This window comes from Canis aureus, chromosome 30, assembly GCF_053574225.1.
Source record: "Canis aureus isolate CA01 chromosome 30, VMU_Caureus_v.1.0, whole genome shotgun sequence".
NCBI classification, from domain to species: domain Eukaryota; kingdom Metazoa; phylum Chordata; class Mammalia; order Carnivora; family Canidae; genus Canis; species Canis aureus.
Window position 1 is genome coordinate 11,063,239 of NC_135640.1, and position 144,179 is coordinate 11,207,417.

The 144,179-nt window shown below is 34.7% G+C and overlaps 1 long non-coding RNA gene across 4 annotated transcripts; it reads left to right on the forward strand.

Annotated features, from left to right (window-relative positions):
• The first annotated feature begins 42,594 nt into the window (after positions 1-42,594).
• On the forward strand, positions 42,595-117,260 carry LOC144301585 (uncharacterized). 4 transcript variants are annotated; one of them, XR_013368349.1, is made up of 4 exons: positions 42,595-42,766; positions 42,885-43,002; positions 84,260-84,439; positions 116,977-117,260. It is a non-coding gene; the product is annotated as an uncharacterized LOC144301585 (long non-coding RNA). The 4 variants fall into 4 exon arrangements; XR_013368346.1 differs by lacking the exon at positions 84,260-84,439; XR_013368348.1 differs by lacking the exon at positions 42,595-42,766 and having other exon boundaries at positions 42,813-43,002; positions 84,260-84,450.
• The last annotated feature ends 26,919 nt before the right edge of the window (positions 117,261-144,179 follow it).

Here is a 144,179-nt window from a genome sequence, read left to right on the forward strand (position 1 = left end):
TTAATTGATGTTAAATTCCATATTGTCTGGTATCAAAATTTTAATACTTGCTTTGTATTTATGTTTAGTTAATAACCCTTTGTCTAATCCACTCGTTTTCAGAATTTTAAAAGAAATTGTTTGATTTTCAACTTTTAATGGAGAATTCCGCATAATGACCTATATACTTGGCATTCCTTCTACTTAAATTTATGTTTATGTTTCATTTGACCCTGTTGTGTTTTTTTCTTCTCCATATTTTATAAAGTCTATGGTTTGATCCCCAAAAGCATGACCTAAGCCTAAACCAAGAGTTGTATGCTTAACCAACTAAGCCACCCAGGTGTCCAGGTAGTGTTATTTTCAGCTTTTTGAGATAACTCCATACCGTTTTCTACAATGGCTTCACTCGTTTGCACCCCTATCAGCAGTGTATAAGATACCTTCTTATCTAACACTTGTTGTTTCTTGGGTTGTTAATTTTAGCCATTCTGACACATGTGAGGTAATAACTCATTGTCACTGTGATTTGCATTTCCTTGATGATGAGTGATTTTGAGCATCTTTTCATGTGTCTGTTGGCCATCTGGATGTCTTCTCTGAAGAAATGTCTGTTCATGTCTTCTGCTCATGTTTTAATTGGATTATTTGTTTTCTGTTGTTGTTTTTGTTGTTCTTTATATATTTTGGTTACTAACCCCTTATCAGATAGATAATTTATAAATGTCTTCTCCCATTCAGTATGTTGTCTTTTAGTTTTGTTGATCGTTGCTTTGCTGTACAGAAGCTTTTTACTTTGATATAGTCCCAATAGTTTATTTTTGCTTTGTTTCCCTTCCCTTAGGATACATATGTAAAAAAAATGTTGTTATTACTGGTGTCAGATAAATTACTGCTTGTGCTCTAATCTAAGTTTTTTATGGTTTTAGGTCTCACAGGTCTGTAATCCATTTTGAGTTTATTTTTGTGTATGATGTAAGAAAGTGGTCCAATTTTATTATTTTCATGTTGTCCAGTTTTACCAACATCATTTTTTGAAAAGCATTTTTCTCATTGTATATTCTTGCCTCCTTTGTTGAATATTAATTGACCATATAAGCATGTGTTTATTTCTGGGTTCTCTATTCTGTTCCATTGATCTATGCGTCTATTTTTATGCCATACTATTCTGATAACCAAAGTTTTGTATATATCTTAAAATCTGGGATTGTGATACCTCCAGTTTTGTTCTTCTTTTTCAGAATTCTTTGGCTATTGCTATGGCTATTCTTTAGTGGTTCCATAAAAATTTTAGGATTGTTTTAGTTCTATGAAAAATGCTGCTGGTATTTTGTTAGGGATTACATTAAATCTGTAGATTAATTTTGATGGTATGGACATTTTAACAATATTTGTTTTCTCAATCCATGAGCTTGGAATATCTTACCATTTATTTGTGTCATCACCAATTCCTTTTATCAATGTTTTATAGTTTACAAGTTTTTCATCTCCTTAGTGAAATTTATTCCTACATACTTTATTACTTTGGTGCAATTATAAATGAGATTGTTTTCTAAATTTCTCTTTCTGCTGCTTCATTATTAGTGTATAGAAATGCAACAGATTTTGTTACTGATTTTATTTCCTATAACATTACTAAATTCATGTATCAGTTTTAGTAGTTTTTTGGTGGAGTTAACAAGATTTTCTACATATAGTATCATGTCATCTGCAAATAGTAAAAGTTTTACTTCTTCCTTACCAATTTGGATGCCTTTTATTTCTTTTTGATGTGTGGTTGCTGTGGCTAGGACTTTCAGTACTATGTTGAATAAAAGCAATGAGAATAGACATCCTTGTTTTGTTCTTGATCTTAGGAGAAAAACTCAGCTTTTTTATCATAAAGGATGATGTTAGCTGTAGGGTTTTCATACATGGCCTTTATTACAATGAGTTATGTTTCCTCTAAACCTACTTTGTTGAGGGTTTTGGAGCTAGTACTTTGCCAAATTCTTGTTCTGAATCTATTGAAATGATCATATGGTTTTTATCCTTTCTTATTGATGTGATAAATCATGTTGATTGATTTGCAAGTACTGAACCACCCTTGGAATAAATCCCACTTCATGTGGTGAATGATTTTTTAAAATGTATTATTGGATTTAGTTTGCTAATATTTTGTTGACCATTTTTACATTTATGTTTATCAGAGATATTGGCCTATAGTTCTCTTTATATTGTGGGGTCTTTATGTGATTTATAAAGGGTAATATTTGCCTCGAAGAATGAATTTGGAAATCTTGCTTCCTCTTCTCTTTTTGGAAGAGTTTGAGAAGAATAAGTATTAACTCTACTATAAGTTTTTGGTAAAACTTACCAGTGAAGCCATTGGCTGGGAGTTTTTTGAATACTGATTCAATTTCCTTGCTGGTAATCTGTCTGTTCAAATTTTCTATTTCTGTTTCAATTTTGGTAGGTTATATGTTTCTAGGAATTTATCTTTTTTCTTCTAGGTTGTCTGATTTCTTGGTATATAATTTTTCATAATATTCTTTTATAATCCTTTATTTTTCTGTGGTGTTCATCGTTATTTCTTTTCTTTCATTTCTGAGTTTGGATCTTCTCTCTCTCTCTTTTCTTTTTGATGAGTTTGTATAAAGGGCTGCTTTAATATATTTATTGAACTTGGGGATCCCTGGGTGGCTCCTGTCTTTGGTGCCTGTCTTTGGCCCAGGGTGCAATCCCGGGATCCAGTCCTGCGGCCGGCTCCCGGCATAGAGCCTGCTTCTCCCTCTGCCTGTGTCTCTGCCTGTGTCTCTGTCTCTCTGTCTATCATGAATAAATAAATAAAATATTAAAACACACACACACACATATATATATATATATATTTCTTGAACTTAATATTCCAGATTTTTAATTTGTATTTCCTTCTTCACCAATTTATCAACTGATTTTTTTCAACTTAATAAACTTTTAATTTTGGTAATTTCCATAAGGTTAATTTGAATGCTTTCTGGTCACAAAACAAACAAATCACCTTATAACTTTCAAAAAAGTGATTTGATTATTGGTACAAATTTCCTGTTCTTTTCTGGTCTTTTTCAAAAACTTATTAGCAATGTCTTTTGCATGTTATATTCCTTGCAAATTTCATGGCCTGGGGCATGATCCAGCTCTGGGCTACTTAAATAATAACAGAAATGGTAGAGTTTTATTCTTATTGGGACTAGCAGATGTAGCAAGTCTGTTATCAATATCTTACAGAGATAGCAGAAAGCCCTTATCCTGTTCTTGCTGCCACTTTCCTACCCTTAGTATTAGTTATAATGTAGTTTTGCTTTTAAGGCCTCTTCAGTAATGTGAGACTAGAGAAAAGAGATACATTCATTCCAGCTTTGGTTAACTTCCTTTCAGGGTGTCATTTTAGATAGGTGACCCAACCATTCCCCATTGATCCATTCACAATGTTCCTCAGCATCTCCTCCTGATCAGAAAGGAGTTCAGTAACAATCTTCTCCAGAACTCAGAACTTTGAAGCTTCACTCATATATTCTTGCACTGCCTGCCTTCCAATACCAACCTTAGTTTGGCTCAGAAGAAGCTACTATTTTGATTTAGCAGCAGAAGGATGCTAATTTAAAGTGCAATTTTTCCAGAATCTTCTTAAAACTTCTTTTAAATTTATCTATCACTTAGACAGGTAGGTAAATAGATACATTTATATATCATTTGGTTGTGGAGAACTTCTAATTGATTTTTCTTTATTTAGGATTTCTAACATTTACTGCTTCCCATGTTATTTAAATTGTGTTTGTTTTGTGATTTCTAAATAAAATTTAATTTTTCTATTAGCAATATTATTATTATAATGCAAAATTAAAAAGATATCATTTGTATGGCAAGAAGAGATAATATTGTCATTTTCATTACACCCTTTTGAACCAGCCTTCCATTTGTTTATTTTTTATGGTGCTATATTTTCTCAAGTGTGATGAGAAAAAAATACATTCTTGCCCCTCACATTTTGATAATAACAAATCCTTGATAAAGTTTTTGGGTGTTCATTTTTATTCATACAATAGATAATTAAAATTAACCTGGAAAATAGTGTTTTTATAATAAACATTTTAAAGATTTGTGGTTAGTCTATCTTTATAGGTAATATCTTACTAAAATAATATTTGTTTTGTTAAATACAGATATGTGATCCAAGTAAAACTTCTGATTTCTACCTTATCTTGCAAATTGACAAATTGCTTCGCTGTTATAGTCTAAATATTACCCTTTAACATGTAAATGTACCCTCTCTGAGAAGAATTAATTGGCCATGAGCAACTTTTTTGAAAGTTATAAGGTGAAAACATTTATTAACTTACCTAAAATCAATAAGTGAGTTGAACGATTTCTGACTCTAGTTGCCCCTGAGAAATCATTTTTAGAACCATACATTGGGAAAGACTTTTCTTCTTTTTGAAGTTGAAATTTGTTCAATAGACAATGAGTATTTTTATAATTGATAGTATTTTCCTTTCTCCATGGTCAACAAGGAGCTAAGCTTGAAATTATGGGTTAATTCTAGCAATCTTGTTGGCCTTTAGGTAAAATAAAGATTTTATTTATTTATTCATGAGAGACACAGAGAAAGGCAGAGACATAGGCAGAGGGAAAAGCAGGGTTCCCACAAGGAGCCCGATGTGGGACTTGATCCTAGACCCCAGGATTATGCCCTGAGCCACCCAGGTGTCCCAATTTTATACATTTCTTGATGTTGGTTTCCATTATGTTGTGGAACTAGAGGCATAAAAGCTAACTAAATAGGTAGGTGAAGTAGGCATTGAGAAGCGAAAATAAAGATAAACTGTAGCTTAGGAAGCATATTTACCTGTAAGTTATACTTTATCTATTACACTTATTAAATGAAACTTCAAGGATGTATTAAGAGTTGAAAGCTTTTAGAACACGTAGGGGGAAAAAAAGAATAGGTAGGGGACATTTCATCAATCATTAGTCTTTGCTTATAGATGGCTGTTAGATATCTGTCAGACAAAGAATGCAGGGACTTGCCTGATGATGTGCTATAGATAAAATCTAAAGTCAGCGTGTTAGGTTTTCTGAGAAATTACCACCAAACAAACAAATGGAAAAAAAATCATTGACAATCATTGCATTGTTTTTTTCTGTGAGTATTATTTTCTATTGAGACACACACAGTCATACATCCATGTATTTCTATCTAACAGGCGCACCATAAGAAGATAAATGAAATAAATCATATTCTTCTACATTTTGTTCATCTCAATGCTAGGTAATTCTATCTTCATAGATTCTGACCTACTCTTGACTATTCATCCTTACAGTTAAGAAAGGATGATATTTTAAAATTCAAATTTAAATAATGTAAGTTTTCTGCTTAAAATTATTTATTAAATATTTCCATATATAACTTAAAACCCAGACTTTGCATAGTACAAAGTCCTTTATTAGTGGGTACTTGCTACCTGTCTGGGTTAATTTCTGAAACTCTCTTCAACAAACCTTGTAATCCAACAATAATAAATTATGTGCCATTCCCAATACACAACACATTCTGTCTTACTTAAAAAAACAGAGAGAAAGTCATATTGTCTTCTGGAAGTGTCTTTTTTTTTTTTTTTTCTGTACAACCTTCTATACTCATCCTTAGCTCATGGGAACAAATTTTTTGAATTTCACAGAAAGTATTAGTTATCTGTGCTTTTCTGCTACCATAACTCTATGTGCATGTTGGTAAAAGGTGATCCAAACATAGTTCACCCTTTATTATAAAAGAACTTTGATCTCCTTCCTTTCATAACTTGTTTGTCTAAGGTTGCAGTGGACATTACTGTATTTTATTATTTTTTTAGCTGCCTTGAATATGGACACATATAAGCCAAACATTATTAGAAAAGAGAAGATAGCCTTGCTTACAAGAGAGCGTAGGGGAGGAGGAGGAATGTGACAGAGAGAGGATGGGTGAGAACATATCCTCCAAACACAAAACATTATATAACAAATTAAGGTATGTGGAAAACTACCCCTATTGCTGTGCCCTCAGAAGACACAGAAAATGAACAGGATACTTGTATAAAATCAGTGGAATCAGAATTAGAGGGACTGGGGATGGAGATGTGCATTTTGACTGCTGTTTTTGTAATATGGGCCACTTATCCTTAAACACAGTGTTGATGCAACAACTTGGAAACAATAACAAATGCCATAGACTCTAACAAGTCTGAATCTAAAAGGATTGAATTTTTCTGTACGTGGAGATGGTTCTATACCTAGGGAAATGCAATAGAGGAGAGACTCAGCTTACCTCTATACTAGTGCTTATCATTTTGTATTAAATTAATAGTTTGCATCTCCCTTTACATAATTCCTTCAGGGAGAGCTCATTGGCTATTTATTTTTATATCCTTAGAATTTTGTGTAATATTGAAATGTTGAAATGTATATATGACTGAGCGCATAAATAATAATTGAATAAATACATTGTGTTGGTAATGGTTTCTGCCAGCAGAGGGAAAAATATTTATGTTTGCTAAGAATTGAAGCACTTGGAGTACTTGATTGCCAGATTGCATTGCAAACCTGATGTGGATCCCATTCAGAGAAGCAGAATTTAACATAGCATAGAATAATCACTAAAATGGCATAAGAATAGATACTTTGTATCTATTCTGATCTTTGTACTATCTGATAGTTTGTATCTATCTGATACTTCTTCATCAGTTGAAATGGTATTCAGGACTTCAGCAGACCTTGAAACATAGCTACTAAGCTACTATTAAAATCCATCCTGTTATCTGGAAAGGAAAATTCAAGTTAAGTGTAAGATGCTGGGTTAATAATATAGTTTCACTATACTGAGTGATGTGCATGAATAAAATTTCTTTCCCTGTCATATACATAAATTGCTTCTGCTAAAAGCACATGAAGAATGTGTTTTTAATTATTGCCTGCATTTATGTTGTTGTAGAATCTCAGAGAATTTTGTCTTTTTTAAACTAGATTATTATTTTTTAATGATCTCTATTGTGGGTATGAATTCAGACCTCTTACTGAAAGTATTGATTTGGAGGACTAAAGTGATGATGTTAAATATGGCATATGCTTAAATCACTTTGTGTAAAGTTGTTCTTTGTAACCACAATATTACCTTTTGGCATAAATGACATCTTTTTCAGTTAGTGCTTTCTTTCTTTCTTCTTTTCTTTTCTTTTTAATACTTAGATTACCAGAATAATTCTCTCACTATTTAACCAATTGTAGACTTTACAGGTTGTCTACTTTAATCTCATGTTTTGATTGTTTTATAAATTATTATTGAAGTATAGTTGACATACAATGCTATATTAATTTCAGGTGTACAGCATAGTTATTTGGAGATTGTATACATTACACAATGCTTTGCCATGATAGGTGCAGGCATCAACTGTTTTTATATAGTAAGTAGGGTCATACTAAGACTGGAAAAGTAACCACAGAAAGTGAGAGATGTAGTGTATTAGTTGGAATTATAGGACCTGCCAATCTGTTCACCACTCACATACTAGTAACACTATTTGTTTTTTAAGGATTCTTTCATTAAAGCAAAATTAACATTTTAAAATAAATTTCACAACAAATATTCCTTGATATAAAAAAACTGGAGAAAAGATCCTTTGGCATCTGAGAGATGCATAGAAAAGTACATCTCATTATAGTGTGACTCTTTCTTTCTTTCTTTCTTTCTTTCTTCTTTCTTTCTTTCTTTCTTTCTTTCTTTCTTTCTTTCTTTCTTCTTTCTTTCTTAGAGAGAGATAGTATGCATTTGGGAAGTGGAGAGGGGTGGGGGGTGGGGGGTGGTGAGAGAGAATCCCAAACTGGCTCCATGTTCAGTGCAAAGCCCTACTCTCATGACCCAGAGATCATGACCTGAGCTAAAACCCAGGGTCCGACACTCAACCAACTGAACTGCTTAGGCACCCTTAGAGTATGTTTTAAAACAAAGACATTGGCTCATAGTTTTCTTTAAAATCTTAACTATGGGATCCCTGGGTGGCACAGCGGTTTGGCGCCTGCCTTTGGCCCAGGGCGCGATCCTGGAGACCCGGGATCGAATCCCATGTCGGGCTCCTGGTGCATGGAGCCTGCTTCTCCCTCTGCCTGTGTCTCTGCCTCTCTCTCTCTCTCTCTCTCTCTCTCTCTGTGAATATCATAAATAAATAAATAAAAATTAAAAAAAATAAAAAATAAAATCTTAACTATGAAATTCAAACACACATTATAGTAGAGAAAATATTTAATAAACATACATATACTTAAACATATTTAACACCTATTAACATTTGGACTTATTTTGCTACTTTTTTGTTGTTATTAATATATTTATAAGTAAAGATATGATGTTTTATCTTTATTTTATTTTATTATTTTTTAGATCTTTTATCTTTAAATATCACTATATACATCTATAATAAATTCAAAAATTTCCCATATAACCAATACTATTAGCTCATCTAAAAGTTTAAAATATTTTCCTAAAATCATCTACTATCCAGTTCATATTCAGATGTGGGAGATTCAAGTGTGTTTTTATTTTCTCATGGGATTCAATTGTTCATTCCCTCACTCATTTATTTGATGAATTTGTACTGAATTCCTGGACTGGGAATGATTTGCATTATATGACAGTTGTCCCAATCCTCAAGTTGTTTCATGGAATGAATAAACTTGGAAGAGGAATGAGTAAATTTTGAAAGCTCAGAGGATAGTTATAGGAATTCCAACCAGAGAGACCAGAGAAAGTATCTAGCTTTGGTCTAAACTGTTTTGCTCTTTGGATACCACCTCAGTACCTGAGGCCTCAGGAAATATGTGCATCCTGGATTCTACAAAAAAATAAACCCACCAAAAATCCAAGATTGTACTGAGATAGACAGATCTCTAAATAGGGAAGTGAATGCACGGAAATCTATATGAAAGTGAGACTTAGGTTTTTCATTATAAATCCATAATACATATTATTAGCTGAAGTTTCCAAAATAAAAGCAATACTTCAAGAACAGAAGTTTCTGTTTTTAAAAAGGGTTTCATCTTTATAGAAAAAGTGGTATTTGGACCATCTTTTGAAAGCCCCAAACTCAATTAAGAGTCTTGAAATTAACACTGAAGTCTGCCCTGGACAGCTAAAGCCCAAGTTATGGCTGTTACCTGGTATTAGCTGCTACCAGAACCTTAAGCACTTTTCCTGGGAAACAGTAGCCTTCATAGATTTGGCCTTGCACTTATAAAGTCATTAATCAAGGGAGAACATCTTACTCCAGGCAATTAGTTTTGACAATGGAATAGTAAATAGACCTTAATTAATGACTTTTTATAATTATTTTTCCCTATGTGGACATTAACTGGTGTTCAGGCGTTAATTGTGACATCAACATGATTGCCTATCAGTAAAGAGACTATTTTGCAGCTTAATTATGTATTTCAGGAACTCATATATCTTGTGGCTTTCAGAATCATTTTAACTAGACTTTCAGTCTTGAGAAGGACTAAGAAGTCTGAAGGAAGAAGTCTCATTCATTTTTATTTTCTTATGCCACGTCTACCCAACTTGCCTTGCTTCATACCCCTATCCCCACCCTGCAAAGACATATACAGACACTATTCGATCATGCTGTGCAGTACAGAAGCTAGTAGCCATAGGTTTAAGTTTACATTTCTTAAAATTAAATAAAATTAGAAATTTAAGATTTAGTCAAACTAGCCACATTTTAAGTGCTTAATAACCTTATGTGGCTAGTGGGTAGCTACTGTATCGAAAGTACAGATATAGAGCATTTTCCTTATCAAAGAAAGTTCTACTGGGATGCATAACATATAGAGAAAGCTTCATGAGGGCTAAGTTTTATCTCTTTTGTTCACTGATGTTTTCCTATAGTCTAGAATACTGCCAGGCACAGAGTAAGAGTTCAAGAAATATTTGATTAATTGAATGACTGAATTCTTTCTCTTTTTTTCTCATTTGTTTTAGGATTACCTAGAGACACAAACTTCAGAAATACCTGGAGACACCTAACGAGCACTTGGACAGGGATAGGAATGAGCGATGGAGGCACTTACTCATTTGAGTTCTCCTCAATCTAAAGTACCAGAGAGGGTGCACTAATTAGGTTTGATAAAATGAGTGCTTCCAGAAGGAGATAGTATGTATTATTTTACCAATTATGACAGATTCATGAGAGTAAAAGGGCATAAGATATTGACTATAAAAAAAGCCAGTAGGGATTTTGTTCAATTGTATCAGATTACAGTAATTTTCTGTGTTTTTTTGGAAATATATTTGACACATAATACTGTAATTTTAAGGTGGACAACATATTAATTTAAATATATATTGTAAGATGATTGCCATTGTAGTGATAATTAGCACCTCTACTGCATTATATCAGAGAACAATTATTTTATCACATCTTAGAAACATTCTTGAGAAAATAAACTTCTTAAAAAAAAGATAAGTTGATAAAAAATAAAGTGATACTTAGAAAGTCAGGGGAATAAAATTGACCAGAATGAGACAGAACCCTCCAGAAATGAAGTCCTAGATGGATATACTTCATACACCACACACACACACACACACACACACACACACACACACACAATGTGAAGATTTTATGGCAAAAAGTTGCGTTTGATCCCTTATCTTAAATGTCAATTGGGAATTATAATAATAGTAATACTAACCATGCATATGATGAAGCAATTAGACTAAAATGGAGGAAGCTGAACATATCTGCAAGTGGCATTTTGCTGATACTAGTTGTCACAATATGATACATAAATATAATAATGAAGTGAAATAGAAGTTTAAATGAATTGAAAATAATTAAGGTAAGATTCATAAAATGATAAAATAATGAGTTATCCAGTTCTCCTGTTCCAACAAGTGTTTGAGAGTATGATTAATAATTTTTAATAATATCCTTCAAAGCAAAATTATTTATAAATACTATGATCTCTATCAATCAGTCTATACTGTTTATACTTCAGAGAAAGTTCAAGTCAGATGTTCTTTTTCTATACCACATAAAATTTGTGAAATATTAGTAGGTGATTGATTAACATAAAAAATGGTTTTACTCATACGGGGAATATAAAAATTAGTGAAAGGGATTATAGAAGAAAAGAGGGAAAATGAGTGGGAAAAATCAGAGAGGGTGACAAAACATGAGAGACTCCTAAGTCTGGGAAATGAACAAGGGGTAGTGGAAGAAGAGGCCGGCGGTAGGATGGATGACTGGGTGACGGGCACTGAGGGGGGCACTTGATGGGATGAGCACTTGGTGTTATACTATATGTTGGCAAATCGAACTTCAATAAAAAAAAATACATATAAAAAAGGAAAAAATGTCTAAATGTTAACCAGACCGAATTTAAATGTATAACATTCAAGAAAGGGATTCTCAAAGTTGTGGTTTAAGGGAATATTTAGCTCTGACTTAATACCAGAGTACACAATAGCCCAAAGCTTAGAAGCAGGAGCTAATAGCTATCAGCATAAATGGTCTTGACTTAGGACTATACTAGAAACACAAATTGTCTCTTAGTCCTCTGGTTGGGTGGCTTTCATTTCTCTGTTTAACTTAATTCATCAAAGAGTTATTAGACACTCTTTTGGTTCCAGACACTGTACTATGCACTGGAGGGCCAACATTGTGCAAGTTGAATGTGATGATCTTTGTCCTCAAGGAGCTTGAAATCTATTGAGGAAGATAGATAATTCAACATATTCTTAAGATAATTGTACTACTCTTTCTAAGGGAAATTGGTATGGTCTGACTGGGTGAGTGGGATGGTTGAAGTTATTAAGGTAATGAGAACTTACTGCTTATGTAAAATATTTACCTGTGTGTCAGAATCTGCTTAATGATTTCTAACCACTAATTGCTGACATTACAAAATCTGATTTACAGTGGAAGACAAGGTGCCATCTATTAAATGTGACATTGAGATATAAAGATCCCATCTCCAGTGTATATACTTGAATATTTTGAGAAGATAATAAAAATATTCACCCAAGTCCTCCAAATAGAATTATATCTATCAATCATATATTAGATTTTACAATGAAAAATTAACTTGTATTCCATAAGTCTGCTAATTTTTAATATTTAAGAAAAATTCATGTGGACAGAGAATTCTTGCCCCAAACAGAACACATTAGAAGTTAAACTTATTTTTATTGCTGATTAATGTAATGTAAAGTTTCTTATGCTACAATTCACTTAAGCTAATCTTCAATATTTATAGTGTCTGGTCAATGTAGCATAACTGCAAAATTCACTTATATTCTAAGAATGCTCCAGTGGGCTTTGAGGTGAGCAGAAACCTGGTAAGTTCACATTGCATTCCATAGCATTGCTTCTTGAAGCTCTTCCCAATTAATAAACCCAACATGTAACTTTAGGAACATATTGATGTTGTAACACATTAGGGATGAGGTACCCACTATGCTTAAATTAAGAACTGACCTACACCCTTTCCCAAGGTTGTGCCTAACCACCGGGAAAGGTGATTTCACTATTAAAACTTTGCAGACCTAATTAGCTCCTAATTCTAGCCAATGCCAGTGCTGAGTGTCTCCAGAGAAGTCATTCTCCCCTATGCCCACTCAGAGACAAACTAGCTGGACCAGAAAAGTTTTACAATCATACAGAGTTGGTACTTCATGACAAAAGAAAAAAAAAAAAAACTCTTTGAAAAACTTTGTGAATAATCCTAGAAGAAATTTGACTTTTATCTGAATTATAATAATAATTGCATATGATACCTCAATAGGCAAATAAAACAAATTCTTCAGTTTTTTTTTTTCCTAGATACTTAGGGAATTTAGGAAAAATTCATTCTTTGTTGTTAAATTACTCAAATAGCATGTGCAACATGTTTTGGCTTCTGTTATCTTGACTAATTCAAAATATCAGTAACTTCAACAACTCAGTGTATGAGTGAACAAAATATCCTGATTTCTGTATCACTTAGTAGACATTTGCTTTGCTTTTTAAAAATTTTGCCTTGGGCAGCCAGGGTGGCTCAGCGGTTTAGCGCCGCCTTCAGCCCAGGACCTGATCCTGGAGACCTGGGATCAAGTCCCACATCGGGCTCCCTGCATGGAGCCTGCTTCTCCCTCTGCCTGTGTCTCTGCCTCTCTTTCTCTGTGTCTCTCGTGAATAAATAAATAAAATCTTAAAAAAAAACTATTAAAATTTTTGCCTTGTAGCCCATTAATTAATTTTCTACCCTACTCTATACATGAGTTTTCTGAAAATTTAATATTTCAGGGAAAAGTGGGTATCTGTTTCTCTTGCCTCGTACAGAGCTTACTTTCTCCAGTTTGCTTTGTGAAAACTGTGAGTACTGTGAAAATCTGTGAGGTGGGGAACCGGGGTGGCTCAGTGTTTGGACTTCTGCCTTTGGCTCAGGTTGTGATTCCAGAGTCCGGGGATCAAGTCCCACATCAGGCTCTTGGCGGGGGAGCCTGCTTCTTCCTCTGCCTGTATCTCTGCCTCTCTCTGTGTGTCTCTCATGAATAAATAAATACAATCTTTTAAAAAAAAGAAAATCTGTGAGTAATGTACCCTTAACTCTGGTATCCTTACAAGTCAGGCATATCTCAGAGATATGCGATTTTGGTTCTAGACCATTGCAATAATGCAAATATCACAATAAAGCAAATACCACAATAAAACAAGTCAAATGAATTCCTTGATTTTCCAGTGCAAATAAGGGTTATGTTTACATTATAATGCAGTCTATTATGTGTTTAATAGCATTATATCTGAAATGAAAATGTACGTACCTTAATTAAAAATTACTTTAAAAAGGCCAATCATAATCTGAGATTTCAGTGAGTCACAATCATTGGTCACAGATCAGCATAATAAACCATAATGAAAAAGTCTGAAATATTGTGAGATTTACCAAAAATGTGACACAGATGTGAAGTGAGCAGATGCAGTTGAAAAAATGGCACCAGTAGACTTGCTTAATACAGGGTTGCCACAAAACTTCAATGTATTTAAAAAATGCAATATCTATGAAGTGCAATAAAGTGAAGCACAGTAAAATGAGGTATGGCTGTTTATACTATTACATTGCCCAAATCAAGTGGTTTTCAGATCACAGGATGCATTTCAAGGTGGTGACTGTATGTAGAAAATTGAACATTAGATAGAGTTGAGAATAAGATAGTATCTTTCAAATTTATCATCTCTCTCAAATTTCAGTTGCTCTAAGGACTAGTAAATGCCCTCCTAGAGCCATGCCTCTATCATCTCCTTGGTAATTATTTGCCTTTGCAACTAAATATTTACTGATTTTTGAATTCCTCTGCCATAGAACTTCAACATACATTCAGTGTGATGTTTAATTTCTGTCGGTTCCCTACTATTCAATACATTGTAAGCTCCATTAACAGGAAGCTTTTAATGAAATTTGCACACCTCACTTCAAATCAGTTCACCAAATCACTTAAGTGCCTGCTGAGTACCAGGTATTAAGAGCCATATTCTTATAACCTCAACAACATGATAGCCAGCATAGAAACTCAGGAAATTGTCACTGAGTGAGTATATTTAACTGAGGTCATTAACATAGCATTAACATGATACATTGAATGTTTATAATAGCTGACATTAACATCATTATTTTTAATTGTTAGAGTTTTTAGTGTAGCAACAAAAATAAATTAAATTGATCAAAATGGATCCACCCATAAAGTCAGATTATCTTCTTTCCCTAGCTAAATCAACACCTCTTGTTCTCCAATGGGATTGGATAGGATAGAGACTGTTTCCAACACAGCCATAAAATTTTGAGTTCTTCTCTTCAAAGTCTCCAAGCATATGTGGATGGGCATGTATGACCTTTAGTCTTCCTTGGGGAAAGACAGACCTCAACCTCAACCATGATTATCTTTCCCTTTAAAGCAGCTAAGACAAAGTAGAGAGAGAAGGAGGAATCAAGAGGTGTTTAGGGAGAGAGCAACTCTGCCCTTATAAGCAAGCCTCTGAATTCATTTCATTTTTGTGGTTTTGAGAGACTGCTTTACTTATCATGCAGCCAATGAGTGCCTAAAATCAGGTCAACCCAAATCTTTTTTTTTTTTTTAAGATTTTATTTATTTATTCATGAGAGACAGAGAGAGAGAGGCAGAGACACAGGCAGAGGGAGAAGCAGGCTCCATGCAGGGAGCCTGACATGGGACTCGATCCTGGGTCTTCAGGATCAGGCCCTGGGCTGAAGACGGCGTCAAACCACTGAGCCACCAGGGCTGCCCAGGTCAACCCAAATCTTATATTGAATATCAAGGCCCTCATTGCTGAAGCCGCTTATTTTAGCTTTGAGGACTCAGCCTCCACAGTTACATTGCAATTTAGCTGGGACTTGGGAACATTGACATCCTTTCTTTCCCAGTGGATAGAAAAGGAAACCACCAGGACACCTTTTCAAGCCTAATTCTTATAACTCAGCTTCTGAACTTTCATTGAAGGATTAAGACAGTGAGAGACTTACTCCTCAACCTCCTCACCCAGCCAGATCATGGAGAGTCTTCTTGTATACCTACAATTGCCATTGGAGCCCTTAGGTTTCCTTATCCAGTAAACCATGTCTGCTAGAAATTTGTCCTTATTATAAAATTGTGAAGAACTATGAAAGCCCTGAGATTTTAACCTAATAAATTAATAAGCTAATAAGTTAGGCTGTTCCCATTTCATCAGTGCTGGCAAAAGACAAACTCTTAGGTTGGGGATAAAGGAATTTTTATTTCAAGTCAGGCAAACAACATGCACATTGGCATATTTTTGTCATTTTCTCTTCCCTCTAAGTCCTTTGAAGGTGATGCAAAGGTCTTAGATAGATACATGTATATGCAATGGTTCGTGTTATAGGATGGGACTATTGAGCTTCAGGCATCCTGTGATTTGGAAACCCAAATCTTTGATCATGGTGTAAACATGTTCCTTCTTTGCTCTAAAGGAGACACTATTCATAACTTCTCAGATTATTCACTATAGAAACATCATTGAAAATCTAGTCTGGGACAAAGAGCAGAGGTAGGGCCCAAAATTTTTTAAATCTCTTGAAATTTGTATTATATAAATGTATTATGTACTAAAAATAAAAGTTGAAAAAATATATGAAATTAATAATAGCTTTAAAAAGTTCCTGATTTTAGTATTTAATTTTTTTCTGAAAAATTTTATATTCCAGAAATATGATCCCTAAGTGAACAGAATGATGTTTCTCAATGACATTCCAAAAAGATATATTTCCTTTGCTTTTCTTATATCCTAACATATCAGGAAAGAACCTCCTGTATTCTAAAATTATTGTGATAAAAACACACTTGCATAATGATATTTAAAGAAGAACCTACCTATAAATATTTTGCATATGTATTTATTTATGTTTTAATTGTGTAGTAAACTACATTTGTTTTTATGATTTAATGTAGGTTTAATCATCATATATTAGTGTTTTAGCTGTCTCTATAGGTCCTAAAATTTTTTCCTTACTGATATTATTATAGAGAGGTGATTCAATCTCATGGGCCTTAAGTCAGAATGGAAGTAATATTTTAGCATGCAGAATCAGGCCACTAAAGAAAATATGTCTTTTATAGAACACTTCATTAGTCAAGCTTAGTCCTGTCTAAGCTTGTTGCTCATTATATTGTATTTTCTCATATCTCTTATTTAGGAAGCAATGAAAATTTTGCCTCAGGTACAAAAAAAGAAATTAATGTACATAAGGAAGTCTTATTGTTAGAATATGAAATATTTACAATGGCACCTAAAAGTTATGTGACTTCCTATCACTAATAGGATCTATACACCTACCTCAATGCTCAGATGTATTAGAATGATGAAAGTTGTATGAATCATAGTATAATTGGATAATCTGTCTTTTTGTCCCTACTCTATTATATTAAAAGAGGGGCTTTTTCCTAATGCTTTAACAATTCTCTGACAGAGCCTAGCACAATGCTTGATTAGATGATTTGTCAAATAATCATACCTATGGCACAGTCACTACTGAGATTAAGGTAAATATTTTTACATATTCAGTTAATCTCAACAGGCTATAGAACTGAAAATCAAATATAGCAAAGATTCCACATAAAATCTTATATTAACGTAAGAAACACTGAAAATGGAATTATTAAAATAGCATTTACATTTCTATATTTTACATAATTTTCATGACGAAATTATTTTGAGAAAAAAATGAAAAATTTGTGGGAAAATATGTTTTTGTTTTTTTAATTATATAAAAGATTTTTTCTTTGTCAATGACATATGTGTAAAACATAAAATGATTCCTTTAAGGATATTATATCAGTTTTTACCTAGAATTGTGACATTTTACCTAGAATTGTAATTATGCAGAACACAAAATAATAAATAAATAAATAAATAAATAAATAAATAAATAAATGATATTGTTTAAAGAAAATAAAATCACCCCAAATTAATTTTTAGCTAAATATTATTTTTAATAGTAAAAATTAGTATATGTTATGCCCTTTTGGATTAGATGAATGTAATTTTATAATTAAATATTTGAACCATGAGATAAAAGGAAAATAAAATCTATCAATGTCTACTTCTTTCACAAGCCATTTCAGTGGTCTATTATGTATTTATGCTTTAAAGAAATCTCTAAAAGAAATTATAACTTAAAACTGCAATCCTGATTTATAAAGATAAACCATATATCATACCTAATGTGATATGTGTCATAAGTCTATGCATCATTCAAGACCTATTCTTCCTAGACATTTGGTTTAGGACAAAGAGATGTGGTATGTAATGGCTCCCTTGACTGAAAAAATGCAAAAGGAAAATCTAAGCAAAGAAATTACTTCAAACAAAGCTAGATTTTAAGTCTCTCAGAGTGTTTTGAAAACCCAAGATTTCTTTCCCCTCACCTTTTCTCACGTAATCTTTTTTTTTTTTGCATAACTCCTTAATGTCATTATTCTATAATGTGCATATTTTGCCACCTGAAGCTATACTTCTTCGGCATATTGATAATTTTAGGCTGATTATATTTTAGAAACTGAGGACACAAGAGAGCTCTGAAAATCATGTAGAAGTTACTCTTTTGTAAAAGATACGTACATGTATAAGGGAGATCTCCATTTGTAAGGGTGTCTCCTCAGAGCTGTACCAAGGAAGGGGGAAGGACTTTAAATTTCTAAAAACTTATCACTGGAAAAGGTATGGACTTAAATCTGTATAAAAATCTTACTCTTATTTCCTGTGCTTTTCCTGATAACCTTCCATTACTGACTCCTCACCCCCTACATCTTCTTCTTCTTTTCTTCAATATCTTCTTTTGTTTTTACCTGAAAATGGTATTTAAGATGATGACTTCAGCCATTTGGGAGAATTAATCAGTTTTTCTGGGTCTCTCCCATGTATACAGTAGTTATACATGTTATTAAAATTTTGTTTGATTTTCTTCTTAATCTGTCTCATGTCAATCTGGGTCTTAGACCACCTAGAAGAAACTTGGATATATAAAAATGCTTCCTACCCAACAGTATCAACCCAGCTTTTTCCACATGTCATCCCTTATAGCTTCAAGCATAAATTCACAGAACTCCCAAACACTGTAGAAAAAGAAATAATTTCTTCCAAGTTACCCAGCTACAATCCTAGGAATATATCTGATTAGACTAACTTGAGTCATGTGACCATCACTGACTTATAGTCAGAAGAGTAGTACTTGTGGGCTGCAAAGGATAGAGTGCACTGCCTTCCTCAGTTAAGACAGCAGGGATGGCCGTTTAAATCACAGTGATGGAGAGCTGGGAATATATAATTCCCTAAGAAAAATATAGGTTCACCCACAAGGTGAAAGGGAAATGGTATTTAAGTTACAAAAACTCAAATGTTTACACTAATTTGTTTCTAAAACAGGAAGTTTAATTAAGAAATTGGAGAAAGCCATCATTAATGGGAGAAACTAGATGAGAAAATATGATGCAACAATTCCTGTGGTACATTTAGGTGATGAAGTATCAAATCAAACTGGATCTGAGAATATTTTTGCTGGGAACAATGATCAGAGTGGCAGAAAATTAGATCAAAGTTTAAGTTTAAGGAAAGCCTGGAAAGCTTTATCTCATCATCACAGAAAAGCTTTGAAAACTTTTGTGCATAAAAGTAAAATAGAGATACTCTTAAATTTTTATTTATTTATGATAGTCAGAGAGAGAGAGAGAGAGAGAGGCAGAGACACAGGCAGAGGGAGAAGAAGAAGGCTCCATGCACCGGGAGTCCGACGTGGGATTTGATCCCGGGTCTCCAGGATCGCGCCCTGGGCCAAAGGCAGGCACCAAACCGCTGCGCCACCCAGGGATCCCCCCATTATTTTTAATATTATATGCATGAGAGGATTACAGGGGAAAGAAAAAGCAAAATAGCAAAAATATCAAAAAAGGCTGTGGGATATAAGAGCTTATATATTGGCTTTAGAGGAAGGGGTGGGGAATGTAGGTAACTTAGGTGAGTGTAAATTATTCTTAAGAAAGATGAATGGGAATTCATCTTAGAAGAATAGATGGGGAGTATGATAATTTGTGACAATTTGTCTGGGTATGGCGTTGACTTCTTCATTTCCTCTCCTGTGATAAGAGTCAAACTTCCCAGGTCAATGAGATTCTGGGAGGGGATTTATGACAGTTGATTTCCTTTTGGAGGATCCTTCTTTAAGCAGATAAGGAGGGTGTAGAGAAAGCCTCTTCCTCCATTTGTTGTTTTTCAAGTGCCTTCAGATCAATACACCAAAGCATTTATGTTTTGAGGTGGTATGTCCTGAAATTTTCTTCAATTGCCAGTAAAAAAAATTATAAACTATACAAGAAGAAACCTCTGGTCTCATTAAATGGATATATAAATGTCTGTGTGATACCAGGCTGGATAAAATAGGTTAGTACTTAATTTATCCATATCTGAGAAATTGATAACTTTAAGTGTCTTCATTTCTGGTGTTATTCTTTGTAATACATTAAGGTAGTCTCAAGGCACTTTAACTGATATATTGAGTGACTTTTCTTTTCCCATTATAATTTTCTTTAGGGGACGAGGCCTTTCTTAGTTTAGAAATAAGATGGAGTTTCAAAAAAATGCTTATGTAATTATTTTAAGATTATTCTTCTTTAGGACTACAAACAGTGAAATTGTTTACATTGACTAATAGCTATAATTTTGGTAGCATGTGAACCAAGACATAAGTAGAGGATAGTAGCATTGGATCTGTCTACAAACCTTTTTTTTGGGGGGGGGAACAATAAAAACAAGTGACATGTAAAATATTTTTTAAATTATTAAAATTGTGAGGATGCTAAATGGGTAGCACTATGAAGATTATATATATACATTACATTGCTTTGTTGTATATTGGATGCACACACACACCACACACATAAATCTAATGGCAGTAGGAGTTCTAAATGTGAGCTTATGAGCCAAGTATTCAGGGCAATAATCAATGGAGAAAACTTGCATTGGAACAGCTACATCAGAATATAGTGAGCAGGCCACACACTATGCCCCTGTACATGTTTTGGTATTGTAGGTACCGAAATATAATGTAAATTTTAAACTATGAATAAAATATGCTAGCAACTAAAAGTGCTATTGTCTTGCATGCATTCCTGAGTATACCCTGGATCAGAGACATATTTCTAGTTGATTACCATATAGCAAATAATAAGTGTTCCACCCTTTTTTTCCCAGACCTTACCTCTAGTAACATGATGAAGCTCAGCTGGATAAATATCTACACAAGGGGCCAGATATTTCATTGGTAAAGGACAAAAACAGGTGTTTTTTATTTCCAGTTTGTATACAAATATATAAATATATACACATATGCACATTTATATCTATATATAATACATACATACATACATGTACATATGTATATATATGCATAAATATTCGGGAATATATATGTACATGTGTGTATGTGTATCTATATCTATATATTCCTGATACATATATTACTGAAAATAGATAGAGATTGCTGAAAGAAGCGAAAACACCTTTTTCCTTTGATGGAAAGTCCTTTGATCTCATACTAAATTTTGGAATGTAAATACATTTTTCCAAGGACTAGAGGAATGCCAGCTGTCTCTGGTTTTCATGATCTAGAGATGTCTCTCAGGTCTGTACTTCATTCTTTGGAAGTGTAAATATCTAGGAAGATAACATTCTAGTGTCCTGGCACTTGAAGGAGCTTAATGTAAGAACCTATTCTGGGCTACAATCACTTAACTCTCTTGGGGAGATAAAAGAATACTTATTATCCTTTCAGATCAGAGCAATTGACCCTATCACTGATGGCATTGTCACAGAGATAAGACAAGTCTTAGGAAAACAAAAAACAAAACCACAATGTTATATTGGTCTTCTTATACTTTCCTGGCCTTTTACTAATTGTTTGTGACTTTATCTGAAATATATATGACCTAGGTTAGTGAATTTGTTTGTCTGTATTATTTGCTTTCAGAGAAAGGCTGTAAGGTTTGTTTTTATTTATATATCTGGGTAATTAATATTAAAATGAGTTTGCCAATGGTTATCTATTGACTTCCTTTCCATATAATCAATCTCTGGATACTTAATTTAAGAATTAAAAGGAAGAAAAAAAGGGAAATTTGGTAATAAGTTAAACAATACATTATAATATCAGAAAGTCGTACATCAAATTTCATTGAAAGGAGGAAGTATGTCAATAAATGTATTATAGTAATATTTGTAATCAAATTAGAAATAACACAAATTCATAATTTTTCAAGGGATAATTTTTCATAACTACTGGGCTTCTGGTAGCACTTTCCCAGCTAAAGATGATCTGAAATACAACCTCAGTGCCAAGATTTTGGTTTCTACTTCTCTAATGCTATTGTTCACTAAAAGAACTAGGATTCTTAGTGGAATAGCTGATTCGGGATTTGAGAGAGTAAAAACTCAAGGTGAGACTTGCTGGAAGGAAAATATTTTTTCATGGGTACTGAAGATTGTATTAAGTAGGATCAGATAGAAATTTCAACTTACAGAAAAGAAAACGAGAGGCCAAGAGGGATGAATTGAACGTTAAAACAAAACCAAACTCTTGCTTTTAGTTAGGTGTAGTCGGTCTTGGCAGGGCAATGCTTTCTCTGACAACTACTACAGAAGCCTGGATAAGTTCCAAGAACTGTTTTTAAAACTAAGAGTGGTGGAAGCTGTGGAAGGGAAAATTGTTCCTATGTGAACTGACAACTGGCAGCTATTTTTTTTTGTGTGTGTGTGAGCCTTGGCTGGTGCTGGGCATGGACTGTAGATAGGACAATGGACCAAGCCAAAGGCCCCTCCTGGATCAAGATCCAAATCACCAAATATTTTAATGGTGGTATGAGTTGTTAAAATGACAAATTTGGAGATTGGAGGGCTTTGAATACAGGGTTAGTTTTTTGTACCAGACATTTTCTGAATCTCAAAGGATGAGTGAAATGAACAGTGTCTCAGGGTTCTTAGAAACAAAGGCCCACCCACTGGGGAGAAGGAGTCTGAGAACAAGAGAGGCCAGAGAATATAGAAGGTAGAGGTGAACTGACACTGGGGATACAAAGTTCGTTTCTGCTAGTACACACTTATTTGGGGGCTATTTAGATCCTAAGAACCCAAGATTGGTCCTGGCCAAAAAACCACAGCTGAGGAATAGAGATCCAAGAGATTCTTTGGCCTTCCAATGGGGCTGAAATGGCATATGAGAGACCTCAAACTCTTTCTTTCTTTCTTTCTTTCTTTCTTTCTTTCTTTCTTTCTTTCTTTCTTTCTTTCTTTCTTTCTTTCTTTCTTTCTTTCTTTCTTTCTTTCTCTCTCTTTTTCTTTCTTTCTTTCTTTCTTTCTTTCTTTCTTTCTTTCTTTCTTTCTTTTCTTTTCTTTTCTTTTCTTTTCTTTTCTTTTCTTTTCTTTTCTTTTCTTTTCTTTTCTTTTCTTTTCTTTTCTTTTCTTTTCTTCTTTCTTTCTTTCCTTAAGAACTTTACCAAACTCTAAAACTGTGAGGTGAAGTGTTGAAGAGCTGAGCTAGAAACCTCTAAAGGGTAAAACTCAGTATCCTGCAATCTTGCAGTGATGAGATAAAGATTCATAAGATGTCAGTTAAAAGCCCAAGAATAAAAGTAATGCTTTAGGAACAAAGGTGCACCAGAAGTTGATGGAGTCTTACAAATAGAGAGGCCTGCCGTAACTCATAACTAAATCTAAAGAAGGGTATGATGGAATGAAAAAGTGTTTGATTCAAAAGGAAGATATTATGCTAAAGATTATATGCTAAATCTGTATGTTGTGTGACTATTATGTCAACATGAAACAGTACTCAGGGGAGTGTCCTAGCAGAATGAGCATTTAAGCAGAATAAGCATTCAGTTAGAATTAAATGTCATCTACTTCTCTAATGCCTCACAGTATTCTGAATTTTCAGCCAGTATTTGTTTTGGCATCCAGAACAATGAAAACAACAACAACATAGTAGATGGGGGTGGTAATCTTAAAAAAAACCCCATTTAGAGAATGATAGTAAGCAAACAAGGACATGGGTGACCATGTCTTTTGTAAAATCACATGTAAGCACAGCTACATAAGCGGCTTGGAAAGTTGAGAAGTAAACATTTATTGATTCCACAGAGGAGTACTAAGTAGTTCCACAGTAGAGGGGAAGAGTTAGAGAGTTTGAAGAAGAAAAGTGGGCATTTTAGCTTAGTTGCTATGGGATGCACTCTTGTTAGTGATGTTTTTTTGAACTGGAGCCATGAACAGGAGAATCTTTTGGATTGGGGAACTTAACTGAGGTTTGGGAGCAAAACGTAGGTGAGGGGTTAGGGATTAGAAGCCTGAAATATACACACGCTTATAATTAAGAAAGAAAACAGTGAGAAGTAAGAAGACGTAGTCATGATTTTGGATTTTAGGAAAACAGAAGTTGAAGCACATTTTCAGTAAATCTTCCTAAGCAGTTACTTCAGGTAAGGACTTAGTTCATAGTATGATAATCGGTAAGTGTGGCAGCCGTGGAAGACGGTGGCTCAGGTGACTGTTCACAGAGGAAAGGGCAATGCTTAGATATTCCTGGGAGGATTGTTGCACACAGAGTTTGAGTTGACATCAAGACCTGAAGTATCCTTATGGCCCTCCTCTTAGAATAGGGCTGTGTGGAGGACAGGTGGTGACACATGGGCACATCCAGCTCACAAGTGTCTAATAATAGCTAAAGTACAGTGGTTGCAGTGGTTCTGTGGACCAATATGGTTTTTGAATATGTAATTGGGATTGATGTATCAGCACACATTTACATACATATGAATATATATTATGAATATGTCTTAGTATTTATATGTATATATATATTTATGTAGAGATACTCATATATATTATTCTTATTTTACACAAAAAGAATGAGGTACAGATAAGCTACCTAATTTTACACGGCTAGTAAGTGACAGAGCTGGAGATTGAATCTAGGCTTGTCAGGCTCAGGTGTCTGAATAGTCAACCCTTATGACGCTACCTATTCTGAAAGTATAATAGAGTATCTGCTTTTGGGTTCACCAAATTGTGGAGTAAGCATTGAACTTAAACCAGAAACACCCATTTCATCTCAATTCTAACATGTATTATATAGTAAAATAAATAAATAATATAACAAAGCAAGTCATTCTGCTTTATAAAATTGCAGCGATTTTTTTCATCATTCAACACATAGTCTGATTCTGGCAAGTTTATTGTGCTGCTGATTTGAGTGCCAACGGCCTCTTGAAGAAAATTGGCTTTTGCAAAATAGTAAGTTTTAAAGCAGTCACATTGCAAACCCCTCCGGCAGAAAGGAGTAAAAATGCTATTACATTTCTTTTGTAATTTCTCTTTGGGTCTGTTCTTCTGGAAAAGATGAAATTGAGCCAAATAGTTTTCACTACATTGGAGGTCACAGAAAAGAATCCTTTTCTTATGGGAACTGCTCCGCATAGACAGCACCCAATGGCATCCAATTAAATTGCTGGAAAGGTTGAGCTGAGTCTGCACGACCACCCCTGTATTGCCACATTGCACTCCCGATGAAGGGAAACAATTTTATGACTCTTCCAACATTATGCTGAATAGTGAAATAAGTGATCAGTTTGCTTCATCCATTTTGTTTCTCTAAGGTGAAACGTTCTCTAAGGAGAATTAGAGATTAAAAAAAAAAAAAAGAAGAAGGAGAACTCTGTTGAATAGTACCAGCCCTAATGAACATCCAGGCCAGTAGGGGAGACAGAACCATAAACAAAACCATTAAAATAATGTATTAGAAGTACTTTAATAAGATTGTGTACAAGTAGGAGAGGCAGTACTGAGGAGGGAATGATTAACAATCTCTCTTCATATTCTTCCCATTACCTCCAGACTCTTGTAACCCCATCAAAAGAAAGACAAAACATATAAAACGAAGGAAAATTTAAGTGGAAAGTTTATTAGCAATCTCAAAGAATGTGTACAAAAAAACTGGTAATATCTAAATTTGAATGTAGCTTGGTCATTCATTCCACTTTGTTGATTTCTTCAACTACTATCTCAAGGATCAAATTTTAAAAATTTTAGCTGTGCAAGGGATATATTTCAACACATATATTATTATGTAATCGTTTTTATACATTTTTAGGAATATACTTTGATGTCACAATGTAAAATGATTTCTCAGGATTACTGCCTGATAATTTTATTACTTCCTGAATGAGAGGCTTGGAAACTTTTGTGTTGTTGTATAAACAACTAACTTATGGAATGGCTAAACAGCATCTTCTCAGCTGCGATCTGTAGCTGAGATGGCCAGAAGGCCACCAGTGATGTGACCCTGGGGTTTTTTCTTGTCTTTTCTGAAGCTTAAACTTACCTAGGCTAGTGAAAAAACAGAACAAGAAGATATAATGGACATTTTGTTCTGTTTACTCAGCATCATGTCTTTGGGGATAACAAAATGGGAGATAACCACACACCTTTCCTTTGAGGGAACTGCTGCTTCTTCACCTCAATTTTGTTTCTGATCTACTTTATTTCAGAAGACCCTGATTAATTGGCCCAGTATGGTGCTGCCGTTCTTCTCACTGTGTCTTTGTGTCACACTATTCTGTATTAAGCTCTTCATTGCACTTTAAATAATTTTTTTTCTTGATGGTTCTCTGATTCCCCCATTGTAAATCAAAAAACACATAGAAAGAATGACAGACTCAGACAGATAGACAATTTTGTTCATTCCTTTATACCTAGGCCATGAACATGACCTGAAACATAATAGGTTTTCATATAATATTTGTTGAGTTAATGGGTTGACACATGAAAAAGAATGTATTACAAGACACAATCAAAGTCCTTCACCTGGAGTTTTCCAAGTATAGTTAGTTGGCAGGGAAATCCCTTTTCTCTCAGGTCCTAAAGCTTTGAGAATGTAGTCTCAAAGCCATCAGCTTTTACGTCTCCATGGAAAAGGTTAAATGAGTGAAGGTGACCCGACTAAGAAGCAGAGATGAGATGGGAAGAGGTGGAAAGAGACCTTCTTGAATTAAATATGTGTTTTATTGTCAGTGAGATCTCTAGAAGAGACCTGGTTACTGCAGGGTTTCTTTAACTCAGTGTTACCCCAACATTCTTCCAATAAAGAAGCTTCTTTTAGCAAAACCTAGACTAGAAAATCAAATTTTCATGCCAAACAGTCCTAATTGATCAGGATAGAAGAGGGAAGTAGTTTGATTCACTGAGTCACTGTAGATGGAAGTAAAAACCAGTCAAGTGAATCTCATAATACTTTCCACTTAGGTAGCATCTTTAGTATGTGGAGTTTACACTCTTTCACATAGATAACCTGAGATTCATAATACCTCTGTGAGACCCATTTTCCAGATGAAAGTAGTGATACTCATGTAATACTTAATCATACTAGAATGATAATGAAATCTACCATTTATTGATTACATAGGATACACGCTAAAACTTGCACGAAGCATGTATATCAATTACCTCTTTAATCCTCATGAAAACCATGGAGATAAATTCTATCATGACTCCCATTCAAGAATCAAGAAATTTGTGACATAGAAAGGTTAAGCTTTTTCCAGAAACACACAGCTAGTAGTTAGATGACCACCCAGATTCAGCTAGTTGCTGAGATGGCCAGGACCTGAACTTGTCTATCCTAAAAGCAAGAATTGAGTATTATCTCCTATAATTACTCTAAATACCACAATTTAATTTGGATGTGTTTTGTGGTAACTTTTTTGAAAGAGCTATTTTATGTGACATAATTTATTTCTATCTGAAGTGTATTACTTCTAAATCTCTGTTCCTAATTTCCTTTCTGATTTATGGAGAAAACTACTTGAACACTGAATAGTTCAGTTAGACTGGAGTGTGGATTGTCTGAAAAGAGGTGTGTGAGAAACACTGGGAAGGGTAGCTACTACATAAGGACAAAGGGATCAATTTGTGAGGGGCCTTAACTATCAGGCCAAGGGTCATGGTCTTTTTTTCCAAGTGAAAGGGCCAATAAGCTTTCTTGCTGGAATTCTGCACTTGCTTATATTTCACAAGATGTGGCTCTAGAATAAATGTTAGCTCTCTAGGACTTTGTAACTTTCTTTCTACTTTAATTTTGCACATTTAATTTTTCATCTTTCCCACATTAGGCTACTATCCTGATCATGTTGTTTTCACAAAATGTCTGTGTCTCCACATGGCCCATAGAATAAAGTCCAGATACTTTTCCCTGGAATTCACTGATTTCAACCTTAAATTTCAGGAGCACTTGACTTATACTGCTGAGTTTTTACTTCTACGGGAGTAGCTTCTCACATGTATTTTTACTGCAGTCATGCTCATGATATGACCTGAATTATTTATTTTTTAAGATTTTATTTATTTAATCATGAGAGATATACAAGGAGGCAGAGACACAGGAAGAGGGAGAAGCAGGCTCCCTGTGGGGAGCCTGATGCGGGACTTGATCCTAGGACCTGGAGATCACAACCTGAGCCAAAGGCAGAGACTCAACCACTGAGGCACCCAGGTACCCCCATGACCTGAATTTTTAAAATCTTGATATTTCTTATACCTTCTGTGGCTTCTGTCCACATTCCTCTACGGGAAAATCTTCTCCATTTTATACCATCCACTTCAAATTGCACTTTTTCTATTATACTTGTTTTCACCTTTCAGTGGAAATTAAATTCTCTAATACATCTTTTCCAATACATATTTTCTTTTCTAATAAATATTTCCAATCGGATAGCTTAACAAAATTTAATCTTGTGAGAGAATTGTGCTCTGTACGAATTAGTTTGTAAAATGTTGGGTTAAGCAAACTCTAATAGATGTTTCTTCCGACAAACCTCCCAGAGGCTTTTATATGATAATGTGGATGTCTCTAGGAATATGCCATCCAATATTTCCCAAACTTATTTAATTATGGTTATGGAACTTAGCCTTTTTTTTTTTTTTTTTTTTTTTGTGGATACTTCTTAACATTTCTTAGGATTACTAGGTTACTATTTGGAAGAAATAGCATTATTTAACACTACTTCGTTACATTTATTATTTGTAATTATTCATGAACTCATATTCTTTCCTTCATTGTCAATTCTTTGTTATTTTTTTTAAAGATATTTATTTATTTATTTATTTATTTATTTATTTATTTATTTATTTATTTTAGCGAGAGAAAGAAAGAGAATGAGCACAAGCAGGGGGAGTGGCAAAGGGACAGGGAGAGACAGGCTCTCCCCTTATCAGGGAGCCTGACACGGGGCTGGATCCCAGGATCCTGAGATATGACCTGCACTGAAGGCAGATGCTTAATGGACTGAGCCACGCAGGTGCCCTAACTGATTGTCAATTCTTGAGGACAAAAAGTTTATCTTGCTTATACAATTGACCCCTGAACAACACAGATTTGAACTATATAGGTCTATTTATATGCAGATATTTTGGAAAAATGTAATACAGTTTCCTTAATGTATTTTCTTTTCCTTATGACTTTCTTAATAATATTTTCTTTTCCCCAGCTTACTTTATTGTAAAAATACAGTATATAATACATACAACATACAAAATATGTGTTAACTGCTTATGTTATCAGTAAGGCTACTAGTTAATAGTAGGCTATTAGTGGTTAATTTGGGGGGTAATCATAAGTAATAAATGGATTTTGACTACAATGGGGATAGGTCCCCTTAACCCTGCATTACTCAAAGGTCAACCTTACTTGTTTACCTTTAATAACCAGTGAAGTTTTATAGCATATAGTAGCTCTTTGTTAAGTGATAGTTGAATTTAGGAATTTTTACCATACAATTATTGTTTTTAAGAATAAAATACAATTCTTTATTAGTGTATATTTTGTGTTAAATTGTTTTGTACAGGTATCATAGATCATAAATATTTCTTATATACAAAAAAGTTTTCGTTGTATAGTACCAGAGAGAAATGGAATATTTCCCTAAGTCTACCATTTTTACATAAACATTTTGAATAACTAATAGAATATTTGGCTTCTATCCCAGAAATGTTTAAAAACAGGAGATGTTCTTACTTTTCTGAAATGTTGAACAATCTGGGATAACTAGATAGCTCCTTAAAGTATCTTCTTTTAAATAATCTTTAATTATAACTTCAAGTTTATGGTTCGGTCATGAAGATATTTGCTCCTTCACACAATGTGCAAGTGACATACTAGTGTCAATATTAAAAAATTGAATAGGAGGATTACCTTATTCATGCAGAGAGATAGATTTAAGATATGTGGGCAAGTGAACTAAATTGAAACAAACCCCAGAATTTTCTATTTGTTAAATCTCTAGTTTGCAACTTTAATTGTCCTCCTATTCAGTGGTTCTCAATCAAGGGTGATTTGGCCCTGGGGACATTTTGGCAATGTCTAGAGACATTTTTATTTCCTTCAATGGGGGAGAAGTGTTAGTATATTCAGTGGTAAAAGCTAAGAGTGCTGCTAAACATCCTAAAATATATACATTAGCCACCTGCCCCCTTCAAAAAATTATCCAGTTCAAAATATCAGTAGTGCTATGGCTGGGAAATTAGGCTATAAACAGAGAGTTTATCAATTATTACAAATATTGTGATATAATGAAATATTGAAATTTTTGTACTTTTTTTAAAGCATGGAGCCCAACATGGAGCTTGAATTCACAACCCTGAGATCAAGACCTGAGCTGAGATCAAGAGTGGGATACTTGACCAACTACCCCTGTATTTATTTTTCTCTCAAAGATATTTTGACAGGTGGTGCTCAACTTAATTTCTGAACTACAGAGTGAGGTTTATAAGAAAAACTTAGTAATAGCTGCCATAGGCAATTTACCGAGAATTTACTTAAGCCCATATTTCAGGGGCCCTCACTTAATGCTCACACTTCTTGAGATACTGGGAAAGACTCTAGCAATGTGTTCAAGCCTTTATTATTGTTGTTTTGTTATTATTATTATTATTATTATTATTATTATTAATTATTATTATTATACCATTGCAACAATAAGATGGCTTAGCAGCATTCACCCTTTATTTTGGCCTCTTCTGTATCGTACTTCCTCTCACTATGGTAGCACTAGAATGACCACCGTTGTCACATTTTTAAATTTGTGATTTATTTTATTATTTAGTTAAGTATGTCCTTTCATACTTAATATAGAAGAAGCTATCAGTACCCTTCCTGTAGTCCCTACCCCAACCTTACTCCAGAAGTCAATTCGGGCTCTGCTAGGCAGTTCCTGTATCCTTCCATGGTTGCTACCTCAAGGCCTCTCCTTCCTATGGACTCTCTCTGGTTGTGTGATTGTGCACAGCCCATAGAGAAGGTCCAAAGTGCCAGGGAGTTACTTCCCCTCAGTTATAATTTTCAATCATTGAGGACTAAGAGAGGTATAGACCCCAGTTTCCTTGCCCCTCGAAGTGACATTCTGAGATGTGACCTAAAGTCTCTTCCAGAGAGGGGCATGTAGCTGGCCAGTCAGTTGAACATCTAACTCTGGATTCCAACTCAGATCATAATCTCAGGATTGTGAGATGGAGTCTGGTATCATCAGGCTACCCACTCAGTGGGGAGTCTGCTTGAGATGCTCTCTCTCCCTCCTCCTCTGCCCTTCATCCCACTTTCTTGCTCTCTCTCTCTAAAATAAATAATTTTTTTTTTAAAGAAATCTCTTCCAGAGGACACACAGCATGGTTGATCCCCAGCTGCTCAAAGTGATGATGCTATTATTGGTGCTCCATTGGTGCTCCTTCCCTTCTTCATATCATTACCTCACTTCCTCATTGTGATTATTGGGTCATTTCCCCTATAAGCTAATTTTATTCACTTTCTCATTTTGAAATTTGCTTTTGGGACACCCAAACTAAGAGATCTGGTTTTGTATTTGCAAATTGTATTATTTTTCCTTAAAAGGGCCTTCTATATTGTGTAACCTTAAAGCCCTACACAACCTGGATTCTCCTCTCAAGTGGCACACCTGAAAAAGAAAATCCTTAGCCACTTCTGAAAGCTCCTTAGTCACACTGAGCCAACAGGGTAGGCATTATGAATCACTGTTATAGTCACATAATTTTCTTTAAAAAAAAAAAAAAAGCTGGAACTTTTTCTTTTCTTTTATTTTTACATCATGGGATAATCTGAAGAAAACCCTTTAGTTTTATATAGTAAGAAAAATATTTTAAAACTCTGCCTTCATCATTCCTCGATAACAGTGCTTAGGGATTGAAGCCATGAAATCAGACACCATTTTGACCTGATTCAGTCAACTGCTATGCCCCTAAAGCTACTCTTAAATGAGGGGAGTTAAACCTACAAACCAGACAAAACCAGTAAGTAAATGTCAATTTGGCTTGCATTCCCACAAACAAACGCAAGACTTCTATAAATAAAAGCAAGTCGGAGGAGGATAGTGATGTCTTCAATGGCTCACCAGACCGGTAATGGGATATGTGAAGCCTTTTCTTTCTGGGTCAGCAGTCTGAATCCAGTCCAGGTCAGCTGAATCCAAAAAGTCATTATTATTTCACAGCTGATTTATGCACTCTGTGGAATGAGTCTGGTTTCACTCTGGGTTTTGGAAGGAGACAGGTGTCTCAGCCTGGGCCTCCCCCTGACACAGCTCAGTAATTGGCGCCCTCCTTAGCTGCCTCATGGAAAGGCCAGGGATGAAATGACCGTGGAAACCAAGCTGCCCTGGTGTGGCCGACTCAGGAGCTTCAGTCCACTGGCCAGACAGGATTGCTAGCAAAGTAGTATTTGCCTTTTCCTGCTTTGTCCTGTGTGAATTAAAAGGGAAATTCAGAATACCAGATGTCAGCTTGCTATTTATCCAGGGCACTTACAACATTTTGAAAAGAAAAGGATCTTAGAGGAGCTTATCAAAAATTGCTTTTGGCGTGGAGCTCTGCTTGGCATGCTGCAACATAAGGGTAGAATGCCCGGGCCAAGTTATAACCCCCAAGTACAGAAGTTCATCATCACAATCTTGCAAAACCCTCCCTGAAATAGTTCTCCTTCCAGCACTTGGGTGGAAAGTGGGGCGACGTTCGATTGCCTCCTGATTGTGTGCCAGGTAATAGAGTGGTCATTTTTGAACAGTTCATAAATTAAGAAGTAAAAAATGGATTTTCAATTTCCATAATTTTACTTAGGGTATCTTTTGAAGTGTGTATTATTAGTTTGTCCTCACATAGAACTACCAGCTGAAACTAATCTTCCTAATGAGGTTCATTTGTCCTTTGACAACACAATAAATAGTTTCCTCAAGAAAAACTTAACTAATAGCGTGGCCAGTACCTTATAATTAATTTTCTTCCCCAATCCTTGAAAGCATGAAAACAAACAGTAAATTTTTCATTTGTTCATCTCTTTAGAACAACTGTTTAGCAGAGATATGCTTGATTAATGGATTTAATTTGTTCCTTTCTTCTGTAGTCAGTTTTCATATTACATTGGTTATCAGAGGATAGGACAATAATGTGGCCATTCTCATCGCAGTCCCCTCCATCAGTGTCAGCGCTGGCTTCTAGCTCCAGGTCTGCATCTTTAACCTTTGTCGTCCTGCAGGATCTTTCATCAATCTGTGCTCCAGTCACCTTGGGAAGAAAAAGCAGAACCACTCGGTCAGCACTTACAGGTAGTAAAGTGTGTCATTATTTCTAACAAAATGCTGGCAGTGGTGCACCTTTCATTTCCAACCGAAATATGATTTGTGAGATCAGCAACCTGACTGTTAAAAGAGAAAAATGGAAGGTATACCTGTCTGGTCACTACAAGACCCTCTATAAAAACCAACACAAAATATCTAATGCTTTTCTGCATCCTGAGCCCTTTTGGATGACTGGGACTAGTTTTGCAAATTGAATGCTTTTGTCGGATAATAAATGTTTGTACATAGAGGTCTAATTGCATCCTAAATATATAATTGCAGACTTCATAATATTGACCATTTCATAACAGGAGAGAAAGCACCATGATTCAAATCTGTAGTTCACCTAACTTTTCAGTGTTGACATAAATTGCTATAAACTCTAGCTTGAGGGGCTTTTATTATTATTTTTAAAAACTATGTGTAATATAGGCCTTGTGGGGAGAGAATGAAAGCTTTAAGAAACTTTAAGGGATGCCTTTTTGGCAATTTTTCACTTTATAAAACTTAAAACTCAAAAGTGTTTAGATATGTTTTGTGGATAAAATATACTTATGTGGTATTTATATAATTTTACCATGGTTGTTGAATATTTGCACACTAACAGATATAGCTCTAAATTAGTATGTTTAAAATTCAGAAAATTATACTAAACACATGCCGGTAGTTTGAAGAAATCTTCACAAAATATTTTGGATACTGAGGTCCATGCTTCAAAAACAGTGACCTTTCTCAAAAGGTACAAACTTCCTGATACCTAAGGAAACTTCACAATTTTAGATATGAATTGATGCAAAGTAAAGATTTGGGTTCTACTACTAGTTTTATCATATACTATTTTCAAGTTGTTAATCTAGACATTAATGTTTGTGAGAATATTATAATTGTTACAAAACTCTGAGGTACACATATGGGAAGCTTTGTTATATTCCTTCCCAATGAAACAACACATTAGTGGCACCTCAGTGGACACTAATGTCATCAGTATTCCTTATTTTGACACAGTGTCCTCCACAATCTAGATTTCTTGACACGTATTACACTGTATACCACATCTCTCCTCTTATTATGTATGTCTACAACCCTCCAGTCCTCCTGAACTTCGTACTTTTTTTTTCCACTCTTCTCCATGTATTGTTATGGTTCTATCTCTGCCTGGGGCGTTCTCACCCATCTTCTCTACATCTCTGCTCTGTAAACTCCTACCAATCTTCACAGCTCAAATAAAATACTACTTTTTCCTTGAAATCTTTACACATTATCCCACTTGAAATTAATTTCTTCCTTCTTACAGTACTTACAGCTTTACAAGTCTCAGAGTACTCTGTTTACCACTCTTCTAATGTATCAACTACAGTTTGATTTGAAATATAGTTGTGGGCATATATACCTGCCTTTACTGAGTCTGGAAGACGTTTCTCTTCTTTAGGGTCCTTCTGGCTGAAGTTAGAATCAAATTCACATGAGACAGATTAATAGGAGAAAACTGAATTTAATAGCATACATACAGGGAATCCACACACACATGGAAATTCCAAAGACGGAATGGCAACATGATGTTTACATGAGTTAAAGATAAGAGTAGGGCCTGAGGATACAAAAGGAAGAAAGACCACTAGCAGGAAGGGTAAAGGAAATGTTTAGAAAAACAAGGTTGCCCTATTATGCAGATAATTTCCTAAAGTAAAGGGGAGTTTTTGTTAATATTCTCTTCTTATTATAGGCTCTCCTTTCAACTCTAAATTTAGCCATTGAGGGAGAGGCAGAAAGCTATACCTTCATCTGCTGAGTTTTGATGGCCTTTAACTGGAAATAATCTTTATGCTAAAGTGGCCCACCTTAGAGCAGCCTGGCCTGGGCTCTCCAACTACTAAATTGCAAGGTCCTAAAGTTTAGACTACATGCTCTTCTAATTTCTTCTTACCTTTGTCCTACCCTACAGGCAGAGCTCAATAAAAAATGTATTGAGTGGATACATAAATAATTGATCCTAAGTTACAAATTTTTTTTCTTGTTTTCAAATCATAAATTCATTTTTCCAGATAGTAATATAATGCTAATATGAAAGCCATTCCAATAAGCATGAGGCAGCTCAGTTAAAAACTTAGTTCAAAATATTGTACCCATTACATACAACTGAATATATTTAATTATTGGGACCAAGGTAAACACTTCTTTAATATCTAAATTTAAATCTAAGAATTATCCCAGGAAAGTGACAATTTTTCTAAGGAAAATAATTTGATGTAACAGCTTTCTGTTATTTTATGTTTTAATAGATAACATTTTTTTTCTAAAATAGTTTCATGTAGCCAATTATTGCATAAATGTTTAATAAATATACCTATATGCTTGGATTTCTCAAATTTTTCCATGGTCATGATCTCTCATACTCCTGTCCCTCAAGTAGATGTTACTAGTTCCCATTTAAAGTATTTTAAAAATAAAAGTTTGTTTATGCAGCTCAAATATAAGAGAGAGAAGGCAAAAAAAGATCAGCAAAACAATTTATACGTTAATTGTAGCTTCATCTGCTACTAGTAATATGAACTTTCATAGTGGGTAAGAAAACAATTTTAGGGAAAAATTATTAGTCATTGAAGAAAGTTTTCAATAAAGTCTATCTGATTTCAGTCAAGAAAGTCGATGAAATTCCTCCTATAACAGGTCAGCGCACATTTAATAAGCCGTATCTCCAGGCCTTTGTCATAATCTCAAAGATTGTCCTTCAGATTTCAAAAGTTTATGGAAACAAAAGAGGCCCCAAGATAAAGTCTATATTCCCTGCCTCAGGTAAACAGGCTTTCATTCCTCTGAGGTTTCTTCCCTGCTCTGTCATGTCTGGAGAGCCCCCAGTGGTGTTTCAGCGATTTTTTAAAAGTCAACCGTTACTGGTATGCAAATACAAAATGAACATATGTCGAACATATTTTTTTAAAGATTTTATTTGTTTAGTCACGATAGACAGAGAGGCAGAGACACAGGCAGAGGGAGAAACAGGCTCCAGGGTGGAAGCCCCATGCGGGACTCGACCGGGGAGTCCAGGATCACACCCTGGGCCAAAGGCAGGCGCCAAACCACTGAGCTACCCAGGGATCCCCTATGTTGAGTGTTTTTAAACTCATAGTCAATGAGGGAACTAGTAAGAGTTTAAAGTCAGTAAAAGAAAAATTTGAGTCACAAGATTTATGTTCTTTACCAGTTAAACTTCATTTGCATTAACACAAACGAGAAGCATTTTGTGGCTATGAATAAGAAAAATCTGTATTTGCTTTCAGTTTTCTAAAAGTTAACTTTTAAACCTACAGAATTATAAAATACTTTTGTCAAAGGCATTCAAAGGTCCATATTCTGCATTATCAAAAGATCCCAGACAGTCCACTAGACAATGCCCAGCATTCTATTGAAAGAAAACCTAGTAATCTCTATTACCCATTTCTAAGACTTTCACAATTTTTCCTATTTTCTATGTTAAAAAAATTCCCAAATTACCCATAAGTATTAAATTAATCACAATTTGTTTTCATTTATAAATTCAAATTTTTATTTTTGGGGAAAATGTTTTCTTCTGCTTATTTTCAAAGGGCACTTTATCCGTATAGTTCATTCAGTTCCTTTCCTAGCTATTCCATGCTAAACTGTTTAAATATCTAAGACATGTCATATATTCCCTTAAGGAAAACAAAACAAAACAAAACAAAACAACACACTAATAAAAATCACTCAAACTTTGAAATTTACCATAGGTGACCCTTCCATGAAGGAGACCAACTTTGAAAGAGATGACATTGACATGTTCCCAAACTCTAGAGAGTGAAGCATATTTGCAAGGATAGAAATAAGGGCCAGCTCTGAGGGAACAAAAATAATTCAGAACCCTTGAGTTCTCAAGAGGTTTTAAACTCCACTTTGAGAATCCGGGCTATAACTCTTAATCGAAGACACATTAATGTGCAGGTTAAGTTATGGAACCTAAATATGTCTTTGGTATCTAAGAAAGCAAGAGAAGAGGAGGGAAAAAAAGTTTAATTCTGTATTTCTAAGATACTGTCCCTATTTAGTACAATAGATATTTAATTACTAAGGCTGGTATGAGAAAGGGACACTTTTTAGGACAAAAGGAAGGTTTTTTTTTTTTTTTGTTCTGTAGTGGTTACTTTATTTAAATTCAGGTGTGTCCTTCAAGCCATACAAGCATGTGAATGTGTTTGTCAAGCTACTGGTTGTCTGGAAATATACAAAATCAGAATAGTAATAGGGCTTTGCAAAATAGTAGTGTATATATAGCTAGGCTCCTTTACAAAGACATTCAAATCCAGAACAGAAAGGGAAATTGCTAGGAGATAAGCCCTGGGCAGTTAGGCTTTCAATTTGAACTAGTTAGAACTAGAAAGAGTACAACTGAGGATAAAATGCATTGAAATGATGCCTGTAAGTAAGGAGGGTGAATTCAATGAGCTACAAAGAAGGCCAGTTCCTTTTCTAATTTTACTAAAAGTTCATGATGTATAAGCATTAGTAAATAACAAAAATTAAAAAAAGAAATTCAACTGTAAATAAATTTAAAATAGAGTATTTTGAGTCCATTGCTCTAAGTAATTTATATTCTGACACTTGGGGTAAACTATATTAATAAATAGCCATCTTTTTTCTTTCAACTGTGGTATATATTTAAGAACTTGATCTTGCCACCTTTTTATATCCAGCAGCTGAAAGGAAATAATAAGTGAAGAAAAGAAAGGCATGACAAATAGTCCAGGGATATGGTCCAAATCTTATCCACTCAAAATTGTATATAAGTTGAAATTTTCATAATCTTAGGATATGTGGAGATTTAAGAGTTACAGTACTCATTATCATAATGTTTGAATGGCCAATGCATATTTCCATATGATATAAAATGTTAACATCTTCTTTAAGGTTAGTTAGGATAAACCAGATATCTGTTTATCGAACTAGAGTATATTCAGATTAATATATGGTCATTTTTGTAAATATAAATTCCAGTAGATAAATACATTATTTGAGCACATATTATGGAGTTTTTCACTTCTGTGTTAAAATGTTGGACATAAGACATAACCCTCCATGAGCTGACAGAGATAGCTTGAAATTATGTTGAAAATAAACAGTACACAAAGTGTTAGCCAAATGACACTAACTCTAAAGATGAAAGATTATTCAAGTACCAGTAAAACCCTTAAATAAAATTGATGATTACTCTTGAAAGCATCAAGTATGTCCCTTTTTCTAGGATACAGGCAATTACCCATAGTTTTCTCTATCAGAGAAAAACAAAAAAATTAGAAGAAATTAGAAGACAAGAAAAATGTCATATATGCCCATATAAAAGGAAAGGATTAGTTTATAAAACTTGAGAATTGCTTTCTATTTTAATTCTTGTATATATATATATACATATTCAATATATATATTCATTCACACATATATATATTTTCACTTTATAGGGATAATTTCTTAATTACTTTGTTGTTTTTTTAACAAAGTTGTATTGGTAGTACTAGTTAGCTTGCAATGTCTTTAATGCTAATTTTGAATGCTTAAAAAAAAAGCCCAATGAAATTCTACAAAAATTAAAAACAGCCAAAAAAGAAAACTAAACTCAATAATAAAAATGAATTCATTCCTATGACTCTGACTTCATAAATTTAACTGAGGGTTACTGCAAATATTTTGTAGATTTGTTATGGTAGTAAAGTAAGTGGTTAAGTTTTGAAGATCACAAAAAGTAAGGACTTTCTGCTTGGGGAAAAGAAAATATACAAATAAGGATTCAAAATCCTCTGAGTTGAAAACAAATTAGGAGTAAAGGTATAGTATTGTGCCCAAGATTGCGAATCTGAGAAACCACCAAGGAGCCGACACTGATGCAAACACACGAGGGTTTATTTACAAGCTCGAGCTTGGGCCCAAGTATACCGGACACAGCTGAGCAGGGACTTGGAGCCCCGAAGTGGGTTACAGCTGGGTTTTTTATAGGCTGGTCTAGGGGATTTTCAGAAGGGGTGGAGGAATTTCTCAAGTTCTGTTTACATTTTGATATGGGGTTTTCAAGGGCCTTAAGCTCTGTTCTTATTCTAATAGGGGATTCCTGCCCTTGGCTTGGGCTCTTCTTACTCTAATATGGGGCTTTCTAGGACATTAAGCTGTAAGCTGTTTTCTTCCTGTAACTGAAGTAATGTAAATTTCAGCTCTTATTCTCAGGGGCCTGGGATGGCTGGACTTGTGCTAACCCTAAACTTGAGGTGGGATGGCCTTGATTTTTCTCGGCCTCCACATTTCCCCCTCTCAGAGGAACCTAAGGAAGGACCCAATCATGGGTCCAAGCTGGTCTCAGAGTGAGCCAGTGGGAATGATTAAATCATGATTCAAACCAACCTTGTGCTGTTCTCGCTCCCGTTTACGTCTAGCAAAACCTTTTCTGACTTTTGCCATAGATTCCCAGACTATTCCTGAGTGGTCAGTAAAGAAGCAACACTCCTCATCTGGGGCAACACATAACCCCCCCACCCCTTGCTTGCAAAAGCCTCTCTACAGTTAAGATGCTCCCATCTTTTTAACCCTTAAACTACTTTAAAAGCAAGGCTGAATTGGGTGCACATTTTTAAATGGCTAACGGGGAAGCAACATTAATGGGGTAAGTGAGAATGGCACAGTCTTGCTTTAGGGGATTGTCCTTGTCTGGTTGGCCTTTCCATTCTGGAACAAAGTCCTTGAGAACAGGGTGTGGGTCAGCTGGCCGGACGTGGGTGTAGTGGACCCAGGGAGTAATCCTGTCGACCTTGAGAGCAGTGAGAGTGGTCAGGATCACGATGTAAGATCCCTTCCAGCGAGGTTGAAGTGTCTGGTGTTGGTATCTCCACACGTACACCCAGTAACCCTGCCGGTATCGATGGGGGCCTGGGGGTGGCCCAGTCTCGTAGAGGGCCCTCAGCTTAGGCCACACCTGCACATGGGTTTGTTTTAACGTTTGGAGGGAGAAAAGGAGTTGGTGATCAAATTCAGCAAGCACCTCGGGTTTTAAATTGGGGATAATAGGTGGAGGAAAACCATACATGATCTCGTAGGGAGTCAGTCCCATCTTATGGGGAATTCCTCACCCTATATAGGGCGAAGGGGAGGAGAGTCACCCAGTCCCTGCCAGTCTCCAGGGCTAAATTAGTTAAGGTCTCCTTTAATGATCTGTTCATCCTCTCTACCTGTCCTGAGCTCTGGGGCCTATGTGCACAATGTCATTTCCAATCTGCCCCAAGTACTAGGGCCACTCCCCGTGTTACCTTAGAGACGAATCCTGGGCCGTTGTCTGATCCAATCTTAACAGGAAAACCATACCTTGGTAAGATGTCTTCCAGCAGTTTCTTGGTCACGGTCTGTGCTGTTTCATGTTTGGTGGGAAATGCCTCTGTCCATCCTGGCAGACAGTTTGTGGCTGTGGGATCCTTAAGATGGTTTCCTTCCGTGCATCTGTCAACCATCTTTATCCATCCTTTAATCTGTACCCAAGGTAGCTCACCTCTGCTCTGCAGATCTGGGCTTTTTTAGCTGAGGCCTGATATCCTAGAGCCGCTGTGGTTTGGAGAAAGTCCCTGGTGCTTCGCAGGCATGTGTCCTGGTCCTCCACCGCCAACAGGATATCAAATGAGGGTGCTTGGAACAGAACTCACCCAAGTCTTCATGTAAGGCCTCATCGAAGATGGTCGGTGAATTTTTGAATCCTTGTGGTAGTCGAGTCCAGGTGAGCTGGCCATTGATGCCTTTCTCAGGGTCCGTCCATTCAAAGGTGAAGAGGTCTTGGCTCTTGGGTGCTAAAGGCAGGCTGAAAAAGGCATCTTTTAAATAGAGGAGGGTGTATGGGTTTGGGACCGTAGGGTGCATATCCTCTACTCACCAGTTGACTTCCCTTAAGTCCTGGACTGGCCTGTAATCGTTAGAATGCGGTTTCCGAACCGGCAGCAAGGGAGTGTTCCATGCTGACTGGCAAGGCCTCAATATGCCCAAGTCCAGTAGTCACTGTATATGGGGTGTGATTCCCCTACACGCTAAGAGAGGCATGGGGTATTGGCGGACCCTGACAGGGTCTGCCCCCAGCTTTAGTTCTATGTATATGGCCGGTTGGTGCTGGGCCAGCACAATTCCTCCAGTTTCTGCCCATGCTTGGGGAAATTCTGCAGCCAAAGGTCAATGTCAGTCATTGGGGCTGAGGGCATTTGGTGGAGACAATATCTGTCTTCTAAACTCAGGACAAACACCTGAATAAGGTGCCCCTCCTTGTTTAGGACTTTTGCCCCTTCAGGGTGGAAACAAATTTGTGCCCCCATCTTGGTGAACAAATCCTAACAACAGGTAGGGACACTCAGGGATGACCATGAAGGAATGGGATACTGGGCCCATGCCGAGATCCACAGTTCTTCGGGTAGTACTATTTGGTGCCTGTGGCCCCTTGCACCCATGAAGTCTTGTTTGCCAATTTCCCTTGGGGTTGTAATAAAACCGAATGTTGCGCCCCAGTGTCCACTAGGAATTCAACAGGTTGCCCCTCTACTCTGAGTTACCCTGGACTTGGGGAGGGGTGCTGAACCCTGACTCCCCTAGTCATCCAGGTCCTCCATCTCCAAGATCTTGGCAGGGGCCTTAGGTCTTTTGTTAAGACAGTCTTTCACCCAGTGGCCCTCTTCTTTGCAATAAGCACATTGGTTTTCGTTCAGCTTAGGGCGCTCCCGACGGGGACCAGGGCCATCCTCCTTACCTGTCCCTGAAGCCAGCTTCTTGAGGTGCCTCCGTCTTTCCTGTGGGTCGTCCATGGTTGTGGCCAGCAGGATCTTGGCCAGGTTTCAGGTCTGCTGGTCACTTAGTTTGGTTTGTTGCTAGACTCTTTCTGCTACTATAAGTCCTGCAAGCTCTTCTCTCCTAGTATTCTCTCTAGGAAGGCTGCTGGACTCTCGTCCTTACCCTGTCTTCCATAACCATACCTCGGCCAGATTGGTAGGCTTGTGCGCGGCAGCCTGGAGACCTGCCCTAGAGTCTGGCGGTGGACCCGGAGTCTCTCCTTACCTTTTCCGAGTTGTGCGCTTTGGGGGGTAAAAGTGGTTTTAGCCAAGGAGGGGAATTCTCGATAATGTCCTGCCAGACCAGGATATAGGGCACCTCGTCAGGGTGGCCATACAGTTTGTCCCTGAAGATCATGGCCTTAACCTGTAAGATAATAGGTAGGTGGAAAGTTCCTTCTCGGGGCCATCCCACGTCAGAGGTTGGCCATTCTGACATGCAATAAATTTGGAATCTCTCTCTCTCTCCGTATGTCTATGCTCAGAATACGAGCTCTTTCCCTAACATCCGAGAAGTGGGAGAGCATAAGGGTCAAGGGTGTGGTTTGCGTCCCCCATCCACACCAAGGCACAGACAGTTATGACAGTTAACAACACAGTCAAACACATAAACAGTTAACAAGAACACGGTAACAGAGACCAGCGTGCAAACAGGTAACACAGATGAGCGTGCAAACAGGTAACAAGAACACAGTAACAGACAAACGTTCCAGTGCAGCCACGGAGACAAAACAAAAAGCAACCCGGAGGGCTGGCAGCCGGCCCTCCTTACATGAGGACCTCCATCCTTCTTTCAGATGAGGACCCTGTCCTGCCGGTGGGGGCAAGGGACGTCTCCTCAAGACCCCCGTGGACAGCCCGCCAGCGCGTCCACCTAAGCCGATGCCGACCCAATACAGACTGGAATCCCTACAGGTAGAGCTCTCAGAGAATATGCGCGCAAAAGGTGGAAAAAGTTGAGTGCACTCACCATGCATGAAACCCTCCGGATAGGGTCCTGGAGGTCTCTCGGATCCCGGACGAGCCCCCAAATATTGTGCCCAAATTGCGAATCCGAGAAACCACCAAGGAGCCGACACCGATGCAAACACACAAGGGTTTATTAGCAAGCTCGAGCTTGGGTCCAAGTGTACCTGACACAGCGGAGCAGGAACTTGGACCCCGAAGTGGGCTACAGCTGGGTTTTTTATAGGCTGGTCTAGGGGATTTTCAGAAGGGGTGGAGGAAATTCTCGAGTTCTGTTTACATTCTGATATGGGGCCTTCAAGGGCATTGAGCTCTGTTCTTATTCTACTAGGGGCTTCCTGCCCTTGGTTTGGGCTCTTCTTATTCTAATATGGGGCTTTCTAGGATGTTAAGCTGTAAACTGTTTTCTTCCTGTAACTGAAGTAAGGTAAATTTCAGCTCTTATTCTCAGTGGCCTGGGATGGCTGGACTTGTGCTAATGCTAAACTTGAGGTGGGATGGCCTTGATTTTTCTCGGCCTCCACATAGGATTTAGACAAGTGTATTTCACAACCCACAAAATGTCTCAATGATCACAAAGATATTGATTATATGACACTTTAGGAAAAAATAAATAAATACAATAAGTGGTTGGTGTGGTGCATTAGAAATCGAATCTAAAAATAAAACAAGATTAAAATTGTTTTTATTTTATCATAATTATGTGAATTTTCAAATGACGGTTTTCATGAACAAGAAAACAAATAGGTTAAAAGAACTTAAAAGTAGATGTTCTGGACAAGATTGGCAAATAACAAGTTTAATATGAAATATCAAGGATTTGCAAAGAAGTGTGGAAAGAGGGATCCCTGGGTGGCGCAGCGGTTTGGCGCCTGTCTTTGGCCCAGGGCGTGATCCCGGAGACCCGGGATCGAATCCCACATCGGGCTCCCGGTGCATGGAGCCTGCTTCTCCCTCTGCCTGTGTCTCTGCCTCCCTCTCTCTCTCTCTGTAACTATCATAAATAAATAAAAATTAAAAAAAAAAATTAAAAAAAAAAAGAAGTGTGGAAAGAATATTGGCTTCTAGTTAGAAGTCTCATAAACAATATAAACTTTGCAAAGTAATTTCAGATTCTTGAAATGCATCTATAAAATGAAGAGATTAGACTGAATTATCTTGAAGCAACTTTAAAGGAATCAAATAATTTGATTGGATCAGAAAGTGCAAATATGTTTTTGAGTTTATGATTAAATTAATTTTCCAACTGAAATAGCTGTAGTACCTCAGTATAGGACAAAACTTAGAGTAATATTCCTATAATTTGGGAAATACTTTCAGGAATTATAAGACAAAATTTATCCAAATGTATGAACTATACTGATCCTCTGGATGAATCACAATTAAACTTGCTGGACTTCTTTTGTAGACATGAGATCTATCCTGTGATTGTAAATTCAAATGCCTGCTAGAGTCAGGAAGGTGACAGAAACACACAAGTCTGACTCTGTTCTCATCCATAGGGAAGTTGGGCTCTTAAAAAAGTGGATAAATAGTTTGTCTAAAAGCATTAAAAAAAATCTGAAAGAATTATGCATACCAAACTAAATATATCTACAAAAGTGAAAAACTCCTGGTCTACACCAACCAGAAAAGTGTCACTTTACTATTGGGAGCTACTATCTATGATCTACTGTTTGTTTTTCCTCATGTCTACGCAACTATAACATTATTTTTTCCATCCTCTCTTAGATAATGATTCACAGAAATACTGCAGAGCCAGAGCATTAGTGAACAGGCCTTGCAATTTTACCTAAGTCATACAGATTGTGTATGTGTAAAGAATGTTATGTGGGGAAAATTTGTAGGAAAGCTACTTCCTGAGAGTTCTTGATTATTATTCCCACTTTCTCTCCCTCTCTTTCTCCCTCTTCCTCTCTCACATTAATTGGAGGAATTCAGACTGTTTAAGATAGCCAGAAAGTCGGGCAGGCTGGGTGGCTCAGCAGTTTAGCACTGCCTTTAGCACAGGGCGTGATCCTGGAGACCTGGGATCAAGTCCCACATTGGGCTCCCTGCATGGAACCTGCTTCTCCCTCTGCCTGTGTCTCTCATGGATAAATAAATAAAATCTTTAAAAAAAAAAAAAAAAAAAAAAAGGATAGCCAGAAAGTCCAAACAAAGCATTATTCTTTAATCCAACAACTATACAATATGAAATAGTTCTTGCTACCTGGTTTTAGTGATGAGTTATACATGTCTACCAGTCTTCCAGGCTATTATGTTAGGGAGTACTTCTTAATATCAAAATATACTATTAGGAGAAACAAGGACAACATCTCACCTTGTTTATGGACAAAACTCTGACTAGGAGAGATCTTTGTGGTTGAAGTATCAGAGCACTGAAAGTAAGTAAGAGTGTGATCTCTGACAATGTTTATTATCAGCAAAGGAGAAAATAATATTCAAGTTGAAGAATGACAACAGCAAAATATTTAGAAAGCGTGTACTTCATGTTGTCAATTAGATTCATAGAGAGACCAAAGAGAAGGAGACCAACAAAATTAGAGAAAGTGCTAGCTATCGTGAGGCAAAATAAAATTGAAGATAGATGAGATAAAGAAGGGTAAAAAAACTATAGATGAATAGCATAATTAATATTTACATTAGAAGAAATAAAACACAGATATGTCAATAAAAATCAATGATAGAGAAAAGATACAAATTAAAAATTATGATGGAAGAGATGATAAAGATATCTAAAAGAAATCAGAAATACCAAGTTCTGAATATTAGTATTCATGTCAAAAGAAGAGAGAAGTTGAACAAACTCAGTAGTTAAATATATAGTAAAAGGCAAAATTCCTGTATTTATGTAATGCCAGATTCTAAATATAGAAAGGAATAGCCAAGGATAAGGTAAAATTGAAATTCAGATATAAACTATGAATTTTGAGCATAAATAAAATACAATTAAACTGGAATAAACATTTTTTTAATCTGCAAAGGAAGAAGATAAATTAGGCTGGCCTCAACTGTAAACACACAACATTAGAAGCCAGAAAGAGAACAGAGACCAGAAGTTTGGAGATGTGACAGTATAGTTGCAATGTATTATACTCACCTGATTCATATACAAAAATACAAGCATATATATATATATATTCTTTGTCAGACAAAGCCTCAGTGGAATGGCATGTTTGGGAAGCCACACCTCTTATCTCCAAAGGATGCCTTCTCTGTGCAAGGTTTCTTTACTTTGTTATGGGGAATACATATTTCTCCAATACTGTGTTATTCTAGATAGAGTAGAACTTTCAAGAGTGTACTTCAAATAGTACATAATATTCTGGTACTGGAAGCCTCTTGGCACCTCTTACGTGAAGTACTTTGTGTCCTTTTATTAACACATTTTAAACATTTTCCTGTTATCTGGCCAATAACATAAGAAACAAAAACTTATTTTTCATTTCTTGCAAGCTGTACTTTTTAGGCTACAAATGCATGCTACTACATAAAAAAATTTTCATTATGAGCTTATTATATTAATAAAAGGGAAAGATGTAGAGCCCACAAATGTAAATAAAATAAGGTTTAAATGTGAAAGTGTCAGAAGGAAGTCAGCATGGTCAGGAGACACAACAGCATGACCAGAAACATTCTCCAAAGGAGGTGTCAATTTCTGGCCCCCAAAACACATGACCATGAGATACAAGCTGTGGGTCACGGTCTAAGACATTAAGATCACTTCAGGCCATCTGGATGCTCCACTGCTACCATCCAGGTTCAACCTGGTATGCATTAGGTTGATGAAATTCAGCACAGGGATGGATCTATTTTTGTGCCAGGAACTGCCTCAGCTGGTCCAGGTACACCTCATAAATCTTGGTATTATGAGATATACAATAGGACTACAGAGTAGCATGGAGTACAGTGCATGCAGACATGAAGTCAGCCTGCATTTGTCACTCTCAGCTCCCACTGACTAACAAAAGATCCAAAGACTTCCCTGAACTTCACCCAGGACTTAGACAAAAAGATCTGTTATCCAGACATTTTTGGAATTATACTAACAGGCCCCCAGAGCAGCCACAAGTCTTGTTTTACAGCCCCCTTGGATTTACTGAAATGACTTACTCTTAATGACTGATTATTAAAACAAAATATTCCACCCTATTAGCTATAAATAATAATTTATAAAGATTATATAATAATATATAATTCTTGTCTTTGTCCCTTCCAAATTTTCTAAATTAGTATATTTAAATTTTACCATCAGAAAACATATAAAATATATATTAATGAAAATTTAGCTCTCAGAATATATTATAACATGAAATTTGGGCTCTACAAAGGTATTAACCTATTTGATTCGTTTAATGAAATAAATAGAGCTACACAGTTTAGTTAAGAATGAAAAGGCAATCCACTAGCCATTTGTATGATTACTGTATGCTTCCTATAATTATTTCAGTCAACTTAGATTAAATTGTTTTTGTAAAATACTCTGCTAAGGACCTTCAAAATAATAGTGCTAAACAGTTTATGATTTCTTGGTCTGCACTGCTTAGTAACAAAATATGCAGAGAAGCAAGTAGATAGATTGGGTAGTTTTCTACATCATCATGTCAATAAAGTTCAATGTTCGTAGCAATTTGTGTGTAAATGATCTATGGGTTTTAGTTGACCACAGCTCAAAAGTATTAAAAAAAATTCTAAAATATAACACAGAGTGAGACTGCACCAATAATTGTATTGTATTATAGTCACAATTAGGAATGTTTTCATTATATGCTAAGCCAGCCAGAAAAACATTTTGCAAATTGATTTTGATTCAAGATAACACACTTTAGTGGGAAAATGAGCTAATCAAAACAGAAAGCATCCATGGGAAGAAAGGAAAATAGTAGGTAGTCTCAATTTTATTTAAGAGAAGTAGTTGAGGAAATAAGTTTAACTCAGAAGAAGACACAAGAGAAAAGAAATTAGCTGTATCTGACTATATGAGGAGTTGTCAAACATAAGTCAGAAACTACAAGAATGCAGATTTGGAGTCACATACTAGAAATTTCTATGCTCTCCTTATCATTGTCGTGGTCTATAGTGTGAAACTGGGAGCTGCCTCTTGATGATGAAGATTTAAGCTGGCAATCCATCTCCCCAAGGTACGTGTGAAATTGTTGCATTTGTTCCAAGAGTAGACAGGAAGTTCCTTTAACAATAGGTTCTATGGGAATTTAGTGGTTAATAAGTATTGTTTAGTCTTTCTGGACTGAAGCCTGAGTTATGGATTTAAAAAAATCTTCAATGTTAATAACCATGCTCTAGAATGTGAAATCATATCAATTATGTTATTAATTCTACAAGAGCAGTGCTAATGAAAAGATACAAGAGGAGGTATGGTGAAAAGTCATAGCAGAACCAAGAACAAACTCAAACCAGTGTAGCCCCAAAAGAAATTTATAAACTCATTTAGCAGCATAGTTTTGGAATTGAATGGGTAGATTCAGGCCTCACTATATCCAAGTGATCAAGTGATATTAGAAAAATTCCTTTTTGATACATGAATTTCCCCCTTTCTCCATTTCTTATACAGGGTCTTTCGGCTGTTGTGCTACATATGCTTGGAAGTCTCTTCACATACCAAAAATATGACCATAAACATACCCAGAAATACTTAGTTCTTAAATTTCTTGATCTCAGAAAGCATAAAGGTCTAGTTTCTCTAGCATTTAGAGGGATTGTACAATAAGTGTTTTTCATTGGTCCTTTTATTACTTTTTATTTTATTCTTGGAGTAAACACTGTGATTCACTGAGTAAACTTAGATCAAATCCAAGATTTTGTGTTTTAGGATTCAAAGAATTGGAGAGAAAAATCACATGAAATAACTAAGTTCTGAAAAAGAAGACAAGAATGTAATAAATATCTAATACATTTATAATTCAACAGTTAACATAAGGTACATTTCCAGTAGACATGTACACTGAATGGTTACCTGTCCTATTTATTTCTTAATCCTTTTTCCCCAGATCAGATTATAAGGCCCAAACCCTAGCTTTGGGATGGTAGCAAAAACTCTGTGTAAATAGAAAATAACTTAAAGAAAACCTGAACTCTTAAACATGGAAAACTAAGCATGGAAAGTTTTATATACTACTTGTTGTGTGGAGTTTTCAGTATACATACTTTGTCAATATACTGAGCCAGTGGCCATGAAACAACTTAATTTTTAGTTTTTTGTTCATTTATCAAACATTTTTTGAATGCCAGCTACATGTCGGACAGTGTTGCAGGAATAGATATGTAAAGCATGATTCCTATCTGGTAGAACACAGTCATAATGGAAATACATAGCCAAATATGTAATTAGAATCATGGTTATAGTACATCCATGTATTTTAAGATTTATTTATTTTATTTTAGAGAGAGAAAGAGTGAGAGAGCATGAGGGGAGGGGCAGAGGGAAAGAATCTCAAGCAGAATTCCTCCTGAGTGGGTAGCCCTGCACTGGGCTCAATCTCATAACCCTGAGATCAGGACCTAAGCCAAAATCAAGGGTTGGCCAGTTATCCTACTAGCAACCTAGGCACTCCAATATTATATATTGTATATTAATATTGTATATATATATATATATATATATATATATATATATATATAATATTGTCATATTGTGATTGATAATGAGAAATTTATATTTGTTTCTCATCCACTGTTGTTTCTGGTACATAGTTCCTAAAATACCAGGAATTTCCTAGATGATGAGAAGCATAAAAGGGTCTTTTGTTGTATTAGTGAGTTAACTTTAGGAAAGCACTTGATGAAGGGGGTTGGTTGGCAGTGGAGCCAACCGTGTGATTAGATGTTTGGAACTTGCAATCTTATCCCCAACTCTGGGAAGGGGAGAAGGGTAGAGGTTTAGCTAAATTAGCAATGGCCAATGATTTAAATCAGTCTTGAGCGTGTAATGAAGCCTCCATAAAAACCCAAAAGGATGTGGTTTGGAGAGCTTCTGGGATGGTGAGCAGGTGAAGGACCTGGGAGAGTGGCTTGCTTGGAGAGGGAATGGAAGTTTCTCTGTGAGCTGCTCTAGCAAATTAATCATACCCTCCAAGTTTATTGGAACCTCCGATCTCTAGCTGATTTGGTCAGAAGCATGAGTGACAATGTGGACTTGCAATTGGCATCTGAAGTAGGGTTGAGGGAACAGTTTTATAAAACTGAGCCCTTAACCTCCAGGTAGTGTCAGAATTGAGCTAGATTGTAGGATATCCATCTGATGTTGGAGAACTATTGGTGGTGTGGGGGAAAACACACACAAATCAGAACTGGTGTCAGAATTGGATGGATATATATCCATATATATATATATTTTTTTAATTATTTTTTGCCCAACACACAATAAAATTGGAAAACATTAGTAATTTATTTGTGTGCATTATAAGGATAATCAGCGCCTTTAGGCAACCATAAATACCCTGAGAGCAGAACTTCAAGGCTTGCTTTCAGGGGTTTTTTTTTTTTTTTTTTTTTTTTTTTTTTGCATTTTCTCTCATTTTGACATTATTGTTCTTCCTCATCCTAACTTCTAATAAACTCACATTTCCTACTTTAAGTTTGCCTGAATTTAAATGTATAAGGAAGCTAGAAATTTAGAGGTATAGAGCTCTATGCAGCTGCGGCTCAGACTTTCAAGGAAATTAGCTTGTGGTAGCATCTCTGGCTGTATAATGAGGCTGATTTTAGTAGTTTGGGAAGTATTATGGTTAATTTTATGTATCTATTTGACTAGGCTAAGGGATGCCTGGAATGCTGGTAAAACATTACTTCTGGGTGTATCTGCAAGTTTTTGGAAGAGATTTGCATTTGCATCAGTAGACTAAGTAAAGAAGATCTACCATTATCAATGTGGCTGGGCATTACCCAATCCATTGAGGGCCTGAACAAAAACTAGAAAGAAAGGGGAATTCTCTCCATCTTTTCCTGCCCTTGGATATCACAACTCATGGTTCTCAGGCCTTTGAAGTCTGAACTTACACTAGCAGTCCTCCAATTCTTAGGGACTTCAGTCTTGGACTAAATTATACCACCAGTTTTTCTGGTTCTCCATCCAGCAGAGGGTAGATAATGAGATTTCTTGAGAAATTTTAGTCAATACGGGAGATGACCTTTTCAAGACTGTTACGTATAAGGTAAACTATAGTTGACACTAGATTTTTCACTTATTACATATTCTGTAGACTCAGCCATACCTATTTATGTTTACCTCTTTAACCATTATTGTTTACAGTAGCATTCATCTAGATCTAGTTAACTACAGTAGAAGAAAATCCTAAAGTATAAGATCAAGCTTCCCTGTCATCCTTGTGAGGCAACAAAGGCACATCTCTTAACTGTGTTCAGACCCATTTTCTTCCTCCATTATCCTAAGAGTTTAGATAATATTCATTAATTTATTTACTTATTCAGCAAACATTCATTGAACTCCTAATATGTATGGGGTTTGTATCACAGTGTGAAATATAAAAATATTTGGATGACATTGAGCTGCCCTCAAGGAACTTAGAGACTAGAGAGGATAAAAATTTTGAAGTGTCCGAAATTATACTGGAAAGATTTCCCGAAGGTACTAAACTCATACTACAAACAATAAAAGAAAAAAAATATCTAAAATTTATACTTGCAAAAAGGCCATAAGCCAAGCTTACAATCATTCATTAAATAGAAACCTTGGAATTATTCTGTTAAAAATACATACAAATATTACAAATATATGCTTAATATAGTTTTAACTCATCATCATTATCTTTAACACAGAAATGTAGTACCAGGGCGATACAGATTGTTGTGATCTTGTGAAAAACAAAATAAATCAAATGTATAAAAAAAGTTGTAGCACATTAGAAGAATTTCACATTTTATATTAGTCATCAAATTTCTAAAGTTATGCATGATATAAAAATACATAAATATATATAATCCAAGATATAGTAATTAAATAGGAACTCTCATGAATGACATATGGTCTAAAATCATACTTTTTTTTAAAAAAGATTTTATTTATTTATTCATGAGAGACACAGGCAGGGGGAGAAGTAGGCTCCATTCAGGGAGTCTGATATGGGACTATATCCCAGAACTCCAGGATCATGCCCTGAGCCAAAAGCAGATGCTCAACTGCTGAGCCACCCAGATGTCCCGAAAAATAGATCACTTAGACTCAGTTTTCACTGTTTCTTTATGTATTACTAATCCTGCCTTAGTTTCTCCGGACTCTTGTAGTCATGACCCTTTTGTGGCTCTCATAGAAGATAGCAGTATTTGATATAATTTTGTCTCTTCTTCAGTTTTTTTGTCTTGGTCATGTGACTTGCTTTGGTCAATAGGAAGATGAGCAGCAATGAGCCATGGCTTATGCATCCTGATCAGAAAATTTTAGAGGGCTTGTGAGTTGTAATGAGCACACTATGAAGGTGCACACGAGCTGTGTCTTTCCACAACGTCATCTTATTTAGTCATAAAGCAAGGTTAACATAGTTATACAGCAGGTTCAAGATTACAAACTCAATAACATTTCACTACATGGTTAACTTGGCTTTTTACACTGCACACAAAGCTGAACACAGGATAAGTCAAACAGGATAACAAACAGGATAACACAGAATGTAGGAAGTTAACGAACCCAACTTAAAGTCAATATGTGGGCGTGCGGTTGAGATAAGGCCGTGGTTTGGTCTGGGTCTACTCTTGGCACTTAACTATTTATTATGTTCAAGCAGTGAAGGATTTGTGTTCTCTTCAGAGATGAATCAGGCAGAGCTTTCTGTGGCAGCTCCCCTTTTGAAGTGGTCAGACTGGTGAGTATCTGAGGAGTCTGACAGTTTGCTGTAAAAATCCTCCTTTATTAAAGGGGTTTAATCAGGTTTGGACTCCTGCAGACCCACTCTGCTTCTGCTAATTACCAGTTCTGGGGTATCATCAGCTGATGCTCGTCTTGGTGATACCTGGTAGTTGCAGTGCTTTTAACTGCTTAGGACCCTGCTTGACATGAGTGATTCCATCTTGCTCTCTACACCTGGCAAAATAAATATCTATATCATATCTCACTTTTTCTGTCATTTAAAGTCTCCCCCAACACCCTGTATTCTTAGACTCTAAAAACTGTAGCCCTATTATTGCTTTCAATTCATGATACTTGTGGATTCTTGGGGGCAGAAAAGAATCTACAGACAGTAGATGGGTGAAATAGGAATAATACAGTAAAATGGTATGAGAATATTCACCTCAAAATATGCTGCTTTGGCATAAGCATTATTTTGAGGAAGAGCAGACACAGGGGAAGCTCTGAAAACAAAGTAGAAGTTATCTGTTGTAGGGAAATTTACATTTACAAAGGAGATCTCCATTTGTAAGGGTATCTCTTTGTAGAGGAAGAGAAGACAACTCTAAATCACAAGAAAATCTTAAGAGTGGAGAAGATTCTGTTTAAGTTTGCATAAGAAATCTTACTCTTACCTTACAAGGAAAATCTGACTTTTCCTGGTAACCTTACTGTAGCTGGCCTCCCCACAACTTTCTTTTGTCTTTAGGTGAAGATGGTACTTAAGCTAGTGTCTTAGGCTGCCTCAGAAAGTTATTCATTTTTCCCAGAGTGTGTCCCATATATACATGAAGTTTACGTGTTAATAAAATTCTGGAAAATGGAGAGATGGCCCACTGTTTTGATAAATTCTGTAATTTTGATATGACAGAGAAATTAAAACAATACATTCAGGTACTTGGCTATATCATTCCTATCATGTAAGTATAACCTCCAGATAGAAAAAGAGTAGACCAAAATTAAGGGTTAAGAGAATCATTACAGATTCCTAGCTATTTTAAATTATTTCAGGTTTTCAAGATCAAATTTAATATAACTCAACATATTTGAAAGAAACTACTAATATAATTAAAGAGGTAAACTATTGCTTAATTATAAGATTCAAAAAAATGTGAATGTCATTTGACATTCACATTTGTTTGCTTTAAACTCTTTTTTTATAAATGAGAGAACTAAAGCAATGGAGATTTAGGTCTGCGATCATAGATCAGCCTGCTGGGCAAATGGCAAACTGGAACTAGAATCCTTATCTCCTGAACATCAGTTCACTGCTTTTAAGTGACAGCATAACTCCTGAATGATAAATCAAATGACTACACTTGCTTGGGGCCTGTCTTCCAAATTGGCTTACTTTCCAGGATCATAAGAAACTCTAGATTTAGCATCTGTAATGCCTCAGCCTTGTACTAGGTGCTTTATTCACATTAGAACTAACTCTTATGAAAACCCCAAAATGTATTATTAACTTCATTTTATAAGAAAATGAAACTCATTATGATGAATTACTAGCCTAATGTCACATGGTCAATAAGTAGAACAGTTGGTATGCTTCATGTATAAAAATGGTGTTCTGAAAAAAAAAAAAAAAAATGGTGTTCTGTTCATACCTCCTAATATTATGCCATTACTCTACTATATTTAGGAAATACAATTCCTCTGTTAGCATGTAAACCAGCAATGTATGTGTAGCTTTTCCTATCAGCTTGTTTCATTTTTAAGGTATACTGTAGGCCACTGATTCTCAAAATTTATTGTACATATGAATCTCCTGGGGATCTTATTAAAAATCAGATTCTGACTCAGATGTGGCCTGAGATTCTGCGGTTCTCTCACAATCCCAAGTGTTGCTGATGCTGCTGGTCTACAGATCATGGTTTCTTTATTTTTAAAAAAATTATTTATTTATTTATTCTTAGAGACAGTAAGAGTCAGGGAGAGCATGTGCATGAGTGAAGGGAGGGGCAGAAGGAGGGGGAGAGGGGAAGTGGACTCTGTGCTGGGCAGGGAACCCAATATAGGGCCAATCTCTCCCCATCAGCAGACCATGACCTGAGCCCAAACCAAGAGGCCAGTGCTCAACTACCCAGGTGCTATTTTTAGTAGCTAACGATTAATGATGCTGTAACACTGGGGGGCAGGGCCATGGACCTCTAGCAGTCTTGAAACTATTTTTCTTCTATAATGAGATAAGAAACATGTACAGGATATAAATAAATGCCCATCTTCTTTTACGAAGAAAGATGTTAAAAGAATAAAAGGCAAACTAAATAGTGTTCTTAATGACATGATAGATTTATATTCTGACCCAAGCTCCTTACCTTAATTGAGTAACAGACAAGCTACTTTCACAGACAAGCTACTTTCAAAGCACATATTTTGGGCATTAAGAGGGGATGATAATTTTGAATGTGGAGGAGGAAGGAATAAAATAAGTATTGCTGAAAAAAAAATCACCTGTAGAACTAAAAATGGCCATTTGCTATGAGGAGACATGAAGATTGGTTACCTGGATATAGTATTACTAAGGGAAGGCGGGGGGGAAGAGCTTGCAAAAAGTCAAAGATGGACTTGGGACGCCTGGGTGGCTCAGCAGTTGGGCAGCTGCCTTCAGCTCAGGTTGTGATCCTGGGAACCTGGATGAGTCCTGCATCAGGTTCCCTCTGCCTATGTCTTTGTCTCTCCCTCTTATCTCTCTCTCTGTTTCTCATGAATAAATAAATCTTTAAAAAAAATAAATTTACCTTAGGCTGGGAAGAATGTTCTTCCCATAATTCTAGTGTTAGAATCTAGGAAATGGTGACATCAGTAGTTCTCAAGTGAGATTGTACATTAGAACCAATTTTGAGAGTTTTAAAAATGATCTCCATAGAGGCTGTGACTTAATTGTTTTGCATTCAATTGCTTTATCATTAGAATGTTTTAAGGTTCTCAGGGGAGGGATCTTAATACCTAGCAAAACTAAACGTAAAGGTAAGCAAAGGTAGAAAAAATCAACATTTTAGATAATTAGGTCTCTGAAGGCTAAGTTGTGAACTTAAGTATTATTTATAACATTGTTTCTAAGGAAACAATATTATCATCCAATATTTAGTATTATCAATTTGCTAAAGAATTCAGAAGGAATTGATGGAGATTATGGGAGGAGATAGACCAGGGAGTAGTGATTACTAGGATACAACATGAATTCAGTGAGTACTAGTTGGGGAAAACTAGCCTTAATTACTTTTTGGCAGTTCTTTCATTTAAGACAAATGGAATTTGCATGAAAATAATACTGCTTATCTTTCTTTTAGCTCTTGAGCTCTGTGATATTCACTGCAAGTCTGATTATTAAACAAATAATACATTATTGATCTTATTAAGACTGAATTCCTGATCAGCATGGAGGTTTTGACCTGCTCCATTTTGACCTGGGCTGGTTCACCCCTCCTTAGGCAACCTGGTGGTCTTCCCCTCCTGGGCGGTCACCATATCCATGCCAAATTTAGTGAGGCCACCCTGTCAACATAGTGCCCTGCAGCCCAGAACTCTAGCTATCCTTCTGCCTCAGCCTCCCCAGTAGCTGGGACTACAGGTGCAGGCCACTGTGCTGGGCTGAGTTGGGTAAGCATCTGCCTTTGCTCAGGTCATGATCTTGCAGTCTTGGAATGGAGCTCCATGGCCCACTTCCCACGCAACGAGGAATCTGCTTCTCCCTTTCCCTCTGCCCCTCCTGGCTGCTCATGTTCCCTTTGTCTGTCTCTCCCTCTCAAATAAATAAGTAAAATCTTAAAAAAATAAAAACAACAAAAAACAGACTGAAATCTTGAAATGCTAAGGGACCTGCATTGACATGGCTTACAGACATTACTTTAGTTTTGCTATAAATCTTGGGAGCAGAAAAGCCCTGGTTAAAGCCTTTCATTTCAACTTTTGGACATGATGAAAAGATGTGGGGTAGAATATCAAGAAAATAAGTGGCCTTGTAGATTATTAATATACTTATCCAGAGTGTGTGTATTGATGTTAAGCTTGATAAAGTCCTTAGTGAGAAGATCAGAGTCTGTCCTGTTTCCACACTTTTAAGTATTTATTACTAATGAATGTGATAATGATATGGAAGTTAGGGTTATCAAATACACAAAGCTGAGACTGACAGGTGGTACTCTGCATACCAGAATCCATAGTTAAAATCCAGACACACTACAATAAAAGGTTAACTATAGCAAGATAAAATTTTATTTTTTTTAAAAATTATTAATTTATTTTAGAGAAAGAGAGAGAACACTTATGAGTAGAGGAGGGGCATAGGGAAAGGGAGAGAATCTCAAGCAAACTCCATGCTGAGCATGGTGCCTAATGTGGGGCTTGATACTACAACCCTGAGATCATGACCTGAGCTAAAACCAAGAGTTAGAGGTTTAACCAACTAAGGCACTCAAGCAGCCCAGCAAGATAAAATTTTAAATGCAGATAAAATTTTGCATTTATTTAAAAAAATACCAAGTACATTGAAAGAGAACTTTTTAACTATCTTCAAATATTTGCGTTATTATTATGTAGAAAAGAATTTTGATGTAGTTTGCATAGATCTCAAAGATAGAAATAGAGTGAACAAAAGGTGAAGGTAGTTTGTAGCAGAACATAAGAGGGCTTTTTGACAAAATAGGAACTAACAATTTTAGAAGCTTTGGGGGCTTGGTGTCCTGCTATATTATTCTACTTAATCCTTATAGGTCTGCTGGGAGGAAGGTATGATAAACCCATACTATAAGAATGAAATGGAAATTATGTAGGTTAAGCTTTTATAAAAAGTCTCACTTAGAACATGAAAGCAAGAAATAATTAACAAATTAATACATTTTTCATTACAGGAATCATTCAAATGTGTCAAGGGGACTATTGCCAAAATTTTCCAGAGATAAGTTTCTTAAATGGGCAACTGAAATAGATTAATTCAAATTTCCTAATTTTCTTCTAGTTGTTGGACTTCCTGATACTGTGACTAGGGATTACTTCCTCCTCAATCACATGATTATTGTGTGGGTTAAGATTTTAGTATAATATAATCTGTTCCCCAGCCAGAGCTGGATGCTCCCTGCTTCACTCAAGGCATAATTAGTTGATTGACCAAAGGATGGGTGGCCATTGGCTTTATACTGACAATGAATTCTATGAGATTTCTATACTAACATGTTATTCATTTAAACACATTATTCAAACTATAAAGTCTAAAAATCAGGAAATGCTAAAAGCCATGTTTTCTTTCTAGTTAGAGGAAGCCTCTAGAGCTAAAGCAGAGGGCATTAGAGATGAGAAAGGATGAGTCGACAACATTCAAGAATAGATTATATATTTGCAAGGCTGAGCTACATTTTGGCCATTGGTTCATTACAGACCCCCCTTTGCCTTGGTTTCAGCTAGTTTGAGTTGGATCTGTCACCATTAAAATGCAGAGTCCCCAGGCACTTTCTTCAGAGAATGCTAATATAAAAACCTGAAGATACAGAGATGTCATAACATATTTAAGGATTAAGTCTCTGCCTATAAAAATCAGAGTAGTAAAGTAATTCCTTTTAATAAATTAAAAGTAAAAAAAATAAAAATAAATTAAAAGTAATTTATTCTTTCATAAAATTATTGCTTCATAATGTAAAGCTTGATATTTATCCTACCCATAACTTTTCTTGAAAAAATGAGTTTTGTGTTCATGTTTAATTTTCACAATAAAGTTTAGATAGCATAGAGTTACAGGAAGCCCAAGTTACTAATAAGGTATATATGACTGACTCTGTGTGTATGGGTGTGTATGAAATCAGAATTCTAATTTAGTTCCTTGTACTACTCTATAAAATTAAACTTCTTATTAAAGAAATAACTTTGACTGAAAAGGTTTTTATTTTTATTTTTTTTTTTTGAAAAGGTTTTTAATTAGAACATTTAAAGCTGTATTTCCAACACTTTACAGTGGGGCCTCAACATTAACCTTGAAGTTAATGTATTTAATTAGTTATTTTATATATAGCTTATTAAAATTTAGGCTTTTAATATAGTCTCTACTCCATTTTACTCTCAGCATCTTATACCATATTCAGAATGGCGAATTAAATGATGATAAAATAGTTTGTAGTGTGTCTATAACCATTAACCTTTAGTAATGATTTCTAAACAGAGCATGTATCAGAGGGGTCAATTAATTGATAAGAAGGCACTCTGATGGTTTTTATTCAATAATCTTCTTATAACCATCACTCTTTAATATAGTTCTAGAGTAACATTTGGGATACACATATTATGCCAATATATTTATGCTTTCCTACCATCTTGTTTTCTAAACACAAATGTCATTGTATCGGTTTAGCTGTTGATGTTTTATATGCTTAGTAATAATGAGTTTTAAGTGGATATTACATTATACTATGAAATATAAAGACATTATCTTTTAAGTCTTAATAAAACATGATGATATGAATTCACTCATATGTGGAATTTAAGAAACAAAACAGATAAGCATTGGGGAAGGAAAGCAAAAATAAAATAAGCTTAAAACAGAGAGGGAATCAAAGCATAAGAGACTCTTAACTCTGGAAACAAACTGAGCATTGCTCAAGGGGAGGTTGGTGGGGGAATGGGGTAACTGGGTGATTGGCATTAAGGAAGGTACTTGATATAATGAGCACTGGGTATTATATACAGCTGATGAATCACTCAGTTCTATCCCTGAAACTAATAATATACTATATGTTAACTAAATTGTATTAAAAAAATTAAAAAATAAATAATCTTTGAGAGGTTTATTGATGATAAACCAGGACTTCTAGAATAAGTAGTAATGGTATCAATTTTTTTCTTCCTTATCTAGTTATAGTATGAAAATTATAGAAGGTATTTATGTAATCCCACTCTGATTATGACACCAAAAATATGTGTTTTGATAGTGATTAATTCCATGGTTTGCTCTTTGGACATCACCATTTGACATTGCAATCAATAGCACCGCAATCCTTATGAATCACTCTAAGCTTTCATCAGCTGATCCTGTAACAGGGAAACATTTGTTTCGCAATAATATTGCCAAAATATGTTTGAGTTACTTAATAGTAAATGTATTAATTTATATCACCTCTGATAAATGTATATGAGAGGAGATTAAAATGAAAACAAAGATAATATGTTGTGAAAATTTTAAAGACATAGCACAAAGATTTTCCTTCATGTCAAGAGAAGGTAGGGAAATTAATCTTGTGGTTTTCTTTCATATACATGAAAAATGTGAAATTACTATCTAAAAGCAAAAATTTAAATGCATTTTTTATTATTCCTTACTTTTGATAAAGTTATTTGCAACATCATTTTGAGAAATGAACCAAACTGATAATCATAGATGTCTGAAATCTTTCTAAATGGGAGTATATATATATATATGTATATATATGTATATACATATATATATATACAAAATTATACATTACAGATTACTATTTTAAAAGGCTTTCTGTAAACATGTTAATAATCAGCAACACTTGGATTTCTTTTAGTGGTATAGCAACTCTTTCATGGTAGTTATGCCGTTTCTTAGTTCTTTAGTTTTTGATAGCACTGGGGCCATGAGGATGAGAACTGACATGTTATTAAGCCAAATAAAACCTAAATTAATATGACTTTCTCTCTTTAGGATAAGAATCTTAAGTAGAGTGATATTTAATTTTAAAGAACTTGAAAATGAGTACTTCTGTTTATAAATCTCAGAATTCTGTACTTTTGGAGATTTGATTGTATTAAGTTTCCTTATTATTCTGTGAACTATCCAATGACATTGAATATAGTATTTGCATCTCTGTTTTTTCTTCTTACCTATCTATTCCTAAGTAAATGTGAACCTATTCCTATGACTTTTAAATGATTTTTAATTGATAAGAAAAATTTGAAGAGTGTATTTCAAGTATTGAAATAACTAATTTAGTGGTGTTTTAATTGTGGACTTGCTATAAACTGATTGTCTTCTTCCAAAATCTGTATGGGGAAATATAATACCTAATGTGATAGTATTTGGTCATTAGGTCATATGGGTGATTAGGTCATATGGCTGGGGTCCTCATGAATGGAATTAGTGCTTTTATAAAAGAGAAACCAGAGAACTCTCAGCTCCTTGTCATGGCAGTCTACAGCTTAGAAGAGGGCTCTCACCAGAACCTGACCATGCCAGCACCCTGATCATGAATTTCTAGCCCCTATAATTGTGAGAATTAAATTCTGTTGTGGGTAAATCCCTTAGTTTATGGTGTTCTACTATATAGATCTGAACTTATGAGGACAAAGTTCCACATATTTCTTGATATTTTAATAATGTATAGACCAATGTGTGAATGATTTTATAATTAGATTTCCTTTCAATATTTAAAAATATATATAGTATTTTTCACAGGACTAGAACAAACAGTTCTAACATTTGTATAGAACCACAAAAGACCCCAAATAGCCAAAGAAATCTTGAAAGAGAAAAGGAAAGCTGGAAGCATCACAATTCCAGACTTCAAGTTATATTACAAAATTATAAAAATCAAAACAGCATGATACTGTCACAAAAATAGACACATAGATCAATGGAACAGAATAGAAAATCCAGAAATAAAGCCACAATTATATGGTCAATTAATCTTCCAGAAAGCAGGAAGGAATATGAAACTAGAACACTTTCTTACCCCAAACACAAACATAAATTCAAAATGGATTAAAGATCTAAATGTGAGGATGGAAACCATTAAAAAAAACCTAGAAAAGAGCATAAACAATAACTTTTCTGACATTGGCTGTAGCAACTTTTATCTAGATAGATCCCTTGAGGTAAGGAAGACAAAAGCAAAAATAAACTATTGAGACTACATCAAAATTAAAAAAAAAGCAAACTTCTGCACAGTTAAGGAAACAATCAACAAAACTAAGAGGCAACCTACAGAATGGCAGAAGGCAATTGCAGATGATATGTCCAATAAAAGATTAGTATTCAAAATAGAAAAAGAATTTCTAAACCTCAACACCAAAAAACCAAACAATGCAATTAAAATTGGGCAGAAGACATGAACAGACATTTCTCTGAAGAAGACATTCAGATGGCAAATAGACACATGAGAAGTTATTCATCATCACTTATCAGGGAAATGCAAATTGAAAGTATGATGATGAAGTGTCACATCACACCTGTTTGAGTGACTATAATGAACTACACAAGAAATAAGTATTGGCAAGGATGTGGAGAAAGGGAAATCCTCTTGCACTGTTGGTGGGAATGAAAACTGGTGCAACCACTGTGGAAAACAGTATGGAGTTCCCTCAAAATTTAAAAATACAACTACCCTATGATCCAGCAATTGCACTACTAGGTATTTACCCAAAGAATACAAAAACACTAATTCAGAGGGATACATGCATCCCTGTGTTTATAGCAACATTATTTTTTAATAGCCAAGATATAGAAGCAACCAAAGTGTCCATCAGTTGATGAATGGATAAAGAAGATGGGGTATATATACATATACATATATGTGTACATATATGTTTACGTATATGTATATATGTGTGTGTATTTACATATGCATAAGTTTATTTTTATTTTTTTAAAGACTTTATTTATTTATTCATATGAGAGAGAGAGAGAGAGAGAGAGGCAGAGACACAGGCAGAGGGAGAAGGAGGCTCCACGTAGGGAGCCCAATGCGGGACTTGATCCCAGGACTCCAGGACCATGCCCTGGCCAAAGGTAGGCGCTAAACCACTGAGCCATCCAGGGATCCCCATATATGCCTAAGTTTATATATAAATATATCTGTATATGTATAAATATATATACAAATATCTATATATATAGAGAGAGAGAGGAAGAGGGAGGGAGAGAGAGAAGATGTGGTATACACACACACACACAATGGAATATTATTCAACCATAAAAAAGAATAAAATCTTGCCATTTGCAATGACATTAATGGAACTAGTGAAATGAAATAAGTCAGAGGAAGACAATTACCATATCACTTCACTCATACGTGGAATTTAAGAAACAAAAGAAACAAGCAAAGGGAAAATAGAGAAAGCAAGAAATAGACTACTAACTATAGACAACAAACTGATGGCTACCAGAGGAGGGGTGGGTGGGGTGATGGGTTGCATAGGTGATGGGGATTAAGGAGTATACTTGTCCTGATGAGCAGTGGGTGATGTATAGAATTGCTGAATCATTGTATCATACATCTGAAACTAATACAACACTAAATTAACTAATTGGGATTAAAAACAAAAATATGTTTAAAATGCAATGAATTTTCAGAAATCTTTATGAGAATTTTATGGTGGTATGGAAGATGAAGTTACAGCATGGAGGTTATTTCTGTGGTACCTCTTTACCTAGGGACTTGGAAAAATATTTTATCTTTAATTATAATAACATTATCTGTTTTTGAAAATCTCAAAATGGAGAAGATGTATATTTATTTTTTAATTTTAATTTTAGTTTATTTCTTTTCACTAGTTATATCAAAGTATAATAGGCATACAACACTGTATTGCTTTTAGGTACATAACATGATGATTTTATAAAAGTGTATATATATGTACATATATTGTACATATTGAAATGATGATCACAATAAGTTTAGTTAACATTCCATCACCTCACATAGTTAAATTTTTTTTGTGATGGAAACTTTTAAGATTTACTCTCCTAGTAACTTTCAAATATAAAATATGATACTGTCCACCACAGTCACCATGTTGTGCATTACATTCTCAGGACTTCTCTTAAAACCAGAAGTTTGTACCTTTTGACCATCTTCACACATTTCTCCTATTCCCCCACTTTACAAATCTGGCAAATCTGATTGTAGTTTTTATGAGTTTTGTTTTTGTTTTTAGATTTCATATAAAAGTGACATCATATAGACATTTTGTCTTTCTCTGACTTATATCACTTAGCATAATGCTCTCAAGTTTCATCCATTTTGTCACAAATGACAGGATTTCCTTCTCTTCCCTAGCTGTTAATTTTAGCCATTCTGACAGGTGTGAGGTGATATCTCATTGTGGTTTTGATTTGTGTTTCCCTGATGATGAGTGATGTTAAGCATCTTTTCATGTGTCTGTTAGCCAGCCATATATATGTCTTTGGAAAATGTCTGCTTCTGTCTTCTGCCCATTTATTAACTGGATTATTTATTTTTGGGGTGTTGACTTTGATAAATTATTTATATATTTTGTATAGTGACTCTTTATCAGATAGGTTATTTGCAAATATCTTCGGAGAATTGCTGGAGGGGGTTTGGGTGGGGAGGTGGGTTAAATGAGTGATGGGTATTAAGGAGGCCACTCATTGTAATGAGCACTGAGTGTTATATATATATGATGAATCACTAAATTCTAAACCTGAAACTAAAAAATAATGATACTAAAATAACAAAACCCTTGTTTGATAAATCTTCAGTTATTAAAAAGACAATATTTTTTGAAAAAGATTTTCTTCTCTTTATGAATGAATAACATTCGTTCACGTTTTCTTTATCCATTCACCTGCCAATGGACATTTAAGTTGCTTCCATTTCTTGGCTATTGCATATAATACTGCAATGAATATGGGCATGCAAATAGCTTTGGGGATAATTATTTTGTATCCTTTAGATATATGTCAAGAACTGGGATTGCTGGATTATATGGTATTTCTATTTTTAATTTTTAATGGGACAGCTATACTGTTTTCATAACGGCTGTACCAATTACATGCCCAGCAATAGTATACAAAATTTCCTGTTCTCCACATCCTCTTTAGCATTTGTTATCACTTGCCTTTTTTGATAATAGCCATTCAAATAAATGTGAGGTGATATCTCATTGTGATTTTGACTTGCATTTCCCCTAATAATTAGTGATACTGACACTTTTTCATGTACTTGTTGGCCATCTGTATGTCTTCTTTGGAAAAATATCTGTATAGGTCCTTTACCCATTTTTATTTGGATGATTACATATTTTTGGATATTATATATATTTATATATTATATATTTTGGATATTAACCCCTTATCACATGTGTGGTTCACAAATATTTTCTCCTTATTCCACAGGTTGCCTCTTCATTTTGTTGATCATTTCCTTTGCCATGTAATAGCTTTCTAGTTTGATATAGTCTCACTTATTTATTTCTTATTTTGTTGCTTGTGCTTTGGATATCATATCCAAAAAATCGTTGCCAAGATCCATGTTAAAAAGTTTTTTCCTTATGTTTTCTTCCAGGATTTAGTTGTTTCTAGTCCTACATTTTAGTCTTTAATCCATTTTGAATTAATTTTTGTGAGTAATACAAGATAGGTATCCAGTTTCATTTTTTTGCATGTGATTGTCCAATCTTCACAGCACTATTTATTGAAAAAACTATCTTTTCTCTATTGGGTATTCTTAGCTTGCTTATTAAATGTTTGTTGACCATATTACATGGATTTTATTTCTGGCTTTCTGTTCTGTTGGTCTGTGTTCTGTTTCTATGCATCATGTTCTATGCATCATACTATTTTGAATACTAACTTTGTAATATACTTGAAATCAGGATGTGTGATGCCTCCAACTTTGTTCTTTTTTTTCAAAATTTCTTTAGCTATTTGAGATCTTTTGTGGTTCTGTAAAAATTTTAGAATTTTTTTTCTGTAAAATATCTCATTGGAATCTTAATAGGGATTGAAATAAATCTACAGATGGCTTAATGAGTATGGGCATTTTAACAATATTAATTCTTCAAGCTTATGAACACAGGAAGTTTTTCCATTTACTTTTGTCTTCTCCAATTTCTTTCATCAGTGTCTTACAGTTTTCATTATAGAGATCTCTTGCCTCTTTGGTTAAATCTATTTCTAAATATTATTTTCTATGCTATTATAAAAAGGATTTTTTTACATTTTTCTGATAGTTCATGGTTAGTATATAGAAACCTTATTGTTTTTTGTATGTTGATTCTATGTCCTGAAACTTCATTGAACCTGTTAATTAGATCAAATAATTTTTTGGTGGAGTCTTTAGGAGTTCCTATATGCAAATTCATGTCATCAACAAATAGAGATACTTTTTTCCTTTCCAATTTTGTTTTTCTTGCCTGATGCTCTGGCTAGGAGTTACAATGCTGTGCTGAATAGATGTGATGTGAATAGGAATTATTGTCTGAGGAAAAGGTTTAAACCTTTAATGATTGAGTGTGATGTTAACTATGGGCTTGTCATGAATGGCCTTTATTATGTTGAGGTACATTCCTTCTATACCTAATTTGATGAGGCTTTATCATAGATTGATGTTTAATTTTATCAAATACTTTTTTCATCTATTAAGATGATCATATGATTTTTATCTCTTATTTTATTAATGTGACATATCACATTTATTGATTTGGGTATGTAGGACCATCTTTGCATCCCAAAGATGAATTCTCCTTGATTATAGTATATAATCCTTTTATTATGCTACTGAATTAGGTTTGCTAGTTACTTGTTGAGAATTTTTGTTTCTATATCCATCAAGGATATTGACCTGTAGTTTTGTTTACTTTCAATGTCCTTATCTGGATTTAATTTCAAAGTAATTTAGGCCTCATAAAATGAGCTTGAGAGTGTTTCCTCTTCAAGTTTTGGAAGAATTTGTGAAGGATTGACATTAGTTCTTCTTTAAATGTTTAGTAAAATCTATCAGTGAGGCCATCTGGTCTTGGGTTTTTCTTTTCTGGGAGGTTTTTGAATATTGATTCAGTCCCTTTACGTGGCATTTGTCATTCAGATATTCCATTTCTTCCTGATTCAGTTTTGCTAGGTTGTATGTTTCTAGGAATTTATCTATTTCTTGTAGGTTGTCCTAGAAGAAACCTAGGTTTCTAGGTTGTCTAGGTTGACCAGTATGTCTACATGCACTCTTAGGAAATAACATGTTGAAGATTTCCACTGTAGTAATTTTTAAACATTAAATGATATTTAATATACTACTCTCCATCAGGAAGGGGCTAGTTAAATTATGGATCATCATAAAGTAAAATTTATGTACCCGTATAAAAGTATAAAGAATGTGTATATTAATATGCATGCACTATGCATATACCTTTTTATATGACGATGCAGAAGAGTGTTATGGTATGTTATTTTTTATGTAATAGAGTATTAGGTCATATATCCTTTGTCACTTGTGTAAATATAGGTAACATCAAGAAAATAAAGTCTTGGGGATCTCTGGGTGGCGCAGCGGTTTGGCGCCTGCCTTTGGCCCAGGGCGCGATCCTGGAGACCCGGGATCGAATCCCACGTCAGGCTCCTGGTGCATGGAGCCTGCTTCTTCTCCCTCTGCCTATGTCTCTGCCTCTCTCCCTCTCTCTCTGTATGACTATCATAAATCAATAAAAAAAAAAAAAAGTCTTAAAATAGTAATAATCTTTATTTTTGTGTATATGTAGGTTAGATGGAGGTGGAAATGAGATAGATTTTCCATTGTAAAAATATAATGATAATTATGCATAAATATATATTATGTTTAATATCTTTAAATACCATATGTGCAAATGAGTCTATACATGTATATATGTGTATAAGTGCAAATGTAGGCACATATATGCTCATATATATAGTGATACATACATACATACACCCTATGTCACCACATATATGTAATGCTTCCATATACAAACTCCTGAAAATTAAAATTTAATAATTTGCCTGGGTTATATGAAAGTAAGTCATTCACTCTGTTTAAATAATTTTCTCTACACAAAAGTAATATCTATGTAGCCAGCATTCTTTGACTGGATGGTTAAAATGTAGCTTTGTTTTCTACATTTTACTTATCTGATGCCAGTGTTTTGACACTGGTTCTTGACAGTGAAAAGATTGCCCTGGGCTGGAGCCCTAGATATGTGTATAAGACAGAGTATTATGGATTCATTCCAGGAGCACTAGGGAAAAAAATCCATTGGCACGATAGAAAGCGTAGACTGGTACATCTATATTTGCACGTTGTGACTCGCCCCAGATTTTTCCTAGTGTTCAGTATGTTTTTTGCATAGTTCATCAGCCATTAAGAAATATATTTGAGCTGGGCTTTTAATAAAGGCTTGTTGAAACAAGGGCATACAGCCTTTTATAAGAATTTATTTCTACAATAAATTGTAATCCTTTCTATCATAAGAACCCACACTCTCTATTTTTGCTTCAAAAAAGAAAATTATATATATTCATTATATGTGAAATTTGTGAAAGATGCCCCAAATAATGATGCTCTATAATGAGCCACATGATGCATTGACACTGAGAGAATAGCAATGCCAAGTTCTCATAGAAATGTCCCTTGAGCAATATACAATACTTGATAGCATGCTCAGCACATTATATAATTTTTTTCTTTTATGACATACTTGATATAAAGAAAATTTTCTATTATAGTAGGTGCTTTTCAGTGATTGCTGTCATAACAATAATACCTAATATAATGGACTATTTTATAATCCACAAAACACTTTCGTTCATATTATCTCATTTGTTCGTTGTAGAGGTTAATAGCATTTTAAAGAAGACAAAACTAAGTTAAGGAAAGTCTGTTTCTTGTTCAAAGCCAAATACCTAGTGAATATAGATGTAGAAACAAACTAGATTTTGTGGCATCTTATTTTGTACTCTCTCTACTATGTTTTCTTAGATCCCAAAAAAAGGTGCGTTCCAAAATATCCTAAATTTCTTATGAAGGTACTAGATCACTCACAGGGGTGACATACACTGATGTAACCACTGATGTAAGGAAATTTTTGAAATCTATTATTCTTGGGAATGAGAATATTAATATTTTATTATTATTATTATTATTTCTTAAAGAATCTCCATTCTTACCCTACTTAGCCTGTGACTGTAAGTACCTTAAAATAATTTAAAGGATCCTGAACCTATACTGTCACAGAGTCAGCTGTTAAAACTATATATCCTGGGTGGCCCCGGTGGCGCAGCAGTTTAGCGCCGCCTGCAGCCCAGGGTGTGGTCCTGGAGACCCTGGATCGAGTCCTGCGTCCCTGCATGGCATCTACTTCTCCCTCTGCCTGTGTCTCTGCCTTTCTCTCTCTCTCTGTGTGTCTCTATGAATAAATAAATACAATCTTTAAAAAAAATAAAAAATAAAACTATATATCCCTTAAGAATTCTGGATATCCTTCCCATTGTCCATTTTAGTTGTAGCCCAAGGAATATTGAAAAGGAAATACCTTCCAGAAAGCAGAGCCAGAGCCTGCCTCAGGACAAGAGTTTATGTTATGCTTACACAGATGTATTTGGTAAAACCATGCACTAGTAATTTATTTGTATGTCTTCTAAATGGGAATTTTTATTGCAGATACATTATTCTATCCCCACCTTTGTACACTCATTATTATTGAGGACAGAGGACTCATCTACTAACTTCAGGTTAGTGGACCATGAGGTATCATCTACCATCTTGGTACAGACATATACACTGGAAGTAAACATCCTGGGCTTTGGGCTGTTTGTACCTGGATGAAATTTGGAATCTGTCCCTTATGAAGAGATTGAATCTTTCAGTATATGGGAATCACTATACCCCTTAATAGCTAGCTTGCCAAAAGGATGGACTCTAAAAAGATTGAAGCTACTGACATAGAAATAGAAACCTAAATTATTGGGGTATGAAGTATCCTCAAACACACACACACACACACACGCACACACACACATTTTTCCCGGACTCCTTTGCAAATAATTTTAGTATTGTGACCATGATCTAATCAAGGAGATTTAAGGAAAAATTAGTAGTAGAAGCTCCTAGAAAGTCACCTTTTACCTTCCTTCACTTATAACCTTTGGAATTTGAACATGATGCTCCTCTGACTGACAAGTCAATAAGTAGCAATAAGTTGCCTTTCTCAAACCCTTGTAAAAGGTGACTAGAAATAGCAATGACATCAGCAAGATATGCTTGTCCAGAGGTAACAGGGCTGCTATGTCAGCTCTGTTATCAAAGATGTCCAGTCTTTCCCAACCTCCTGCCACTTTTAGTACCTGACATCTATGTAAAGTAGCTTCACTGCCTAAAAAGACATCTGATAGAAGATATTCTATCTGTGGGGGAAAAAAAACTGATATAAAAGGGAACTTTTTTTTTAATCACAAAATTTTGGAAATTAAAAAAAAAAGACATAAGAAGGCTAGAAGATAAATGGTGATAAACATCTTGCAGAAAATAGAACTAACACGTAAATAAATGGAAAACAAAAAATAACAGATATTGATTCAGTAAAGCATATATCCAAGTAACAGAAGTTTCTGAAAGTCATACTGAAATGCTTTTGGGACATTATTAAAGAAAAATGTATGAGGAAATTCATTAAAATTGAAAACCATTAGTTTTCAGATTCTAAGTACAACTTATTCCCTAGTCCAAGGAATTAAAATAAATAATCCCTCCAAAAATATCTATAGGGAAGTCTATACTTATGAAATTTCAAAAATTTGGTGATTAAGCAATCATATGAAAGAGAGTGAGAGCAAGTGAGAGATAAAGAGAGATTAAGGGAGAAATTGAGAGAGAAAGGAGGGGCGATTTCAACATAAACCTATCCTCAGCCTTTTTTAAAAAATCTTTTGTGATGTAAAAAAAATTATAGTTATGCAAAGTCTCAAAAATATTAAATCTTTTACCGAATTGTCTATAGTTATTTCAACCTTGTTCCTCTCACTTGCACACTCTCCTGTGCCTCTCAAAGGATGAAATTGCGATCTATATCTACCCAACTCTCTTGCCAACAGAAATCTGTGTTAATGCTACCAATGAGAGGCTATTACACAGCTTTTGGAAAGAGAGAATGATGGTACAGATACAAGGACAGAGAACATGAGGTTTTCAGTGGATTCTGTGGGAATTGCACCCAAATCCTGCAGGCAACAAACCCCTGCATTGCAGATCTGAAAACCAAGAGCAGTTTTTATTTTGAACTCTAGTTTCTCCAGGCTTCAAAATCTAGATTGCTTTCAGTTTCCTGGTGGAGCTCTAAAATGCCTCCTGTGCATAGGCATAGGCAGATTAAAGGAAGAGAAAAGAAGGAGGAAGGAAGGAAGGAAGGAAGAAAGGAAGGAAGGAAGGAAGGAAGGAAGGAGATTGGAGAGAGAGAGGAGAGAGAGCATGAGGGCATAAGCTGGTCGTCGGGGAAGGGAGAAACCAAAGAGGGGAAAAAAGCAACTGGAAAAAAGCAAGTTACTAGGTGGTGTCTAATTTGTGTTAAAATCAACAGGTAAAGTTCAAAATCTCTATATGTACACATGTAGGTGTCGCAGAGTGCACACTTAATAGTCAATATTGACTCAGCCAAGGGGATGGGATTGAAATGGGATAAAGATAGTAAGGAATGGGATGAAAATGATAAAGAAAATAAGTTTTTCTTTATGCATGTTTGTACTACTTACTTTATTGCAGAGATCATGAATTGTTCTTTTAATTACATACTGCAAAATTCAAAGGTGGTTTTGAGAACCTTTCCCCTTGATCCCTAAAAGGATGATATAACTCTTGCCTATTTAGGTCTTTCATCTTCAATTCACTCCATAGTTCTTCCTGATTTCAGAATTGGACAGAGTAAAGCATAGAGTTAACTAGCACGATAGCAATGTTTCTGATGGCCTTTATATAAAAGACTGATAAACTCTGGATTAAAATAATATTTATGTGTATCTATTTGGGAGGAAGTTGGTGGTGGAAGCAGTGGGAGGCAGTTTAAGTTATATAATGTTCTTAAATTAAGCTATCTAATGCAACGACTCTACTTGGGAGGCTTTAAATAGGGTTTACATCAGTTTCCAAACAACGGCATCAAGAAAACACTGCAAGGTTTTCTTTGCTGCACACCTGCAATGTCACGTGGAAACGGAAACAAAGACAACGGAGTTCACTGTCTCCTTGCTGTATGTTGAAAAATGTTTCCATGGCATATACTTCCCTGCTATGCAGATCAGCTTGTACATTTTTAGGTATTTGAAATGTTACACACAAATAGGAAATGTTAGTTGCTCTGATAAGGTTTAATCAAATTATTTCCTCAGAGGTGTCTTTTTTTTTTATTATTGTGAATGAACATGTTGACACAAGGTGTGATAGGAGCAGGAGTAGTTGTGTCTCTGCCTGTGCTGGCAGCCCATTATGTTCACATCATGTTTTTGAATTTCATTTACAGATAAGCACTGTGAGTAATTGTAACATGAAGTGGTAATCTACTGCTGCTATATGAAAATAGGGAAACCTAAATTAAAAACATCATTCAACTGAAATTTTAGACTGCATGGTTGAAGGCTGGGCTTCCAAATAGACAAAGAATACCCACTTGAAAAAATTGTTGTGTTCAAGTCATGTGAAATTTTGTCTTAAATAAATAGAAGCATTTCTACCAATAATAGTTGATTAACATATCATTGCAGATACTATAGATATTTTTACGTTTTGGTACAAAAGATTTCATTATCCAATTAGCAGATGGGTTATGTTTCTAATTTACATTATGCATTAGAATGTTATATTTGGGGTGATATTTGGCTAAAAACGAAGTGTAATGTATTTTGATACTCTTCCTGGTTACATGGCATAGATGAAAAGAAATCATAGTAAATTTAATTGAATGTAAGCAGTTTCGTAAATGAGTTTTAAATGTTAGCATTAAGTAAGTAGTTTTTTTTTTTCTAAAGGGATTTTATGACTTAGCTAATCTAGTTTAGTGATTCCCAAACCAAATCTATCCTGATACACTTTTAGAAAATTTCCTGTCCTCGCTGTAATTTAATTAAAGTGATTCTCTGCATTTGGGCCAGGATACCTGATTTTATATATATATATATATATATATATATATATATATATATATATATCAGGTGACTGATGACCCTCTTTCTTTTCACATTTCGGATAGAATCCAATTCCTCTTGTGCATAGATGAAAAATTGGAAATCTGGTGAGTTAAGACAAATGTTCAACAGATCAGAGCCTTGTTTAATAGTATGCTACATTGTACACTACCTTAGTCTCTGTGTTCCTGTTGCAAAGAGTACTCACATATTTTGAGGGGTTATCCTTTGAAAAAATAAAAATTAACTTCTAGATGACAGGATATTGGCCTGAAGAGATAACCCATTTTTTTTTTTTTTTTTTTACTTCAGCAACCATGAGAATCAGAGAAAAGAAGGCCTCATAGTATGTGATTCATCCTTTCCCTAATGTTGCCCATATTGCCTCGGTATAAGAAGGCAGATGAAAATCAATAAAAATAAATGAGTTTAAATCTCTCTGAGATTTCTTTCTAGAATTTTTGTTTACTATTGCAGGAAGCTTCTAACATTTCTACCCATTTTTTAACCTTCTCGATCTGGTGTTGATTTGTGCAGTTTCTTCTGAGAAGGAGTTTAAAAGCACATCACATGGAGATTGCATATTCTGTTAATATTCTAAATATTAACATCTACACTGGTAGAATTATCTTCTGAGTTTATCATAAATTATATGCAGTACATGGAAATTTGTCAGAGAACGTGTGAAACAATCACACAACAAATGAGGAAATTTGTGTAGCTTGATTGGACATTGAGATATGAACTTGGGTACTTCAATTAACCTCTATCTCTCTGTCTTCTCATAATTAAAATGGAATGGTATGTAACTCAGAGGGTTGTTGTGGAGAGTGACAGGTATGGAGTTGAAGTGCTCAGAAGGCCTTCATGAAAACTGATTGTAAGCAAATGCAAAGTTGACTATTGTCTCAGGGTACCACCTTCCGCATCCATCCTAGCACTTGCACAGAAGCCATCCTTCTCCTGGGATGCTTCCAGCCACTGCCTGACCAGGCCGGGGTTCTGGTGCCACCCACTTCTATAGGAGTTGGGCCTTCACTCACTGTCAGCTTTGATTCAGGGACTGCCACTGACTTGGCAAATCTTTCCTAGAACCATTCTGCGGTGTGAGACTCTTCCTGGAATCATCTTTCCTTCTCCCCCTCCTTTCTCCAGATGTCTTGCCTGCTTTGAAGTCTGAAGCTTCTTTTATACTTTTATCTCCTCACCTTTATCCAACATGGGTATTACTCCTCATAAATGTCTTTCATATCTCATCCTACCACAGTGCCTTCTTCTTGGAGGACCCCAAATAAGACATGGAGATAAATAATTTAACATCAATAAAAATATTTAGACTATTGCCTACACATAATAAACACTATATAAAGTATTATCATATAAAAATAAATAGGGTGAAGTGGGGAGGGGTCATAAGGTACAAATTTCTGCTTATAAGCTAAATAAGTCCTGGGGATGTAATGTACAGTATGATGATGATGGTTAATAATAACGAATTGCTCATTTGAAAGCTGCTAAGAGAGTAGGTCTTAAAAATTCTCATCAAAAGAAAAAAAATTGTAACTATGTGAGATTAGGGATGTTAATTAAACTTACTGTGGTGATCATTTCTGAATATATACAAATATTGAATCACTATGTCATACAACTGAAACTACCAATGCTTTCTGTCAATTATGTCTCTATTAAAAAAGAAAGAAAGATTTTTAATTAATTCTATGTATACAAAAAATAACAGAGATACAAGAATTATTATTCTCAAACATGACAAAAAATGTCATTATTGGTCATTTTGCTAGCAGTAGTATTATTTTGGCAGTTGTTCCAAGCTCTTGGCATGAAGAGTAAATTGTGAACTTATATATAGAAACAGGAAATTATGTTACAGGTACTTTAATTTCCCTTCAAACCCTTTACCTAGTGTTGAGGAAAAACAACCTAAAGAGCAAACGCAACATTATAATCTCATAGCTTTCTAAGTACTATATATAGTGGCTCAAGTTTATTTAGCTTGGTAGAGCATTAATTGAAAATTTAGCAGCCTAGGCTGAATTAACACTATGATCTGTGTGTGGGTGTGCAAAAATAGTAAGACAAAAGCCTCTGGTTGCTTTGAAGAATTTTCTTTCATTTTGGGTGGGGAAAGGAGAGAATGATTCATAAAGTTTAGTAGTTATGTTTACAGAAGACTAAGTGATAATTAAAACATACAACTAAAAAAAAAAAAAACATACAACTGCTTGTAGGCAAAATAACTCAAATACAAATATTCATTAATGATAATGTACTTATTAAAGATAATTTGTCTATATGAATATTTAATATTACAAACTACCTCAAAATTATTTTTAGCAGCTTATCTAATTCTTATTAACTTATCAAAATTTGGTCTACAAATTCTATAAAACATTTATTGAATTTTCTTACATAAAACTTGCATAAGAAAGAAAGAAGTTTCTAATTCACCCCAGAGCACTTCCTTTTACTTTTTTAGAATTTGATTAGTGAGCAAAGACACTTAATTCTTTGAACTAAAGTAAAACGAAAAACCTGGGTTTGAGTATGGCACTGCTGCTTAATAAAATTTGCTATCCATGACTTTTCCAAGCCTAAGCTCATCTATTAGATAATATTCCATGTTTTATATTAGTAATTATGGATATTTTTATTTATGTTTTATATTTCCTGGAAGTACCTGTGTGAATTTTCCTCTATGTGCATTATTTTCCATTTGTTCCCCACTCCTCTCTGCCACCTATTATGAAATTGGTGGTTAATCCATCTAAAGCTGCTTCCAGACTAAAACTCACTGGGCTTAGAGTAATTAATCTTGTGTTGGTTTTTAGCCTCATTACTCAAACTGATGGGACCTTCAGCAGAGTGGCAAACAGGGAATTGTACCGAGCAGCAAGAAAAAGGATTTGGGACAATTTCTTGTTTCACAGGTCTTTATAGTCTCATCAGTGCTCATTCCTCTCGGAGTCCTTCCAGGCCCTCAGGTAGTATGGACCCGATCAGATGTCTCCAGATGACCACAGCTGCAATCTCCTGTCCATTCAGCATCCAGTGGGAACCACCAACAACTAGGAAGTCAATGAAACTAGTGTGCTTCTACTAATTATACCAACACGCAGACACTCTGCTGATCTCCTAAAAGGAACTCATTCATACAGAATATTCAGCAAAGGAGAAAAACGAAAAAGGAAAAACAAATAACTATGGGAGGAATCAATGTTGAGAAAGAGGAAAACTTCCCTTTGCTCACTTCCACTTCAAGTATCTGAGGAGCTCACACCAGCACAATCACATTACTTCCAGTTAGGGCTGCAGATTTCCAGATTTCTACAATGCACTCCCTTACTTTTGATCTCATACTGATAAGAATAATTTCATAAGCATCAGTGACTCAATTTGTTCAGAACTACTCATATGATTATGATTTTCATAAGGGAAAATGGAATAAGAGAATACAAATTTTGAGGTGTCATTTGTGTTTTATAGATGGAAAAGTTGGGGCTAATTACAGTGATGTAAGTTGTCCAAATTCATGCATTTAAGTAGCAGAGTTTTAAGTCCAAATATCTCTCTATTTTGTCACTTGTCAAATATTTTTTAATAATTTACCCCAACTAGGGATCCCTGGGTGGCGCAGCGGTTTGGCGCCTGCCTTTGGCCCAGGGCGCGATCCTGGAGACCCGGAATCGAATCCCACGTCGGGCTCCCGGTGCATGGAGCCTGCTTCTCCCTCTGCCTGTGTCTCTGCCTCTCTCTCTCTCTCTCTCTCTCTCTGTGACTATCATAAATAAATAAAAAATTAAAAAAAAAGAAAAAAAATAATTTACCCCAATTAGTTCAGGGAAGAAAATGCTTATTTCAGAGCTCTATAAATTCAATCTGAAGGTAAATAGTCTCTCAACTCTGTCTTCTGAAATCTCCGATATTACCATCCCTAACATCCCTCTTTAAATTTCTATTTTTGTTTTTTGTTTTCTATTTTAGAAGAGAGAAATAAACATACAGTGTTTTCCTTATCTTCCTACCACCAGAACTTCCAACCATGGACCTTTGTTTTCATACTCTTTTAGGTTCTCACCTATTTTAGTGAAAAATATCACTGATTCTATTAAATGCCATTCTTGCTTTCTCATGAATTTTACTCCTGATGTGACCATCTGTATTGCTGTCATCAAATGTCTTGCTTTTTTCTGGAACTTGCATTCCAGGTTAAAAAGATGCTCTGGTATCTCCCATCTTATAAAACAAACAAAACAATTAACCAACAAGCCAAAAAGTAAACATAAGCTCAAACATTGCATAATTGATTCATCTCTCTGTAATGCAGTTTCTATGTTCTTTTCAGAACAAAACTTCATATATATATATTTTTTTCAGTGTATCATCTTCATTTACATAGTTCCCATCCACTACATATGGGCTCTGTTCCTCCAAAGACTGCCCTTGGCGAGGTCACCAATGGAGTTCACATTGATTAACCCATACAACAAAATACTACTTAATTAAAAGTAAAAAAGTATTGGTATATGCAACAACATTATTAAACCTCAAAATAATAGCGATGAGTGAAAAAGCTACATTAAAAAAAAGAGTATATATTCTATGAGTATATATTCTATGATTCCATTTATATAAAATTCTAGAAATGCAAACTACTCCATAGTCACAGAAAGCAGATCAATTACTGGGTGGTCTGGAGTGGGTGAGATTGATTACAACTGTACACAAAGAAACATCTCAGGTTGATTGAAATGTTCATTTTCCTGATAGTGGTGAGAGTTTCTTGGCTGTATTCATGTATCTAAACACATCAAATTATGCACCTTAAGTATGTGTAGTGTACATCATTTGCATCTCAATAAAACTATAAAAAACTAATGCAGATTTTGTGTTCTGTCCCATGTTAAGCCTATTTCCAATATATAAAATTTTAAATTATGTAGTTAAATTATTTACTTGTACTTGAAACAAATAGTATATTCTTTGTGTTAAGTTGGGAAAGAAAATTGTATTCTCCTTATGCCTCTGTATTTATTAGAAATGCATTTCATGTCCAAGGAACTAAAAATTCAGGCAGCACAAAAATGAATAAAATGAAGAATATCTTATATTGTCACCTCTTTCCTATCCCTACTGCTCACAAGTAAACAGTTTTTAGAATTTCTCTTTTTAATAATTGGGATGGATTGTCTCATTATTTTTAATAACATATTATTCTATATTCCCTGTTATAAATTATATGATTATATTATAATTATATAGTTATAATTATATATTCTATTTTGTTATTTTATAGTATATTATTAAAATTTAAATATAATTGTATAATTGCATAAAATTATAATTATATAATATATGTCAAATAACATTGTAATGCCTGTAATTTTATATTGAATTTTCTAAGCCTTCCTTATTTTTCCTTCCCACATATGTTGAGAAATTTCTTTACCTGCATAACAAACCCCCCAATGGTATTTTGCTACCAATATCTATAATGATGTGTGTGTATAATAAAGTTATTGAAAGCTTTATTTACAATTGGAATCATTGAATAAGAAAGGAAAAACAAATAAACCTAGAAAAGGAGCTAAGTCATCATCAGGAATGTCCTTAGAACATCCAGTACCCTAGTAGTGATGTTGCCTTTGTACCTGGCTGGCACGACAATGGGGGTCCACATACACAGCAGTTCCACTAACAGCAGTCCAAATTTTCCCCTAAGGCTTGCCCAGGATAAAGCAAGAGGATAGGAGGAGAGCCTAAACTCTGCTAAAGTAAGTGTATTTAAATACTGCATGGAATTATTAACAGCCTGAACCTCTTCCCCTCATTTTTGATAGTTGCAGATGGATGTAGTAACTGCCATGAGCAAATGCAAAAGGCCTGATGAATACTATAGCACTTTGCTATCAATACTGATAATGGTTGGTTTTTTCTATGTAACCAATTATCCCCAAAACTCAGTTGGTTTGAAACAACAACCATTTATGTAGCTCACACTTTTGCAGAGCATAGATTTTCTAGTATGGACTGGGCTTAGCCGACACTGGTTTTGGATGGTCTCACTCTAGTGCCTTGCAGCCAAGTGCTTGTCAGCTGGGTCAATGGCATCCAGGGAGCACATGTCCCTCATCAAATACCAGTCTATCCTACTTCATTAACAAGGCAACAGGTTTTTAAGAGGAATTAGAAAAAAAATGTCAAATATGCAAGCATTTTCACATGTCTATTTCACATTTGCAACAGTGCTTTTGACCAAAATGCATTACAAAGTTAAGATCAGAGTCAGGTTATTGTTTATGTAGGTTATGTAGGTAGATATAGGGTGATGTGAACAAGTTGCAGGCCTTTCATTCAATCATATAAATGCAGAGTCATACAAAAGCATCTCACCTTCCCTAATTATACTTTGAATCTTTTTGTTAATAATATCATTATTTTTCATTCATTTTTAATTATGTTTATGACTTTTTAAAAAAGATTTTTAATTTATTTATTCATGAGAGACACAGAGAAAGAGGCAGAGACACAGAAAGAGGGAGAAGCAGGCTCCCCACAGGGGAGCCTGATGCAGGACTCAGTCCCAGGATCCCGGGATCATGACCTGAGCCAAAAGCAGATGCTCAACCACCGAGCCACCTAGGGTGCCCGTATGCCTTCTTTTTGATGTACCTACTAAACCTCTCATTCTTGTTCCATGAACATTAGACATTATTGTTTGCTTTTGGTTATATGTATGACTAGGTGTAGGCTGGGTTATCCTGTAGTAATCAGGAACATAAAAATCTGTTAATTAAAAAAAAAAAAAAAGGTTTCTCTTTATTTATAGCATGAGTCAGCACATGGGGAATGTAAGGAAGGGCTCTTCTCCTGATAGTGTGGGGATGAGAGAGTGAGATTTTTACCTTGTGCCCAGGAGGGGTACAAATACTGAAAGGTTAGTTCTCCAGTATTCGTTTTGTTTTGTTTTCCTTGACTCTAACTTTTATACTTATTAACTTTGTATTAAGTATTTTGCAGTATATGATCATTAAATTTATAAATTTATAAATTTAATTTACTCTTTCAAAGATAGGTGAGCTAATTAGTAACTTCTTATTTGTTTCAACCTTTCACTTGGATTCATTGCTTCACCGATAGAAATGATCTCTTTACCTACTCTATCTGTACAGCTAATACAACATTCCCATGTACCTAATCTTCAAATGATCACTTAGTTAACAATTATGCAAGCATGTGTACAGAAACTATCAAATAATCTTGCCCTGTTAGGGAGATCTATTCACCTATAGAATATCTTTGGGTGGACAAAATTTTTTTTAAAGATTTTATTTATTTATTTGAGAGAGAGAGAGAGAGAGCATGAGGATGTGGGGGAAGAGGGGAAGAAGGAGAGAGAGGGAAAAGCAGACTCTCCACTAAGCAGGGAGCCTGACACCCTGAGACTCAATCCCAGGACTCAGAGATCATGACCTGAGCCAAAAGCAGATAAGCCAGGGACACCCAGGGTGGACAAATTCTTGATTTTTGGAATTTTCTTCCTTCTAGTGAACTGATAAGAAAAATTTAGAATGTTTGATAATCTTTTTTTTTAATTGTTTTATTTTATTTATTTATGATAGTCACAGAGAGAGAGAGAGAGAGAGAGGCAGACACATAGGCAGAGAGGCAGAGAGAGAAGCAGGCTCCATGCACCGGGAGCCTGACATGGGATTCGATCCCGGGTCTCCAGGATCGCGCCCTGGGCCAAAGGCAGGCGCCAAACCGCTGCACCACCCAGGGATCCCAGAATGTTTGATAATCTAAACCAGTTTTCTTCTAACTCTCCATAATTTCCTCTGAAATTCTTCTTCTTACTATATGTTCCGTAGTTTCTTCCTTACCTTCTCTAGATATCTGTCATGTTAAGGAAATGGTGGACTAGATAATTTGGGAGATTTAATTCATTTTTAATAATTCCACTTTTGTACTTAATATAGAAAGAATCCCTTGATTTTCAAACAGCATTCTAGGGTTGAAAGCAATCTTTCTTAAATCAAGGTAAAAGCCTTTTGGGATTATGTCTTTCAGTTTCTCATGTTACTACTGAAGGTTTAAATCCAACTTTTTAATGTGATGCACCACGAATAAACTCTGATCATAGCAGGGATGCTCCAAAGCCTACCCAAATGTACATGTTAGTGTAGTATTTTTACCTATTTTAAAGAATTATGTGAGTGTTCATGGGTCATGTAAAGGTTTTGTGTTTGCCCCCATCATAATTGAGTAGAAGTACAGCTACTAGTGTGTACTCACTGCATCCCCAGTACATTATAACTGTTCATTTTAAGAAGTAAAGATTATAGTTCCAAATAATTTTCTTACTTGTGTTTATTTATTTAGTTGGAGGTAACTAAAAAAATGTGACATTTGCAGACAAAAGATAAACAAATCCTAAGTTTAGAGCCTTGTGGATTTTCACACAGTGAAACACAACTATGTAATTAGTACTAACTCCAAAAGTATTACTGTCTGTACCCATAAGTCCCCCTTGGGACTAGTTAATACCTCTAGTTAATAGCTCTCCAGGAGCACCATATTGGCATCTAGCATCATATAGTAATAAAACAGTAAAATATTAAAGTTGACAAACAAGCTCAGGAATATTTTGGGAAAAGATTTATTTAATATAAACAAATTATGATATGGATAACTGTATAAAAAAGAATGTGAGAGGAAAGCTGACATAAAGGGCAAGTTGAACTTGAAAAGAACAAAAAGCATTATTTCTATTTATCCTCACTGGGAGGTATATGATGTCAAATGACCAAATTACTTCTGAAAAAGTGGTCCATAGGTTAGGTTATAATAAATGCAGTCTCATTTTTACAATGCCATTTATTTCCTCGGGGTAGTGAAAAACAAGGACAATTTTTAGTAAAAATAATAATGCTTTAGGAACAAATCCTTCCTGTTCAAGCTGTTAGGGGATACAGATGGCATGGTGCAGATAAACACAATTTTAACCTTGTGCTTTTCAAGGTTTTATCAGCTATTATACTCAGCTATGCTTTGGGGGAGTTCATTCTCTGGGAGCATAATAGCAAAGATTTGCCTCCCTAATATTCTGGTCCGCCTAATAGAGAAATTAGAGCCACCATTAGTCTGGAAAGAGCTTTGCAGAGTGAGTCATTTAATGTCTAAAAGCTGTAAAGCCTTTTGCCCAGATGGATGATGGGTATACATGTTGGCTAGCTTTCCAAAGTATGACTGATTAAGCTGAAACTTTTACTGAGTGGTTTTCTTTCTATTTTAAATCTCAGCAGGAAAGTCATGCTCATGGATGAGAGTGTGTAAGCTTAGTGATTCAGGCTATGTATAGAGAATGAGCAGGCACAGGGCAAGATTCTCGGTAATGCTCATTCAGCATCTAACTGGATCAGTGCGGTACTGGGCTCCTTTCCTGAAAATACCTTCAATTACCTGAAGATATTTTAGCAAACTGTGTTGTTGTTAATGCTCAGATATGCACCTCTACTATTGCTTCTGCTGCTGAGGGACAATTTGGACATCACTTCTTGAGTTGGGATTGTTTCTGCCGCTTCTGGCCTGAGTCACACTCTCTAACTTTGGAAGTCATAGAGACAGGAACCTCAAAGTGACCTCCCCATACTGGAATACCAGTAGTTCAATTTGAAAACGTGGAGCTAGCTTTTGCTTTATTCCTTTTACACTCAGCATTTATCTTCTCACCCTTGAATTCCCTATACTAATGCTTTTTTAATTATTTTGTACTTTTGTGCTCTTCTACTATATTATGATTTTCCTTGACACCTGGGGCTTATTCTCAAGGTTTTTGTTGAATGTAAAAGACAATGTGTAAAATGACTCATAGTATGTGTTAAAAATTATTTTTTCTTCATTGCATTTCTTTTTCAACACACAAGTATTTATTGGTTATCCTCTGGATCTATAGGATTTTTTTATTTTTTTATTTTTTTAAAGCCTAAGATTCTAAATACTCAACAATTATTGACATGAATAAACATTGGAGAATCTCCTTGAAGCAGAGAGGGAGTATTCACATGGTAACATAGGTTTGTGCTGGCTGTCTAAGAATAAAATGAAAAAGTAAGACAATTCAGAAATTCTAGTCAATACAGGGTTTAACTTGTGAAACTTAATGATCTGTTTATTTCTAATATTTGGTTCCTAGAATTATTCTTGTGACTTATCAAGTCAGAAAGGGTACTATTCAAAACCAGTGTAATTACATCACCAACAGTTTATGTATAAAGCATTGATCAAATTTGTATCTGGACACATTTTTCTCTGGCAACCCTGTTTTAAAAAAGTGTTCTTCCCTGATTTTCACATTACAGACACATGATTATCCATGTCTCAGATGCCCCATTACATTGTAAGAAGCCTTATAGGATAGTGGCTAGAGTAGATAATCTGAAGTTATACTGTCTGAATTTGAATCCCGTACTAATATTTACTAGATTCATGCTTCAGACATTAAGAGCCTTATTGATTTATAGATTCTTATCTATAAATCAATAATAATAAAAATGGCAATAATATTAAGTGACAGGAATATTATGAAAACTAAGTAAAATAATTAAGGCATCTATTTTGTTTAGAACGGTGCTTGACATGTGTTAAGCTCTAGAAAGGTATTTTTATGTATGCTTCCTAATATTGTGTAGAGCTCCATGGTTTTATTGATCTCTTTCTGATCTGGGACTGGATCCAGAATTTTTTTTAATTTTTTAAATTCTTGTTCATCAGATATATTGATCCTACTTTCTGTTAAGTAAAAAATTGTTAGATTACTCAAAACTTATGTCTCCACACCAAAAAAATAATGCCAGTAAACATAGCATGTATTTACAAAGGTCTTTTGTAAGTAAATGTGTTCATGAGAATTCACACACCATAACAAGTCAATTTAAGATTGACTTTAAGTTACATGGGCATTTTGGTAACACTCACACTCACTATGTGTTTCTTTAAAAAAAAATTATTTACTTATTTCAGAGAGAGAGAGAGAGAGTACACAAGCATGAGCAGGGATGGGGTGAGGAGGAGAGAAGCAGACTCCTTGAGGAGCAGAGGGCCCAGTGTGGGGCTTGATCCTGGGACCCTGGGATCAGGACCTGAGCCCAACCCGGCCACTTAACAGACTGAGCCATCCAGGCGCCCCTCACTATGTGTTTCTGCTAGTAAGGCACAGGGAAGACCATGAACAGAGTACTTGACCATAAACTCTTTTTAACCAAGTTTTAAATTCCTATTTCCTTTAAAGGATCCTGTTAGTTTCAATTAATGATTCAAAAATAATAAAACTGAATGGAAATGTGAGTGTTCATCATGAGTTTGAAAACTAAAATATTTATATGCTACACTACAAAAAAATCCCACCATAGAAGGAATACCTGATTGCCATCTCTGATGTGCTTCCAAATTACTACCATTTCCAGCCAAAAATAAGAGAAAAAAGAAGGGCAAGAGGCTCTCTCAACAAGATGATGAGAAACAGACACAACATTACCAGTTGTACACTATTGGAGCCAACTGAGTCAAGAAATTGCATTTTGCTGCTATCAAGTCTGGGACATATAGTTTCCAGCTGCATAAGTGTATCTTCAGTTTAAACTGAGGTGAAGTGGTGGTGAGTAGAATCTATTATTATAAGAAGGGAGGGAGGGTGGGAGAAAAGGAAGGAAAACAAAGAGGAAAGAATAGAAGATATGTACGTGGAGATAACACGCTCCATCACAAATATTTAGATTTACTTGTTATGAGGTTAAACCATATATAAACTGTTATTACTCAAAGCATTATATCCTGTTCTCAGTGATACACGCATGATAACTTTTTTCCAGTGAGGTTTATATGGTTAGAAAAAAGCAACTTGGTGCTACCTCTTGACTCATCAGTCAGATGAGTGGGATTATGAGCCCAGTTTGTTGTCTGTGAAATCATTGGCATGTCATTTAATCTCACTGCATTTCAGTTTGCACTTCCATAAAATGAAGGCTGGATTCAATTATTGCCATAACACATTTTAAGTTTAGGGTTATATGACTCTAAACACTGTCTCTTTGTAAATACACAGTTGAAGATAGTATGACACTAATTTATAATTCAGTTAAAGATTTGGATATTTCAAGATATGCAGCTATTTATTGACACATATTACAGATAAACATAACTATTTTATTTTCCTATGCTACCCAGTGAAAACAAATGTCCAAGAAAACTGTGACAGCCTGTATTTATGTCAACTGTACTTAGAAACTTTTCTATTGGTTGTTTTATTACGAATAGAGATCAATTGGGGCACCTGAGTGACTCAGTTGGTTAGGCATCCAACTCTTTTTTTAAAAAATTAATTTGTTCATGAGAGACACAGAGAGAGACAGAGACATAGGCAGAGGGAGAAGCAGGCTCCCTGTGGTGAGCCCCAAAAGGGACTCAATCCCAGGACCCTGGGATCAGGGCCTGAGCCAAAGCAGACACTTAACCACTGAGCCACCCAGGCACCCCAGCATCTAATTCTTGATTTCAGCTCGGGTCATAATCTTAGGGTCCTGGGATCAAGCACCAAGTTGAGCTCTGTGCTCAGCATAGAGTCTGCTGAAGATTCTTTCTTTCCCTCTACCTTTACTCCTCCTCTCACTCACACACACAATCTCTCTCTAAATAAAGTAAAATCTTAAAAAAAAAAAATGGAGATCAATTGTTAGAATAAAAATGTGTGTTCATTCACTATTACTATTACGGGGATTACTGTTTCCCACTTTTTTTTTTTTTTTTTTTTTTCCTCATTGTCTCTAGAAGTCATACTGTGGGCAGCCCGGGTGGCGCAGCGGTTTAGCGCCTGCCTTCAACCCAGGGTGTGATCCTGGAGACGCAGGATCGGGTCCTGCGTCGGGCTCCCTGCATGGAGCCTGCTTCTCCCTCTGCCTGTGTCTATGCATCTCTCTCTCTCTCTCTCTCTCTCTCTCTCTCTGTCTCTCATGAATAAATAAAATCTTAAAAAATAAAAATAAAAAAAATAAAAGTCATACTGTTTATCATCTTAATTAGGAAAACACATACAAGAGTATCTCACACATACCATCCTGGATTTCTCTTCCTTTAAATAAATTTCTCTCATTGCCCTAATGGGTCAGTCTTATACTGACATGCAATATATATTTCCATTCAAATAGTTGAAATATATTTACAAACTATGGCCTATGTTTCCATTTTCAATGCCTTTAATTTCATATGGAATCTTAACATATAGACAGTCAACTAAGATGATTTTATATTATGATCAAATAAGGTCTAAAATTATAGATTTTGTAATACCTAGAAAGCAAAAACTGAATAATCAAAAATAAAAAAACTGAATCTGTCTACTTTGATGACCTCAAGTGATATTTGTCATTTTAAGAGAAACACAACTCCTGTTCTGGGTAGCTTTTTATTTATTTTATTTTATTTTATTTTATTTTATTTTATTTTATTTTATTTTATTTTATTTATTTATTTATTTTTTTTGCTTTTTAGTATTTTGTGAAATGGGTCAGGTTTTCTGAAAATATATCATGTTTGAAATATTAATAAAATGTGTTTCATTTTTCAAAAGCACCTTAAGTACGTGTTGTCATTTTTTTCTATGCGAGGCAGCAAATCATCAAGTGGGATTTTATTTATCATCTAATCATAATACTTAGTGAAAATGGATAGGCAATGCTCAATTTAACATGGCTTTGCAGCTGATCTTTCATAAGAGTATTATGGTATACTTTTAATTCTTTCTAAAGTTAATATTTATTTTAAGGGATTATTCATTAATAACTCTAGAGAATGTAGCCTTCCTTTGGCAAAGTGTCACGACTGAAAGAATATCACAAATGAGAAGTCTATTGAATGTGCATTGTTTTCCCTTTCTGCCATCTACCTCATTCTTCAGCACATGAAATCATTAAAATATCATTTACTCTTCTCAATTCAAATGCAAATTGTATTTTGGACATATGGTATGAGAGCAAATTTGGCAGTTAGTACAGAGATGAAGCACTACGGATTTCAGTTTAAGTGCCTGAAATTTGTGTGGAAGGTCAAATGTTATTAAATTAGGTTTTCTCAAAACAAGTGGATAGTACTGATTAGTAAAATCTAATCAGGGATGCTTCTAGAAAAGAAAAATAAAGATTATAAAAATGTTTTCTTGCCTCTTCATAAAACTGTAAAATGTTTCTTAATATTTAAAATGTAGATAGTTTTGCTTTTTTACCTATTGTTTTTTTAAGATTTGTTTATTCATGAGAGAGAAAGATAGAGAAAGAGAGAGAGAGAGAGGCAGAGACATAGGCAGAGGGAGAAGTAGGCTCCTGCAAGGAGCCCAATGTGGGACTCGATCTTTGATCCCAGTATTACACTTTGAGCCAAAGGCCGACGCTCAACCGCTGAGCCACCCAGGTCTCCCTATTTTGGATTTTAAAACTGCTTTTAGCAAACTAAATTTTTTTGTTAAAAATGTTATTTTCTATATTAACAAGTCGAAAGGTGAGTAGATATTTAAAGGAATTTTGAATACATTAGCTTTAAAACAAATAATGACCTAGGAAATCTTTATTACATGCTAAATAATATTAAGCTTTTTTAAGCTGGAAAGTTAGTAAATCAGAGTACTGAATATTTTCAACTGGATATTTTGCAAATAACAATTTAGTATAATCTTTTACATTTCATATTATATAATAAGGGATAGCTACAAACTATTTTAAAATTCTCTAGAAATCTGATATAATCACTATGAAACATAATTTAAACACTTAAAAGCTAAATGAATATTTTAATGGCTTCAAAGTTGCAGGAAGTGTCATCATACTGGGAGTTGTGTGCATTAAAAATAAATTTTACGTAAAGGAAAGAAATGACTTTTTAAAATTTTATTAGATATTACCAAATTACCCTCAATAATCTTTTTTGTCTATGTAGGGTTTATATAGATTTATTCTTTTGCACTTGACATTTTCTGATGTACTAAAAATAGTACATTATTTTAAATTTTATTGTCTATTTATTGATAGAAAAAAAATATATATAGTTGATTTTTGTATACTTACTTTCCCTCCATCAAATTTGGTAGATCTAATTATTAATTCAAACAGATCATTTATATATTATTTTGGATTCTTGAGATAACTTAACCTGTGTTCCAGAATGAAGCTACAATAGGGAAAAGGAAAAAAAGCACTAAGCAGCTATTATAGGAAAAATTCTATGCTATGTTGTTATGATTTTATTTTATTATTTTTTAAAAGATTGTATTTATTTATTCATGAGAGATAGAGAGAGGCAGAGACATAGGCAGAGGGAGAAGCAGGCTCCCTGGGGAGCTTGATGCAGAACTCAATCCCAGGACTCTGGGATCATGACCTGAGCCCCAGGCAAATTCTGAACTACTGAGCCACCCAGGTACCCCAGTTGTTATGATTTTAAAAATAAGTCTCCATCTTTCTCCCTCAATTTGTTTATTATTCCCTGCGACCTCCTGGTAATGTATACAAGGTCTTGTCTGCTCTTTCCAGTTGGACATTTAGCATTGGTTTGATGCCTCCAACTTGCTGTCCCCCAAACTCATTAAAATATGTCTGTGTAAGGATGTATTATCTGAGATAAAAGCTCACAAAGATTCATGGATTGCTATTTCAGAAATTTCCTGTGAAGTTACTATCCTAAGCCTCGTGGATGATTCAAATAGTGAGAGTTACTTTTTCTGAGTAGAATGGTGGGAGAAATTTGGTTGAGGGTACTTGTCTGAGTTTTCTATGATTGTGCCTCTTTAATCACTTTCATCCTTTGCTCCCAGCTATATATCATAAAAACCTAATATTTTAATTTGTATGCTATACCAAATAGAACCCCCACTAAAATTTGGCATAGAAATTGCTGCCAGTCAACTGTATCAAAGAGTTCTGAATATCTTTTACTGATGCCAATGCTTTAGAACAACGTAGAAATCTAAAACCACTAGAGCTTATGTGTATAGAATTTGAAAAATAAATAGCTGTTTCCAGTTAGTATCAATGAATGAACATGATGCACTTACACTTGTAAGGCCTGTCTCCTGTCATTACCTGGTCACCTCATGAATCTTTATACTTTCTCACTCTGTCTTCGGTGTCTTAACTGTGGCTTGACATTTCTTGATAAGAAAACTTATAGGATACAGACAGTTTACTAAATTTCATTGCTCCTTAGCAGACCTTTTACAATAAAATGAAAGAATGACTTTTTCATAAATTATTTTAACCATTGTCACTTAATAGGTTATGTCTTTAGGCATTCTAAAGGGAATTTACCATAGTTTTATAAGCCTAATTTTAAGAAGTCAAGAATAAAAATTTAAATATGACCTGTATTATGCAATTATGTTTTCATTAACATTCAAAAGAAAGAATGAACTAAACATTTAAAGGCTAGTGTGCTACTTCATTTTGTTCAGCTAGGACTGCAGTTTAGTTTTTATAACTCTTCTTAAAGTTGTAATGATATAAATTAATTTCTTCTGGAGTATCTACAGGGAAAAAATTGTCTTGTTTAGGAAGATAATGTGATAGTCCAGAAATGTATTAAAAAGCTAGAGTCTGGGAAAAGAGGGTAGAACAGAGAAATATCTAAATTGCTTTGGAATCAAAGAGAGGACAGAGAGAAAAATTAAAAAGGACTCAAAAAGATGAGGAGAGTATGAAGTTATCTTGGGTGAGATAAGAACAAGGAAGTAAAAAATTCATAATGGGGGATCCCTGGGTGGCGCAGTGGTTTAGCGCCTGCCTTTGGCCCAGGGCACGATCCTGGAGACCCGGATCGAATCCCACGTTGGGCTCCCGGTGCATGGAGCCTGCTTCTCCCTCTGCCTATGTCTCTGCCTCTCTCTCTCTCTCTCTCTGTGTGACTATCATAATAAAATAAAAGTTAAAAAAAATTCATAATGGTAGGATGGCCAAATTAACTTCAATAGATAGTGAGTCTTATAATTAAGTTGCTATATTTTCTGCACTATAATTATTTTTCTCAACCTGCAGTGATGTCTGAAAAACATCTAGAGCCTTCGAGTGAGAGTGTGTAAATGTACATGGTGTGTGTGAGTTCATATATGCATTTGGGACTATCAGTGCATGTATTAAATAAAAAGGTTACATGACTCCTTTGCTTATATCCCCTGAAGAAAAAAAAAATAGAAAAATATGACTAATACATTCAAGTAAATTAACAGAAGCCTGAACTTTAAGGTTATTAATGAGCTTGTAGGTCATCAAGTGGCATAAAACTCAGGTTTTGAAGAAATCTTAGATGCTATATGACTACAAACAATAAAATGGAAACCAACCAATTTTATCTAGACTTTAAAGGATATAATGACTTTAGTTGACATAAAGTGTTTGATTAACCAACCCCTCAACAATTTACTTACTTTGTTTTGTTTTTCTGTTCATAGTTTATAGATGTTGAATCTGTTAAAATTATCACAGGAAATTTGACATGCATATAAATGAGAAAACCTTTCATATATGAAAACAATTTTGTCTATTAAAAGCAATTTTATCTGGATATCATTGAGGTAGTTGACCCTTGTAGATATAGTGTATCTCCAGATGCTATAACAGATAAACCTTAAGATCTCTGTTATTAATGCAATGGAAGTTTACTTCTTAGCTTACATAAGTTCCAATCACTGTGCATGTGGTGAGTATGGCAGTGTTGGTCATGGTGGTGTATTCTTTCCCACAGTTGTTCAGAACCCCAGACTAATTGAGGCTTTGCCATCTTCAGTGTTTGACTCCAGAGTTAACCAAAGTCCATCTAACAGAGAGAATCATTAGTGAAAATTTCTTATAGGCTAAATACTGAAGGGTCTGACATTATGTCCACTCATCTTTTATGGGTTAGAACTCAGTCATAGACTGCATCTAACTGTGAAGAGGCTAAAAAATTAATCTGGTGTAGTGTTCAGGAGAAAGAGAAGATAGATGTGGTGCGAAGATAGCGTTCCTTGGCAGCTGTAGTATAACCTGTGATCCCCAAATAACTGCTTCACTTCTTTCAAACTTAAGAATACGCCCCTTTCCTAATAGAGATGGTCCAATGTTCCAGCAGCTCATTGTTATTTGTGGAAGGAGAGAGCAAAGATAATGTTCATATACTATTTACATTATAGAGCTTTTTAAAAATGTACACAGTCAAGAAAACTCACCAAAGAAGATAGGCAAATGGCAAATAAGCATTAGGAACGATGTTAAAGATCATAGTTATTAGGGAATTACAAAATAAAACAAGAATGTATGGGATCCCTGGGTGGCTCAGTGGTTGAGCGTCTGCCTGTGGCTCAGGGCGTGACCCTGGAGTTCTGGGATCGAGTCCCACACATCGGGCTCCCTGCCTGGAGCCTGCTTCTCCCTCTGCCTGTGTCTCTGCCTCTCTCTCTCTCTCTCTCTCTCTCTCTGTGTCTCTCATGACTAAATAAATAAAATCTTTAAAAAAAATAAAACAAGAATGTAATACTATTATGCACGTATTTAGATGGCTAAAATCTAAGATACTAACACACCAATTGTTGAGGAGAATGTGGAGCAACAAAACTCATTCATCGCTGGTGAGAATACAAAATGCTAGTTACTTTGGAAGGCAGTTTAGTTTATTACAAAGGTTAAACATAGGCATACCCTAAGATCCAGCAGTGGCACTCCTATTTACCCAAACGAATTGAAGGCTTCTCTTTACATAAACATCTGCACATGAATGTTTATAGCAGCTTTAAAATAAAAATTTGTGATAAATTGAAAGAAAGAAAGTTCTTCAACAGGTGAACGGATAAACTGTGGTGCACCCATGCAATCAATGGAATATCAAAAAAAAAAAAAAAAAAAAAGTTATCCAGCCAGGAAACCCTAAATGCATATTGATAAAGAAGTCAATCTAAAAGGATGATAAACTATGTTTCTAAATATTTGGCATTCTGGAATAGCAAAAATATAGGGGCAATAAAAAGAAGTGGTTGCCAGAATTTCAGGGAGAGATGAATAGTTGGAGCACAAGACATTTTTAAGGTGACAAAACTATTCTGTATGATACCCCAATGATGGATACATGACATTCTGCATTTATCAAAACCCACAGAACTGTGCAACAGTGAACCCTGATGTCAGCTATGTACTTTGATTAATAATAAATGTATCAATATAGTTCACTAATGGGAAATATTATAAAGGAAACTATGAATGGTGAGAGAGATGAGAGTATATGAGAATTCTCTCTACTGTCCATGCAACCCAGTTTGCTGTATGGAAGATACTTTTGGGAAATAAGTAAAAACATAGAAAATCCATTCACAAGGTCTTCAACAGAAACTTCTTCATTTTCCCAAAAATCATCAGCTGCTCTAAGTAGCTCTTGTGGTATTGAGGGTTCCCCAACAAAGCCCCCACTTCAAATGAAAATTTCACCACACTTAGTCTCAAACTCTACCTCCTCTCAACAATAAAAAAATACAAATAAATATATACAAACCAAATACAATTAGAGAAATGAAACTATTATCAAGTAAAATGGATATTCTTTGGATTTGCTACTCAGGGATATTTCCTTAGGAATAAGAAATATTTGGCAACCTCATGTAAAATAAGCTTGTCATAAATGGGTGACATTTCTTATAGTTTAGAAATTTCTTGTCAACCAGACTATCAGATTTGGATCTTAATCCTCAGTTATTTTCAGTGTATCTTCTAATCCAAGGATTTAGTAACAAGAGTACTTGAAACAGTAAGAAGAGTAAGAAGTCAGTACATATTTGCAAATAAGTAAAATCTAAATGGGTTAGAGACTCCGCCCTCATGTTAATTTTTGTTTTGCTTTGCACGGTGCATTCTAGATTTTGAAAGCTCTTGATATCGGTTCCCTAACCCCAATCAATGTTCACTGAGTTCTCTCCTGATCGAGACTCTTACATAAGAACCATAACTGCCATATCCCAGATAAGCACTGATTTCCTACCAGTTTTCATGTTATAAATTCAGCAGGAACTTTAAAGAACTCAAGTCTCTTTTTCTAAGTAGTTTGTGTAATACATTTACTTTGCAAAGCCATTTCTCTCTAAGACTTAAAAGTTAAATATTGACATGGTTTCTATTACAAATCAATGAGTATCAATATTTTCACAGATGTGTAGGACCCCTTGAGAAATTATGACTCAGTCTTCTGGCTTTAAGCAGATAAAAAGTTCCTTTTAAAAAGGAAAATATTTTATTTATTTATTCATGAGACACAGAGAGAGAAAGAGGGAAACAGAGACATCAGCAGAGAGAGAAGTAGGCTCCATGCAGGGAGCCCGATATGGGACTCAATACCCGGACTCCAGGATCATGCCCTGGGCTAAAGGCAGACACTTAACCACTGAGCCACCCAGGTGTCCCAGATAAAAAGTTTCAAATGAAAGCTTTCAATTATGACAAAAATTAAAATGGTTTAGGGTATAAAACAGTACTATCATGGAGATGATAAATTGTTTAATTCCTCATATTTTCCTTAATTTGCAGGATTCACACGCACAAAACTTGTGTTATGTTTTCCAATCAGACTTTGAATATCTAGAAAAGACATTGACATATGAAATAGTATTTTAATTAATTCTAGAAACAATTTGAAGTTGTTTTCTAGAAATAAATAATTAAATAAAATGATGACTATAGTGACCAACCAGGGTGAAATACAATTCTTGAAATATGTCTCCTAATTCCTTATGTTATTTTTTTCCTTAAACAGTTTTGCTATTTTTAAACTAAATTTCTGGTTAATGCTACAAATTATCTCTGTCCACATTTTCCACATTTATAAAATAGAAATAATAATAATAAACTCATAAATTTGTTGTATGAATCAAAATCAGACAAAGGTCCACTTCTGGCCAAATTATCTTCCTACTGGAAAAAAGAAATATTGAGAAAATGTATAAAACTTTCGATGAATGGCAGATTATAACATCGTACATCAGGAAAAAATGGACAGTGATTCCTAAAAGATGGGAAACAAATGATGTAAGGACTATGATTGCTCTAGCTTATATATCAAGGCAGATCGCAGACAAATGCACAGAGTGGGAAATTATCTTGGATTGGAACCCCAGTCATTAACAAATATAAAGAAAACTACACTAACATACTTCATAATTAAATTGGTCGAAATCAATGATAGAAAATCTTAACAGCATCCATGAAAAAGAACATGTGCTCAAAGGAACAATTAAAAGGATTATTGCATATATCACTGGGAGTAATGAAAGCAAAGGAGACTGTAGCAACATCTTTAAACTGTTGAAAAAAGTTTTTCAACATAAAGTTCAATAACGAGCAAGTAGACTTCCAAAAATGAAGACTAAATAAAAATGTTTTGGGGCATACAAGAAGTACAGGAATTTATCACCAGCTGACCTTTACTGCAAGAAATATTAAAGGAAGTCCTCTGATTGAAAGCAGCACATCACCAACAACATGTCACTATATGTATCTACACAAAGGAATGAAGAGGATTAGAAATTTCAGGTATTTTTATTTTTTTCTTATTGCTTGATCTATTTAATTGAATACTTAAACAGAAATACTGACAATGTAGTGTGGGATTTATGAACATAATAATACTTATATAAATTATAAAATATAATTCTAATAGTAATACAGATATAATGAATATAAAAAATATATGTATAGTGGGAAATATATTAAAGTGAAATATATCCAGGCAACTACACAAAGGCTGAGAGGAGCAAGAGTATTTACTATTGTAATTAAATTAAATTATTATAATATAATACATTTATTGTATGAAATTAAAGAGGAGCACAATAAACTTAAAGTAACAACTAAAGCAACAAAACAAAGAGTTATAAGTAATAAGCCAATCAAAGGAGATAAAAATCTACTGTTATTCTCCTGTAGAATAACAGTAGAAAGTATGGGCAACTGGGAAATAAATAGACCTCCATTTCATTGCGTCTTATTGAAAAGGAATTAGGAAAATGGGTACAGGGTCAAGTACCTGAAAGTAGGTTCAAAGATGGCTACCTGAACAGTACTTTGATTGTTTCTAATCCTCTTTTGTGCAGAACTCGTGTAGAAATTTAATGGTTAGCCTTGACTACCCCCCCCCCCCCACCTTGTAACAAGTATTGAAATCTGTTCTGGTTAGTGCAAACTTCTATTCCTTTTCAGTCAAAGTACATGCTTACCTTAGGATGCAAGAAGAGAAAGCCAAGATCTAATATGAATGAAAACAGGTGACTTGTTGGAATTTTGGCTAGTTAACATAGGATATGAAGGAGCAGGACATGTAGGAGTTTTAAGGATGAATGGAAATAGTTGGACCAGTTTACTATTAAGCCTTTCCTATGGTTTATCATATCAATCTTAGATCCATTTGAAGATGATCACAAAAAGTCCCAGGAATTTTTTAGTGGATCCCAGCTGCTATGAGGAAACTTTGGCCTATATGGGGGAGCTATATGTAAGACAAACACCCAACACCATGGGAAACCATAAATGAGGACTTGACTGATGTTCAGGTTCTTTCTGTCTCAGATTGTGTTTACAGTGCTAATGCAGATGATCCATTGAAAAATAAAAAATAGACCTGTGGAAATCTAGATAAATTATAACTGGCAGCCCCACTGTCCTGGAAAATTCATCGAGCCCTTATATTTTAACTGATTGAGAAATTAGAGATTATCTAGAAACAGGGCATCAGTTGTCCAAATTAAAGCAGACCCAAAGAATATATATAACTGTTTTGTGAATCAAGCCTGAGTTAGGCAAAGAGTGCAAATCCATTAGCACAAGAGGAAAGCAGTGTTTCTCTAGCTATTGAATCAAAGATGAAATAAACACTGTCAGCCATGAGAATTTTGTCCAGTTACTAGCTTTTGATAGACTATAAACTTTAGAAGCTCATTTTCTGAGCAACTTCTGTGCCACTTGTACCTGAAAATAAATGTTATTTGATATTAGTGCAGTGCCATTTTCTCCTTTTGTACCTTCTTATCCCTTAATCACCTTCTACCCTGACAGGTGTTGTTTAATTAGAAAATGATTAGGAGTGTGACCCATGATTCTGTCTCCACAGTATCCCAGAGCCATATACATACATATGAGTATACCAAGAAACTTCAGGGAGAAGAGGGACTCAAAAATGTTATGGATAAATTGGATATACTCTCTCAAGTCACATTGGGTATAATGTGAACTCACTTAAGTTGATGGGGTTTGGCTGAAGTGTGAAGAAAAGATGGAAGTTAATGTGACCTGTTGGGTAGGGACACTATAGTTCACATCAATGTATTTTTACCTCTACATCTGAATTTAGGGTAGAGATAGATGTATTATGTACTTGTATTTCTCTATTTCTTAAGTTTAGAATAGATTACCATGATTGGGAAGAGCTGCCTATAAAAACATGCTAGTTCCTTTGAAGGCCCATAACCTTAAAATGTCCTGTGACTTATAAATCTCTGTGCTGAGATGCTGTTGAAATACTCAATATTGGTACCAGCTATGAGAAAGCAAAAATGGGCATGATCACTCCATTCATTTGACATGATTCAAGTCTTTTCTCATAGTCAGCCTGTGATACCCCTTGATGAACTTTGTTATGTTTCTACTGATTCTTGGACTTTGTCTGTAGCCTAGCTATTTTCTTTTTGGCTTGAAAAACTTAAAATGCTTCTCTTTGGGAAATATACTCTGAGACATATATTGAATAAAATGAGTCTCTTCTTATATTGATCCAATTAGTCATAGTGGCCAAGAGAGTGGTGTATTGAAAGAATTAGCCAGAAGCCAAAATATGGGGCTGGCTTAGAATGGTGAGGTGAATATTCTGAAATTGCTGTTTGTTCCTTCCCAAATTAATAATTTTAAAAAAGCTATCATAGTCTATATTAAAGTTCTCATAAACTCGTTTTAGGTAGCAAGGTTTTCAGGAGATCCTTTCAATTGATTTTCTTAACGGGAGACATTGCTAGATACTCCTCTTGTAGCAAGTTTACTCTATCAATGAGAGCAAGAAGCTGGGTTTCAATGTCATAATCTTAATGAATCTAGATAACATCATACTGGTTGCTGCTTCTTTTTAAATGCTTATGAACGATATCATTAAAATCTCTTATAAACTCTCTGCTCCAGTCAAGATGTAGTATGCAGACTCAAACCTAAGTCCCTCACTGAGTACAATTAAAATCTCCAGACCGAATGCCTGGAGCAGCTACCCGAGACTGAAAAATAAATGGTAGCAAATGGATCATGAAAGGAAAGCATAAGCCCCAAATACCATTGAATCAGCGGTAAATGTCCTTCAGTATTTCCTGTCTTGGATTACAATAGAACCTACAATCTGAAACTTCACACTGAATGCACTCAGCAAGTGCTCCATAAGAACTCTTTATTCCACATGCAAATGGGAATGGTGACCTAGGATGAGGAAGAAATCCTTGCTTTTCTATTTGTTTTCTGTTGTTTCTTCCTCAGATGCTAGAGAACCTGATGGTGTCAGAGATAGCAATGGTGTCTGAGCAGAAGGGATCTCTCTGGCCAGAAGACAGAGCATGGGGAAAGTTCTATGTTGTTGGTTGTTTCTCTCTCTCTCTCTCTCTCTTCTCATCTTCTTGCTGTTTGGTTGCAGAACAGAAATGTTTCAGGAAGTATGGAAATAGGATATAAGGTACTATACTGGGAATGTGGCCACGTTTGGTCCAGAACTCTCTATCTAGTGGAACACTGAAGTTACAGACAAGGTAATTAGTCAAAACCATGGTGATAAAAAATTATGCAGATTTCCAGTTCTATGGTTTTGACCAAGATAGAGAATATTAAGACTTACTAATAAGCAGTGAGACCTAGAAGTCACCTGGGATGGAGCTAAAGGACTAAAGATTATTAGACTTTAAAAACTTTAAGATTAAGTCAACTAACAAACTTATAAACTTTTCTGATCTTTCAACCAATCTTTTTGATCAAGAAAAAGGAGACGTGTTACAAATACAGCAAAAGGAAAAGTTTTTGTGGTAATAAGTCTTTGCATCACCATGAGAAGATAGAAGGTCTAAGATAATAATGGCTATGTTTAAAATAAAGGAAGCTATCATTTATCTATCTATCTATCTATCTATCTATCTATCTATCTATCTATCTATCATCTATCTAATCTATTTACCTATCTACATCTATGTAATATAATGCTCTGTGTAATATAACATATTATATAAATCTCTCTATCATTGCCAGAATAACTGAGAAATTGAACACTATCTTATCTTATTGTTTTTCCTTTTAATGCCATTAATTAAAAACTTCTTTCATATAGTAAAATATTCCATTTTTATTAATATAGTTTTGTATTTGTTTCCTCTATTGTTTTGATGCTTCCTTAATAATAAGGAGAGAAGCAGAGAAGAGACAGAGACACAGAGAGAAAGAGAGAGAAAAGAAAATTAAATACTTAATACTGCTTCCTGGCACACTCTCTTTGATAATAATCTCTCATTAAGTATGGGCTGGACCTCGTGACTAGCTTCTAACAAACAGAATATAACATAAGTGATCAGATATCACATATGAGATGAGTTAAAACAAGACTGTAGCACTCATCATTCTACCCTATTGCTCTTTGGCTGATCTATTTGTACCAAGTGAAGCAATTTCCATGTTGTTAAGTGCCCTAAGGAGAGGCCCATTTTAGTGAGCAATTAAAGTCTTTAGTTAACAGTCAAGGAAAAGCAGAGAAGGCCCAAAGTCCATCTCATGAGGAACTAAATACTGCCGCTTGAATGAGCTTGAAAGTGAATCTTTCCCCAGCAGAGCCTCTCAATGAAAATGAAACCCTGAGACTTCTTAATTGCACCCCTTTCAAAAAACTTGATACAGGGGCACCCAACTAAGCTACACTTAAGTTCCTGACCCATGAAAATGTGAGATAATAAATGTTTGTTGTTTTAAACCTCTATGTCTTGGACCAATTTGTATAATGCAGCAAGTAACTAATATGTCAAAGATATGACACATAAATGGAATTATGTGTTTATGAAGTAAACATCACAGTTGTTTAATAAGACCACCAGAGTGTACTTTTGTTCAATACAGATAACTATAATTCATCTGAAAACAGCACCGTTGAATTTATCTTGTCACATCTATTCTGTTCGTTGCACCTATGACTAAAAATGTGTATGTCAAGGAAGCTTAAGCCTAATAAAACATAAAAATTATGACATCAACATTGTAAAATGTTCATCCATCTACATTTTCTAACTAAAATGTATTTTTCTCAAGAAATCTGAACAATTTCCCTTTCATATAGATAAGTACTAAGGGGATTTATACATGCATTCATACATACATTCATATATGAATAAAACATAAAGATACATTCTTAAGAAAAAAGAATAAGAAAATATGAATTTATGTATTTTGTTGTATATTTATAAGTGTAATCAGCATCTATATGAAATGAGATGCTTGTCTTTAAAATGTTGTTTCAATTGTAATGGATATATTTATCTTAAAATCACTGTCTTTTAAAATTTTGTGATGAATACCTTTAAGATTTGTTTTCGTAACAGTTTTCAAATATACAGCACATATTTTTATCTATAGTTACCATGTGCATTATACCCCCCAAGATTTATTTATTTTATAAATGAAAGTTTGTACTTTTTGACTGTCCTCTTCCATTTTGCCCATCCCCTACTGTCTGTTTGGTCTTCTCACAGTTGTCTTTTTCAATATTTTTAAAGAGCTTTTTATCTGGATGTCAATGGAAGATAGAGGATATGACTATACAGTGATGTTACTGATATTTTAACAAACATACCAAAATTCAGATATTCAAATGACTGTTTCTTCTTAAAATGTATTCAAATGTGTTGCTATTTCCAGAAATGTATTTTTTGAATTGCCTTCCTTAATCTCTTACTCATAATTTTGAATATCCTAAATGATGGCAAATAATTATGTCTTGAAGGTAGATTTTAAATTAGATAAAAAACAGGTGTCGTTTTAAACATGAGAATAAGATGGGTTACCAAAATGGACAGTACAATTTCTGGTAAAAAAATAAGATCTGAATACATAGTAAGGAGAATGTTTTTCCTCATTTGCTTTATAAATTGGTTCTGAAGGAAGGCATATGAAAACAATTCCAAATATGGCAGCATAGCTAAAGTAAAATACTTGGCCTCCCAAGGTAGTCATTTCAAAGGACAAGATTCATTTGTTGTGTAAATTCTGTTTCTGAATGAAAAACTGTTCTTATCTAGAACCAGAATAGATATCTTACACATGAATCTTGTTATCTTTGTATCAGTGCAACAGTTTGCCTTTTCACTCTCAAAAAGTCTTCATTTGTATTATAAAAATGTGATCACCTATTGATAGATCAAGTAAAATCTGTCAAGATTCATGAATACCTCCTTGGAGAAACTGAGTTGAATATTTAGCAGCTTTTGACAGAGTTAATCAGTTTCCTACTTGATACATTCCTTCTACTTGGCTTCCAAGACAACATCCTCTACCTAAATTGATTTAACAATTTGAAGACTATTGATGGCATTGACAAGAACAATTTAGTATGCTATTAAGACAGACAACTGATTGGAATGGTTTTAAGAAAAATTAGAGATAATGGGTGTGGATTTTTTTTTTAAATAAGAAAAGTAGTAGTTTTAAAAACTTTTTAAAAAGCAAAGTTTTATAGAGAATAAATAACAGATGCTACAGGACAGAAAATGAAAAATTCTTGGGAAAGATGTCATTAAAAGCTAAAGGGAGAATGAGAGATTTTCAATAAGTGAAGGGATTGGCTTTATAAAGGAACATGGATAGATCTTCTATGATCAAATATAGTAAGACAGGTCTATGGAAAGAGATATTGATAAGTAGGTAGTTATAATGATGGTTCTCTACGGACTTTTGCTTCTGACTTCTTCCATTTCCTAAGTGAAGTTAAAAGCAAAGTCTTCCATTGAGTAAGATGGTGGAGAAACTATTGTAGGTTTGAGGAGAGAGGATAAGGTGTGAAATAATCATTTAGAGCAGTGGTTAACAATGTTATCTGCCACAAAGGCCAATTATGTATTTCAAGATTTTCTAATGTTTAACTCTACGTATTTGCTTACGTGTTGTATATAATTCTTTCAAGCTATAATGGCAGGATTGAGTAATTACAACTGAATCTATATGGCCTGAAAACTAAAAATATCTACTATCTGGTCCTTTAAGAAAATGTTTACTAATCCCTGTTCTAGAAAAATGAAAGAGTGACTGGAAGAAACATATAGTGTAAATGTACAGAATTGTGATTCATTTAATATTTGGGTCATAAATATAAAGTGAAAGCACTTTATGTGGTTTCTTTCAGCTATATTTATCCACATAAGTACAGATATGTAGTTGTGAACCATTGGACTAAACTTTGGTGTGGTTTGCCAACTGAGAATAACTGATAAGATAACAAGAGAATCTAGGATGTACTAAGGGAATGATTATAAGGATTGATTATTCAAGTTGGTTAAGAGGAAGAGGGAGGACATCAAAGGAAAGACGAGTGATTGAAAAATTAATTGGAGATCTCAGTGTGTGAAATGATTGTGGGAAAGGGGTAAAAAATGGCTAGCTCAAAAAATAGGAGTGGAGGTCATTGATAAGTGTGGAATTAACGTTTCAAAGAACCTGTGATTTTTGGTAATAATAAGTTCTAGGGTATGCCACGGTTGGGGGGTGCGGGAGGGAATACCTGAGGAAAGGCAAAGAATAAGACAATTGAAGAAGCAAATTTTAAGGAATTGAGAAGTTAAAATATGGAAAGTGTTGTTTATGTATTTATTTAAATCCCAAAGGAATAAGTGTGAGGAGTTTAAGTAATTGAGAAATGGGAGTAGGTTCACAAATGTTAGCAACTATGTGAGGAAGTGGATGATAAAAGACTGAAGTGGAAGGTTTACAGAAAGAAGGGGAAACTGAATGAAAAGCTAGTAAAAGTGGTACAGAGACAGGGGGAGGAAAAAGTAAAACCTCCAAGACTCAAAGAGAAGAGCAGAGAAAGCAATATCCTCAGAGAGAATCAGATCTCTACTAGAGCAAGAAGGTGAAGGGAAGAGTAGGAATGAGCTTAGACAAAATGCATTGAATGAATCTATACAACCAAAAGAAAAGCCTCTTAAAAAAATTTTAGATAATCAGGAATCTCTTCCCTATTCCTTATAAGGAAAAATTTAAAATAAATGTAAGTTTCTCGGACAATTGTAGATACATGTAATGATTTGAAATGAATTTTGCAGTATTGTTATATAAAGTTTCAATTATTGATCCAATTACTTTTGTTTTTTTCCATGAATATTGCATTAATAGGACAACTTATGAAATAAAAATTCAATTTTTAATTTTTTTTAATTTTATGTTTTATTTATATTTTATTTGTTTGTTTGTTTTGAAGTTCTGTTTGCCACCATATAGTATAACACCCAGTGCTCATCCCATGAAGTGCCCTCCTTAGTGACTGTCATCCAGTTACCACAACCCCCAATCAACCTCCTCTTCCACAGTTCTTTGTTTCCCAGAGTTAGGAGTCTCTCATGGTTTGTCTCCCTCTAATTTTTCCCACTCAGTTCCCCTCCTTTCCCTTATAATCCCCTTCACTATTTCTTATAATCCCCTTCACTATTTCTTATATTCCTCATATGAATGAAACCATATGATGACTGTCTTTCTCTGATTGACTTATTTCACTCAGCATAATACCCTCCAGTTACATCCACGTCGAAGCAAATAGTAGGTATTTGTCCTTTCTGATGGCTGAGTAATATCCCATTGGCTATATAGATCACATCTTCCTTATCCATTCATCTGTCAATGGACATCCTGGCTCCTTCCACGGTTTGGCTATTGTGGACATTGCTGCTATGAACATTGGGATGCAGGGGTCTTGGTTTTCACTACATCTGTATCTTTGGGGGTAAATCCTCAGCAGTGCAATTGCTGGGTCGTAGGGCAGGTCTATTTTTAACTCTTTGAGGAACCTCCACACAGTTTACCAGAGTGGCTGCACCAGTTCACATTCCCACCAACAGTGCAAGAGGGTTCCCCTTTCTCCAAATCCTCTCCAACATTTGTTGTTTCCTGTCTTGTTAATTTTCACCATTCTCACTGGTGTGAGCTGTATCTCATTGTGGTTTTGATTTGTATTTCCCTGATGGCAAGTGATGCAGAGCATTTTCTCATGTGCTTGTTGGCCATGTGTAGGTCTTCCCTGGTGAAATGTCTGTTCACGTCTTTTGCCCATTTCATGATTGGATTGTTTGTTTCTTTGCTGTTGAGTTTAATAAGTTCTTTATAGATCTTGGGTACTAGCCCTTTATCTGATATGTCATTTGCAATATCTTCTCCCATTCTGTACGTTGTCTTTTAGTTTTGTTGACTATTTCCTTTGCTGTGCAGAAGCTTTTTATCTTGATTATGTCCCAATAGTTCATTTTTGCTTTTGTTTCCTTTCTCTTCATAGATGTATCTAGCAAGAAGCTACTGTAGCCAAGTTCACAAAGGGTGTTGCCTGTTTTCCTCTCTAGGATTTTGATGGATTCTTGTCTCACATTTAGATCTTTCAACTACCTTTTGTGTATCTTTGTGTCTGGTGTAAGAGAATGGTCTAGTTTAATTCTTTTGCATGAAACTGTCCAATTTTTTCAGCACCATTTATTGAAGAGACTGTCCTTTTACCAGGGGATAGTCTTTTCTGCTTTGTCGAATATTAGTTGACCATAGACTTCCTATTTTCTGGGTTCTCTATTCTGTTCCATTGATCTATGTGTCTGTTTTTATGTTAGTACTACACTGTCTTGATGATCACAGCTTTGTAGTACAACCTGAAATCTGGCATTGTGATGCCCCAGCTTTGGATTTCTTTTTCAATATTCCCCTGGCTATTCAGCATCTTTTCTGATTCCATACAAATCTTAATATTATTTGTTCCAACTATTAAGAAAGTACACCCTGGGTAGCATTGACATTTTCACAATGTTAATTCTTCTAACCCATGAGCATGGAATATTTTTCCATTTTTGTGTCTTCCTCAATTTCTTTCAGAAGTGTTCTGTAGTTTTTAGGGTATAGATCCTTTACCTCTTTGGTTAGGTTTATTCCTAGGTATCTTATTCTTTTGGGTGCAATTGTAATTGGGTCCTAGGTATCTTATTCTTTTGGGTGCAACTGTAATTGGGATGGACTCCTTAATCTCTCTTCCTTCAGTCTCATTGTTAGTGTATAGAAATGCCACTGATTTCTGGGCATTGATTTTGTATCCTGCCACATTGCCAAATTGCTATATGAGTTCTAGCAATCTTGGGGTGGAGTCTTTTGGGTTTTCTATATACAGTATCATGTCATTGGTGAAGAGGGAGAGTTTGACTTCTTCTTTGCCAATTTGAATGCCTTTAATGCCTTTTTGTTGTCTGATTGCTGAGGCTAGGACTTCCAGTACTATGTTGAATAGCAGTGATGAGAGTGGACATCCCTGTCTTGTTCCTGATCTTAGGGGAAAGGCTCCCAGTGCTTCCCCATTGAGAATGATATTTGCTGTGGGCTTTTCATAGATGGCTTTTAAGATGCTGAGGAATGTTCTCACAATCCCTATACTCTGAAGTGTTTTGATCAGGAAGGGATGCTCTATTTTGTCAAATGCTTCCTCTGCATCTATTGAGAGGACATATGGGTCTTGTTTTCTCTCTTGTTCGTGTGATCTATCCCATTGATTGTTTTATGAGTGTCGAACCACCATTGCATCTCAGGGATTAATCTAACTTGGTCATGGTGAATAATCTTCATGTCCTGTTGATCCTATTGGCTAGTATATTGGTGAGAATATTTGCATCCATGTTCATCAGGGGTATTAGTCTATAATTCTCTTTGGTGGAGTCTTTGTCTGGTTTTGGAATCAAGGTAATGCTGGCCTCATAAAACAAGTTTGGAAGTATTCTGTCCCTTTCTATCCTTCAGAACAGCTTTAGTAGAATAGGTATTATTTCTTCTTTAAAAGTTTGATAGAATTCCCCTGGGAAGCCATCTGGCCCCAGACTTTTGTGTCTTGGGAGGTTTTTGATGACTGCTTCAATTTCCTCCCTGGTTATTGGCCTATTAAGGTTTTCTATTTCTTCCTGTTCCAGTTTTGATAATTTGTGGTTTTCCAGAAACGCATCCATTTCTTCTAGATTTTCTAATTTATTGGCGTATAGCAGCTCATAATACATTTTTAAAATCATTTATATTTCCTTGGTATTGGTTGTGATCTCCTCCCTTTCCTTCATTATTTTATTAATTTGAGTCTTTTTTCTTTTTAATAAGGCTGGCTAGGGGTTTATCTATCTTATTTATTCTTTCAAAGAACTAACTCCTGGTTTTGTTGATCTGTTCTACAGTTCTTCTGGTCTCTATTTTATTGAGTTCTGCTCAAATCTTTATTATCTCTCTTTTTCTGCTTGGTGTAGGTTTTACTTGCTATTCTTTCTCCAATTCTTTAGGTGTGAGGTTAGCTTGTGTATTTGAGTTTTTTTTTCAATTTTTTGAGGGAGTATTGTATTGCAATTTATTTCCCCTTAGGATGGCTTTTGGTGTATCCCAAAGATTTTGAATGGTTGTATCTTTATTTTCATTAGTTTTTGTGACTCTTTTTAGTTCTTATCTAATTTCCTTGTTGACCCATTCATCTTTTAGTAGGATGCTCTTAACTTCCATGTGTTTGAGTTTCTTCCAAATTTCTTCTAGTTCTAGTTTCAAAGCATTGTGGTCTGAAAATATGCAGGGGACAATCCCAGTCTTTTGGTATTGGTTGAGACCCGATTTGTGACCCAGTATGTGGTGTATTCTGGAGAAAGTTCAATGTGCACTTGGGTAGAATGTGTATTCAGTTGTGTTCGGATGGAAAGTTCTGTATATATCTGCGAAATCTACTTGGTCAGTGTATCATTTAAGGTCCTTGTTTCTTTGGTGATGTTTTTCTTAGAAGATCTCTCATTTGCTGAAAGTGCTGTGTTGAAGTCTCCTACTATTAGTGTATTATTATCTAAGTATCTCTTTACTTTGGTTAATAATTGATTGATATACTTGGCAGCTCCCACATTAGGGGCATAAATATTCATGATTGTTAGGTCTTCTTGTGGGATAGATCCTTTAAATATGATATAGTGTCCCTCTTCATCCCTTACTACAGACTTTGGGATAAATTTTAAATATCTGATATGAGGATGGCTACCCAGCTTTCTTTTGAGGACCTTTTGAATGGTAAATGGTCTCCACCCCTTCATTTTCAGGCTGGAGGTGTCCTTAGGTCTAAATGAGTCTCTTGTAGACAGCAAATAGATGGGTCTTGCTTTTTTATTCAGTCTGATACCCTGCATCGGTTGATGGGATCACTTAGGCCATTCATGTACAGAATAACTACTGAAAGATATGAATTTAGTGTCATTGTAATACCTATTCCGTCCCTGTTTTTGTGGATTGTTTCTTTGGGCTTCTTCTTTCTTTTACAGGGTCCCCCTTTAATATTTCTTGCAGAGCTGGTTTGGTGGTCACATATTCTTTCAGTTTCTGCCTATCTTGGAAGCTCTTTATCTCTCCTTCTATTCTGAATGAGAGCCTTGCTGGATAAAGTATTCTTGGCTGCATGTTTTTGTCATTTAGTACCTTGAATATGTCCTGCCAGCGCTTTCTGGCCTGCCAGGTCTCTGTGGAGAGGTCTGCTGTTAATCTATTTCTCCTCATATAAGTTAAGAATCTCTTGTCTTGCATTGCTTTAAGGATTTTCTCTATATCATTGAAATTTGCAAGTTTAACTATTAAATGTCGAGGTGTTGAATGGTTTTTATTGATTTTTTGGGGGGGTCCTCTCTATCTCTTGGATTTGAATGCCAGTTTCCTTCCCCAGGTTAGGGAAGTTCTCAGCTATGCTTTGTTCAAATATACTCTGCGGTCTTCTCTTTCTCTCTCAGTCTTTTCTGGAATCCCAATTATACATATATTCTTCCTTCTCATTTATTTCCCTAAGCCTTTCCTCATGGGCTGTTTCCTCAGCTTCCTTCCTTACCATCAACTTTTCTTCTATGTCATTCACTCTCTCTTCCAATCTCTAGAGTCCTTTATGCCTTTTTTTTCCCCCAGAGCTGCCATTAGCTTTAGAATTGTGCTTCTGAATTGACTTTCTGACAAAGTATTGCAATCCAAATTCTGTAACTCTGTAGCAGAGTACTGTTTCCAGTTCTTTCTTTTGTGGGGAATCCTTCCTTCTAGTCATTTTGTCCAGTGCAGAGTGGCTGTATGAGTGGGCTGAGTAAAAAATATCAACCATGACGTAAGTAAAATATACCTTAGATGATTCCAAAGAGGTCAGAGACCAGAAAATAAAAGAAAAAAAAGGAGATCAGAACAAAATAAAAGTACCACTAAAGTGAAAAACAAATTTTAAAACAAAGTAGTAAAAATAGAAAGGCAAAAACCACAAAGAAGAAAAAAAGAGGGAAAAAAAAAGTAAATAAAAAAAGAAAAAGAGAAAAGGGGGAGGGGGATGGTGGTGGTTAAGAAGTGGTAGTGGAGAGAGAATGTAGTGTCCCTGAGGGGTCCTAGAGCGTGATTTTCTTGGTTCTGAGTGTACTAAGTTCTGTATGTTAGAAGCTGAATCCCAAATTTATATAAACCAGCAATACTTGTAGAAAGTTCCAACGCTGACTACAAAAACATGAAGAAGATAAAAGAGGGGGCAGAATGGGAAGGCAGAGAGAATAATCTCACAAGAATGAACCAGCACGGTATCCCACTTGGTTCTGGGTATATGCTGATTGTGTTTTAGAAGTATTAATTTCTGCCATTGTAAAGCAAAATGAGGCAGAAAACAAACAAACAAACAAACAAAAACCCTCATATCTCTTATATATCCCCAAATTAAATTGAATACATTGAAGGGAATCCAGAAGTGAAAAATATTATTTCCCTAGACGTGGAGATTTCCAGCGCTGCTTGGCCAGGAACTTGCCCTTCCCCTGTCCTTCCAGCTCCTCTTCTGAAGGAAGGCCTGCTGTGCGGACTCTCAGGTGTGGGCACCTGGGGAGCTGCCCCCCTCCCATGCTGGGTTCAGTGGGGGCTGTTGAACCATGAGGCCTCTGTCCTCTGGGGCACCCCCTCTCCCAGGCACACAGTGACACAGGAGGAATGACACTACTGGTGGTGGCCAGGTCTCCAGCCTTGGGGTCAGCTAAGCCAGTAACCACCTGCAGCTCCCAGTCTGCACTGGCCTAGGTGCTCCTGGGTGGGGGCGCTGACTGCACAGCTGGGGGTGCCCGGCGGCAGGAGCGTCCTCGCTGTCCTGTGCCCTCCCTGCCTCCGCCTGTCCCGGGGGGACCGCAGGGTGGGGGCTGTGTCCCCCGGCGCTGTGGGATCCGGTGCCTGTTGCTGCTGGAATCGCGCTCCCGGGGCCAGTGGCTCCCGAAGGCAGCAGGGCACAGCCCGGCCGGAGCCCCCGCCTGACCCACCGGCTTCTCCCCAGGTCCCGCCAGGTGCGCTCCAGCCCTTGACCTAGATCGGCCGCGGTGTGGGTGCGCTCTCCCCGGCGCCCTCCTCTCCCAGTGACCCCCGGAGACTGGAGGGTCCCCCTCCTCCTGCGCTTCTGCCCGTTTCCCTGCTGAGCACTTCCCTCTGGGAAGAATCCGAGCGGATTTTTAAAGTTCCCGCATCTCCAGGGCTGGGCTCTCTTGTCCCGAGGCTCCCCCCGCCCCCCTTAGCCTGCTCCTCATGGGCCCCTCCCCCACTCGATTCTTTTTTATTTTATTTTATTTTTTTCTGCCTTCCTACTTTGTTAGAAGCGAAAACCCTTCTCTCTGTAGCGTCTTGCTGTCCTCTCTTTAAATCTCAGGTTGGATTCCTAGGTGTTCAGGTTGGTTTGGAAGGTATGGGGGGGGTGGCTGGCTCTGGGTGAGGGGAGGACCCATTCTTCCCTGTCTTGCCCCTCCTAAAAATTTAAGACTATATTTTATACTTACTACAGAGTCAGGCTAATTTGGCTAGTTATTATATATATATATATATACACAGAAATGGTTGAAGTCATTTTAGGTGGTTCAATGATAAAGCTATTATAGTTGTCCTGAATTATTTAAAAAATAACCATATAGAGGTGGAGTTAACTTATTCTGTTTTTCAGGGAGTCAGGAATAGAATCAATATATGGAAATTATAAGGAGATGGTAGTTAATATTATAAAAGATTTCACAATTCCAAGTATTTAGCAAAGTAAGGAATACTTCTAGAGATAGTAAATAAAATCTTTATCATTTGAAGAATTTAAAGTTTATTTACAAGTGATGCAAAAGAAGGAATTTATGCATTGTGTATTTGTGTTTGAGTACATTGGTTTTGAAATATTCAGATGAACAGTGTAAATTTGTCTAATATGCCTTTCTATTCCATTGATTTTCTTTCCTAGCTTCTTCTGGATGTTTATTACTGCCCATATGGATTTATAGTTTATTCTTGAAGTAGTGTAACATATTTATATTTGTTGTCATCATTCAGAGGTATTTATTTGGGCAAATATACTTAAATCTAGCATTTAAAAAAATTTCTCTAGGAAGATTTACCTCTGGAAGTTCTCTCAGTAGCTCTGGCTTTTTAATTCTTGTACATAAATTTTCTATGACAAAAAAATCAAGTTTCAAAGACATTGTCAAATTTGTATCTGGCCCTACAGGAAGATTTCCTGTCTGCTTTCATTAGTTCAATCTGCTAAAGATATTAACTCCTACATAGTAGTTGGTTGTGGTAGAAACAATATTCTGTGTTAAATGAAAGAACTAAATCTAATATTAGTGTGAAAGTGAATCATTAAAGTGAAATAAATAAAATCATAAGCCATGTTAGTGAAACTGAGAAAATTCACTGTAAAAGACATTTGGAATTTTGCTATTAAACGTTGAAATTAAAATTCTTCTGTAACATTAATTTTGTTAAAAAACAAACAAACAAAAAAAAAACACCAGGGGATCCCTGGGTGACCCAGCAGTTTAGGGCCTGCCTTCAGTCCAGGGTGTGATCCTGGAGACCCAGGATCGAGTCCCGCATCGGGCTCCCTGCATGGAGCCTGCTTCTCCCTCTGCCTGTGTCTCTGCCCACCCCCTCTCTCTGTCTCTGTGTGTGTCTCTCATGAATAAATAAATAAATCTTAAAAAAAAACCACCCAAAACATATTCATGCTATGCTATGCTATGCTATGCTATCATGGTGATTCTGAAAGATAACCAACTTTGGCAGCAAAGAGAGCCTCTCAGTGAAGAAATAAAACTTATAGAGCAAATAGATGGTGAGATTAAGTTAACAAGAAAGTAGTAGATAATATGCTGCCAATTTGAAAGGCTTTTTAAAATACAAGTTTTACTGCTAAGTCTGAAAAACTGGAAGGAACTTTGCTTCCTCCAGTTTCATAAGTGATAACAGAATGAGACTGGTCAGGTAACCTCATTCACTTTGGGAAAGGCAAATATCTATATTCCAGGAATGTTTTGGGCTAGATGGTTGGAGGAACACCTAGGAATAAATGATGTAGTGATCTATCAAATTAAGGCATTTTCATATACTGGGAAACTATAATCTCCCAGATCAGTGTAACTATAAAAGAAAAAAGCTCAGACTTTAACAGAAGTGCTCAGATTTACATCTTTCATAACATTACTTAGTAATTTGTTTCATGTAAAGAGTCAAATATAATTTCATACCCAGAGGAAACACTAAAATTTCTCCTTTTTATGTTTTTTTGTAGGTATTTTTAATATTTTCAATCTTTAATAAATTAATATGTTCAACTTTTGCAGTCAGAGAAAAAATATGGCCACAACCCATAAAAACTGTGACACTTGATTGACATGAGATTCAGATCAGTCAACTGATCTAACTTTTCTAACTTTTCATTAACTTTTCTAACTCAATATAGTGAAATTTGCTTTGTAAAAAGAGAAATGCAGTAGTCCCCTTATCTACCAGGGATACATTCTGGGATTTCCTAGTGGATGCCTGAAACTGCAGGTAATTCCAAACCCTTTATCTACCACATTTTTTCCAATACATACATTCCTATGATAAAGCTGAATTTATAAGTAAGAGATTAACAATAATAACTGATAATAAAATAGAATAATTATAATAACATAATAAAACAATGTAATATAAAAATATAATAAAAGCTATGTGAAATACTTTATTGTATTTTACTCACCTTTCTTCTTGTGAGGATGTGAGATGATTAAATGCCTACATGATGAGAAGTGAGGTGGATGGTGTAGGCATCCTTATATGCATTATGCCTTCTGACAGGATTATCTCCTTCTAGATGGCAGTTGACAGCAGGTAGCTGAAGCCATGAAAAGTGAAACCATATATAAGAAAGAATTACTGTAACTGTTTCTAAGAGGTAGATTTATTTTTAGAGGAGTTTTCAGAGAATTGTTGGTTGACTTATGGTCTTCTCAGATACTATGTATAAGGAGTTTCAATGTAAAATCCTGAAAGCCAAAGGTAAACTTGATCTCTATTTTGCTAATTATAAATATATTCTCTAGTATGTGTGACTTGTCCTTAGTTGATGGCTATACAAATAGATAAATATATAAGAAACATTTTTAAAACAATTTTTATATGAACTATTCATATGGAATGAGAAATATATATGGCAGGCAAATAATGCCAAAATCACTGTACTACTGAAAAGGAGAAATGACCTTTTCTGTATTTTAATCTTTCACAATTATTGCAATTTGGTAATTATGTTCATCTAGTTCTTGTGTTTGATATTCCCATAGTTATTTGCTCTTTTCTTTTTGTCCCTTAATTTTTTCTTTTTTAAGTGGAATAATATTTCATTTGGTTTCCATAAGCTTTTTAGTCTCTCCTTTGTAGTTCATTAACAAATATTTTGTAGATCTTGTATTGTTTCCATATGGTTTAGACAGTTTTTTACTTCATGACTCTTGGCATTTAAGTAAATTACAGTTTATCAACTATAATGTATTTCTTTTGACCTATTGCATATTCATGTCAAACAACCTTTATTAATGAACAAATGAGGATTACTTGATTTACTAGATATTTGCATATTTATTGTCTGATTTAACCATATGAATATCAAACCCAGTTGAAACTTCATGAAACACATTAAATGCATATGTATCTTTTTCCTTTTAAAGATTTCATTTATTATTCATGAGAGATACACACAGAGAGAGGCAGAGACATAGGCAGAGAGAGAAACAGGCTCCATGCAGGGAGCCTGATGTGGGACTCGATCCGAGGACTCCAGGATCATGCCTTGGGCAGAAGGCAGATGCTCAACTGCTGAGCCATCCAGGTGTCCCTGCATATGTATCTTAAATGTATAGATAAATTTATGCATTCTATATTAACTTAAAATATATTATTAATCATTAGATAAATCTCTGAAAAAAGAAAACACTAGATTACTGAATCCTCACTATATACCCATAGCTACTGCAAGTCCACCACAAATATGTAGAGAGAGTATATATTAAACAATTTTCAACTTTTTATTATGTTAGGACTTTATATTCAAAATATATTTTATTTCCAACTCACTAGTTGTACTAAATCTTGAGTACATAATATAATGACTCATGTATAATAGGAAATCAATAATTGATCATTTTTTAATGAAAAAAAAGGTGAATGACCATAGTTGAATTGTTCATATGAGTTGAATAGCTCAATCAGTGGAAGCTCTAACTGTTCTGTGTTCCACCCAGTTCTAATTAGGTATCCTAAGGGCTAGATTGTTTCTTCTCAGGGTGCCTATTTTATCACACCAGCTATGTAAGAGAAACTAATCAAAAGAACCTGAAATGGATTATGCCATTTAAAAGTTCTTCCATTAAAGAGCTATAGCTGGAATTAACAGTGAGTCTCAATGATAGAAACTATTCCATTTTCTGGGGGAGGGGATATACTAAGTTAGAGGTAGACCTGAACCCAACAAAAGATTAGAATGTGTCGATACCACCATGATAACATTTTAACTGGCCTCTCTGGGCCATAGAAAATGTTTCCTTCTTTTATCTATCCTTAGGGCCAAGCACAGTTCCAACAAGAGTTTATAGAACATAATAGAAACTTAACAGGTGGTAAATGTCCCAGAATAGTAATAATCCTGTATGTCATCCTTTCTTAGATGTAAAATACTTCACATTTTATCATCTTCAAAATTGAATTGCAACTTACAATCAACAGCATTGTATATTTGCTATTGTATATTGCTATTCTAGATGGCAGTTATGACTTAGTTGTCATTGTCAATGCAAGCATCAATTTGGTCGTAACAGTTCATATTGTAACCATTTCTATTGACTTGTATGCATTGTTGGCATTTCGCATGTTAAGTGTAATTTCCATTTAAATATTACTCAAAAACTATTTAAAAATGAAAAAAAGAAAAAGGACCATTCACTGATTTGACATTGAAACAAAAAAATTATTGAGAATACATAAAGTCATGACACAAAAAAGCAGGATATACATGATATGAATGAGACAAATCAACTATGAAGTGGTTTATGAGACCTAAAAGAGGAAGATACAAAAAGTTGAAACTATGTATATTTTGTTATTGAAATGAAAGTGATGGCATAAGAAATTTCAAGTCTTCCAGAAGAGGGAGGAAATCTGTCAATGAGACTAATGAGACTAAAATATGTCATATTGGACTATTTTAAAATATTAGTGTCATTGTTTATTTATACTTTTTTTGGTGAGATTTAACATCATGTCTTATAAACTAATAGCTTAGATTCAGTGAAATTGAATTTAAAATTTAGTTAAAATGTATTGAGCATTTGGCGTATGCTGAACAGTTTATGACATTTATTTCAGGAAATATTTAATTTCAGGAAAGATTTAAAGGCAACTGTAAACATTACATTTAATCTTTATGCTGTAACTCAAAATAGGCCCCATCCTACCCACTTTAAATTTATGTAGAAAAGGATTCCATGAAGAATTCATATAAAGAGTCTATACAAGAACCAGGAATCAAATCTAGACCTTTTTGGCTCATGAACTCATGTTATTTCTACCATATTCCATTTCCCCCTTGGGGGGAAAAACATACAGTACTTTTGTTTCCATTTAGCTTAATGGCAATATATTACATGTTATTCTACTGGTTAAAGTGTAATATTGAATTTAATTAAAGACTTTAGATTTTATTTTTTAAGATATAGACATACAAAAATCAATCACACATACAAATATCCCCACACTTCCATTTATACAAGCATTCAACATTTTTCACAATAAAACATAATTTACTTTTGGCATTTCATTGTTTTGAGGTTTTGCATTTCTTTAGTACTTTGGTTATGAAGAATCACTATTGTGAATTTCTTTAATCAATTTAGTAAATTTTAAGAATTTTTAAATTTCCAAAAGACAAGTCCATGACTAAATGATTGTTGAAAATCTCCAAAATGATATTCTTCTTTAATTATGTCAGTGGATTCTACAAAAGAGCAAGTATCTTCTAAGGACAGCAAAGCGGATCTGATTTGGGTTTGGAAATAGAATACTCATGTTAGATTAAATAAAAGTGCCACTTAGATAACTAGGAGGTTTTGCAGATTCAGCTTTCCTATGAAAGAAACTGATTTTCATAAATTTTCACTTCCGATTAGACACCATTAGAAATCCCTAGGGGCTTCCATCTGAAGTGTGCACACAAATTCCATGAGAGCCCAATGCTAACAATACTCTCAAACAATTGTACTTCTTTTGTAAAACCTACTTCTGTTTCATTAAGAGATGACATCATTTGTCTAAGGGAGTGGTGGAAAAGCTGGTTTAAGACCAAGGAATATAGCTTAGCAGTAGTCCTTCAATACAGAGTTTATGGTTTTAAAATTAAATCATTCTTATTCCCAAATAAATGGCATTAAATATACTTTATTGCATTCTAATATTGCATTCTAATTTTATGATTCCATGCTTCCCAAATATACAGGTTTTATTTTGCATACTAGTTCAGGATTTTAGATTAATTAAACTTTGTGGAAGAAAGAACTTTTTTCTTAAGCCATAGACATGAAAGAAGTGATTAGGTATGTGCAGACGGCAATTTGTTCTAATGGTTTATCTTTGTTTCTAACCGTTTTTGCTTGTGTACATTTCCACCTGTTAAATTACTCTGTAATTTACTGTTTCCTGCTATTTGACAAGAAAACATTACAATCACAATAAAAAGTAATTTAAGGCTATTACCAATCAATGAAATATATCTCGGCCTCAAATGAGATTGAAATAATTTATGGGAATTTTACAGTCAAATTAGAATGGAGATTATTCCACAGGGGGGATTCAACTTCTACAAAACTGCAAGCATTATATATTTCCTAATAAGTTCTCACAGCCGAAACATGTCATTATTGGAAGGCGGCTTGGGAAATTCAATGCAATCAAAAGAATCTTACAAATAAATGCTAGCAAAAAAAGGGGTATTTGTGAACTCATAACTCAATAATGGATTTGAAGTTAATGCAAAATGAAGTTAATGCAACATTAAACCTAGGAGGCACATTGAGTTTGGTACTGGTGGATAACTCGCCACACATATTGTTTGTTGACTGACTGACTGACTTATATTCTTAACCCTAGGAAAGCTTCCTAATAGTAGGTAGCAATTTAGCAAAGGTACCACCTCTTCCTACTGCCGTTCAAAACTGAAATGTTGTAAAAAGGAAGCATTTTTGTTTCACTGTTGAAAAGCAATTACATTCATTTCCTCTTTTCCTGGCAAATGAAACCTCTGAGTTTGAAGGCTTTATGAGCAATGACAAGATTTGAATGTATTTTCTCAGAATTTTATGCTGAAAGTTCATGCAATTGAATTTTGCTTATTTATAAATCAACTCACATTCATCAAAAAAAGTGACAATGTTTGGAAAGGACAACAATTTCAAGAAAATAAATACTTAGGAACTATTGATAACACATGATTGAAAAATGGGCAAATCTATTATACCACCCTTTTGTTTTGCTAATAAACAAACATCAAACACTTATTTATTCTCTATTCACTTTCTCTTTTCCTTCTCTCACTGCTCATCTCCCAAGCTTTACCTGCCTGAATTTTTGTCAGTTATCTAAGTGAGAGTAAAAAGTTGAATTCCCCAAGTTAGACAAACGGAAACCAAACTGTTGTGGGTTTGAGAACTACATTAATTAATCATTCCTTTCGTGTGGATTTGCTAAATTCCCTCATCTGTTCAACTTAAAACTAGAATCTTTTTACTTTCCGTAAGGTCTATAAAAATGAGAAATGAACATGAAAGACGTAGGAGAATGATGTGGGGAACAGTATTTCATGACAAAAGGGGTAATACAGCTTTTATGAGAATACAAATTGTATCAAGCATGAAAATATGTTAAGCAATTGTTTTTAAGGTAATCTTAACTCCCGTGAGGAAGTATTGTGATTTAATTATCTTTATGTGAGTTTTAATGAAATACAACAAATTATTTCTGCTCAAAAAATCACTATTGGAATTAAATTTAAATGCATGAGAATAAATTAAATAAATAAATAAATAAATAAATAAATAAATAAATAAATAAATAAATAAATAAGAATGTTGCTCTACATTCCTGTGAGTCATCCAGAATGCTTATCTCATTTAAATTTTGGAAATTTCCAATAATTCCCTGGGATAAGTGAACATTATTCATTCTTTAAATGAGAAGACATTTATTGTGTTACTCAAGTGTAGTAGCTAAAAAGACAAGTAAAGTATGGGCTCAGCTTTCAAAGCAATGATAAAGGGTAAGAAGGCAGTGATGCAACAAGCTTAAGAATGTAAAAGATCTGTTTCATGCTTTCTTATGGCATGATATGTACACTCACTTATTTGTTTGACATTTGAACAAACCTAGATATGGCAGATTATACCTTTGTATCTTCTAATTTATACACTAGGAGCTAAATTGTTGAGTAATGCATTTGAATAATCACATAGACACAGGCTGTTGGAAAAGATTAGATTTGTCATCAGTGGTTTTTTTGTTTTTTTTTTTTTTTGCAGCTCAGCAAAGTTATTTGTGCAATTATTAGAAGATGAGGATTGCCGTAGTGAATGTAGCTTGAAGCCACTTTCAATTTGCCACAGGACTGGCAAATAGAGCCTCACCTTAATGACTCCAAAGTGCTCCCTAACACCTTGATCGTGAAGAAAATTGATGAAACTCACAGATGCAGAACTGCTGAGGGAGACAGAATTTAACTACAGACTCTGTGACCATAAATGAAGGCTGCCATCTTCCTTTTTTATGAAATAAATAAAAAGAATATTGATTCTTTCAAAGTAAACATCTCAGTCTTACTAGTGGCAAGTGCTATTGCCTATAAAGACAACGTTAATATCTATATTTGATCTGTATCTATAATGTTTACAAAATAATATGTCCTTTTCTAAAATAAATATTTTATTTATTTATTTATGAGACAGAGAGAGAGAGAGAGGCAGAGACACAGGCAGAGGAAAAAGCAGGCTCCATGTAGGGAGCCTGACATGGGACTCCTGGGTCTCCAGGATCAGGCCCTGGGCTGAAGGCGGCGCTAAACCGCTGAGCTATCTGGGCTGCCCATATGTCCTGTTTTTATTTGCCAAAGAATTATGTCTATTTTTCTTTTAATCTTCTTGAAGAACACTGTATTCCCAATTTATGAATGAGAAAAATGAAATAGAGAATTAAGAAAATTGTCCATGATCATTCATTCAATAAAAGGATGAACTAAGGTTTAGTTACAAGCCTGTTTTAGGCTGAATGTTTGTGCACCCCCAAATTCATATTTTGGAATCAAAAACTTTGATGTGATGTAATTAACAGGCAGTGCCTTTAGTAGATAGTTATATCATGAGCATGGAGCCCTCATGAATAGCATTAGTGTCTTTTAAGATACACAAGAGAGATGATTTCTCAGCCATGTGAAGATACAACAAGAAGGCGGCCCCCTGCAAACCAAGAAATGGGCTCTCACCAGACACCGTAACTGCTCGTGCTTTGATCTTCGCCTTCCCAGCCTCGAGAAATGTGACAAATAAATATTTCTTATTTAAACCACCCAGCCAATATTCTGTTAGAGCAGACAGGGTCTGAATTCCAAAAACAATGTTGTATGCTACCTCATGTTGAGTTTTATTATCTCACACGTACAATAGGTAGTACTTATGTAGATTAAATACAAACTGTTTTACCTTAAGAGTTTTATAGTTTTCAGATCTTTGAAAGTTTGATTTATATTTATATTCCACATTTAAGTACTTTCTCAGGAGTACACTACCTCTGCAAGAATGTGGTAATGATTCTATAAAGACGCCATCTGCTATACACAAAACTTATCCTATTAATAGGAAACAAAAGAGAGAAAGTAATTTGATTCCTTGTTTTAAAGAAGGTAAAAGTATAATACACTCAAGTGAAAGTGTTGTTTGTGATTGGAGGGAATACAAATTCTCTCTTCCCAATCTACTATGGTTCAAGGTTTGGATTTGTATATTCAATCTGCTATTTACTGTTGGGCAAGTTACCTAATCTTTTTCTGCTTAAATTTCCATATATATTAAATGAGAAAAATGATATCACATATCTCATATGGCATTCTAGTAATTGAGGAAACTCATATGTTTAAATTATTTAGGACAGTGTTATTTAATAAGCTCTCAATAAATGCTCACTGCAACAACTACATTTATTATTCCTGATAGTGCTACTTACTATGTATAATCCAAACCCCCTATTGTTTAATTTTATTTTCTTTTTCTCACAATAGCCTTGTAAAGCTGAGACTCATTAAAATATTTTGGATTTTTACACAACATTAAATAGTCCAGTTGCATTAATTTTTCATTGAATATATAATCATGTTTTTAATGTCTTGAGATCTTTATTTTTCTGACTTTGATAGAGTATAATTTTGAGAAGGTGCTTGAATAAAAGTAAGAAATGAATATATGTTAGTAATATTTTTACTTTTTTGACAACAAAGCTTAATATTCACCATTTTTATATTTATTTACATGCATACATAGCAGTTCTGATTATGTTGAGATATTTATGTCTCACCACTCAAAGTTTAACTTGATATTGAGAAAAAATATATATACTCACCTATACCTTTATAGATTTCCATGATTATTCTGAATTATGTGTCACTGATTGTTTTTTTTTAAATAGAGTCCTTTCCCTATATACAGTCTTCGTAGTAACAATTTTAACTTTAGTATAATGTAGGACTTAATGAGCATATTATCATTTCTTCTACAGAAATTAATAATAGAAATATTGAATAGCCTTAGTATATCTGAAATACTTTCAAGTACCTGCAGTTTGCTAGAGATAACTACGTTGTGGTTTAGAGAAAAGTTAACATCAAGTCATTCATTCCCAGGTTTTATTTTAAAACAGAGCAACCTTCACATGATCAAAAGCAATTGTATCTTTTATATACATATATTTATTGTAAGATGTATATTATAAAACATATAAGATAATGTGCAGTAGCCTTTTATTATATGATCATGTTAATAGATTTAAATTCTAAAGATGTGGTTAACTTGCAAAGGAAATCATAGTTGTTGCAACGATATCCTAGTAATAACTATTTATATTTCTTGTTCTTGGATTTGTTTTTAAATTAACTTTTAGGGACCTCTGGGTGGCTCAGCAGTTGAGTGTCTGCCTTTGGCCCAGGGCATGATCCTGGAGTCCTGGGATCGAGTTCCACACTGTGCTCCCCTGGAGCCTGCCTCTCCTGCTGTCTCTGTCTCTGCCTTTCTCTCTGTGTCTCTCATAAATAAATAAATTAAGTATTTAAATAAAAAATAAATTAACTTTGAATATAGTTAATAAGCAAATATTGTTTAACAATAAACTTCAAACTCCAAATTGCCTTATTATGCATGTATTACCACAATATATGAGCAAAATTTCAAGTCACATGATACTTTCTCAGTCTTTGTTTTGTTGATTTGCTTTTAGTAGAATAATTTATAGTAGATTTTAAATATATAAGAGAAGAAGAAAAAATAGTTTTTTATAGTTATACATTTTTACCATTGTTGGCACTCTTCAATCATTTCTGTAGATATAGATTTCTATCCAACAAAATTTACTCAGCCTAAAAATATCTTCCTTCAGTGTTTTGTTTGGTTTTGTTTTGTTTAGTGTAGTCTTTTTTCTCTGGCAAAATTTTCTCTCAAATTTTAACTGAAAATTTAAAAAGTCATTTTGGAAGGATATTTTTTGCTAGACATAGAATTATAGAACAACAGTCCCATTTTATTCTGACCTCATTGGGAAATCAACTGTCATTCTCATCATTATTTCCTGGTATGCAATGTATCTTATTATTTGACATTTTTAGGATTTCCTCTTTATTATTGATTTTTAGCATACCTTGGTCTGGTTTCCTTTATAGTCGTTCTGCTTAGAATTTTTTGAGGTTCTTGAATCTGTTTGATATTTTTAATATAATTTGGAAAATTTTTGGCCAATATCTCTTATTTTTTTAACCCTATTTTGTTTCTCCCTTCCTTCTGGCTCACTTTATATCCATGGGTTACTGATGCTTTGTCCATTTTTTCAATATTTTTGGCTTGGAAAATTTACGTTAACTTATCTCCAAGTTCACTAATCCTTTCTCCTGTTGTTATTGATATGTTAAATCCATTCAATTAATGTTTAATTTTAAATTGTAGGTTTTCATTTTAGGATTTTAACTTGGTTTATTTTAAGACATTTAATGTCTCTCAAACTTTCCCAATTCCTTCCTCAATATTTTTACATTATTTACTATAGATTCTTTAATATATTTGTTATAATTATTTTAAAGTTTCAACCATTTGGATTATCCATTAGACTGTTTCTACTGGCTTTTCCCTCCCATTTTGTATAGGTTATTAGTTATATAATTGCATATAACTGTTATATATAATATTAATTTCTAGTAACTTTTTATTGTAAATTGGCATTGTGGATGATACATGTGGAGAATCTGGATTCTATTAACTTTCTCTATAGAATGTTGTATTGCAATAAATACTTGCAGAAAACATTAACCTTTTAGAAAGTTTTAAGGAAGAGTAGATTTTGATTCTGCCCATATTTCTAGGATGAAAGCCTTAGTCTTAGGATATAGTTCTTACTCCTAGAATGTGGCATATCCACTGCCACATTTAGGAATGATTAAGCAGACATTTACCTCTTGACTTCTCAAGAATTGAACTCTAAATCTGGATTTCCAATATTAAGCAGCTGCTTAAATCAGATTTTAAACTATCCCTCTGTTCCTTTTCCCCTGAAAGGAATTCTCATAGTTGAACTATGAACTTCTATGCCTTTCAAACTGAGGGTCATGTGCACACAGATTCAGAAGGACAGCTCTGGTTCCCTCTTTGATGGAATACTCCCTCCTCCCCACCCCCCAAATGTTCTGGTAGCCTGAAATTCTGACTTCTGATTCCCCACATAAATAAGGCTGCTTCTTTCTATTAAATTTTATTTTAATATGCCTGAAGCTAAATATTTTCCATGATGTAAAAACCAAATAAATGTGTTAACATCATCCAAGGTGTTCTTTTTCTTAATTTATGGGTTGAGGTCTCCCCAGTTCCTGACTGCTTTTGGTTGCTCTCAGTTGCCTTTAATATTGAATTCTTCATTTTTCTTCTCTCCCACCATCCCCCACTCTGGAACGGTTCTGCATTTCCTGTTTCTTTATCTTTCAATATAAAATTCTGGATAACTTATTAAGAAATATCTTTTAATTCAGTAGATCTCATTTGAGTTTATCTAAAATATATATGATTATTTTAAGGTTTTTTTTAAAGTTTATTTCCAATATACTCAATGTACAGTTATATTAGTTTCAGGCGTATAATTCACAGTTCTACAGAGTATTCAATGCCCATGACAATATGTGTACTCTTTTTTTTAAAGATTTTATTATTTTATTCATGAGAGACACACAGAGAGAGAGGCAGAGGAAGAAGCAGGGAGCCTAGTGTGGGACTAGATCTCAGGACCCCTTGATCACGACCTGAGTCAAAGGCAGATGCTCAACCCAGGTGCCCCCAATATGTGTACTCTTAATCCCTTTCACTTATTTCACCTCTTCCCATACGCACCTCATCAAACCACCAGTTTGTTCTCTATCTTTAAGAGTTTGTTATATTTTTGTTCATCTCTGTTTTCTTTGTTTCTTGTTTCTTAAATTCCACATACAAATGAGATCATATGGTATTTGTGTTTTTCTCACTGACTTATTTATAAATAGTTCCATTCACATAGATAGATTTTTGTTCCCTGGGAAATAACCAAAAGATCAGAAAAAATAGTGAATTATTTACTATTACCATTTACATAGAATATATAGAAAATAATACTAATACTGATACTAATACTAATAATAATAATAAGGTTCAAAGGAGCAGCAAATTGGAAGAATCAAGAATGAATATAAATAATATGTACAGGGAAAGTATATTTCCAAAAAAATCTTTCATATCAGAGGATAATATAATGACATCTTTAAAGAGCTAAGAGTAAAATAGCCAGGGGTCGTACACCTCTTGATTTTGGCTCAGGTCATGATCTCAAGGTTGTGAGATCGAGCCCTGTGTGGAACTCCATGTTCAGCACAGAGTCTATTTGGGTTTCTCTCTCCCTCTCCTTTAGCTTCTCCTTGAGCCTTTTCTAAAATAAATAAATAATTTTTTAAAAAAATTTAAAATGCTTAATCTAGAATGATGCAAGAAAGATGGAAAAGAGAACAAAAACAAATGGGACAAATAATAACAAATAGCAAGATGGTTGGCTTAAGCCTAAATATCTTAATATAATATAAAAATGTAAATTGACTTAATATTTCAAATAAAACTATTATATGTTTGGATAAAAAAAGTAAGGCTCATCTGTGTGCTTAATTACAAGAGAAAGACTTTAGTATATAAAATGAAAATGAGGGCAACCTGGGTGGCTGAGAAGATTCAGAAGATGGCTTCAGGGCAACCTGAAGGCTCACCTGCCTTCAGCGGTAGGGCATGATCCTGGAGATCTGGGGTTGAGTCCTACATCGGGCTCCCTGCACGGGAGCTTCTGCCTCTGTCTGTGTCTCTGCCTCTCTCTCTGTGTCTCTCATGAATAAATAAATGAAAATTTTAAAATAAAATAAAATGAAAATGATACAAAATATCTCTTGCAAATACTGTTCATAAGAATATTTCTATGTATATATTAGGAAAAGTAGATTCCAAGACAAAGAGTATTTACCAGAGAAAAAGAAATAGCATTTCATAATGATAATAGGGTCAATTTATCATGAAGAGATATCAAGAAAATCCTTAATGTTTAGCCACTAATAACAGAGCTTTAATGTACATAAAAAATAGTTTGACAGAACTGATGAAACAAAACACAAATAAATTTAAAATTTAAACATACACTTTTCACAGTAATTGGAATGAGAAGACAAAGTTCAATAAGAATATAAAAGTTCTGATAACATTATCAACTATTGACCTGAGAGCACTGTATACAATTTTAAAGTACCATACTCAACTTGTGCAAAAGACACTTTATTAATACACATGGTAAACTGAATAGAGATAGATTTTATGGAAGACCCTCAAACAAGTCTCAATACATTTCAAATAAATTAAGTCATACAGAATGTATTCCATGACTATAACTGAATTAAATTTGAAATCAATACAAAAAAGTCAATACAAAAATCTACGTCAGTAGGATTTAGAGTATTCTAAATATGTAGGAATAAAGTCAAGCAATTCTAAATAATCCATATATCCAATAATCAGCAAAGTAAATTTAAAAGGGATCTAAATGGAATGATAATGAAAACACAACATAGCAAAAATTATAGGATATTTGTATCTATTTGTCTAAAACTGTTTAGAAAAAAAATCATAGTTTAGATTTAAATCTTGTAAGTTAAAATCCTTATGCAACAAAATAAGATTCTAAAATTCCACTTAACATGCTAGAAAAAGAGCAAATTAAACTCAAATAAATTCTAGATAAAAGTCCCTTCTGGAACACCTGGTGGCTCAGTGGTTGAGCTTCTGCCTTCAGCTCAGGGTATGATCCTGGTGTCTCGGATTTAGTCCCACATTGGGCTCCCTGCATAGAGCTTGCTTTTCTCTCTGCCTGTCTCTCTCTCTCTCTCTCTCTCTCTGTGTCTCATGGAATAAATAAATAAAATCTTAAAAAGTTTTAAAATAAAAAATTAGCTTAAAAAATAGATATCTGGCATAATATAGTAAGTCTTCGTTGACAACAAATACTTTCAGATCAATGAAAAAATAAAATTTAATATTTTAACTCATGAATATTTTCCATGTAGTATTAAACAATTTTTAATTAATTAATTAATTAATTTTAATAATTTTTAATTTAAATCCAAACTTGGATTCAGATGTTTTTGTAATTTACTGTATTCTCTTAAGTAAGGTATCTGTAACAATTTATTTATTATTATTTTTTATCTGTAACAATTTATATAAAATTCTTATAGATTCCTTTGTTTCTAAGGCTATTGGGATAAAATTCCTTGTCTGCAAATAGCTTTCTTAATTATATATATATATGTATATATTTCTTTTGATAACTATTTCCAATCCCTGGAAGCTGAGATTTCTTTTATATTCCACACTGGTACTCTTAGCTTTTCTCTTCTCTAGACCTGAAATTCCTGCTTGAGTCTAAGCACATTCTCATGCATTCAGACATTTCTAGGGAGAGAAATGCAGTACTTCTGGGGATTATATTATTCTAATTAAGAAAAAAAATGGTTGCAAAAATTTGGTTCAAAGACCAGCGTGAGAAAGGATGATTCTGAATCAGAATTGAATTAAGTTATTCAGGGCTTCCTTCCTCTGACCCCTCCCCCCACCATAGATATATGCTGAGTCTTTAAGGCCTGTAATTAACAATTGAGTAAAAGCTCAAACATCTCCTTGGGACATTGAGAGCACAAGGCAGCCATGGTGTCAGTGCCAGCAGCTCCTGAAGCAGTAGAAGGCACTGCCAGCTGCTTTGGCAGCAAAATAAATAACGCCTCAAGGCAGACATCAGCGCTGTCCACATTAAACATTGGCAGCCTCAGAGTTTGGCAAGGGATTAACAGAGTGTGTATTAAGGATATATGGGGTGGGAGTGGAGGCCGTTAGCATGCTAACTGGATTCCAATAGGAGTCCTCCAATGAAGAAAGTTAAACTGCCTCCCGAAAAGTTCTAGAATTCACTGGCAGGCATTTGAGACCATGCTAAAGTTACAATTTAACAGAAGGCTTGAACTAGAGGAATATTTCTTGACAATATTATTGAATTCTGTTTTAACTATCTCAACGCTTAGTATGTTCTCACTCCATTGATGTTGTGGCTCAGAAACTATGACTTATTCTAGTCCTCTATCCAGTGATTATATAGCCACGGAATCTTCTTGCTAATCCCAAGGACATAATTACCTGGTCATCCTGGAATAACTCTCTTTTTACCACCAGTAATCTACCTGCTTGGTAATTAATGGCTTATGTTTAATAACAATCTTTTTCTAAAAGATAAGTGTTGCCCTGAATATTTACTCTTTTTCAATATCACCTAATGCACACTCACTAGGTCTAGGATTGTCAACATACACTATTCTAACAACTCATATGCTATTTTTAATAGCATATTAAAACTTTATTTTAAACTTTATTTAAACTTTAAACTTTATTTTAAACCTTATTTTTCAATCAAAGCAAATTTTTAAAAAACATTATCTAAAATATTTAAAAAGAAAACTCAGAAATTTTTCAGTCATTTTATGATAGCTAGTAAAATCATTCATACCAAATCAGAATCTGACCTTTCAATGAGGACTCATGTCTAATATTTGAGCAAAACAGGGCGTGGAGGCAAGAGTAGAAAAATCTAATGTTATGTCCTATACCAGTGCATCATGTTTACTCATATGCAGCTGTGTTATATTTATGGGCAATGTTTTTCATTTAGACCAGTATGCCCATATTGGAAATGTTTGTTAAGTAGAGGATATTTAAGACATATTTTAATGATATCAATGTTTTTCTGTATCATAATTTTCAGATTGGCCATTTAACAAAGAAAATGGAGTACAGGCAAATGTACTTAAAATATTTTCACAAAAGAGTGGATCGTCTATTTTATGACACATGCATCTGGAAGACAATTTTAATACCTGTTTCTAACACCTCAGGTTTAAAAGAAAGTAATAGTATGGCTTAGAATTTTAAAGGGTTTCTGATATTTCAAAGTCAACTAATACAATTTATACAGAAATTAGGCACATTTACTTCAAATATTAGGTCTCTCTAAGAATACAGGAGTGCAGTACATGGTTAACATGTTTCCCAAGACAACACATAAGCAATACTTTCACAGTTTTGGAAGAAAAAAATTGTGTCCCATAAAGCTCAAAGATTCTTATTTCTGGACTTCTTGTACAATCTTTCAATCATATCGAAGTTCGGAAATAAGAGCCTCCTTTAAACTGAAAATGAAGGGACTCAGATGTATGGAAGACTGACAGAGATGCCTCGTTCTGTGTGTAATCTGAATACTTTTCAATAAAGGTATTTTTCACTTTCTCCTTTTTTTTTTTTTTAAATCTTATGCAAAATGTGTGTTAGGAGTATTCCTTCAATTTTATGCCTCATTGCTGTGGCACTCCAAGGCAAATGTTCCATTTCTCATTGTCTTCAGCAGAATTGCTGTCCTTTGTAAATGGTCCTTACTTGATTCCTGATGGTTGTCACCCCCTTTATGATTGCTAGGGTGATCCAGGACAGCACAGTATTTCCACTTCCCCTCAGGCTAACTCTACTACAGAGGTCCAGATTCTTCATACTCCTCTGATCTCAGCACTGATTCTTGAACAAAAGCTTTTATTAATATTTATGTCTCATCCAGAGAGACACCTTGTTTGGAGAAGTGAATGAAAGATTGTAGTGAATAATCATTATTCATCTGGGTAATGATTCACATTTCTCATCTCTGAAGTGAGAAAAGTTTTGAAGTTTGCCCAGCATATTCAATGTTAGCCTGAGGGATTATATTGACTTTAGATATCCTATCACCTCCAACGTATAACTGAGGCTCTTCTTCTCAAGTAAATCCTATATAAACAACATAACTTTAATTACATATACTTTATAGTTTTGATTTGAGGATGCTATTAAGATGCCATTGATTTGAGGATGCTATTTGTTCACGATTAAAGAATTTACAAGTATGTTGCATGCTGCATAATTTTCTTTACAGTAAATTGTATATGTTTTCTTTTACTTAGTCCTGTAAATTTTACATTATTTGCAGAATAAAACCATGATTTTGCTAGTGTTTGAACATCCTAATCAATTAGTAGCTATGCTATTATAGATGAAAGATGCTTAATTGGCCTTAGATAGGTCGTTTCACCTCCCTAGGCTTTGTTTATCTCATCTATAAATTAAGCATTAAGTTGGATGTTATTTATTGTTTCTTCACACCTAAAAAGTCTTTTTTTTTGTATGTGACAAAGCAGGTAACTAGAGCAACAGATTCACTAATAGAAGTTGTCTTTTCTCTCATTTCTCAATACAATCCTACACACATACCCCGTGTGTCTATGCCAACTGTATGAACAATGATCTAAACATCACCTATATAATTATGAAAATATATATAATTATACATATAGAAATAAATACAAACATAACAGCTTAGAATTTTATAAATGGTCCTACAATCATCTCTTCCACTATGTTTTGGACATCCTATCTTAATGAACTCTTCTTCATTTAGGAATTCTAGCCACACTATCCTCCTCATTATTATTCCATAATATTGAGCCTTCTCCAGCCTCAGGAATTTTGACCTTGAATTTTCTACTTCCTTAAATATTCTTTCCCCAGATACTTATATTTCTTGTTCTTTCTCCCTCTCTCTCTCTCTTAGTCTCAATTATGATCTTACCTGTCCAAAAAAAAAAAAAGCCAATTCATTTTATATAAAACTACATCCACCTTTTTCATACATACCTATGAATACATAAGAAAAAGAAAAAATAAGTTAAGTGACGTGCAAAATGTATTTCTATACATTGAGGTGAAGCATATAGAATTGAAGATTGCTGTTTGTGTTGTAACTGTACAACCATTGTACCAACTAAGCATATCGTATTTTGGTGGAAGGAGCATTTAAGTGAAACTTCATTACTTTGATGAGTTCAATTCTATGAAATTCATTATTTTTTAATGAATTTCTCCATCTGCTAAACGATGAAGTGAGAGAAAATATATAAGTGGTAGCTGTAGGGAAAAGCAAGAATAAAACACTAGGTAAAGCTTGGAATGGCAGAAGTCTCTAAGAGGTTTTAGAGACGAGGAGTTTGTGGCTTTCAGGAGAAGAAAACTAGATCTGGCATGAAGAGCTCACCTTGAACTCCCTAAGGTAAACGTTAGTAGCCCTGAAGCCTAGGCACTTGTCTGTAGGAAGTCATTTCAAGTGTTAATTTAAAATCCTAACAGAAAGCTAGTGCAAAGTGCTATAATGTTAACATCAAAGGGGGGAAAAACATTATTAAGAAAGGGAAGTTGATCTTTTTAACCAATGCATTTTTCAATAAACTTTATTGTAAAAGTTGAAGACAATGTGTCTATGTGGAAATGAATCACATCTCAACTGTGGCACCTCACACATCATGATGATATATCCAGGTTGCGGGCTTTCTAAAAGCACATCAGTTGAAATCATGACATAAAAGCAATTTCTCCCAAAAGTCACAGTAAGATTGCCTCGTTTTTAAAACAGTAACTTGTATAGTTTAAAAAATCTCCTTTCCCATATTTCCTTTTGAAGAAATATAAGAAGACTGGCAAGATCTAGAAAAGCATTACACATTAAATGTAAACATAGAACAGATATTCTTGATTTAAAACCGTGAATGAGATTTTTAAGGAATCTCGGAGACGTGTGAAAAAAAAATCCAAGTCACAAATCACATTTATCCAAATTTTAACATATATCCAAAGATGGAAGAAAAGTGAATCATGAATCTACACAGGAAATGTACTTTTTTACATATTCATATGTTTATGTTTAGTTATGTATATGTGCACTCAATCCAAATCAGAGGGATGTTTTTTAAATATACAAAACATAATATCAAACATAAAAGCAAAATATATTTCTCGGATTAATATTTTTGACAATGTGAGCAAGAAATGTGATGATTGAAAGAGACTTGAGTCCATCCTTAATCTCTCTCCTAATTTATCATCCCTTTACCGATGTATGCATGCACATGTACACATATAATCCAAAATTGGCTCCTTCTCTTCACCATCTTTTCTAATACAAACCTGATCTGACATGGGATCATCTCTCTAGGAGACTCTTATAGTAGCATCCTACATAGCACCCCTGATATTAATGATAGCTCATGAGGAAGATACTCTTTTTGGTTTAAAGATTTATTTATTCATGAGAGACACAGAGAGAGAGAAAGAGACACAGGCAGAAGTAGGAGACTCCCTGCGGGGATCCCAATGTGAGACTCAATCCTAGGTCCCGGGGATCACGACCTGAGCCAAAGGCAGAGGCTCAACTACTGAGCCACCCAGGCACCCCAGAAGATACTCTTCATAGAGAAATCATTTTAAATGGTCAGATCATATGATGCTGCTTCTCAAAATCTCCAGTGGCTTCGCATTTCAACTCACAGTAATACTCATGAGCTTAGAATTTTATAAATGGTCTTACAATTATCCCTCCCACTTTGTTTTAGATCTCATATCTTAATATTCTCCTTCTCTTTCAGATACTACAGCCACACTGGCTTCCTGGTTGTTATTCCAACACACTGAACCTGCTTCTGTCCCAGGAATTTTGAACTTGAATTTCCCACTTCCTGAAATGTTCTTTCCCCAGATAGCCATATCGTTTCCCTCCCTATTTTCTTTCAAATGTCCTCTAATCTCACCTTATCTGAAAAGCAATTCTTGTTCATCCTTATAAAAAGATATCCATTTCACTGAAACCCTATCCTTATACCCTGTCTTACTTCTCTTCGTAACACCAATCTCCACTTATCATATTATATATTTGTTATTTATTTGTTTAACAACAAGGGCAAGTGCTATATCAGTTGATATCTACTGATGACAGATTGGATATTCAGCAGCATCAGCAGTGAGATAAGGTTGGTTAGGAGGAGCCCAACATGTTTGTCTCTTCTACAATTGATTCACTTTTAAAGGGCTCATCACATAAGCAATGGGAAGGATGAGAATGATTGATCCTTTTTAAAAAATCTTCTAGTCCACTTTGCTGGTTAACTGCTTCTTGTGTAATAGGTGATCTCTGGTAGGCATTAATAGGAGACACATAAATACACATGTCTTTTGCCTACTTCTGAAGGTCCACTCATATTCCTGTTTCCTGATTTCTGTTTATCAGCTCTTCCAAGGCCCCTGACCAACCATTCAAGTCATCTGTCACTGTCAAGGCATTTATGTGCATGTTTATATATACATGGCTAATCCTTCCAACTATATAAAATAAAATAACCAAAAATATCACTCATAACTCAGAATATCCCTGAGTAGTGTTGTAGAGCAATCCATTTTCAGACCTATCAGTGAGCTGGTATGTTCCAGTCTACCACAGTCCATTAGGATAAGGGTCTTTTTATTTTTATTTATTTATTTATTTTTGATAGGGTCTTATTTTATTTTATTTTATTATTTTATTTTATTTTTTATTGGTGTTCAATTTACCAACATACAGAATAACCCCCAGTGCCTGTCACCCATTCACTCCCACCCCCCGCCCTCCTCCCCTTCCACCACCCCTAGTTCATTTCCCAGAGTTAGCAGTCTTTACGTTCTGTCTCCCTTTCTGATATTTCCTACACATTTCTTCTCCCTTCCCTTATATTCCCTTTCACTATTATTTATATTCCCCACATGAATGAGAACATATAATGTTTGTCCTTCTCCGACTGACTTACTTCACTCAGCATAATACCCTCCAGTTCCATCCACGTTGAAGCAAATGGTGGGTATTTGTCGTTTCTAATAGCTGAGGAATATTCCATTGTATGCATAAACCACATCTTCTTTATCCATTCATCTTTCGAAGGACACCGAGGCTCCTTCCACAGTTTGGCTATCGTGGCCATTGCTGCTAGAAACATCGGGGTGCAGGTGTCCCAGCGTTTCATTGCATCTGTATCTTTGGGGTCAATCCCCAGCAGTGCAATTTCTGGGTCGTAGGGCAGGTCTATTTTTAACTCTTTGAGGAACCTCCAGACAGTTTTCCAGAGTGGCTGCACCAGTTCACATTCCCACCAACAATGTAAGAGGGTTCAATAAGGGTCTTTTTAAAACAGTCATGCAGAACTTCTAGCTTTCACAGCATTTCCTAAATTGAACTTGATTGAACTGAATTTGTCACATCTCTTTATTTGTGACTTCTAAAAGAAGTTAACAAAGCAGTTAATAGTTAAAAAGCAATTAACAAAGTTATCAAAATCAGTTAACTAAACAAAGCACAGTCTTCCTGAGGGTGTGCTTGCTAGGGTTACTGCTATTAGTAATATTTTAGGTTGGATTACTCTGAATGCACACCTTGAAACAAGGTCTCACATGAAATTAATTCATTATATTATTCCAGAGAATAGCAGTTGGGTAGTATAGAAAGTGAGATGAAGAAGGAGAAAAAACCCATACATGGGAGAGTTATTCAGGTCATCACCATGAGAGGCTTGTTTCAATTGGGGCCTTTGCAGAAGCACAGAATGCCTCCAAATGCTATTTGCCTTTCCATAAGCTCTTAACTTTAGTTGGTTGAATATTACCCCTAAATGATAACTTTTCCTTATTTCTATGTCACTCCTGCTGCTCTAAGTGTCCACTACATAGTAAAAGTCCTAGAGCTAAAAAATGAAATGGTGGTATGCATGTGAAGTGAGGCCCTGTCAGCTTAAAGTGAATCTTTGCCTGGGAAGACTGCATGATACCATTTACCCAAGCCTTGAATAGAATCAGAGATAAGGTCAGGTTGATGAGCTTGAAGCAAGCATTCTTGCTATTACCTTAGGCCTCATAAATCAGCTACTTAACGATTTGGTCCAAATTTTTGTCACTTATTGAATTCAAACATATAAATGTAGTTTTTGGAATTCACTTCCAGCACTTAATTAATAAAAAATTCCCTAGACAACATATTCTCTCTCCAAACATTTTGCAAGTCAGTGATTTTACATGATCACAAAAAAATTTAGCAGAGATTATAGAAAAAAAACAAGGTAGAAAATTTAAATCATAATCTTAGATTAAAGAAAAGAAATATATTCCAGAAATTAGCTGGGGCATGGATAGTAATTTCCTGAGTCTCAATTCCATTGGTAGACTTTCCCAAAATTGATAAGACTAAGACTCTACTAACTTAATTTCCAACTCTCCTTTCAGAACTATCTTTCTCCTGTTCTGAAGGGGAAAGACATGCTTCTCATTGGTATCTTATTACAACAAAGCTGATACCCATAGAAGTAAAACAAGAGAGATTTGCTAAGATATTCAGAGGAGGTTAGCCTGTGTTGTTTTTTCTTTCCTTTTCTTCCTTCCTTCCTCCCTCCCTCCCTTCCTTCCTTTCTTTCATTCATTCGTTCATTCATTCTTTTTGCTTTCTGCTTTAAAATTAGAAATTTAGAAGGGCGATGTTTCCACAAGATATTTGTTAACCTGTTTTTTTAGAATTAAAAAAAATAAAGCTAGATTGTTCTGAAAGAAATTACTTCTGATTTGATTCATTGGTTTGATGATATTAATGAGCTTTGTCAACTTACCTATATGGCAGATACTTTCCAGAAATGAAAATGAACTAAATATCCAGCTTCAAGGTTTAATGAATATATGAAGTACAATACACTGGGATTAAGCTTTAAAGTTATTTAAATGTATGTGAAAATGCTATATATCAATTAAACTGTGTGAGAAATCAATAATTTTAAAATAGGGGATAAGAATTTAAAAAACTGAGTACAATTAAAGGTAGAAAAGGGTAACTGATTATTACACTTGTATTTGTAAGAATATTATAAATAAATACCTTAGTAATACTGGAGGTTATATTCACCCCCTAAATTACCCAGCATATGTAAATTAAAATATACTTTAGTATCAGGAGCTTATATGGGGGATGAGTTTAGGATGAACCCTGGCTTGATTCCTCTAGTAACTCAGGGAAACAGACCATGGATCAAAGCAAACAACTTATTGATTGAGAAGATCTCCCTTTCTCCATTAGGGAGCAGATGGTTGAAGCTAAGCATTTATCCTCATCAGCCACTTTGTTGCTAGTTTTATACAAGGGTGCACAGTTCAAATTGGATGCTTAGATGGCGATCAGAGCCTGGTTTGGATTTCTTTCTTTTCTTGTAACTTATCCCTGGGAAACAACAACAGCTCATTTCTTTTAACTTTGTTCTTTTCTTCTAAAATCCCTCTCCACTGTTATACTCTCAAGCCTCCAGCTGATTGTATATTCATGAGTTTGCAATAAAGTTGCTGAAGCAGTATGGTCTATATAGCCATTATAGCATCTTTAAAATTTGACATACAGTTCTCTCTCTGCCTCTCTCTCTCACTAGGATATTAAATTATAGATTACATTTGGTAAATTAAGATTATTTATTCTTTTGGTGATTGTGAAAACCCTGCCAAATAGCAGCCCTAAAGACAACCCAAAAGTGAAGTCTATTGAAGCTAGGTCTGGACCGTAAAACTAACAAAAACAAGTAAGAGAAGATTAAGATGGCCAAGAAAAACAAATTAAAAAAAGATGCTTCTGATTTTTTTTAAATCATTCTCCTATATGTATTCTACCTTGTAATCTCATGTATATTGATGATCATCTCTGAGTACAATTTCCAATACATTTCTATATGGAAATAGGTATTAACATGGTGTTAAAACAAAATTTTATTGGTATATATGTGTAAGTAAGTGAAATATCCATTTCGGAAAACATAATACACAGTCCTTTTAACTGCTAAAAGCTGGGAGGAGATGGTAGATACTTATGTCAATCAATGATTATAAGAATGGTTTACTATAACAATAGCTCTTACTATGTGCTAAGTTCTGTGCTAAGCATTCTGCATATGTTATTTACTCTACAATAACCTAATAAGGTGGGTTGTATTAGAATTTTTTTGCACTTCCAGAAACTGAGGATAAGAGGTTAAATCATTACTCCATATCTTAAAATAAATGAAAGAAGAATTTGAATGGGACTCCTTTTTTTTTTCTGAAGGTACCCTTATTTATTCTAAAATTTGTGTTATTAACTGCAGTGTTTTATAGTATTTGTTCTGCTGACTTTCATCTTTCATTTGAGGTTCATTCATAAAAATAGCCACTATTGGGGCACCTGGGTGTCTCAGCCAGTTAAGCATCTGCCTTCCATTCAGGTCATGATCCCAGAGTCCTGGGATTGAGCCCCTAGGATCAAGCCCCGGTTGGGCTCTCTGATCAGTGGGGAGCCTGCTTCTCTCTCCCTCTGCCTACCACTCTGCCTTGTGCCCTTTCTCTGTCAAATAAATGAATAAAATCTTTAAAAAAAATAGCCACTGTTATCATTTTCCTTGTTCTTTGAGGATGATCTTCTTTAGCCTGAGAAAGGACAAAAGCAATCCTTTTTCTTTTTCTTTTTTTTTCCCCTCTTCTAAGCACTGTTGAGTCTGGATGTTTTCTAAATGAAGTTTCTAAATAGAAAATAAGAAGAAACATACACAAACACATAAGAAGCATTATCCTACCAATCTTATATTGTGTAGATATTCCGGGGTTCAGACTGACTAAAAACTTTTGTCTACTTCTATAATCTATTTGAGCAGATAATTGTACTCTAGATCCAAAAGATGATATATTTTACAAGCTAAATGAATCAGTTTCCTTCCTTCCCAGCTATGCTTTGGATACTTATTCATTTCTTACTACCTGAAAACGATCTCATAAATTTCCTTTCTAATCCTAAAGCAGCCATCGTGAAGAGTGCAGATTTCTCACCATTTTCCTGGCTTTCCTCCTACTTTCTATTTTTGGTTCAAGACACCTGAGGAGTCTACTACGGAAGACCAGTCTGACACAGTCAATAGCTACATGTTTGTGGGACATCACCCACTTGCACGGGGTGAAGTGGGTATATGGGAAAGATGCCAGAGGATTCTTTATGTGACTAAATATATAAGTACCTTATATATTATGAAAGTACCTTATAACAATGAAAATATGAGAATAATAATTCTCATAAAAGAGTTATTTGCATATAAGAGAGAACTGAAGAAAATGATACATAACAGAGTAACATTTCAATCATGAGTGGACTAGAAGGAAAGGTGGCTGGAAGCTGATGACACACTCTAATATTGCATTCTCTTAGTGTTGGTGACCAAGGGAAGACTTATTATGCATCTGCTAAAGCTGAAATTGTAGCATTTATCTATATATTCAGTTTGTTGTTGTTCTCTAAACCTTACTAGCTGGATATTTTACACTTTCCAAATTGGATTTAGATTTTGTTTTCAGTTATTCAGTTTTATTACATGCATTTAATTTAGTGGTGTGTGTACCACACACACACACACACACACACACAGAGAGAGAGAGAGAGAGAGAGAGAGAGAAAGGTGTAAGCGCTTGGAGATACAGTGATGCATTGGTTAATTTATTCATTTAACCAACAATTACTTTGTTGATGGTGTATCATGAGCTAGACCCTGTTCTTATTACTGGATATATATGGATATCATTCATTTTAGAGTCTAAGACTCTAGGATTCAGGGCAAGGAGGAACCTCTAGCATACTTTATACATGGGGGTAGACATATCTGAGCCTCTGTAATTTACATTCCAGGGTATTTGGGGCATCTCTGTGCATTCATTGTTGCCACATATAAACTTAATAATTAACAAAACTCTATTATTTTGCTAGCTCTGTACTATATTCAATACTATTTCTGGTCTGACAATCTCTTATAAGATTGTACTATTGATTTAAGCCAGGTTTTGTTTTCTTTTAGTTTCTTGTTATCTGGGGAAGGTTAAGTCAATTAAATAGGTTCCAAATAATTTTCAACTATGTTGAACCACAAATGTGGCTCAAGAATTGTGTTGAAATGCATCTTAGTTTGATTTAAAAAAAAAAGCCTTTGGTCAACTAACTGTGCCTCCCATATTTGGAAGGTGGGGATTGCAGTGATTCTTGTATTCCATATTACTGATTTAAGTGATAAGTATATAGAATTCATCATTTATCTTTGCTCTCTTATTTAGATGTCTCTCCTCTGCTAACCTGTTCTTCTCCTCTGTTTCAATAATTAGCAAACTGTCAAGTAATTCTTAAGATCTCGAAAATTTAAAACATGAGGGTACCACAGCTCAGAGAATGTTTGCCTTATAATAGAGGCCTATAATTGTAGAAAACTTTAAATGTTTCATGAGTAGGGGATTTTAAAATATCCACAGTGGTGTTTAGCATAGTGATAGCATGACTCTCTCCTGTCATCTGGTGGAGATTTTCCAATTTTTAAAATAAGGCTGTCTTTGTCTCCTTGGACTTATTTTGGTATTCAAAGTTGTCTGATTTCTTACTTGGTTATTTTCAATTTCCTTAATTCCTTAGTGATCTAGATTCTAGCTTTTATTGATATTCTCCAGCTCCTATTATTCTACTAACTATTATTTCTATTAATGCCAGATAGTAACTAGCTCAGTTCTTGGACCAACATGGGTGTCTATTTAACACTTGGTATGAAACGATTGAAAGTTAATACTTTCAGGAGAACAGGAGCTTTCAAAGGTCTGTGAAAATAGACCGCCCAAACAGACTCATACCATTTGAATTCTATTGCTACATAGTTGTTATAATTAAAGTTTATTATAACATATCAAGTATACTTCTTATCAGCAATCAATAGAAATGGTTCTAATCCAAGGTATAATTTGTTTCTATAGTTAACTATGGGAGTAACTTCCTTTGGCATCAAAGCAAATGTCAAAAGCACAATTTTAGATATGAGTAGCCTTTCATCCTTCATATGACCTTCATTTCTTTTTTAAATAAAAGAATGACCAGGAAAGAATATTTATTGTGAAGATAGTTGGTTAAACTAAAAGTTTAAATATTAACTTTGTTAGTGAAATCTATAGAAATACCTAAGTAGGAGACCACTATGGTGTTGATTGAATGAAAGAAAAAGAAGCAATAAAGAAGGACAGATTGAATATAGATGTGAAAGAGGTAATATTAAATGAAAGATGGTATCAAAATCACAGATGTAAATTTAGAATCTAACTTTAAATTATTCTGAAATTTCTTTTTATTTTTGAGTTGATTTATCTTTCTCATAGAAGCAGATTTAAAAATAATTTCCTTCTATATACTGACATTATTGTAAACTAGCATTTTAATGTATTATGAAATTAATATGCTATTGAATATATATGTATATATTAAAATATTATATATGTTCCCAATAAATATGATTGTTGCTTAGTTTTATGAAAACTTAGGCATTTTACTTTGTTGAATAATGTTGTTTGGGGAAAAGCACAACTTTTTTTAAGTTAAAAATCTTTTCCTTGAGCACATTTTTGTATTAACTTTTGATTGGCCCCTCAGAACCTTTCCCAAGGTTACATTCTTACAGTTGCAAATTTGTGAAAATCTTGTTTCAAGAAACAACTAGGGATATATTGGTTTTATGATCTGGTAATAGAATGTCTAGTTTTACATGCTCAATTTTAATGAAAATGTGGTGAATGTAAAAAGCCTTTCAAACTGTCACTGTGTATGTCAAACACATGCAGTCACTGTTTGTATATTAAAATCCCTTCTGGCCTGACAGCATGCCTACACATTTTTTTTTTTTTTAATTAGAGTACTTCACGTCTCTTCCCTCTTTCTCTTTCTGTATCACAAAGGGAATAACACTCAGTTACTATTAACTCCAGCCAGTTCTGGACACTACTAGATCTTTCAAATTAGCTAATTATCAGCAAGATGCTTTCATAGCTATTTTTCTTGCTCCCCTTCAGACTCAGTTGCATGGTCCATAAAGAGGCAATAGAACGGGCATTATCATCTATGTCCACTATAATTCTGAAACGGTGAGGCATTAAGTGGAAGCAGCCGCTGCTTTCCTAATTGTAACTAGTGCAGAGAAAATAAGGAGAATAGTGAGGGAGAGCTTTTAAGGTCCCATTTCCCACATCAGGCACAGAGCATCTGGGCTGAGATTACTTTGCAAGCAATTTGTGATTTCCAACGATAACATTAAGCACCAAAAAGTATATATATAATCACCTTAGGAAGAAGATGCATAACTTTTACTGTTTTAGAGCTTAAGTAAATGAGCATCATTCAGTATGTTTTGAGATGTTACAATTGGCCATTATCTAAAGGCAATGACATGTTTCTCAGGGTCAATTTCATATTACTTGGTGGCTCCTTTAATTCTCAAGAGTAATAAAATGATTGAAATTGTAGAAGTTATTATACTGGTGTGTGGTGAAAATTAGAGCTCATACAGGAAAATGAGTAGCATCTTCTGGTTGCAAAACATAGAAATCAGTTCTGACTTAGTTCAGCCTGATAGATATTTATTTTTCTTTCTTTAAAAAAAAAATCAAAGAAGTTTGATATTTTTACCCAAAAAAAATCTAAAAAGGGTATTGACAGATTGGATTCATGTGCTTTTCTTCTAAAGCACTATTTGTGAACTTTCTGGAAGCTAGATTAACATTTTATATGGGTGGAAGTCTTAAATTTTTAGAAAAATAACTACAGACTTTTAAATAAGAGTACAAGAAGTTGACCATGGGAAATTAGATAAATTAAATTCCAAGCTTACTGTGTCTAAATCAGGAAGTCAAAGAAAAAAGTGATCTGGAATCACACGCACAAAGTGTTTTTCAGAAGAGCGAGAAAAGAAGATGAAGTGGGGGAAAAGTGAACATAGGCAGTACATGAAGTTAAAATGCAATAGGATACATAGAATATAGCCACCGTAGAGTGTGGAATAGAATAGTCGGGACTGTGTAATCCTGAAAAAAATCTCTCCAGTCAAAGGTCACAAGCCTCTAGAATTTAGAGCAAGCTATAAAATGGGATACCGAGGTCTGACCAGGTGGTTTTTGAAAACTAGATGGGAGCTAATTATAAGTTGCCCGAAGCTACAAACTCGCATCATAATTTAATGTAGCCATGAAACATAGCTAATGAGATAGTGAAAATATGTCACGCTGGCGAAGAGAAGGAAGAAAAGTCGTATACATGCAGGCATAGCTCTAACAGAGATAGTATTCTAGCTCTACTGATAAAAGGGCAGCATAACACACTTTTTTCATCCAGGGATGGAAAGGAGCACTGAGAGAAGAATAAGCCACCTCTTAAAAAAAAAAAAAAAAAAAAAAAAAAAGCCACCTCTTTCACCTGTAGCACGTTCCAGAAGGGATTTTGATAAATATGATCACCATGGACCCTAAAGACCATCACCAGAGAAAAGAAACATTCCTAAGTGCCAAAGCTTGAGAAAAGATCTCAGGTGAATCGAGTTCATACCAAAAAAAAAAAAAGGTTTATTTTCATATATGAAAGAAATGCTTTTGTTTTATTTATTTATTTATTTATTTATTTATTTATTTACTTACTTATTTATTTTAAGTAGGCTCCACAACCAGCTTGGAGCCCACTATGGGGCTTGAATTCACAAACCTGAGAGGATCAAGACCTGAGCTGAGAGTCAGACACTTAACCTACTGAGACACACAGTCATCCTGCTTTGGTTTATTTTTTATTTGTATTTTTTTTAGCATTGCCAATGCAAGCAACGTGCCCAAGTAAACAACATCAACAAAAACATTCCAGGTGATTCCGAATTGTGTGGACTATATTACGTGACTAAGAGGAAGGCATTTTTAGAAGAATATTTTATATCAAGTCACTAAATAGTCATATAAAATTCTAATAAAAGCAGAGTTAATGTTAGCATTAAAATACATTTCACAAGAGCTTATGATTGCTAAATCATGACATATGTGTTAAATATAACTTTTAGAGTAATTATTTTATAGAATCAGGTGGGCAATTTGAGCCCTAATAAGGATATAAAAAGGCAAGGATATTTTTTAATGTCTCAAGAAGATTAAACTGTATTTTGAGATGTTTTATAAATAATGATGCGTCTAGGGCTTTAAAGGTAAAATGTTTTGCACTAATTCAAAAAGATATATGCAACCTTATGTTCAGTGTAGCATTATTTACAGTAGCTAAGATATGGAAGCAACCAAAGTGTCCATCAGTAGATGAATAGATGAAATGTATATACATATATACATATATATATACACATATATGATTATGTATATATATACATACACTTGGGAAGATTGCTCAGCTATTAAACAAAACAAAACAAAACTTGGGCACCTGGGTGACTCAGCCAGTTATGCTTTTGACTCTTGGTTTCGGCTTGGTTCATGATCTTGGGGTGGTGAGATTGAGCCCCCTGACAGGCTCCATGCTATCTCTCCCTCTGCTTCTCCCTTGACTCTCTCTCTCTCTCTCTCTCTCTCTCTCTCTAAAATGACAACATTTTTAAAGAAAAAGATTGTAATAATGTTGTTTTGTGACAGATGGTGACAACACTTATCATGGTGAGTAGTGAGTACTGAGTAATGTATAGAATTGTTGATTCAATATGTTGTACACCTAAACTAATATAAGATTATATTTTAGTTATACATTAGTAAGAAAATATTTTTAATTTAGAAAAAATAGATTTTTTTGTTTTTAAGTAGTCTATTTTTTGACTAAGTAGACTATTTTTTAGAGTATACTGGAAATGTAGCATGGTTTAAAAATGTACCTATCTTAAGACCACTGCCTTTTGCATACTCTGGAAAATATCTGGTGCTCTCTTAGATGACTGGATTTATAGACGATAGGCCTATACACACTCACAGTTGATTTAAATCAGATTTGAAGCAAATAGTCATTTTACTTTATCTACAGCTAATTAGTTGTATGTCATTAATGGGATTTGAAGTTTCAGGTTCATGTCCATTCATCTATTGAATCATTTAATACATTTTATTGAAAACCATTATACGCTAGATTTAGGGCTTGGTAAGGCAGATGATAGTGGCCAATTATTTTTTTCTAATACCTAATTTTTAACTAGTTTTATGTGTATTAATCTTTTCTCTCCAAATAATTATAATCTACATAAAGGAAAGAAATGTGTATATATATTTTGATACATTCTTTAGTATTGTGCAAATTTTACAGGAAGCATTTATTAAACTGAATTAAATGAGGTTCTACATTGCTACTGAATGCATCAGATATTTTGTTCAGGTATGTTGGCTGTCTTCTAATGGAGCTGTGACTAGAATTTAGGATAGATTTTCATGCTTTACTGAATTTATGGATAATTTCCATATTAGAAATAAATATAATCTAAAACCTAAAACTTCAAATGGGCCAATTCTTCATGGATTGCTAGCTTTTATATCTTTGTTTAATTCTAACAAGATTCCATAAATGTTCATATACAATGTTATCTACCCAGCTAGATTTTGAGTTCTCAAAGTGGAAGAACAAAGGCTCACAAGTCTATTGTCCTATAATAATCAAGACTTTATTTTTCACATAGCTGGTATTCAGCAAACGTTGATTATGAATGGATTCTCTACAACTTAAGATAATCTAGTGTTTTAGGCCTGAGCCCTTTCACTCCTATATAGATAGCAGTCTAATTAAATTTTAAATTAATACTTCCTGGAAGATTAAATTCTCTACAATTTAGGATGATCTGGTGTTTTAGGCCTGAGCCCTTTCACTCCTATATAGATAGCAGTCTAATTAAACTGTTATTTTCCTACTGAGAGATTCATAATTGACTTTTATTTAGTCTAATAAAAATTTTATATCTACAAATTTCAATGACATTTCCCATGTTTTAGAGAATCTTGTTATTTGATAAATCCTACAGTAGGAATCTATTCATGTTAATATGAACGTTTATTGTTATTCTGAAGCTTAGCCTAGACAACCAAACCTCCCCCATGAAGGAAAAAAAAAAAAAAATAGAATCTGAGGAATGCACCTGGAAATACAGGAAAGAAACAACTATTGGGCCAGAACAAAAACAAAAACAAAACCTTCAAGGTTTTTTTTTTTTTAATTTTTAATTTTTATTTTTTATGGTCCACTTGTTAAAAACATTAGAAGACACAGGAGAAAATGTACCTGAATATTTCCAAAATCATTCAGGTGGAACAGAAAGTGACCTTATTGTAATGCCATAAGGTAAATTCATTACTAACTTTGAACAATTTTGAACAATTCTGAGAGGATTAATTCAGCAAAAATGCTTTTAGGAAACCCCAATAATTGATTTTAAAGACAGCCTCTCAGGGGTGCCGGGACAGCTCAGTGGGTTAAGTATCTGACCTTTGGTCATGATCTCCGGGACCTGGGATAGAACCCCACAATGATGGGCTCCCCCATCAGCAGAGTCTGCTTGGGATTCTTTCCCTTTGCTCCTGATCCCCCAAGCTTTCTCTCTCAAATAAACCAAAAAAAAAAAAAAAAAAAAAAGAGTCAAAAAAAAATAAAGACTGTCTCTCAAGTATATAATGTTTAGTTATGTCAGATACAAAATCTGATTATGTCTTCCATCATGCTTATAAAACAAAGATGAAAATAAGAGTTCAAAATAAAAGATCAAGTGTTTGGCAGCATTGACAATTATTGACTAAAGTCTCTCATTTTGACAGAAACCAAGGACATCAGAGAGCAAATATTGAGAATTGCACAAAGATGGAAAGATTCATTATTACAGGAAAGCTAACTGTTACTAGTTTTGATTCCTTTTACTTTCTTTTTCTAAAAAAAAAAAAATATTCTCTTCACTGATCTCTCCCTCTGACCACCAATAATACTTGGTACTACAATTTTCTGATTATTAATTACTTATCAGGAGAACTGAGCTATATCTGGGCAAAATAGGTGTGCTATCATGAGATATTCTTGTGGAAACTATAACACTTAAGAAGGAAATGAGAAAGAGAGAACTCAGTCATCAATTTGTGGACAGAAAAGTCAAAAGGATATCAAATATACTGGAGAATATAAAAACTTATGCTACCTTACCTCACTCTTTTGTGCCATTTCCCCACCCTGCAGTCATCACATGAAGCATAAAGTTGCAGTTCAGATTGCAACTAGTTGTTCTAAGAATTTGGTTCATGCTTATAGCTCCCTATTTGACCTACTGTATCTCAGATGAATTATTTTAAAAGTGCTTAAGAAAGTTATCTACCAAGATTAAGAAGGGACAGTTGAAAACAATAATGATGTTAAAGATATTTTCTTTCATATTCAAATAACAAGCATTTGTCAAGAGATTATGATATTAAGAACATTTGGATTAGATCAGTGAGGGTATCTCAATCTCAAATGGAAGAACACACACACACACACACACACACACACACACACCTCGAAATGGTAGAGCACAAATAAATATTAATCAAACAATGTACATTCAGAAACTTCAGGAGAAAAAATAGGGGATCAAAAAATGAATGGTATTAAATTGCTGATAAAGATCAGAAGTTACTGTAGTGAGTTTTGAAGACGTCACAGAAATTGTGAGATCTGAGAAAATGTGATCATTACAATAAACAGTGATGAGGAAATTATTACATAAAGCAGAAAGGCACTAGCAAATTAAAGATGATTTGAGAATAGTGCGTAGATTGGTTTGAACTAGCAAAGGTCTCTCTCTCCCAATAGCATATGATGAGATAACTGTGATGTTGACGACAGACCTTGAATGTTGAATAGACTTCCTGTGATGTCAGGAAGAGACTTCCATAACTAAGCCAGTTAATGTCATCAGGTTTGTCCTGTAGCAATTCACAGTTTAGGGCTATGTAGAGACCAGAGAAGAGGTAAATATTATATAAGAAAATACCAGTGGCTTTCAGGGATACGTTGGATAGGTAAGCAAGGCCTAAGAAATTTATTTTTTATTTATTTTATTTTATTTTATTTTATTTTATTTTTATTTATTTATTTATTTATTTTTTGCAGTGAAAGCTACATACCTGAGGGAATGGGAAAAGCAAAA